General features: G+C 43.4%; 70 non-coding genes and 16 pseudogenes across 70 annotated transcripts; all 86 read left to right on the top strand.

Annotated features, from left to right (window-relative positions):
• The first annotated feature begins 19,183 nt into the window (after positions 1-19,183).
• LOC142993821 (5S ribosomal RNA) lies at positions 19,184-19,302 on the top strand (annotated as a pseudogene).
• Positions 19,303-19,759: 457 nt separating this feature from the next.
• Positions 19,760-19,878, top strand: LOC142993661 (5S ribosomal RNA). Its single transcript, XR_012961180.1, has one exon. It is a non-coding gene; the product is annotated as a 5S ribosomal RNA (ribosomal RNA).
• A 245-nt stretch (positions 19,879-20,123) lies between these two features.
• On the top strand, positions 20,124-20,242 carry LOC142993655 (5S ribosomal RNA). The gene has a single exon (XR_012961174.1). It is a non-coding gene; the product is annotated as a 5S ribosomal RNA (ribosomal RNA).
• Positions 20,243-20,708: 466 nt separating this feature from the next.
• Positions 20,709-20,817, top strand: LOC142993833 (5S ribosomal RNA; annotated as a pseudogene).
• Positions 20,818-21,265: 448 nt separating this feature from the next.
• Positions 21,266-21,384, top strand: LOC142993711 (5S ribosomal RNA). Its single transcript, XR_012961228.1, has one exon. It is a non-coding gene; the product is annotated as a 5S ribosomal RNA (ribosomal RNA).
• A 915-nt stretch (positions 21,385-22,299) lies between these two features.
• LOC142993622 (5S ribosomal RNA) lies at positions 22,300-22,418 on the top strand. Its single transcript, XR_012961143.1, has one exon. It is a non-coding gene; the product is annotated as a 5S ribosomal RNA (ribosomal RNA).
• A 239-nt stretch (positions 22,419-22,657) lies between these two features.
• Positions 22,658-22,776, top strand: LOC142993605 (5S ribosomal RNA). Its single transcript, XR_012961127.1, has one exon. It is a non-coding gene; the product is annotated as a 5S ribosomal RNA (ribosomal RNA).
• Positions 22,777-23,239: 463 nt separating this feature from the next.
• Positions 23,240-23,358, top strand: LOC142993791 (5S ribosomal RNA; annotated as a pseudogene).
• A 439-nt stretch (positions 23,359-23,797) lies between these two features.
• LOC142993867 (5S ribosomal RNA) lies at positions 23,798-23,916 on the top strand. The gene has a single exon (XR_012961327.1). It is a non-coding gene; the product is annotated as a 5S ribosomal RNA (ribosomal RNA).
• Positions 23,917-24,379: 463 nt separating this feature from the next.
• LOC142993783 (5S ribosomal RNA) lies at positions 24,380-24,498 on the top strand (annotated as a pseudogene).
• Positions 24,499-31,931: 7,433 nt separating this feature from the next.
• LOC142993815 (5S ribosomal RNA) lies at positions 31,932-32,050 on the top strand (annotated as a pseudogene).
• Positions 32,051-32,495: 445 nt separating this feature from the next.
• Positions 32,496-32,614, top strand: LOC142993723 (5S ribosomal RNA). Its single transcript, XR_012961240.1, has one exon. It is a non-coding gene; the product is annotated as a 5S ribosomal RNA (ribosomal RNA).
• Positions 32,615-32,859: 245 nt separating this feature from the next.
• On the top strand, positions 32,860-32,978 carry LOC142993781 (5S ribosomal RNA). The gene has a single exon (XR_012961292.1). It is a non-coding gene; the product is annotated as a 5S ribosomal RNA (ribosomal RNA).
• Positions 32,979-33,441: 463 nt separating this feature from the next.
• Positions 33,442-33,560, top strand: LOC142993700 (5S ribosomal RNA). Its single transcript, XR_012961217.1, has one exon. It is a non-coding gene; the product is annotated as a 5S ribosomal RNA (ribosomal RNA).
• Positions 33,561-33,805: 245 nt separating this feature from the next.
• On the top strand, positions 33,806-33,924 carry LOC142993811 (5S ribosomal RNA; annotated as a pseudogene).
• A 445-nt stretch (positions 33,925-34,369) lies between these two features.
• On the top strand, positions 34,370-34,488 carry LOC142993851 (5S ribosomal RNA). The gene has a single exon (XR_012961311.1). It is a non-coding gene; the product is annotated as a 5S ribosomal RNA (ribosomal RNA).
• Positions 34,489-34,732: 244 nt separating this feature from the next.
• Positions 34,733-34,851, top strand: LOC142993834 (5S ribosomal RNA). The gene has a single exon (XR_012961297.1). It is a non-coding gene; the product is annotated as a 5S ribosomal RNA (ribosomal RNA).
• A 454-nt stretch (positions 34,852-35,305) lies between these two features.
• LOC142993718 (5S ribosomal RNA) lies at positions 35,306-35,424 on the top strand. Its single transcript, XR_012961235.1, has one exon. It is a non-coding gene; the product is annotated as a 5S ribosomal RNA (ribosomal RNA).
• A 245-nt stretch (positions 35,425-35,669) lies between these two features.
• Positions 35,670-35,788, top strand: LOC142993795 (5S ribosomal RNA; annotated as a pseudogene).
• A 457-nt stretch (positions 35,789-36,245) lies between these two features.
• Positions 36,246-36,364, top strand: LOC142993722 (5S ribosomal RNA). The gene has a single exon (XR_012961239.1). It is a non-coding gene; the product is annotated as a 5S ribosomal RNA (ribosomal RNA).
• A 439-nt stretch (positions 36,365-36,803) lies between these two features.
• Positions 36,804-36,922, top strand: LOC142993757 (5S ribosomal RNA). The gene has a single exon (XR_012961273.1). It is a non-coding gene; the product is annotated as a 5S ribosomal RNA (ribosomal RNA).
• Positions 36,923-39,978: 3,056 nt separating this feature from the next.
• LOC142993804 (5S ribosomal RNA) lies at positions 39,979-40,097 on the top strand. Its single transcript, XR_012961294.1, has one exon. It is a non-coding gene; the product is annotated as a 5S ribosomal RNA (ribosomal RNA).
• A 457-nt stretch (positions 40,098-40,554) lies between these two features.
• On the top strand, positions 40,555-40,673 carry LOC142993706 (5S ribosomal RNA). The gene has a single exon (XR_012961223.1). It is a non-coding gene; the product is annotated as a 5S ribosomal RNA (ribosomal RNA).
• Positions 40,674-40,918: 245 nt separating this feature from the next.
• On the top strand, positions 40,919-41,037 carry LOC142993703 (5S ribosomal RNA). The gene has a single exon (XR_012961220.1). It is a non-coding gene; the product is annotated as a 5S ribosomal RNA (ribosomal RNA).
• A 445-nt stretch (positions 41,038-41,482) lies between these two features.
• On the top strand, positions 41,483-41,591 carry LOC142993837 (5S ribosomal RNA; annotated as a pseudogene).
• Positions 41,592-41,836: 245 nt separating this feature from the next.
• LOC142993637 (5S ribosomal RNA) lies at positions 41,837-41,955 on the top strand. Its single transcript, XR_012961157.1, has one exon. It is a non-coding gene; the product is annotated as a 5S ribosomal RNA (ribosomal RNA).
• A 245-nt stretch (positions 41,956-42,200) lies between these two features.
• On the top strand, positions 42,201-42,319 carry LOC142993640 (5S ribosomal RNA). The gene has a single exon (XR_012961160.1). It is a non-coding gene; the product is annotated as a 5S ribosomal RNA (ribosomal RNA).
• Positions 42,320-42,791: 472 nt separating this feature from the next.
• LOC142993850 (5S ribosomal RNA) lies at positions 42,792-42,910 on the top strand. The gene has a single exon (XR_012961310.1). It is a non-coding gene; the product is annotated as a 5S ribosomal RNA (ribosomal RNA).
• Positions 42,911-43,155: 245 nt separating this feature from the next.
• On the top strand, positions 43,156-43,274 carry LOC142993769 (5S ribosomal RNA). The gene has a single exon (XR_012961285.1). It is a non-coding gene; the product is annotated as a 5S ribosomal RNA (ribosomal RNA).
• Positions 43,275-43,737: 463 nt separating this feature from the next.
• On the top strand, positions 43,738-43,856 carry LOC142993758 (5S ribosomal RNA). Its single transcript, XR_012961274.1, has one exon. It is a non-coding gene; the product is annotated as a 5S ribosomal RNA (ribosomal RNA).
• A 463-nt stretch (positions 43,857-44,319) lies between these two features.
• Positions 44,320-44,438, top strand: LOC142993790 (5S ribosomal RNA; annotated as a pseudogene).
• A 245-nt stretch (positions 44,439-44,683) lies between these two features.
• On the top strand, positions 44,684-44,802 carry LOC142993863 (5S ribosomal RNA). Its single transcript, XR_012961323.1, has one exon. It is a non-coding gene; the product is annotated as a 5S ribosomal RNA (ribosomal RNA).
• A 463-nt stretch (positions 44,803-45,265) lies between these two features.
• On the top strand, positions 45,266-45,384 carry LOC142993754 (5S ribosomal RNA). The gene has a single exon (XR_012961271.1). It is a non-coding gene; the product is annotated as a 5S ribosomal RNA (ribosomal RNA).
• Positions 45,385-45,629: 245 nt separating this feature from the next.
• Positions 45,630-45,748, top strand: LOC142993730 (5S ribosomal RNA). The gene has a single exon (XR_012961247.1). It is a non-coding gene; the product is annotated as a 5S ribosomal RNA (ribosomal RNA).
• Positions 45,749-46,211: 463 nt separating this feature from the next.
• On the top strand, positions 46,212-46,330 carry LOC142993708 (5S ribosomal RNA). The gene has a single exon (XR_012961225.1). It is a non-coding gene; the product is annotated as a 5S ribosomal RNA (ribosomal RNA).
• Positions 46,331-46,575: 245 nt separating this feature from the next.
• On the top strand, positions 46,576-46,694 carry LOC142993775 (5S ribosomal RNA). The gene has a single exon (XR_012961290.1). It is a non-coding gene; the product is annotated as a 5S ribosomal RNA (ribosomal RNA).
• Positions 46,695-46,939: 245 nt separating this feature from the next.
• On the top strand, positions 46,940-47,058 carry LOC142993778 (5S ribosomal RNA; annotated as a pseudogene).
• Positions 47,059-47,868: 810 nt separating this feature from the next.
• On the top strand, positions 47,869-47,987 carry LOC142993749 (5S ribosomal RNA). Its single transcript, XR_012961266.1, has one exon. It is a non-coding gene; the product is annotated as a 5S ribosomal RNA (ribosomal RNA).
• A 1,110-nt stretch (positions 47,988-49,097) lies between these two features.
• Positions 49,098-49,216, top strand: LOC142993768 (5S ribosomal RNA). The gene has a single exon (XR_012961284.1). It is a non-coding gene; the product is annotated as a 5S ribosomal RNA (ribosomal RNA).
• A 245-nt stretch (positions 49,217-49,461) lies between these two features.
• On the top strand, positions 49,462-49,580 carry LOC142993656 (5S ribosomal RNA). The gene has a single exon (XR_012961175.1). It is a non-coding gene; the product is annotated as a 5S ribosomal RNA (ribosomal RNA).
• Positions 49,581-49,825: 245 nt separating this feature from the next.
• Positions 49,826-49,944, top strand: LOC142993729 (5S ribosomal RNA). Its single transcript, XR_012961246.1, has one exon. It is a non-coding gene; the product is annotated as a 5S ribosomal RNA (ribosomal RNA).
• A 463-nt stretch (positions 49,945-50,407) lies between these two features.
• Positions 50,408-50,526, top strand: LOC142993829 (5S ribosomal RNA; annotated as a pseudogene).
• Positions 50,527-56,926: 6,400 nt separating this feature from the next.
• LOC142993675 (5S ribosomal RNA) lies at positions 56,927-57,045 on the top strand. Its single transcript, XR_012961193.1, has one exon. It is a non-coding gene; the product is annotated as a 5S ribosomal RNA (ribosomal RNA).
• A 245-nt stretch (positions 57,046-57,290) lies between these two features.
• LOC142993702 (5S ribosomal RNA) lies at positions 57,291-57,409 on the top strand. Its single transcript, XR_012961219.1, has one exon. It is a non-coding gene; the product is annotated as a 5S ribosomal RNA (ribosomal RNA).
• A 463-nt stretch (positions 57,410-57,872) lies between these two features.
• Positions 57,873-57,991, top strand: LOC142993632 (5S ribosomal RNA). The gene has a single exon (XR_012961152.1). It is a non-coding gene; the product is annotated as a 5S ribosomal RNA (ribosomal RNA).
• A 245-nt stretch (positions 57,992-58,236) lies between these two features.
• On the top strand, positions 58,237-58,355 carry LOC142993753 (5S ribosomal RNA). Its single transcript, XR_012961270.1, has one exon. It is a non-coding gene; the product is annotated as a 5S ribosomal RNA (ribosomal RNA).
• A 460-nt stretch (positions 58,356-58,815) lies between these two features.
• LOC142993674 (5S ribosomal RNA) lies at positions 58,816-58,934 on the top strand. Its single transcript, XR_012961192.1, has one exon. It is a non-coding gene; the product is annotated as a 5S ribosomal RNA (ribosomal RNA).
• Positions 58,935-59,179: 245 nt separating this feature from the next.
• On the top strand, positions 59,180-59,298 carry LOC142993746 (5S ribosomal RNA). The gene has a single exon (XR_012961263.1). It is a non-coding gene; the product is annotated as a 5S ribosomal RNA (ribosomal RNA).
• A 463-nt stretch (positions 59,299-59,761) lies between these two features.
• Positions 59,762-59,880, top strand: LOC142993678 (5S ribosomal RNA). Its single transcript, XR_012961196.1, has one exon. It is a non-coding gene; the product is annotated as a 5S ribosomal RNA (ribosomal RNA).
• A 466-nt stretch (positions 59,881-60,346) lies between these two features.
• On the top strand, positions 60,347-60,465 carry LOC142993672 (5S ribosomal RNA). Its single transcript, XR_012961191.1, has one exon. It is a non-coding gene; the product is annotated as a 5S ribosomal RNA (ribosomal RNA).
• A 245-nt stretch (positions 60,466-60,710) lies between these two features.
• On the top strand, positions 60,711-60,829 carry LOC142993626 (5S ribosomal RNA). The gene has a single exon (XR_012961147.1). It is a non-coding gene; the product is annotated as a 5S ribosomal RNA (ribosomal RNA).
• An 811-nt stretch (positions 60,830-61,640) lies between these two features.
• Positions 61,641-61,759, top strand: LOC142993743 (5S ribosomal RNA). Its single transcript, XR_012961260.1, has one exon. It is a non-coding gene; the product is annotated as a 5S ribosomal RNA (ribosomal RNA).
• A 245-nt stretch (positions 61,760-62,004) lies between these two features.
• On the top strand, positions 62,005-62,123 carry LOC142993738 (5S ribosomal RNA). The gene has a single exon (XR_012961255.1). It is a non-coding gene; the product is annotated as a 5S ribosomal RNA (ribosomal RNA).
• A 245-nt stretch (positions 62,124-62,368) lies between these two features.
• Positions 62,369-62,487, top strand: LOC142993620 (5S ribosomal RNA). The gene has a single exon (XR_012961141.1). It is a non-coding gene; the product is annotated as a 5S ribosomal RNA (ribosomal RNA).
• Positions 62,488-62,956: 469 nt separating this feature from the next.
• On the top strand, positions 62,957-63,075 carry LOC142993803 (5S ribosomal RNA; annotated as a pseudogene).
• A 239-nt stretch (positions 63,076-63,314) lies between these two features.
• LOC142993849 (5S ribosomal RNA) lies at positions 63,315-63,433 on the top strand. Its single transcript, XR_012961309.1, has one exon. It is a non-coding gene; the product is annotated as a 5S ribosomal RNA (ribosomal RNA).
• Positions 63,434-63,678: 245 nt separating this feature from the next.
• Positions 63,679-63,797, top strand: LOC142993693 (5S ribosomal RNA). Its single transcript, XR_012961210.1, has one exon. It is a non-coding gene; the product is annotated as a 5S ribosomal RNA (ribosomal RNA).
• A 463-nt stretch (positions 63,798-64,260) lies between these two features.
• LOC142993802 (5S ribosomal RNA) lies at positions 64,261-64,379 on the top strand (annotated as a pseudogene).
• Positions 64,380-64,618: 239 nt separating this feature from the next.
• LOC142993848 (5S ribosomal RNA) lies at positions 64,619-64,737 on the top strand. The gene has a single exon (XR_012961308.1). It is a non-coding gene; the product is annotated as a 5S ribosomal RNA (ribosomal RNA).
• Positions 64,738-64,982: 245 nt separating this feature from the next.
• On the top strand, positions 64,983-65,101 carry LOC142993692 (5S ribosomal RNA). Its single transcript, XR_012961209.1, has one exon. It is a non-coding gene; the product is annotated as a 5S ribosomal RNA (ribosomal RNA).
• A 7,771-nt stretch (positions 65,102-72,872) lies between these two features.
• On the top strand, positions 72,873-72,991 carry LOC142993602 (5S ribosomal RNA). The gene has a single exon (XR_012961124.1). It is a non-coding gene; the product is annotated as a 5S ribosomal RNA (ribosomal RNA).
• Positions 72,992-73,236: 245 nt separating this feature from the next.
• On the top strand, positions 73,237-73,355 carry LOC142993779 (5S ribosomal RNA; annotated as a pseudogene).
• Positions 73,356-73,815: 460 nt separating this feature from the next.
• On the top strand, positions 73,816-73,934 carry LOC142993671 (5S ribosomal RNA). The gene has a single exon (XR_012961190.1). It is a non-coding gene; the product is annotated as a 5S ribosomal RNA (ribosomal RNA).
• A 245-nt stretch (positions 73,935-74,179) lies between these two features.
• On the top strand, positions 74,180-74,298 carry LOC142993735 (5S ribosomal RNA). The gene has a single exon (XR_012961252.1). It is a non-coding gene; the product is annotated as a 5S ribosomal RNA (ribosomal RNA).
• Positions 74,299-74,761: 463 nt separating this feature from the next.
• Positions 74,762-74,880, top strand: LOC142993742 (5S ribosomal RNA). The gene has a single exon (XR_012961259.1). It is a non-coding gene; the product is annotated as a 5S ribosomal RNA (ribosomal RNA).
• Positions 74,881-75,125: 245 nt separating this feature from the next.
• LOC142993654 (5S ribosomal RNA) lies at positions 75,126-75,244 on the top strand. Its single transcript, XR_012961173.1, has one exon. It is a non-coding gene; the product is annotated as a 5S ribosomal RNA (ribosomal RNA).
• A 245-nt stretch (positions 75,245-75,489) lies between these two features.
• LOC142993697 (5S ribosomal RNA) lies at positions 75,490-75,608 on the top strand. The gene has a single exon (XR_012961214.1). It is a non-coding gene; the product is annotated as a 5S ribosomal RNA (ribosomal RNA).
• A 463-nt stretch (positions 75,609-76,071) lies between these two features.
• Positions 76,072-76,190, top strand: LOC142993785 (5S ribosomal RNA; annotated as a pseudogene).
• A 239-nt stretch (positions 76,191-76,429) lies between these two features.
• LOC142993630 (5S ribosomal RNA) lies at positions 76,430-76,548 on the top strand. Its single transcript, XR_012961151.1, has one exon. It is a non-coding gene; the product is annotated as a 5S ribosomal RNA (ribosomal RNA).
• A 245-nt stretch (positions 76,549-76,793) lies between these two features.
• On the top strand, positions 76,794-76,912 carry LOC142993691 (5S ribosomal RNA). The gene has a single exon (XR_012961208.1). It is a non-coding gene; the product is annotated as a 5S ribosomal RNA (ribosomal RNA).
• A 7,206-nt stretch (positions 76,913-84,118) lies between these two features.
• Positions 84,119-84,237, top strand: LOC142993670 (5S ribosomal RNA). Its single transcript, XR_012961189.1, has one exon. It is a non-coding gene; the product is annotated as a 5S ribosomal RNA (ribosomal RNA).
• A 245-nt stretch (positions 84,238-84,482) lies between these two features.
• LOC142993717 (5S ribosomal RNA) lies at positions 84,483-84,601 on the top strand. The gene has a single exon (XR_012961234.1). It is a non-coding gene; the product is annotated as a 5S ribosomal RNA (ribosomal RNA).
• Positions 84,602-85,064: 463 nt separating this feature from the next.
• Positions 85,065-85,183, top strand: LOC142993847 (5S ribosomal RNA). The gene has a single exon (XR_012961307.1). It is a non-coding gene; the product is annotated as a 5S ribosomal RNA (ribosomal RNA).
• A 245-nt stretch (positions 85,184-85,428) lies between these two features.
• LOC142993770 (5S ribosomal RNA) lies at positions 85,429-85,547 on the top strand. Its single transcript, XR_012961286.1, has one exon. It is a non-coding gene; the product is annotated as a 5S ribosomal RNA (ribosomal RNA).
• Positions 85,548-86,007: 460 nt separating this feature from the next.
• On the top strand, positions 86,008-86,126 carry LOC142993669 (5S ribosomal RNA). The gene has a single exon (XR_012961188.1). It is a non-coding gene; the product is annotated as a 5S ribosomal RNA (ribosomal RNA).
• Positions 86,127-86,371: 245 nt separating this feature from the next.
• On the top strand, positions 86,372-86,490 carry LOC142993724 (5S ribosomal RNA). The gene has a single exon (XR_012961241.1). It is a non-coding gene; the product is annotated as a 5S ribosomal RNA (ribosomal RNA).
• Positions 86,491-86,953: 463 nt separating this feature from the next.
• Positions 86,954-87,072, top strand: LOC142993846 (5S ribosomal RNA). The gene has a single exon (XR_012961306.1). It is a non-coding gene; the product is annotated as a 5S ribosomal RNA (ribosomal RNA).
• An 814-nt stretch (positions 87,073-87,886) lies between these two features.
• On the top strand, positions 87,887-88,005 carry LOC142993741 (5S ribosomal RNA). The gene has a single exon (XR_012961258.1). It is a non-coding gene; the product is annotated as a 5S ribosomal RNA (ribosomal RNA).
• A 245-nt stretch (positions 88,006-88,250) lies between these two features.
• Positions 88,251-88,369, top strand: LOC142993646 (5S ribosomal RNA). The gene has a single exon (XR_012961166.1). It is a non-coding gene; the product is annotated as a 5S ribosomal RNA (ribosomal RNA).
• A 245-nt stretch (positions 88,370-88,614) lies between these two features.
• Positions 88,615-88,733, top strand: LOC142993728 (5S ribosomal RNA). Its single transcript, XR_012961245.1, has one exon. It is a non-coding gene; the product is annotated as a 5S ribosomal RNA (ribosomal RNA).
• A 463-nt stretch (positions 88,734-89,196) lies between these two features.
• Positions 89,197-89,315, top strand: LOC142993801 (5S ribosomal RNA; annotated as a pseudogene).
• Positions 89,316-89,554: 239 nt separating this feature from the next.
• LOC142993618 (5S ribosomal RNA) lies at positions 89,555-89,673 on the top strand. Its single transcript, XR_012961139.1, has one exon. It is a non-coding gene; the product is annotated as a 5S ribosomal RNA (ribosomal RNA).
• A 245-nt stretch (positions 89,674-89,918) lies between these two features.
• On the top strand, positions 89,919-90,037 carry LOC142993688 (5S ribosomal RNA). The gene has a single exon (XR_012961206.1). It is a non-coding gene; the product is annotated as a 5S ribosomal RNA (ribosomal RNA).
• Positions 90,038-97,240: 7,203 nt separating this feature from the next.
• Positions 97,241-97,359, top strand: LOC142993612 (5S ribosomal RNA). Its single transcript, XR_012961134.1, has one exon. It is a non-coding gene; the product is annotated as a 5S ribosomal RNA (ribosomal RNA).
• Positions 97,360-97,822: 463 nt separating this feature from the next.
• LOC142993668 (5S ribosomal RNA) lies at positions 97,823-97,941 on the top strand. The gene has a single exon (XR_012961187.1). It is a non-coding gene; the product is annotated as a 5S ribosomal RNA (ribosomal RNA).
• A 245-nt stretch (positions 97,942-98,186) lies between these two features.
• On the top strand, positions 98,187-98,305 carry LOC142993611 (5S ribosomal RNA). Its single transcript, XR_012961133.1, has one exon. It is a non-coding gene; the product is annotated as a 5S ribosomal RNA (ribosomal RNA).
• Positions 98,306-121,896: the final 23,591 nt, after the last annotated feature.

Raw genomic sequence — 121,896 nt, 5'->3', positions numbered from 1 at the left:
AGGAAGGAGATAGAGAGCTACAATTTCAGACGCAGCATCCAGGCAGAAATGCCATCAATTTGTGTAAATTTGGGACAAATTGGGGAATATTGAAAATTTTCTAAAAATGTTGACCTGGGTCATCAATTTTTGAAGCTTGAGAAAACTTGAAAAGCCCATATCTGTGACAAGGAAGGAGATAGAGAGCTAAAATTTCAGACGCAGCATCCAGGCAGAAATGCCATCAATGTGTGTAAATTTGGGGCAAATTGGGGAATATTGAAAATTTTCTGAAAATGTTGACCCGGGTCAAATATTTTTGAAACTGGAGAAAACTTGAAAAGCCCATATCTGTGACAAGGAAGGAGATAGAGAGCTAAAATTTCAGACGCAGCATCCAGGCAGAAATGCCATCAATGTGTGTAAATTTGGGACAAATTGGGGAATATTGAAAATTTTCTAAAAATGTTGACCCGCGAGTCATCGATTCTTGAAACTAGAGAAAACTTGAAAAGCCCATATCTGTGACAAGGAAGGAGATAGAGATCTACAATTTCAGACGCAGCATCCAGGCAGAAATGCCATCAATTTGTGTAAATTTGGGACAAATTGGGGAATATTGAAAATTTTCTAAAAATGTTGACCAGGGTCATCAATTTTTGAAACTGGAGAAAACTTTAAAAGCCCATATCTGTGACAAGGAAGGAGATAGAGAGCTAAAATTTCAGACGCAGCATCCAGGCAGAAATGCCATCAATGTGTGTAAATTTGGGGCAAATTGGGGAATATTGAAAATTTTGGAAAAAAGTTGACCCCCGGGTCATCGATTTTTGAAACTGGAGAAAACTTGAAAAGCCCATATCTGTGACAAGGAAGGAGATAGAGTGCTAAAATTTCAGACGCAGCATCCAGGCAGAAATGCCATCAATGTGTGTAAATTTGGGGCAAATTGGGGAATATTGAAAATTTTGGAAAAAAGTTGACCTGGGTCATCAATTTTTGAAACTGGAGAAAACTTGAAAAGCCCATATCTGTGACAAGGAAGGAGATCGAGAGCTACAATTTCAGACGCAGCATCCAGGCAGAAATGCCATCAATGTGTGTAAATTTGGGGCAAATTTGGGAATATTGAAAATTTTCTAAAAAGGTTGACCCGGGTCATCAATTTTTGAAACTGGAGAAAACTTGAAAAGCCCATATCTGTGACAAGGAAGGAGATAGAGAGCTAAAATTTCAGGCGCAGCATCCAGGCAGAAATGCCATCAATGTGTGTAAATTTGGGGCAAATTGGGGAATATTGAAAATTTTCTAAAAATGTTGACCCGGGTCATCAATTTTTGAAACTGGAGGAAACTTTAAAAGCGCATATCTGTGACAAGGAAGGAGATAGAGAGCTAACATTTCAGACGCAGCATCCAGACAGAAATGCCATCAATTTGTGTAAATTTGGGACAAATTGGGGAATATTGAAAATTTTCTAAAAATGTTGACCCGGGTCATCAATTTTTGTAACTAGAGAAAACTTGAAAAGCCCATGTCTGTGCCAAGGAAGGAGATAGAGAGCTACAATTTCAGACGCAGCATCCAGGCAGAAATGCCATCAATGTGTGTAAATTTGGGGCAAATTGGGGAATATTGAAAATTTTCTAAAAATGTTGACCCGGGTCATCAATTTTTGAAACTGGAGAAAACTTGAAAAGCCCATATCTGTGACATGGAAGGAGATAGAGAGCTAAAATTTCAGACGCAGCATCCAGACAGAAATGCCATCAATGTGTGTAAATTTGCGGCAAATTGGGGAATATTGAAAATTTTCTAAAAATATTGACCCGGGTCATCAATTTTTGAAACTGGAGAAAACTTGAAAAGCCCATATCTGTGACAAGGAAGGAGATAGAGAGCTAAAATTTCAGACGCAGCATCCAGAAAGAAATGCCATCAATGTAGGTAATTTTGGGGCAAATTGGGGAATATTGAAAATTTTGGAAAAAATTTGACCGCCGGGTCATCGATTCTTGAAACTGGAGAAAACTTGAAAAGCCCATATCTGTGACAAGGAAGGAGATAGAGAGCTAAAATTTCAGACGCAGCATCCAGACAGAAATGCCATCAATGTGTGTAAATTTGGGGCAAATTGGGGAATATTGAAAATTTTGGAAAAAAGTTGACCCCCGGGTCATCGATTTTTGAAACTGGAGAAAACTTGAAAAGCCCATATCTGTGACAAGGAAGGAGATAGAGAGCTAACATTTCAGACGCAGCATCCAGACAGAAATGCCATCAATTTGTGTAAATTTGGGACAAATTGGGGAATATTGAAAATTTTCTAAAAATGTTGACCCGGGTCATCAATTTTTGTAACTAGAGAAAACTTGAAAAGCCCATGTCTGTGACAAGGAAGGAGATAGAGAGCTAAAATTTCAGACGCAGCATCCAGGCAGAAATGCCATCAATGTGTGTAAATTTGGGGCAAATTGGGGAATATTGAAAATTTTCTAAAAATGTTGACCCGGGTCATCAATTTTTGAAACTGGAGAAAACTTAAAAACGCCCATGTCTGTGACAAGGAAGGAGATAGAGAGCCACAATTTCAGACGCAGCATCCAGGCAGAAATGCCATCAATGTGTGTAAATTTGGGGCAAATTGGGGAATATTGAACATTTTGGAAAAAAGTTGACCGCCGGGTCATCGATTCGTGAAACTGGAGAAAACTTGAAAAGCCCATATCTGTGACAAGGAAGGAGATAGAGAGCTACAATTTCAGACGCAGCATCCAGACAGAAATGCCATCAATTTGTGTAAATTTGGGGCAAATTGGGGAATATTGAAAATTTGGGAAAAAAGTTGACCCCCGGGTCATCGATTTTTGAAACTGGAGAAAACTTTAAAAGCCCATATCTGTGACAAGGAAGGAGATAGAGAGCTACAATTTCAGACGCAGCATCCAGGCAGAAATGCCATCAATGTGTGTAAATTTGGGGCAAATTGGGGAATATTGAAAATTTTCTAAAAATGTTGACCCGGGTCATCAATTTTTGAAACTTGAGAAAACTTGAAAAGCCCATATCTGTGACAAGGAAGGAGATAGAGAGCTAAAATTTCAGACGCAGCATCCAGGCAGAAATGCCATCAATGTGTGTAAATTTGGGGCAAATTGGGGAATATTGAAAATATTCGAAAGATGTTGACCCGGGTCATCAATTTTTGAAATTGGAGAAAACTTGAAAAGCCCATATCTGTGACAAGGAAGGAGATAGAGAGCTAAAATTTCAGGCGCAGCATCCAGGCAGAAATGCCATCAATGTGTGTAAATTTGGGGCAAATTGGGGAATATTGAAAATTTTGGAGAAAAGTTGACCCCCGGGTCATCGATTTTTGAAACTGGAGAAAACTTGAAAAGCCGATATCTGTGACAAGGAAGGAGATAGAGAGCTAAAATTTCAGACGCAGCATCCAGGCAGAAATGCCATCAATGTGTGTAAATTTGGGGCAAATTGGGGAATATTGAAAATTTTCTAAAAATGTTGACCCGCGAGTCATCGATTCTTGAAACTAGAGAAAACTTGAAAAGCCCATATCTGTGACATGGAAGGAGATAGAGAGCTAAAATTTCAGACGCAGCATCCAGAAAGAAATGCCATCAATGTAGGTAATTTTGGGGCAAATTGGGGAATATTGAAAATTTTGGAAAAAAGTTGACCGCCGGGTCATCGATTCTTGAAACTGGAGAAAACTTGAAAAGCCCATATCTGTGACAAGGAAGGAGATAGAGAGCTAACATTTCAGACGCAGCATCCAGACAGAAATGCCATCAATTTGTGTAAATTTGGGACAAATTGGGGAATATTGAAAATTTTCTAAAAATGTTGACCCGGGTCATCAATTTTTGAAACTGGAGAAAACTTGAAAAGCCCATGTCTGTGACAAGGAAGGAGATAGAGAGCTACAATTTCAGACGCAGCATCCAGGCAGAAATGCCATCAATGTGTGTAAATTTGGGGCAAATTGGGGAATATTGAAAATTTTGGAAAAAAGTTGACCGCCGGGTCATCGATTCGTGAAACTGGAGAAAACTTGAAAAGCCCATATCTGTGACAAGGAAGGAGATAGAGAGCTAAAATTTCAGGGGCTGCATCCAGGCAGAAATGCCATCAATGTGTGAAAATTTGCGGCAAATTGGGGAATATTGAAAATTTTCTAAAAATGTTGACCCGGGTCATCAATTTTTGTAACTAGAGAAAACTTGAAAAGGCCATGTCTGTGACAAGGAAGGAGATAGAGAGATAAAATTTCAGACGCAGCACCCAGACAGAAATGCCATCAATTTGTGTAAATTTGGGACAAATTGGGGAATATTGAAAATTTTCTAAAAATGTTGACCCGGGTCATCAATTTTTGTAACTAGAGAAAACTTGAAAAGGCCATGTCTGTGACAAGGAAGGAGATAGAGAGCTAAAATTTCAGACGCAGCATCCAGGCAGAAATGCCATCAATGTGTGTAAATTTTGGGCAAATTGGGGAATATTGAAAATTTGGGAAAAAAGTTGACCGCCGGGTCATCGATTCGTGAAACTGGAGAAAACTTGAAAAGCCCATATCTGTGACAAGGAAGGAGATAGAGAGCTAAAATTTCAGACGCAGCATCCAGACAGAAATGCCATCAATGTGAGTAAATTTGGGGCAAATTGGGGAATATTGAAAATTTGGGAAAAAAGTTGACCCCCGGGTCATCGATTTTTGAAACTGGAGAAAACTTGAAAAGCCCATGTCCGTGACAAGGAAGGAGATAGAGAGCTACAATTTCAGACGCAGCATCCAGACAGAAATGCCATCAATTTGTGTAAATTTGGGGCAAATTGGGGAATATTGAAAATTTTGGAAAAACGTTGACCCCCGGGTCATCGATTTTTGAAACTGGAGAAAACTTGAAAAGCCCATATCTGTGACAAGGAAGGAGATAGAGAGCTAAAATTTCAGACGCAGCATCCAGACAGAAATGCCATCAATTTGTGTAAATTTGGGACAAATTGGGGAATATTGAACATTTTCTAAAAATGTTGACCTGCGGGTCATCGATTTTTGTAACTAGAGAAAACTTGAAAAGCCCATGTCTGTGACAAGGAAGGAGATAGAGAGCTACAATTTCAGACGCAGCATCCAGGCAGAAATGCCATCAATGTGTGTAAATTTTGGGCAAATTGGGGAATATTGAAAATTTGGGAAAAAAGTTGACCGCCGGGTCATCGATTCGTGAAACTGGAGAAAACTTGAAAAGCCCATATCTGTGACAAGGAAGGAGATAGAGAGCTAAAATTTCAGACGCAGCATCCAGACAGAAATGCCATCAATGTGAGTAAATTTGGGGCAAATTGGGGAATATTGAAAATTTGGGAAAAAAGTTGACCCCCGGGTCATCGATTTTTGAAACTGGAGAAAACTTGAAAAGCCCATGTCCGTGACAAGGAAGGAGATAGAGAGCTACAATTTCAGACGCAGCATCCAGACAGAAATGCCATCAATTTGTGTAAATTTGGGGCAAATTGGGGAATATTGAAAATTTTGGAAAAACGTTGACCCCCGGGTCATCGATTTTTGAAACTGGAGAAAACTTGAAAAGCCCATATCTGTGACAAGGAAGGAGATAGAGAGCTAAAATTTCAGACGCAGCATCCAGACAGAAATGCCATCAATTTGTGTAAATTTGGGACAAATTGGGGAATATTGAACATTTTCTAAAAATGTTGACCCGGGTCATCAATTTTTGTAACTAGAGAAAACTTGAAAAGGCCATGTCTGTGACAAGGAAGGAGATAGAGAGATAAAATTTCAGACGCAGCACCCAGACAGAAATGCCATCAATTTGTGTAAATTTGGGACAAATTGGGGAATATTGAAAATTTTCTAAAAATGTTTACCAGGGTCATCAATTTTTGAAACTGGAGAAAACTTGAAAAGCCCATATCTGTGACAAGGAAGGAGATAGAGAGCTAAAATTTCAGACGCAGCATCCAGGCAGAAATGCCATCAATGTGTGTAAATTTTGGGCAAATTGGGGAATATTGAAAATTTGGGAAAAAAGTTGACCGCCGGGTCATCGATTCGTGAAACTGGAGAAAACTTGAAAAGCCCATATCTGTGACAAGGAAGGAGATAGAGAGCTAAAATTTCAGACGCAGCATCCAGACAGAAATGCCATCAATGTGAGTAAATCCGGGGCAAATTGGGGAATATTGAAAATTTGGGAAAAAAGTTGACCCCCGGGTCATCGATTTTTGAAACTGGAGAAAACTTGAAAAGCCCATGTCCGTGACAAGGAAGGAGATAGAGAGCTAAAATTTCAGACGCAGCATCCAGACAGAAATGCCATCAATTTGTGTAAATTTGGGACAAATTGGGGAATATTGAACATTTTCTAAAAATGTTGACCTGCGGGTCATCGATTTTTGTAACTAGAGAAAACTTGAAAAGCCCATGTCTGTGACAAGGAAGGAGATAGAGAGCTACAATTTCAGACGCAGCATCCAGGCAGAAATGCCATCAATTTGGGTAAATTTGGGGCAAATTGGGGAATATTGAAAATTTGGGAAAAAAGTTGACCCCCGGGTTATCGATTTTTGAAACTGGAGAAAACTTTAAAAGCCCATATCTGTGACAAGGAAGGAGATAGAGAGCTACAATTTCAGACGCAGCATCCAGGCAGAAATCCCATCAATGTGTGTAAATTTGGGGCAAATTGGGGAATATTGAAAATTTTCGAAAAATGTAGACCGCGGGTCATCGATTCTTGTAACTAGAGAAAACTTGAAAAGCCCATGTCTGTGACAAGGAAGGAGATAGAGAGCTACAATTTCAGACGCAGCATCCAGGCAGAAATGCCATCAATGTGTGTAAATTTGGGGCAAATTGGGGAATATTGAACATTTTCTAAAAATGTTGACCCGGGTCATCAATTTTTGAAACTGGAGAAAACTTGAAAAGCCCATATCTGTGACAAGGAAGGAGATAGAGAGCTAAAATTTCAGGCGCAGCATCCAGGCAGAAATGCCATCAATGTGTGTAAATTTGGGGCAAATTGGGGAATATTGAAAATTTTCGAAAAATGTTGACCCGCGGGTCATCGATTCTTGTAACTAGAGAAAACTTGAAAAGCCCATGTCTGTGACAAGGAAGGAGATAGAGAGCTACAATTTCAGACGCAGCATCCAGGCAGAAATGCCATCAATGTGTGTAAATTTGGGGCAAATTGGGGAATATTGAACATTTTCTAAAAATGTTGACCCGGGTCATCAATTTTTGAAACTGGAGAAAACTTGAAAAGCCCATATCTGTGACAAGGAAGGAGATAGAGAGCTAAAATTTCAGGCGCAGCATCCAGGCAGAAATGCCATCAATGTGTGTAAATTTGGGGCAAATTGGGGAATATTGAAAATTTTCTAAAAATGTTGACCCGGGTCATCAATTTTTGAAACTGGAGAAAACTTTAAAAGCCCATATCTCTGACAAGGAAGGAGATAGAGAGCTAAAATTTCAGACGCAGCATCCAGACAGAAATGCCATCAATTTGTGTAAATTTGGGACAAATTGGGGAATATTGAAAATTCGGGAAAAAAGTTGACCCCGGGTCATCAATTTTTGAAACTGGAGAAAAATTGAAAAGCCCATATCTGTGACAAGGAAGGAGATAGAGAGCTAAATTTTCAGACGCAGCATCCAGGCAGAAATGCCATCAATGTGTGTAAATTTGGGGCAAATTGGGGAATATTGAAAATTTTGGAAAAAAGTTGACCCCCGGGTCATCGATGTTTGAAGCTGGAGAAAACTTTAAAAGCCCATATCTGTGACAAGGAAGGAGATAGAGAGCTAAAATTTTAGACGCAGCATCCAGACAGAAATGCCATCAATGTGTGTTAATTTGGGGCAAATTGGGGAATATTGAAAATTTTCTAAAAATGTTGACCCGGGTCATCAATTTTTGAAACTGGAGAAAACTTTAAAAGCCCATATCTCTGACAAGGAAGGAGATAGAGAGCTAAAATTTCAGACGCAGCACCCAGACAGAAATGCCATCAATGTGTGTAAATTTGGGGCAAATTGGGGAATATTGAAAATTTTCTAAAAATGTTGACCCGCGGGTCATCGATTCTTGTAACTAGAGAAAACTTGAAAAGCCCATGTCTGTGACAAGGAAGGAGATAGAGAGCTACAATTTCAGACGCAGCATCCAGGCAGAAATGCCATCAATGTGTGTAAATTTGGGGCAAATTGGGGAATATTGAAAATTTTCTTAAAATGTTGACCCGGGTCATCAATTTTTGAAACTGGAGAAAACTTTAAAAGCCCATATCTGTGACAAGGAAGGAGATAGAGAGCTAAAATTTCAGACGCAGCATCCAGACAGAGATGCCATCAATTTGTGTAAATTTGGGACAAATTGGGGAATATTGAAAATTTTCTAAAAATGTTGACCCGCGGGTCATCGATTCTTGAAACTGGAGAAAACTTTAAAAGCCCATATCTCTGACAAGGAAGGAGATAGAGAGCTACAATTTCAGACGCAGCATCCAGACAGACATGCCATCAATGTGTGTAAATTTGGGGCAAATTGGGGAATATTGAAAATTTTCTAAAAATGTTGACCCGGGTCATCATTTTTTGAAACTGGAGAAAACTTTAAAAGCCCATATCTGTGACAAGGAAGGAGATAGAGAGCTAAAATTTTAGACGCAGCATCCAGACAGAAATGCCATCAATTTGTGTAAATTTGGGACAAATTGGGGAATATTGAAAATTCGGGAAAAAAGTTGACCCCGGGTCATCAATTTTTGAAACTGGAGAAAAATTGAAAAGCCCATATCTGTGACAAGGAAGGAGATAGAGAGCTAAATTTTCAGACGCAGCATCCAGGCAGAAATGCCATCAATGTGTGTAAATTTGGGGCAAATTGGGGAATATTGAAAATTTTCTAAAAATGTTGACCCGGGTCATCAATTTTTGAAACTGGAGAAAACTTTAAAAGCCCATATCTCTGACAAGGAAGGAGATAGAGAGCTAAAATTTCAGACGCAGCATCCAGACAGAAATGCCATCAATGTGTGTAAATTTGGGGCAAATTGGGGAATATTGAAAATTTTCTAAAAAATGTTGACCCGCGGGTCATCGATTCTTGAAACTAGAGAAAACTTGAAAAGCCCATATCTGTGACAAGGAAGGAGATAGAGAGCTACAATTTCAGACGCAGCATCCAGACAGAAATGCCATCAATGTGTGTTAATTTGGGGCAAATTGGGGAATATTGAAAATTTTCTAAAAATTTTAACCCGGGTCATCAATTTTTGAAACTGGAGAAAACTTTAAAAGCCCATAACTGTGACAAGGAAGGAGATAGAGAGCTAAAATTTCAGACGCAGCATCCAGACAGAAATGCCATCAATGTGTGTAAATTTGGGGCAAATTGGGGAATATTGAAAATTTTCTAAAAATGTTGACCCGCGGGTCATCGATTCTTGAAACTAGAGAAAAATTGAAAAGCCCATATCTGTGACAAGGAAGGAGATAGAGAGCTAAATTTTCAGACGCAGCATCCAGACAGAAATCCCATCAACTTGTGTAAATTTGGGACAGATTGGGGAATATTGAAAATTTTCTAAAAATGTTGACCCGGGTCATCAATTTTTGAAACTGGAGAAAACTTGAAAAGCCCATATCTGTGACAAGGAAGGAGATAGAGAGCTAAAATTTCAGACGCAGCATCCAGACAGAAATGCCATCAATTTGTGTAAATTTGGGACAAATTGGGGAATATTGAAAATTCGGGAAAAAAGTTGACCCCGGGTCATCAATTTTTGAAACTGGAGAAAAATTGAAAAGCCCATATCTGTGACAAGGAAGGAGATAGAGAGCTAAATTTTCAGACGCAGCATCCAGGCAGAAATGCCATCAATGTGTGTAAATTTGGGGCAAATTGGGGAATATTGAAAATTTTCTAAAAATGTTGACCCGCGGGTCATCGATTCTTGTAACTAGAGAAAACTTGAAAAGCCCATGTCTGTGACAAGGAAGGAGATAGAGAGCTACAATTTCAGACGCAGCATCCAGGCAGAAATGCCATCAATGTGTGTAAATTTGGGGCAAATTGGGGAATATTGAAAATTTTCTTAAAATGTTGACCCGGGTCATCAATTTTTGAAACTGGAGAAAACTTTAAAAGCCCATATCTGTGACAAGGAAGGAGATAGAGAGCTAAAATTTCAGACGCAGCATCCAGACAGAGATGCCATCAATTTGTGTAAATTTGGGACAAATTGGGGAATATTGAAAATTTTCTAAAAATGTTGACCCGCGGGTCATCGATTCTTGAAACTGGAGAAAACTTTAAAAGCCCATATCTCTGACAAGGAAGGAGATAGAGAGCTAAAATTTCAGACGCAGCATCCAGACAGAAATGCCATCAATGTGTGTAAATTTGGGGCAAATTGGGGAATATTGAAAATTTTCTAAAAATGTTGACCCGCGGGTCATCGATTCTTGAAACTAGAGAAAACTTTAAAAGCCCATATCTGTGACAAGGAAGGAGATAGAGAGCTAAAATTTTAGACGCAGCATCCAGGCAGAAATGCCATCAATGTGTGTTAATTTGGGGCAAATTGGGGAATATTGAAAATTTTCTAAAAATGTTGACCCGGGTCATCAATTTTTGAAACTGGAGAAAACTTTAAAAGCCCATATCTCTGACAAGGAAGGAGATAGAGAGCTAAAATTTCAGACGCAGCATCCAGACAGAAATGCCATCAATTTGTGTAAATTTGGGACAAATTGGGGAATATTGAAAATTCGGGAAAAAAGTTGACCCCGGGTCATCAATTTTTGAAACTGGAGAAAAATTGAAAAGCCCATATCTGTGACAAGGAAGGAGATAGAGAGCTAAAATTTCAGGCGCAGCATCCAGACAGAAATGCCATCAATGTGTGTAAATTTGGGGCAAATTGGGGAATATTGAACATTTTCTAAAAATGTTGACCCGGGTCATCAATTTTTGAAACTGGAGAAAACTTGAAAAGCCCATATCTGTGACAAGGAAGGAGATAGAGAGCTAAAATTTCAGGCGCAGCATCCAGGCAGAAATGCCATCAATGTGTGTAAATTTGGGGCAAATTGGGGAATATTGAAAATTTTCTAAAAATGTTGACCCGCGGGTCATCGATTCTTGTAACTAGAGAAAACTTGAAAAGCCCATGTCTGTGACAAGGAAGGAGATAGAGAGCTACAATTTCAGACGCAGCATCCAGGCAGAAATGCCATCAATGTGTGTAAATTTGGGGCAAATTGGGGAATATTAAAATTTTCTAAAAATGTTGACCCGGGTCATCAATTTTTGAAACTTGAGAAAACTTGAAAAGCCCATATCTGTGACAAGGAAGGAGATAGAGAGCTAAAATTTCAGACGCAGCATCCAGGCAGAAATGCCATCAATGTGTGTAAATTTGGGGCAAATTGGGGAATATTGAAAATTTTCTAAAAATGTTGACCTGGGTCATCAATTTTTGAAACTGGAGAAAACTTGAAAAGCCCATATCTGTGACAAGGAAGAAGATAGAGAGCTAAAATTTCAGACGCAGCATCCAGGCAGAAATGCCATCAATGTGTGTAAATTTGGGGCAAATTGGGGAATATTGAAAATTTGGGAAAAAAGTTGACCCCCGGGTCATCGATTTTTGAAACTGGAGAAAACTTGAAAAGCCCATATCTGTGACAAGGAAGGAGATAGAGAGCTAAAATTTCAGACGCAGCATCCAGGCAGAAATGCCATCAATGTGTGTAAATTTGGGGCAAATTGGGGAATATTGAAAATTTTCTAAAAATGTTGACCCGGGTCATCAATTTTTGAAACTGGAGAAAACTTTAAAAGCCCATATCTCTGACAAGGAAGGAGATAGAGAGCTAAAATTTCAGACGCAGCATCCAGGCAGAAATGCCATCAATGTGTGTAAATTTGGGGCAAATTGGGGAATATTGAAAATTTTGGAAAAAAGTTGACCCCCGGGTCATCGATGTTTGAAGCTGGAGAAAACTTTAAAAGCCCATATCTGTGACAAGGAAGGAGATAGAGAGCTAAAATTTTAGACGCAGCATCCAGACAGAAATGCCATCAATGTGTGTTAATTTGGGGCAAATTGGGGAATATTGAAAATTTTCTAAAAATGTTGACCCGGGTCATCAATTTTTGAAACTGGAGAAAACTTTAAAAGCCCATATCTCTGACAAGGAAGGAGATAGAGAGCTAAAATTTCAGACGCAGCATCCAGACAGAAATGCCATCAATGTGTGTAAATTTGGGGCAAATTGGGGAATATTGAAAATTTTCTAAAAATGTTGACCCGCGGGTCATCGATTCTTGAAACTAGAGAAAACTTGAAAAGCCCATATCTGTGACAAGGAAGGAGATAGAGAGCTACAATTTCAGACGCAGCATCCAGACAGAAATGCCATCAATGTGTGTTAATTTGGGGCAAATTGGGGAATATTGAAAATTTTCTAAAAATTTTGACCCGGGTCATCAATTTTTGAAACTGGAGAAAACTTTAAAAGCCCATAACTGTGACAAGGAAGGAGATAGAGAGCTAAAATTTCAGACGCAGCATCCAGACAGAAATGCCATCAATGTGTGTAAATTTGGGGCAAATTGGGGAATATTGAAAATTTTCTAAAAATGTTGACCCGCGGGTCATCGATTCTTGAAACTAGAGAAAAATTGAAAAGCCCATATCTGTGACAAGGAAGGAGATAGAGAGCTAAATTTTCAGACGCAGCATCCAGACAGAAATCCCATCAACTTGTGTAAATTTGGGACAGATTGGGGAATATTGAAAATTTTCTAAAAATGTTGACCCGGGTCATCAATTTTTGAAACTGGAGAAAACTTGAAAAGCCCATATCTGTGACAAGGAAGGAGATAGAGAGCTAAAATTTCAGACGCAGCATCCAGACAGAAATGCCATCAATTTGTGTAAATTTGGGACAAATTGGGGAATATTGAAAATTCGGGAAAAAAGTTGACCCCGGGTCATCAATTTTTGAAACTGGAGAAAAATTGAAAAGCCCATATCTGTGACAAGGAAGGAGATAGAGAGCTAAATTTTCAGACGCAGCATCCAGGCAGAAATGCCATCAATGTGTGTAAATTTGGGGCAAATTGGGGAATATTGAAAATTTTGGAAAAAAGTTGACCCCCGGGTCATCGATGTTTGAAGCTGGAGAAAACTTTAAAAGCCCATATCTGTGACAAGGAAGGAGATAGAGAGCTAAAATTTTAGACGCAGCATCCAGACAGAAATGCCATCAATGTGTGTTAATTTGGGGCAAATTGGGGAATATTGAAAATTTTCTAAAAATGTTGACCCGGGTCATCAATTTTTGAAACTGGAGAAAACTTTAAAAGCCCATATCTCTGACAAGGAAGGAGTTAGAGAGCTAAAATTTCAGACGCAGCACCCAGACAGAAATGCCATCAATGTGTGTAAATTTGGGGCAAATTGGGGAATATTGAAAATTTTCTAAAAATGTTGACCCGCGGGTCATCGATTCTTGTAACTAGAGAAAACTTGAAAAGCCCATGTCTGTGACAAGGAAGGAGATAGAGAGCTACAATTTCAGACGCAGCATCCAGGCAGAAATGCCATCAATGTGTGTAAATTTGGGGCAAATTGGGGAATATTGAAAATTTTCTTAAAATGTTGACCCGGGTCATCAATTTTTGAAACTGGAGAAAACTTTAAAAGCCCATATCTGTGACAAGGAAGGAGATAGAGAGCTAAAATTTCAGACGCAGCATCCAGACAGAGATGCCATCAATTTGTGTAAATTTGGGACAAATTGGGGAATATTGAAAATTTTCTAAAAATGTTGACCCGCGGGTCATCGATTCTTGAAACTGGAGAAAACTTTAAAAGCCCATATCTCTGACAAGGAAGGAGATAGAGAGCTAAAATTTCAGACGCAGCATCCAGACAGAAATGCCATCAATGTGTGTAAATTTGGGGCAAATTGGGGAATATTGAAAATTTTCTAAAAATGTTGACCCGCGGGTCATCGATTCTTGAAACTAGAGAAAACTTTAAAAGCCCATATCTGTGACAAGGAAGGAGATAGAGAGCTAAAATTTTAGACGCAGCATCCAGGCAGAAATGCCATCAATGTGTGTTAATTTGGGGCAAATTGGGGAATATTGAAAATTTTCTAAAAATGTTGACCCGGGTCATCAATTTTTGAAACTGGAGAAAAATTGAAAAGCCCATATCTGTGACAAGGAAGGAGATAGAGAGCTAAATTTTCAGACGCAGCATCCAGGCAGAAATGCCATCAATGTGTGTAAATTTGGGGCAAATTGGGGAATATTGAAAATTTTGGAAAAAAGTTGACCCCGGGTCATCAATTTTTGAAACTGGAGAAAAATTGAAAAGCCCATATCTGTGACAAGGAAGGAGATAGAGAGCTAAATTTTCAGACGCAGCATCCAGGCAGAAATGCCATCAATGTGTGTAAATTTGGGGCAAATTGGGGAATATTGAAAATTTTGGAAAAAAGTTGACCCCCGGGTCATCGATGTTTGAAGCTGGAGAAAACTTTAAAAGCCCATATCTGTGACAAGGAAGGAGATAGAGAGCTAAAATTTTAGACGCAGCATCCAGACAGAAATGCCATCAATGTGTGTTAATTTGGGACAAATTGGGGAATATTGAAAATTCGGGAAAAAAGTTGACCCCGGGTCATCAATTTTTGAAACTGGAGAAAAATTGAAAAGCCCATATCTGTGACAAGGAAGGAGATAGAGAGCTAAATTTTCAGACGCAGCATCCAGGCAGAAATGCCATCAATGTGTGTAAATTTGGGGCAAATTGGGGAATATTGAAAATTTTCTTAAAATGTTGACCCCCGGGTCATCGATGTTTGAAGCTGGAGAAAACTTTAAAAGCCCATATCTGTGACAAGGAAGGAGATAGAGAGCTAAAATTTTAGACGCAGCATCCAGACAGAAATGCCATCAATGTGTGTTAATTTGGGGCAAATTGGGGAATATTGAAAATTTTCTAAAAATGTTGACCCGGGTCATCAATTTTTGAAACTGGAGAAAACTTTAAAAGCCCATATCTCTGACAAGGAAGGAGATAGAGAGCTAAAATTTCAGACGCAGCACCCAGACAGAAATGCCATCAATGTGTGTAAATTTGGGGCAAATTGGGGAATATTGAAAATTTTCTAAAAATGTTGACCCGCGGGTCATCGATTCTTGTAACTAGAGAAAACTTGAAAAGCCCATGTCTGTGACAAGGAAGGAGATAGAGAGCTACAATTTCAGACGCAGCATCCAGGCAGAAATGCCATCAATGTGTGTAAATTTGGGGCAAATTGGGGAATATTGAAAATTTTCTTAAAATGTTGACCCGGGTCATCAATTTTTGAAACTGGAGAAAACTTTAAAAGCCCATATCTGTGACAAGGAAGGAGATAGAGAGCTAAAATTTCAGACGCAGCATCCAGACAGAGATGCCATAAATTTGTGTAAATTTGGGACAAATTGGGGAATATTGAAAATTTTCTAAAAATGTTGACCCGGGTCATCAATTTTTGAAACTGGAGAAAACTTTAAAAGCCCATATCTGTGACAAGGAAGGAGATAGAGAGCTAAAATTTTAGACGCAGCATCCAGGCAGAAATGCCATCAATGTGTGTTAATTTGGGGCAAATTGGGGAATATTGAAAATTTTCTAAAAATGTTGACCCGGGTCATCAATTTTTGAAACTGGAGAAAACTTTAAAAGCCCATATCTCTGACAAGGAAGGAGATAGAGAGCTAAAATTTCAGACGCAGCATCCAGACAGAAATGCCATCAATTTGTGTAAATTTGGGACAAATTGGGGAATATTGAAAATTCGGGAAAAAAGTTGACCCCGGGTCATCAATTTTTGAAACTGGAGAAAAATTGAAAAGCCCATATCTGTGACAAGGAAGGAGATAGAGAGCTAAATTTTCAGACGCAGCATCCAGGCAGAAATGCCATCAATGTGTGTAAATTTGGGGCAAATTGGGGAATATTGAAAATTTTGGAAAAAAGTTGACCCCCGGGTCATCGATGTTTGAAGCTGGAGAAAACTTTAAAAGCCCATATCTGTGACAAGGAAGGAGATAGAGAGCTAAAATTTTAGACGCAGCATCCAGACAGAAATGCCATCAATGTGTGTTAATTTGGGGCAAATTGGGGAATATTGAAATTTTTCTAAAAATGTAGACCCGGGTCATCAATTTTTGAAACTGGAGAAAACTTTAAAAGCCCATATCTGTGACAAGGAAGGAGATAGAGAGCTATAATTTCAGACGCAGCATCCAGACAGAAATGCCATCAATGTGTGTAAATTTGGGGCAAATTGGGGAATATTGAAAATTTTCTAAAAATGTTGACCCGCGGGTCATCGATTCTTGAAACTAGAGAAAAATTGAAAAGCCCATATCTGTGACAAGGAAGGAGATAGAGAGCTAAATTTTCAGACGCAGCATCCAGACAGAAATCCCATCAATTTGTGTAAATTTGGGACAAATTGGGGAATATTGAAAATTTTCTAAAAATGTTGACCCGGGTCATCAATTTTTGAAACTGGAGAAAACTTGAAAAGCCCATATCTGTGACAAGGAAGGAGATAGAGAGCTAAAATTTCAGACGCAGCATCCAGACAGAAATCCCATCAATTTGTGTAAATTTGGGACAAATTGGGGAATATTGAAAATTTTGGAAAAAAGTTGACCCCCGGGTCATCGATTTTTGAAACTGGAGAAAACTTGAAAAGCCCATATCTGTGACAAGGAAGGAGATAGAGAGCTAAAATTTCAGACGCAGCATCCAGGCAGAAATGCCATCAATGTGTGTAAATTTGGGGCAAATTGGGGAATATTGAAAATTTTCTAAAAATGTTGACCCGCGGGTCATCGATTCTTGTAACTAGAGAAAACTTGAAAAGCCCATGTCTGTGACAAGGAAGGAGATAGAGAGCTACAATTTCAGACGCAGCATCCAGGCAGAAATGCCATCAATGTGTGTAAATTTGGGGCAAATTGGGGAATATTGAAAATTTTCTTAAAATGTTGACCCGGGTCATCAATTTTTGAAACTGGAGAAAACTTTAAAAGCCCATATCTGTGACAAGGAAGGAGATAGAGAGCTAAAATTTCAGACGCAGCATCCGGACAGAGATGCCATCAATTTGTGTAAATTTGGGACAAATTGGGGAATATTGAAAATTTTCTAAAAATGTTGAACCGCGGGTCATCGATTCTTGTAACTAGAGAAAACTTGAAAAGCCCATGTCTGTGACAAGGAAGGAGATAGAGAGCTACAATTTCAGACACAGCATCCAGGCAGAAATGCCATCAATGTGTGTAAATTTGGGGCAAATTGGGGAATATTGAAAATTTTCTATAAATGTTGACCCGCGTCATCAATTTTTGAAACTGGAGAAAACTTGAAAAGCCCATATCTGTGACAAGGAAGGAGATAGAGAGCTAAAATTTCAGACGCAGCATCCAGGCACAAATGCCATCAATGTGTGTAAATTTGGGGCAAATTGGGGAAAATTGAAAATTTTGGGAAAAAGTTGACCCCCGGGTCATCGATTTTTGAAACTGGAGAAAACTTGAAAAGCCCATATCTGTGACAAGGAAGGAGATAGAGAGCTACAATTTCAGACGCAGCATCCAGGCAGAAATGCCATCAATGTGTGTAAATTTGGGGCAAATTGGGGAATATTGAAAATTTTCTTAAAATGTTGACCCGGGTCATCAATTTTTGAAACTGGAGAAAACTTTAAAAGCCCATATCTGTGACAAGGAAGGAGATAGAGAGCTAAAATTTCAGACGCAGCATCCGGACAGAGATGCCATCAATTTGTGTAAATTTGGGACAAATTGGGGAATATTGAAAATTTTCTAAAAATGTTGAACCGCGGGTCATCGATTCTTGTAACTAGAGAAAACTTGAAAAGCCCATGTCTGTGACAAGGAAGGAGATAGAGAGCTACAATTTCAGACACAGCATCCAGGCAGAAATGCCATCAATGTGTGTAAATTTGGGGCAAATTGGGGAATATTGAAAATTTTCTATAAATGTTGACCCGCGTCATCAATTTTTGAAACTGGAGAAAACTTGAAAAGCCCATATCTGTGACAAGGAAGGAGATAGAGAGCTAAAATTTCAGACGCAGCATCCAGGCACAAATGCCATCAATGTGTGTAAATTTGGGGCAAATTGGGGAAAATTGAAAATTTTGGGAAAAAGTTGACCCCCGGGTCATCGATTTTTGAAACTGGAGAAAACTTGAAAAGCCCATATCTGTGACAAGGAAGGAGATAGAGAGCTACAATTTCAGACGCAGCATCCAGGCAGAAATGCCATCAATTTGTGTAAATTTGGGACAAATTGGGGAATATTGAAAATTTTCTAAAAATGTTGACCCGGGGGTCATCGATTCTTGAAACTAGAGAAAACTTAAAAAGCCCATATCTGTGACAAGGAAGGAGATAGAGAGCTACAATTTCAGACGCAGCATCCAGGCAGAAATGCCATCAATTTGTGTAAATTTGGGACAAATTGGGGAATATTGAAAATTTTCTAAAAATGTTGACCCGCGGGTCATCGATTCTTGTAACTAGAGAAAACTTGAAAAGCCCATGTCTGTGACAAGGAAGGAGATAGAGAGCTAAAATTTCAGACGCAGCATCCACGCAGAAATGCCATCAATGTGTGTAAATTTGGGCAAATTGGGGAATATTGAAAATTTTGGAAAAAAGTTGACACCCGGGTCATCGATTTTTGAAACTGGAGAAAACTTTAAAAGCCCATATCTGTGACAAGGAAGGAGATAGAGAGCTAAAATTTCAGACGCAGCATCCAGACAGAAATGCCATCAATTTGTGTAAATTTGGGGCAAATTGGGGAATATTGAAAATTTTCTAAAAATGTTGACCCGCGGGTCATCGATTCTTGAAACTAGAGAAAACTTGAAAAGCCCATATCTGTGAAAAGGAAGGAGATAGAGGCTTCTGTGTTCTTCTGATGAAGGCATCATGTAAATTGTGATATACATGAACTTGAGTGTAGTACATGTACTTGAACTGGGTCTGTCTCACCTATAAAGAGCCTCTGTGTGGTTGCGCTCCTCGTTTACGGCCATACCACTCTGAACACGCCCGATCTCTTCTGACTTCAGAAGCTAAGCAGCGTCCGGCCAGGTTAGTACTTGGATGGGAGACTGCCTGGGAATACCCGGTGCCGTTAGCATTTTGGCCCTCTGAGCTGCAGGCCTCACCTGGTCCTCCTTCCTCATTTTTCACTCCCTCTGTAAACACGCAATTTCCCTCGGGAGAATAAAGTTGTATCTTATCTTATCTTATATGAAAGCATACATTCAGAAAATGAGTATTGCACATGGGCATAATATGAGAAGATTGAATGCACATCAGAAGTGAAGTACACGAGCCACTGTGTGACGATGATGATGATGATGATGATGATGATGATGAAAGTGAGCGTCAGAGATGTTAGTGGTCCCTCTTTATGTTCTATGTGATGATTATCAGTTTCATTAGGTAAGACTTCATTATCCAGAAATGTATGTTTCTGATGAAGGCATCATGTAAATTGTGATATACATGAACTTGAGTGTAGTCATGTGTACACGGTGACTTGAACTGGGTCTGTCTCACCTATAAAGAGCCTCTGTGTGGCTGCTCTCCTCGTTTACAGCCATACCACTCTGAACACACCCGATCTCGTCTGATCTCGGAAGCTAATCAGCGTCGGGCCAGGTTAGTACTTGGATGGGAGACCGCCTGGGAAAACCCGGTGCCGTAAGCATTTTGGCCCTCTGAGCAGCAGGCCTCACCTTGTCCTCCTCCCTCATGTTTCACTCACTCTGTCAACACGCAATTTCCCTCGGGAGAATAAAGTTGTATCTTATCTTATCTGAAATGTTAGTGTTCTTCTGATGAAGGCATCATGTAAATTGTGATATACATGAACTTGAGTGTAGTCATGCGTACACGGTGACTTGAACTGGGTCTGTCTCACCTATAAAGAGCCTCTGTGGGGCTGCTCTTCTCGTTTACGGCCATGCCACTCTGAACACGCCTGATCTCGTCTGATCTCGGAAGCTAAGCAGTGTTGGGCCAGGTTAGTACTTGGATGGGAGACCGCCTGGGAATACCTGGTGCCGTAAGCATTTTGGCCCTCTGAGCAGCAGGCCTCACCTGGTCCTCCTCCCTCATGTTTCACTCCCTCTGTCAACACCCAATGTCCCTCGGGAGAATAAAGTGGTATCTTATCTTATCTTATATGAAAGCATACATTCAGAAAATGAGTATTGCACATGGGCATAATATGAGATGATTGAATGCACATGAGGAGTGAAGTACAAGAGCCACTGTGTGACGATGATGATGATGATGATGATGATGATGATGATGATGATGAAAGTGAGCGTCAGAGATGTTAGTGGTCCCTCTTTATGTTCTATGTGATGCTTATCAGTTTCATTTGGTGAGACCTCATTATCCAGAAATGTGTTCTTCTGATGAAGGCATCATGTAAATTGTGATATACATGAACTTGAGTGTAGTCATGTGTACACGGTGACTTGAACTGGGTCTGTCTCACCTATAAAGAGCCTCTGTGTGGCTGCTCTCCTCGTTTACGGCCATACCACTCTGAACACGCCTGATCTCGGAAGCTTATCAGCGTCGGGCCAGGTTAGTACTTAGATGGGAGACCGCCTGGGAATACCCGGTGCCGTAAGCATTTTGGCCCTCTGAGCAGCAGGCCTCACCTGGTCCTCCTCCCTCATGTTTCACTCCCTCTGTCAACACGCAATTTCCCTCGGGAGAATAAAGTTGTATCTTATCTTATCTTATATGAAAGCATACATTCAGAAAATGAGTATTGCACATGTGCATAATATGAGAAGATTGAATGCACATGAGAAGTGAAGTACACGAGCCACTGTGTGACAATGATGATGATGATGAGGATGAAAGTGAGCGTCAGAGATGTTAGTGGTCCCTCTGTATGTTCTATGTGATGATTATCAGTTTCATTAGGTAAGACTTCATTATCCAGAAATGTGTGTTTCTGATGAAGGCATCATGTAAATTGTGATATACATGAACTTGAGTGTAGTCATGTGTACACGGTGACTTGAACTGGGTCTGTCTCACCTATAAAGAGCCTCTGTGTGGCTGCTCTCCTCGTTTACGGCCATACCACTCTGAACACGCCCGATCTCGTCTGATCTCGGAAGCTAAGCAGCGTCGGGCCAGGTTAGTACTTGGATGGGAGACTGCCTGGGAATACCCGGTGTCGTTAGCATTTTGGCCCTCTGAGCAGCAGGCCTCACCTGGTCCTCCTCCCTCATGTTTCACTCCCTCTGTCAACACCCAATGTCCCTCGGGAGAATAAAGTTGTTTCTTATCTTATCTTATATGAAAGCATACATTCAGAAAATGAGTATTGTACATGGTCATAATATGAGGAGATTGAATGCACATGAGAAGTGAAGTACACGAGCCTCTGTGTGACGATGATGATTATGAAAGTGAGCGTCAGAGATGTTAGTGGTCCCTCTTTATGTTCTATGTGATGATTATCAGTTTCATTGGGTTATACTTCATTATCCAGAAATGTGTGTTTCTGATGAAGGCATCATGTAACTTGTGATATACATGAACTTGAGTGTGTTCATGCGTACACAGCGTCTGATCTCAGAAGCTAAGCAGCGTCGGGCCAGGTTAGTACTTGGATGGGAGACCGCCTACGAATACCCGGTGCCGTAAACATTTTGGCCCTCTGAGCAGCAGGCCTCACCTGGTCCTCCTCCCTCATGTTTCACTCCCTCTGTCAACACCCAATTTCCCTCGGGAGAATAAAGTTGTATCTTATCTTATCTTATATGAAAGCATACATTCAGAAAATGAGTATTACACATGGGCATAATATGAGAAGATTGAATGCACATGAGAAGTGAAGTACACGAGCCACTGTGTGACAATGATGATGATGATGAGGATGAAAGTGAGCGTCAGAAGTGTTAGTGGTCCCTCTGTACGTTCTATGTGATGATTATCAGTTTCATTAGGTAAGACTTCATTATCCAGAAATGTGTGTTTCTGATGAAGGCATCATGTAAATTGTGATATACATGAACTTGAGTGTAGTCATGTGTACACGGTGACTTGAACTGGGTCTGTCTCACCTATAAAGAGCCTCTGTGTGGCTGCTCTCCTCGTTTACGGCCATACCACTCTGAACACGCCTGATCTCGTCTGATCTCAGAAGCTAAGCAGCGTTGGGCCAGGTTAGTACTTGGATGGGAGACCGCCTGGGAATACCCGGTGCAGTAAGCATTTTGGCCCTCTGAGCCGCAGGCCTCACCTGGTCCTCCTCGTTTCACTCCCTCTGTGAACACGCAATTTCCCTCGGGAGAATAAAGTTGTATCTTATCTTATCTGAAATGTTAGTGTTCTTCTGATGAAGGCATCATGTAAATTGTGATATACATGAACTTGAGTGTAGTCATGTGTACACGGTGACTTGAACTGGGTCTGTCTCACCTATAAAGAGCCTCTGTGTGGCTGCTCTCCTCGTTTACGGCCATACCACTCTGAACACGCCTGATCTCGTCTGATCTCGGAAGCTAAGCAGCGTCGGGCCAGGTTAGTACTTAGATGGGAGACCGCCTGGGAATACCCGGTGCCGTAAGCATTTTGGCCCTCTGAGCAGCAGACCTCACCTGGTCCTCCTCCCTCATGTTTCACTCCATCTGTCAACACCCAATGTCCCTCGGGAGAATAAAGTTGTATCTTATCTTATCTTATATGAAAGCATACATTCTGAAAATGAGTATTGCACATGGGCATAATAAGAGATGATTGAATGCACATGAGGAGTGAAGTACACGAGCCACTGTGTGACGATGATGATGATGATGATGATGATGATGATGATGATGAAAGTGAGCATCAGAGATGTTACTGGTCCCTCTTTATGTTCTATGTGATGATTATCAGTTTCATTAGGTAAGACTTCATTATCCAGAAATGTGTGTTTCTGATTAAGGCATCATGTAAATTGTGATATACATGAACTTGAGTGTAGTCATGTGTACACGGTGACTTGAACTGGGTCTGTCTCACCTATGAAGAGCCTCTGTGTGGCTGTTCTCCTCTTTTTCGGCCATACCACTCTGAACATGCCCGATCTCGTCTGATCTCAGAAGCTAAGCAGCGTTGGGCCAGGTTAGTACTTGGATGGGAAATCGCCTGGGAATACCCGGTGCCGTAAGCATTTTGGCCCTCTGAGCAGAAGGCCCCACCTGGTCCTCCTCCCTCATGTTTCACTCCCTCTGTCAACACGCAATTTCCCTCGGGAGAATAAAGTTGTATCTTATCTTATCGTATATGAAAGCATACATTCAGAAAATGAGTATTGCATATGGTCATAATATGAGAAGATTGAATGCACATGAGAAGTGAAGTACACGAGCCACTGTGTGACGATGATGATGATGAAGGTGAGCGTCAGAGATGTTAGTGGTCCCTCTTTATGTTCTATGTGATGATTATCAGTTTCATTAGGTAAGACTTCATTATCCAGAAATGTGTGTTTCTGATGAAGGCATCATGTAAATTGTGATATACATGAACTTGAGTGTAGTCATGTGTACACGGTGACTTGAACTGGGTCTGTCTCACCTATAAAGAGCCTCTGTGTGGCTGCTCTCCTTGTTTACGGCCATACCACTCTGAACACGCCCGATCTCGTCTGATCTCGGAAGCTAAGCAGCGTCGGGCCAGTTTAGTACTTGGATGGGAGACCGCTTGGGAATACCCGGTGCCGTAAGCATTTTGGCCCTCTGAGCAGCAGGCCTCACCTGGTCCTCCTCCCTCATGTTTCACTCCCTCTGTCAACACCCAATGTCCCTCGGGAGAATAAAGTTGTATCTTATCTTATCTTATATGAAAGCATACATTCAGAAAATGAGTATTGCACATGGGCATAATATGAGAAGATTGAATGCACATGAGAAGTGAAGTACACGAGCCACTGTGTGACGATGATGATGATGATGATGATGAAGATGATGATGATGAAAGTGAGCGTCAGAGATGTTAGTGGTCCCTCTTTATGTTCTATGTGATGATCATCAGTTTCATTAGGTAAGACTTCATTATCCAGAAATGTGTGTTTCTGATGAAGGCATCATGTAAATTGTGATATACATGAACTTGAGTGTAGTCATGTGTACACGGTGACATGAACTGGGTCTGTCTCACCTATAAAGAGCCTCTGTGTGGCTGCTCTCCTCGTTTACGTCCATAACACTCTGAACACGCCCGATCTCGTCTGATCTCGGAAGCTAATCAGCGTCGGGCCAGGTAAGTACTTGGATGGGAGACCGCCTGGGAATACCCGGTGCCGTAAGCATTTTGGCCCTCTGAGCAGCAGGCCTCACCTGGTCCTCCTCCCTCATGTTTCACTCCCTCTGTCAACACGCAATTTCTCTCGGGAGAATAAAGTTGTATCTTATCTTTTCTGAAATGTTAGTGTTCTTCTGATGAAGGTGTTGCACACTTGAAGAAAGTAATACTCTCAACGGCGTGCTGGGAAAAGTTTTTCGTTTAATCCAAAGTTTCCACAATACAGCTCACTTCACCATTTACATCCTCTGCCTTCCGTTCTCAGTGGCTACTTCTTCTCTCTCTCACCGTTATGCAACTGCATTATATCCCAGTACTACAGCGCCACTTCTGGCCAAAACATGCAACAACATCGTAACAAAAGAAAATAAAAGGCCACAACTTAATGGAAAAGGGACCAAAGAAAAGACTAAATGGGGGGTATGTCACACTCTCCCCTGCTTAACTAAATGTCGTCCCGACATTTCCCGTCTCAGTTCATCCTGTTTAAGACAATTTGATCACTTCCAGGTTAGAGTCCATTATTCAAGACACATATCTAATGACAGATTTCACATCACACTTATCTCCCCTTAATGTCATGTGTTAAACAGAGGAAGTCATTGTGCACTATGACAACTATCTATTTACTCCGCTGTGTTCACGGGCAGCTTGTCTTGACTGGAATAGGCGTGATCTTTGACCTGTAGCGAAATCACATAGAATCTCACACTTCATATATTCTAATAACTCTTTTCTTCATATCATTTCGTTATAAGAGTCTCTTTACAGTTAGTCTTTTCAACCATACTCCTGTAAATACAATGTCTTACAACCACCATTTCCTCTTCAGTTATATTTGTGCGATTCTAAATGTGAGAACTGACTTTGTGTGGGCCTATATAAACTAAAAGTATTTTTTTTCTTTTAAACAACACATTAACATTTTCCATCCATCATATGACTTTGACATGAACTAACAAATTGTATTCATCTTAAAACTGGATGGCTTGAACTTACAACTTTAAAGTGCATCATATAATCTCATAACTTTAATTCAATTAACTGTGGGCTGCCCCAACCTATCATATGCGAGTGTTTTGGGTGCAGGTCTATTTCTGAAAGGATATCGTCTCGCAGGTGGTGAAGATGATGGATACTCTTCTCCCTCATTGCTTGCGGTCTCCAGCTCAGCCTCTTCTATATCCTCACTCAGGCCTGCTGTCACAGTCACTTCATTTTCCAGTCCAGTCCCGATCTGTTCTTCTTGCTCTCTGTCCGTGTCTGATGTCCACAGGGTCTGTTCTCCCATCACATCGTCTCCCTCAGGTGCTGGTGTTGCAGCCCGTGGCTGAAACTCTGTAGCCTCTGGTCTGAGGTTCCTTCTGGTTTGTGCTGCGGAGTCTCCTTGGGGCCATCTGGACATGCATCGCCAGTCATCCTCTTCAGAGTCAGATGAACACTCGGGTTCTGCATTCTGTTTTGTCGGTGTCTTTTTCTCTTTGTGTGGTCTCTCACCTCTTTTCTTTTCAGGCTTGTGTGACTCAACTGGCAGGAAGTCACACGGGAGCAGCAGATTTCGATGAAGCACTCTGGTGCGGCCCTGGCCATCCTCTGGTTGTACTTCATAAACTGGACTTTCTGGGTGTTTTCTCTTGACCACTACATGGACTTTGTCTTCCCAGAATGACCTGAGTTTTCCGGGTCCACCTCTTTCAGTCAAGTTCCTAATGAGAACTCTGCAGCCAGGATACAGCTCTGCACCTTGAACCTTCCGGTCATACAGGTTTTTCCCCCTCTCTCCGCTTGCCTTCGCAGCCTTGGAGGCTAACTGGTACGCCTCCTCCATCCTCTGTTTCCATTTCTTGGCATAGTCATCATGAGATGCACTGCCATCACTGTGGGGGATACTGAACATGATGTCAATAGGCAATCTGGGGTTACGACCAAAGAGCAGGTAATATGGTGCGTATCCAGTGGACTCATTGCGCGTGCAATTGTAGGCGTGTATTACTTTGGCAAGAGAATTCTTCCAATCTGCTTTAGCTTGGTCATCTAGGTTACGCAACATGGCCAGCAGGGTGCGGTTGAAGCGTTCCACTTGACCGTTTCCCTGGGGGTGGTACGGGGTGGTGCGAGAACCTTGGATGCCAGAGTATTTTTGGAGCTCTGCAAACAACTTATTCTCAAATTCTCTACCCTGATCATGGTGTAATTTCGTGGGGAAGCCGAATTTGAGGACAAAGTCACCGAATATCTTCTCAGCTGCAGTTCGAGCACTGTTGTTAGTACATGCATACGCCTGAGCGAATCGTGTAAAATGGTCCATGACCACCAGAATGTACTCATATCCTCCTTTACACTTCTCTAGGTGCATGAAGTCAATTGAGACCAGCTCAAAGGGGTATGTTGTCACAATACTGGTAAGTGGTGCTCTTACTGCTTTCTGTGGTCTTTTCCGTTTCACACAGCTACAGACCTTGTTGATGTGATGCTCAACGTCTCTCTGCATATGAGGCCAAAAGAAACGCTCACGGATCAGATGGAGTGTCCGTTCAACGCCCAAGTGTCCCATCTCTTCATGCAGCTCTCTCAGGATGAGGGGACGGAACTTTGGAGGCACAACCAGTTGTGTGCGTGTTGCTGTCTGTCGCCGGAGAACATCCTCAGCATCAATCACCAACTTCGCTTTCTCCCTTGCAAACACTGCCAACTCACTGTGAGTGTCTTTCACCCTCGGCCACTGCTGTTGTGCGACCTGCTGTTTCACCTGCTTCAGCAGTAGATCCTCGTCTTGAGCGGCTCTCAGTGCTTGAGGGGCGATCTGCTTTGCTGCGTTCATCCGCGGCTCACTGCTCAGCTCTGCGATGGCTGTGGTGATGGTCACTGGACACAGCAACGGCTCTCTCTCCACCTGGTGAACTGACAACCCTTTGGAGACACTGGCCAAGATCTCAGACTGTATCTTTTGTGAACAGGTTAGCATATACTTCTCTATGTCAAGGGGCATTCTCGATAGCCCGTCTGCGTCAGAGTTAGACTTCCCTGGCCTGTACTTAATTGAAGTCTGCCAATTCAGCCACCCATCTCAGCAACGTGGCATTCAATTTAGCTGTTGTCAGCACATATGTCAGAGGGTTATTATCTGTATATACTACAAACGATGGAGTGTAATACAAATAATCCCTAAACCTCTCGCATATAGCCCATTTCATTGCTAAAAACTCTAGCTTACAAAAATGTAGATGGTAATTCTTCTCTGGAGCAGAGAGTGTGCGGGAGCCATACGCAATGACCTTTAACCTTCCCTCCTGTTTTTGATAGAGCACCGCTCCAAGTCCATCCTGGGACGCATCACAATGCATAATGAACGGTTCTTCAAAGTTTGGGTAGCCCAGCACAGGAGGACTGGAGAGGTAATCTATCAGCTGACTGAGAACTGTACTGTGTTCTTCTGTCCACCTGATACGTTGATGTGAGGGTACCTGGCTTTGCTTTGTCTTTCTCACCCCAGCCTTCTGCTTCTTTGTGCCTTTAGGGGTCTCACTGCCTGGTATCTCAGCGCACAGCAGTGCATAGAGAGGCTTAGCTATGCGAGAGAAGTTTGGGATATAGGCTCGGTAGTATGAGATGAATCCTAGCACTTTCCGCACCTCACCCACTGTCGCTGGCTTCCTCTGCTTCATCTCTTGCACTGGGGCTACTTCTGCAGGATCCATTGTGTAGCCTTCCTTCGATACGATCTTTCCCAGAAATCTGACCTGGTTCTTAAAGAGCTCACATTTCTTTGCAGTCAATTTCACCCCGTGCTGTTGGTAGCGCTGAAGCACTTTTCTCACATCTTTCAGGTGATTATCAAATGTTTGGCTATGAACCAGATTATCGTCTAGATATGGCTCGCAAATTTCATCTCTGAGTCCAGATAGACACTCCTCCATGCTGCGCTGGAATTCGGAGGGTGCTGTAGACAAGCCAAAAGGGATTCGGATCCACTCATATAGGCCCCAGGGTGTTATAAAAGCTGTGAGTGGTCTACTACTTTCTTCCACGAACCCCTGATGGTAGGCCTTGCCTTGATCTAACACTGAAAACCATGCACTCCCATGTAAACTATCTAGCATATCTTGAATGCGGGGAATAGGGTGGCGATCTGGCAGAGACTTACGGTTGAGTTCTCTGTAGTCACAGCACAGACGGAGGTTCCCATCTTTTTTCCGCACACAGACAATGGGAGATGAGTAATGTGACCTAGATTTTTGGATCCAGCCCCTATTTAACAAGTCTTCTAAGTACTGTTTTACTTCTTTGTGAAGTGGCTTAGGCACAGACACATAGGTACGTCTTACCGGTGTTGTATCTGTGAGTCTGATTTTCAGTTGTAGGGAAGGGATGTATCCCACATCATCATCGTCTCTGGCGAACGCTCTGCATTCCTCCCTCAACATCTGCTTCACTTGTCGCTGCTGAGCAAGGGGGAGGTGAATCAGTGTGATTGGTGGGTCCCACCTTTCCTCGTCCACCGCTGTCCTTCCATCAGGCTCAGGCTCATCCTCCCTGCTGACCTCTGGACGTTCGACTGGAGAAGCTGGTCGGGGAGTGACTGGCTTGGCGTCCACTGGATAGACAGCTTTGACCAGTTGAACCTGCCCCAACACTGTGCGTGGGCTCAGGGTGACATCATGACAGGTGTTATTGGTGATGGGCAGTGCTATGCGAGAATATGTCCCTTCGCTAAGAGTCATCATGCTCTCTGACATTCTCAGGCCATCTGGCCAGGGGGCATGTTCATCAGGCAGAAAAAGGGCTTCTTGACTGGACAGTAGAGGACCTGTTCTCACAGCACATTTTATAGTTCTCACCTGACCTGCTGGGATCACTTCCTTCTGCCTACCCACTCTCACTAGGCCGTCACTGCACTCAGGGTCACTGTTTTGAATAATTTTCACTAACATTTCAGTCTTTTTACAGCTAAAAGAGAAAGCTGTGCTCACAGCCTGTGTTATTACTTCATGTGGACCCTCCACACCATTCTTTAACAACAGTTCAATTACATTGTAACCAACGATTGGCTCTTCTGCTGCTCCTTTCTCACCTGTCACGAGCATGGGCACCTGAAGCGTGAACTCTGGAGCATGTGATGGGTCTAGGTGGAACGTGACCTCCACCCAGCCTAGGAAAGGGATGTCGGTCTGGTTGACAGCTTTCCCCACAAAAGGACCAGGGCCGAGGAGTTCTTCAGTGCTCCGTACCTTCACCTCTGGGATGCAGTTCTTCCTCCGGGTCTCATTGATAAGGCAGACTTGCGATCCAGTGTCCCATAAGGCTTGAGTCTTCACCCCATCTAGGTAGCAACTCACCATGCACTTCTTTCCAATAAGTCTCAGCAGCTGTGAATGGTGACGAGGGGAGATGTGGCTAATATAAGCAGAACCTGCCAATCTTCCACCTGGGGAACACCTTTCTGCTCGCAGTCTCTCTTCTAATTGTACAATGCTTTCTCTAAGAATAGTAGGGGTGTTGAGTGACCTGCTATGCTGTTCTTGAGTGTCAGGGGAGGTACATTCTACAGTCTGTCCTTTGATATTAGCTGAATCAGTGTTGCCTCTTGAGTTCCTTTGGCCTCTGCATCCTCTTGAGAGGTGTCCACTCAGGCCACATTTGAAGCAGTGGTCACACTGTTCCTCTTCACCCCGGTCTTGACATCCTCTGCATGCCCTCTACCCTCTGTTTTGGAACTGGTGAGATGGTCGTGCTGAGTACTGAACATTCTTCCTCAGCTCAGCCACTTCCTCTCTCAGCTGTTTCACTGCATCCATCAGTTCAGTTTCTGAAGAGCTTTTTGGAGTTTTTATCTTCTGACTTTTAACACTGGCCTTGACTGAAGTGCTGTGTTCAGATGGCTGGTCATTGTCTGTTTCCCTGTCACTATACAGCTGGTAAGTAGTTGTTTCTGTTTTTAGCTCATTTATTCTGGCTGGCTTATTTGGGATACTTTTCTTCAATTTCTGCTGTGTCTCCCAATCAACAGCAGCAGCATCATTCATTTTCTCTATCAATATCTCGTCAGTCACTCCTAGATCATCTAGGTGAGGTTTCAGCTGCATTTTAACATTATCACTCAGTAGTCCTGTACTGACTGACCTAAGAAACTTCTTCTGAATGAGGTCTGGGCTATACTGTACATCTGAGCTGGCATCTTCTGCAGCCGCCAGTAGCCTCTCTTTGAGTTCAACTGCACGAAAAAGAAAATTCTGAGGGGATTCTTTTGCATCTTGAGTTATGTTAATGAGTCTGTGGAACATATCTGTAGTGTTGTTTTCTTTGAAATGGGCTTTAAGAATCGTCTTCAACTGCACGAGTGTCAAATTATTTTTGGCTTCCAGCATATCACGTAAACTGAGCCCTGGTGTAGCAGCTTTTACTACGGCTTCAACAATTTCTACATCACTGTGGCCTTTACGAGTCTATTTGGTACATGAGGTTAGTGTATGATAACTTGTCTTTCTGCCCCAATTCACCTATCTGGCCATTAATCCGAAACTCGCGTCTGATAACCACTTCAGGGGCTCTGGAGAATGGGAGTTCTGGCGGGCTAGCCGTCCTGTTCATTTTTTCCCGAAGCCGACTCATTTCCTCCTCGAGCATTTTGGTCGACGTCTGGAATGTCAACTGCATTTCAGCATACTGTTTTTGTAGCTTTTGTAGCTCCTCTTCATTTTTATCATACCTCTCTGGTTTGGGCGCGTTTTCTCTCAATCGCTTAGCTGTAGCTAACAACTCTTGCCCAAATGTCTCTGCTACATCTTGTTCCTCCACTTCAAAAGCATTCTCTACTGACTCATTAATTGCTCGGATCAACGTGTGTTTCTTCTCCTTGTCTGATGAAACTTTAGCTCGGATACACACTTCTTTAAGCTGTTCCACGTTTAGCCGACACAGTAGCTCCGTTAGCTGATCCTGTAACTGCTCCAGCTCCATTTTGCGTGTTCCAACGTTCGTTCTTTTTTTTTTTCTTCAGACTTCTTTTTTGTATCACGTTGAGTCCCTGTTCGGGCGCCAATTTTGTTGCACACTTGAAGAAAGTAATACTCTCAACGGCGTGCTGGGAAAAGTTTTTCGTTTAATCCAAAGTTTCCACAATACAGCTCACTTCACCATTTACATCTCCCGCCTTCCGTTCTCAGTGGCTACTTCTTCTCTCTCTCACCGTTATGCAACTGCATTATATCCCAGTACTACAGCGCCACTTCTGGCCAAAACATGCAACAACATCGTAACAAAAGAAAATAAAAGGCCACAACTTAATGGAAAAGGGACCAAAGAAAAGACTAAATGGGGGGTATGTCACAAAGGCATCATGTAAATTGTGATATACATGAACTTGAGTGTAGTCATGTGTACACGGTGACTTGAACTGGGTCTGTCTCACCTATAAAGAGCCTCTGTGTGGCTCCTCTCCTTGTTTACGGCCATACCACTCTGAACACGCCCGATCTCTTCTGATCTCAGAAGCTAAGCAGCGTCCGGCCAGGTTAGTACTTGGATGGGAGACAGCCTGGGAATACCAGGTGCCGTTAGCATTTTGGCCCTCTGAGCAGCAGGCCTCACCTGGTCCTCCTTCCTCATGTTTCACTCCCTCTGTAAACACGCAATTTCCCTCGGGAGAATAAAGTTGTATCTTATCTTATCTTATATGAAAGCATACATTCAGAAAATGAGTATTGCACATGGTCATAATATGAGAAGATTGAATGCACATGAGAAGTGAAGAACACGAGCCACTGTGTGACAATGATGATGATGAGGATGAAAGTGAGCGTCAGAGATGTAAGTGGTCCCTCTGTATGTTCTATGTGATGATTATCAGTTTCATTAGGTAAGACTTCATTATCCAGAAATGTGTGTTTCTGATGAAGGCATCATGTAAATTGTGATATACATGAACTTGAGTGTAGTCAAGTGTACACGGTGACTTGAACTGGGTCTGTCTCACCTATAAAGAGCCTCTTGGTGGCTGCTCTCCTCGTTTACGGCCATACCACTCTGAACACACCCGATCTCGTCTGATCTCGGAAGCTAAGCAGCGTCGGGCCAGGTGAGTACTTGGATGGGAGACCGCCTCGGAATACCCGGTGCAGTAAGCATTTTGGCCCTCTGAGCAGCAGGCCTCACCTGGTCCTCCTCCCTCATCTTTCACTCCCTCTGTGAACACGCAATTTCCCTCGGGAGAATAAAGTTGTATCTTATCTTATCTGAAATGTTAGTGTTCTTCTGATGAAGGCATCATGTAAATTGTGATATACATGAACTTGAGTGTAGTCATGTGTACACGGTGACTTGAACTGGGTCTGTCTCACCTATAAAGAGCCTCTGTGTGGCTGTTCTCCTCGTTTACGGCCATACCACTCTGAACACGCCTGATCTCGTCTGATCTCGGAAGCTAAGCAGCGTCGGGCCAGGTTAGTACTTGGATGGGAGACCGCCTGGGAATACCCGGTGCCGTAAGCATTTTGGCCCTCTGAGCAGCAGGCCTCACCTGGTCCTCCTCCCTCGTGTTTCACTCCCTCTGTCAACACCCAATGTCCCTCGGGAGAATAAAGTTGTATCTTATCTTATCTTATATGAAAGCATACATTCAGAAAATGAGTATTGCACATGGGCATAATATGAGATGATTGAATGCACATGAGGAGTGAAGTACACGAGCCACTGTGTGACGATGATGATGATGATGATGATGATGATAATGTTGATGAAAGTGAGCGTCAGAGATGTTAGTGGTCCCTCTTTATGTTCTATGTGATGATTATCAGTTTCATTAGGTAAGACTTCATTATCCAGAAATGTGTGTTTCTGATGAAGGCATCATGTAAATTGTGATATACATGAACTTGAGTGTAGTCATGTGTACACGGTGACTTGAACTGGGTCTGTCTCACCTATAAAGAGCCTCTGTGTGGCTGCTCTCCTCGTTTACGGCTATACCACTCTGAACACGCCCGATCTCGTCTGATCTCGGAAGCTAATCAGCGTCGGGCCAGGTTAGTACTTGGTTGGGAGACCACATGGGAATACCCGGTGCCGTAAGCATTTTGGCCCTCTGAGCAGCAGGCCTCACCTGGTCCTCCTCCCTCATGTTTCACTCCCTCTGTCAACACGCAATTTCCATCTGGAGAATAAAGTTGTATCTTATCTTATCTGAAATGTTAGTGTTCTTCTGATGAAGGCATCATGTAAATTGTGATATACATGAACTTGAGTGTAGTCATGTGTACACGGTGACTTGAACTGGGTCTGTCTCACCTATAAAGAGCCTCTATGTGGCTGCTCTCCTCGTTTACGTCCATAACACTCTGAACACGCCCGATCTCGTCTGATCTCGGAAGCTAATCAGCGTCGGGCCAGGTTAGTACTTGGATGGGAGACCGCCTGGAAATACCCGGTGCCGTTAGCATTTTGGCCCTCTGAGCAGCAGGCCTCACCTGGTCCTCCTCCCTCATGTTTCACTCACTCTGTGAACACGCAAGTTCCCTCGGGAGAATAAAGTTGTATCTTATCTTATCTTATATGAAAGCATACATTCAGAAAATGAGTATTGCACATGGGCATAATATGAGAAGATTGAATGCACATGAGAAGTGAAGTACACGAGCCACTTTGTGACGATGATGATGATGATGATGAAAGTGAGCGTCAGAGATGTAAGTGGTCCCTCTGTATCTTCTATGTGATGATTATCAGTTTCATAAGGTAAGACTTCATTATCCAGAAATGTGTGTTTCTGATGAAGGCATCATGTAAATTGTGATATACATGAACTTGAGTGTAGTCATGGGTACACGGTGACTTGAACTGGGTCTGTCTCACCTATAAAGAGCCTCTGTGTGGCTGCTCTCCTCGTTTACGGCCATACCACTCTGAACACGCCCGATCTCGTCTGATCTCGGAAGCTAATCAGGGTCGGGCCAGGTTAGTACTTGGATGGGAGACCGCCTGGGAATACCCGGTGCCGTAAGCATTTTGGCCCTCTGAGCAGCAGGCCTCACCTGGTCCTCCTCCCTCATGTTTCACTCCCATGTCAACACGCAATTTCCCTCGGGAGAATAAAGTTGTGTCTTATCTTATCTGAAATGTTAGTGTTCTTCTGATGAAGGCATCATGTAAATTGTGATATACATGAACTTGAGTGTAGTCATGTGTACACGGTGACTTGAACTGGGTCTGTCTCACCTATAAAGAGTCTCTGTGTGGCTGCTCCCCTCGTTTACGGCCATACCACTCTGAACACGCCCGATCTCGTCTGATCTCGGAAGCTAAGCAGCGTCGGGCCAGGTTAGTACTTGGATGGGAGACCGCCTGGGAATACCCGGTGCCGTAAGCATTTTGGCCCTCTGAGCAGCAGGCATCTGGTCCTCCTCCCTCATGTTTCACTCCCTCTGTCAACACCCAATGTCCCTCGGGAGAATAAAGTTGTATCTTATCTTATCTTATATGAAAGCATACATTCAGAAAATGAGTATTGCACATGGGCATAATATGAGATGATTGAATGCACATGAGAATTGAAGTACACGAGCCACTGTGTGACGATGATGATTATAATGATGATGATGATGATGACAGTGAGCGTCAGAGATGTTAGTGGTCCCTCTTTATCTTCTATGTGATGATTATCAGTTTCATTAGGCAAGACTTCATTATCCAGAAATGTGTGTTTCTGATGAAGGCATCATGTAAATTGTGATATACATGAACTTGAGTGTAGTCATGTGTACACGGTGACTTGAACTGGGTCTGTCTCACCTATAAAGAGCCTTTGTGTGGCTGCTCTCCTCGTTTACGGCCATACCACTCTGAACACGCCCGATCTCGTCTGATCTCGGAAGCTAAGCAGCGTCGGGCCAGGTTAGTACTTGGATGGGAGACCGCCTGGGAATACCCGGTGCCGTAAGCATTTTGGCCCTCTGAGCAGCAGGCCTCACCTGGTCCTCCTCCCTCATGTTTCACTTCCTCTGTCAACACGCAATTTCCCTCGGGAGAATAAAGTTGTATCTTATCTTATCTGAAATGTTAGTGTTCTTCTGATGAAGGCATCATGTAAATTGTGATATACATGAACTTGAGTGTAGTCATGTGTACACGGTCACTTGAACTTGGTCTGTCTCACCTATAAAGAGCCTCTGTGTGGCTGCTCTCCTGTTTTACGGCCATACCACTCTGAACACGCCCGATCTCGTCTGATCTCAGAAGCTAAGCAGCGTTGGGCCATGTTTGTACTTGGATGGGAGACCGCCTGGGAATACCCGGTGCCGTTAGCATTTTGGCCCTCTGAGCAGCAGGCCTCACCTGGTCCTCCTCCCTCATGTTTCACTCCCTCTGTAAACACGCAATTTCCCTCGGGAGAATAAAGTTGTATCTTATCTTATCTTATTTGAAAGCATACATTCAGAAAATGAGTATTGCACATGGTCATAATATGAGAAGATTGAATGCACATGAGAAGTGAAGTACACGAGCCACTGTGTGACGATGATGATGATGACGATGATGATGATGATGAAAGTGAGCGCCAGAGATGTTAGTGGTCCCTCTTTATGTTCTATATGATGATTATCAGTTTCATTAGGTAAGACTTCATTATCCAGAAATGTGTGTTTCTGATGAAGGCATCATGTAAATTGTGATATACATGAACTTGAGTGTAGTCATGTGTACACGGTGACTTGAACTGGGTCTGTCTCACCTATGAAGAGCCTCTGTGTGGCTGCTCTCCTCGTTTACGGCCATACCACTCTGAACACGCCCGATCTCGTCTGATCTCAGAAGCTAAGCAGCGTCAGGCCAGGTTAGTACTTGGATGGGAGACCGCCTGGGAATACCCGGTGCCGTAAGCATTTTGGCCCTCTGAGCAGCAGGCCTCACCTGGTCTTCCTCCCTCATGTTTCACTCCCTCTGTCAACACGCAATTTCCCTCGGGAGAATAAAGTTGTATCTTATCTTATCATATATGAAAGCATACATTCAGAAAATGAGTATTGCACATGGTCATAATATGAGAAGATTGAATGCACATGAGAAGTGAAGTACACGAGCCACTGTGTGACGATGATGATGATGAAAGTGAGCGTCAGAGATGTAAGTGGTCCCTCTGTATGTTCTATGTGATGATTATCAGTTTCATTAGGTAAGACTTCATTATCCAGAAATTTGTGTTTCTGATGAAGGCATCATGTAAATTGTGATATACATGAACTTGAGTGTAGTCATGCGTACACGGTGACTTGAACTGGGTCTGTCTCACCTATAAAGAGCCTCTGTGTGGCTGCTCTCCTCGTTTACGGCCATACCACTCTGAACACGCCTGATCTCGTCTGATCTCGGAAGCTAAGCAGCGTCGGGCCAGGTTAGTACTTGGATGAGAGACCGCCTAGGAATACCCGGTGCTGTAAGCATTTTGGCCCTGTCAGCAGCAGGCCTCACCTGGTCCTCCTCCCTCATGTTTCACTCACTCTGTGAACACGCAAGTTCCCTCGGGAGAATAAAGTTGTATCTTATCTTATCTTATATGAAAGCATACATTCAGAAAATGAGTTTTGCACATGGGCATAATATGAGAAGATTGAATGCACATGAGAAGTGAAGTACACGAGCCACTGTTTGACGATGATGATGATGAAAGTGAGCGTCAGAGATGTAAGTGGTTCCTCTGTATGTTCTATGTGATGATTATCAGTTTCATTAGGTAAGACTTCATTATCCAGAAATGTGTGTTTCTGATGAAGGCATCATGTAAATTGTGATATTGTGGTGATTATACATAATTCCCCCTCGGACTATGGTGTGGGTAGGTGTGTTCCCCACGGTGGTTAAAAGGGCGAGGACTTCCGGTCCGTAGGTGTTGTTGTTCTGCTGTATTGATTGTACGAGACGAGTGAATCCGCATGTCTATAAAGTGGACGTTAAAACTCAATACGCAGCCTCCGACTCCCGTCCTTCGGCACTACACTGGTGACCCTGACGCGAGTCTCGACGAAGTATCCGAGACTGGACTGAACATGGCCGTTTTTCTCAAATTGCCGGAGTTTTGGGAGACGTCCGCGGCGGCATGGTTCGCACAGACGGAAGCTCAATTCGCCCTCCGCGGGATAACGGATGACGACACACGCTATTTCCACGTCGTCTCCGCACTGGGGAGCTCTGCAGCGGCCCGGACAGTGGGGTGTATTACTTGTCTTCCTGCCCTGGAGAAATATGCAGCATTCAAGACTCTCCTGCTCAAAACCTTCGAGCTGTCACGGCCGGAACGAGCCCGACGCCTGTTCGCTATTCACGGCCTCAGAGACAGTAAGCCCTCAGAGCACATGGAGATGATGCTGAACCTGCTAGGTAAAGAAGAGCCAAATTTCCTGTTCATGGAACTGTTCCTTCGGCACATGCCGCCACACGTGCAAACAGCCTTAACTAATACAACTATCACGGAGCCACGAGCTTTCGCCGAGGAGGCTGATCGCTTTTTCCTGGCTACCCAGCGTTTCGCCCCTGAGGTGCTAGCCCCGACGCGCAGCTACATGCCCCCCAGCAGAGGAATGCTAACTACAGGAGACCCTGTGACTGCTGACGGCCGCACAAATTCAGGCATGTGCTACTTCCATGCGCGTTTCGGCGCTAAAGCTAAGAGATGCCGGCCCCCTTGCAACTATGTACCGGCGGGAAACGACAGGGCCCACGTTCAGTTGTAGCCGTGAGCGTGGGTGCAACAAGCAGACTACTATTCATTAAGGACACCCTCTCCAGGCGTAACTTCCTCTGCGACACCGGAGCTAACAGGAGCGTTTTGCCGGCCACGAGGAGTGACACCGCCAGCGGAGGCTACGGCCCCCCATTGACGTCTGCTAACGACACCCCTATCCACACCTATGGCACAAAGACTGTGAACCTGTGTCTCGAGGGCCGGCAGTTTACGTGGGATTTTGTTACGGCCGACATTTCCTTCCCCATCCTCGGTGCGGATTTCCTGTGCGCTCATGGACTACTAGTGGACGTCAAGAACAGCCGCTTGGTAGACGCATTGACATTCTCCTCGCTTGCTTGTGTCCGCGGTGAGGCAACATACGGCGGACTCTCCAGCTCTCTTGCTGAGGGGGACAGATATCAACGCCTACTTGGTGAGTTTCCTAGCCTGACGAAGCCCACCTTTTCCGCCACTGCCATCAAGCACGGGGTTGAACACCACATTGACACTAAGGGCCCCCCGGTCTACGCTAGGGCCCGGCGGCTCAATCCTGTCAGGCTGGCAGTCGCCAGGTCAGAGTTTGCCAACATGGAGTGCCTGGGCATTATCCACTGCTCTGACAGCCCATGGGCCTCACCCCTCCACATCGTCCCTAAACCAGATGGCGGTTGTCGTCCGTTCGGAGACTACCGCCGCCTTAACGACGCTACCACACCGGACCGCTACCCGGTCCCCCACATCCAGGATTTCTCCGCACATCTGGCTGGCAAACTGGTTTTCTCCAAAGTGGATCTGGTGCGGGGCTACCACCAAGTCCCGGTGCACCCTGCAGACATCCCCAAAACGGCGGTGGTCACGCCGTTCGGACTGTTTGAGTTCCTGCGGATGCCGTTTGGACTTAAGAACGCTGCACAGTCTTTCCAGCGGTTGATGGATTCGACGCTAAGAGACATGCCGTTCATTTTCGTTTACCTAGACGATATTCTCGTTGCCAGCTCCTCGGAGGGAGAGCACCAAGTACACCTCCGGGATCTCTTCAAAAGGCTCGACCAGCACGGCTTGATTATCAACCCTGCGAAGTGCGTGTTCGGGTTGCCCTCCATCCAATTCCTCGGACATATGGTGAGCAAAGAGGGGGCTGCCCCCCTCCCTGCAAAGGTGGAGGCCGTGTCCGCCTTTCCAAGACCGCACACAGCTCGTGCACTCCGGGAGTTTCTGGGGATGGTGACCTTTTATCACCGGTTCATCCGCCGGGCCGCCCACACTATGCGCCCGCTATACGAGGCTCTTTAGGGTAAGTCCCCCGGTCAGGCCGTCGACTGGACGGCTGAGAGGGATGCCGCGTTCGATGCTACCAAAGCCGCCCTGAGCCAAGCCACCATGCTGGCCCACCCGTCGCACAAGGCCCCCATCGCTATCACCACGGACGCGTCTGATTATGCTGTGGGAGCGGTGCACGAGCAATGGGTCGACGGCGCCTGGCAGCCACTCGCCTTTTTCAGCCGCCAGTTGACCCCCAGGGAGCGCAAGTACAGTGCGTTTGACAGAGAGCTCCTCGGCCTCTGGTTGGCAGTCCGCCATTTCAGGTTCCTGCTGGAAGGTCGAGAGTTTACGGCATTCGTGGATCATAAGCCGCTCACGTTCTGCATGTCCAAGGTGGCCGAGCCGTGGTCGGCCCGCCAGCAGCGTCAGCTCTCCTTCATATCGGAATACACCACGGACATCCGACACGTCGCCGGAAAGGACAACGTGGTGCTCTGTGTGGCTGCTCTCCTCGTTTACGGCCATACCACTCTGAACACGCCCGATCTCGTCTGATCTCGGAAGCTAAGCAGCGGCGGGCCAGGTTAGTACTTGGATGGGAGACCGCCTGGGAATACCCGGTGCCGTAAGCATTTTGGCCCTCTGAGCAGCAGGCCTCACCTGGTCCTCCTCCCTCATGTTTCACTCCCTCTGTCAACACGCAATTTCCCTCGGGAGAATAAAGTTGTATCTTATCTTATCTTATATGAAAGCATACATTCAGAAAATGAGTATTGCACATGGGCATAATATGAGAAGATTGAATGCACATGAGAAGTGAAGTACACGAGCCACTGTGTGACGATGATGATGATGACGATGATGATGATGATGAAAGTGAGCGTCAGAGATGTTAGTGGTCCCTCTTTATGTTCTATATGATGATTATCAGTTTCATTAGGTAAGACTTCATTATCCAGAAATGTGTGTTTCTGATGAAGGCATCATGTAAATTGTGATATACATGAACTTGAGTGTAGTCATGTGTACACGGTGACTTGAACTGGGTCCGTCTCACCTATGAAGAGCCTCTGTGTGGCTGCTCTCCTCGTTTACGGCCATACCACTCTGAACATGCCCGATCTCGTCTGATCTCGGAAGCTAAGCAGCGTCGGGCCAGGTTAGTACTTGGATGGGAGACCGCCTGGGAATACCCGATGCCGTAAGCATTTTGGCCCTCTGAGCAGCATGCCTCACCTGGTCTTCCTTCCTCATGTTTCACTCCCTCTGTCAACACGCAATTTCCCTCGGGAGAATAAAGTTGTATCTTATCTTATCTGAAATGTTAGTGTTCTTCTGATGAAGGCATCATGTAAATTGTGATATACATGAACTTGAGTGTAGTCATGCGTACACGGTTACTTGAACTTGGTCTGTCTCACCTATAAAGAGCCTCTGTGTGGCTGCTCTCCTCGTTTACGGCCATACCACTCTGAACACGCCTGATCTCGTCTGATCTCAGAAGCTAAGCAGCGTCGGGCCAGGTTAATACTTGGATGGGAGACCGCCTAGGAATACCCGGTGCCGTAAGCATTTTGGCCCTCTGAGCAGCAGGCCTCACCTGGTCCTCCTCCCTCATGTTTCACTTCCTCTGTCAACACCCAATTTCCCTCGGGAGAATAAAGTTGTATCTTATCTTATCTTATATGAAAGCATACATTCAGAAAATGAGTATTGCACATGGGCATAATATGAGAAGATTGAATGCACATGAGAAGTGAAGTACACGAGCCACTGTGTGACGATGATGATGATGATGATGAAAGTGAGCGTCAGACATGTAAGTGGTCCCTCTGTATGTTCTATGTGATGATTATCAGTTTCATTAGGTAAGACTTCATTATCCAGAAATGTGTGTTTCTGATGAAGTCATCATGTAAATTGTGATATACATGAACTTGAGTGTAGTCATGCGTACACGGTGACTTGAACTGGGTCTGTCTCACCTATAAAGAGCCTCTGTGTGGCTGCTCTCCTCGTTTACGGCCATACCACTCTGAACACGTCTGATCTCGGAAGCTAAGCAGCGTCGGGCCAGGTTACTACTTGAATGGGAGACCGCCTGGGAATACCCGGTGCAGTAAGCATTTTGGCCCTCTGAGCAGCAGGCCTCACCTGGTCCTCCTCCCTCATGTTTCACTCCCTCTGTCAACACGCAATTTCCATCTGGAGAATAAAGTTGTATCTTATCTTATCTGAAATGTTAGTGTTCTTCTGATGAAGGCATCATGTAAATTGTGATATACATGAACTTGAGTGTAGTCATGTGTACACGGTGACTTGAACTGGGTATGTCTCACCTATAAAGAGCCTCTGTGTGGCTGCTCTCCTCGTTTACGGCCATACCACTCTGAACACGCCCGATCTCGTCTGATCTCGGAAGCTAAGCAGCGTCGGGCCAGGTTAGTACTTGGATGGGAGACCGCCTGGGAATACCCGGTGCAGTAAGCATTGTGGCCCTCTGAGCAGCAGGCCTCACCTGGTCCTCCTCCCTCATGTTTCACTCCCTCTGTGAACACGCAATTTCCCTCGGGAGAATAAAGTTGTATCTTATCTTATCTGAAATGTTAGTGTTCTTCTGATGAAGGCATCATGTAAATTGTGATATACATGAACTTGAGTGTAGTCATGTGTACACGGTGACTTGAACTGGGTCTGTCTCACCTATAAAGAGCCTCTGTGTGGCTGCTCTCCTCGTTTACGGCCATACCACTCTGAACACGCCCGATCTCGTCTGATCTCGGAAGCTAAGCAGCGTCGGGCCAGGTTAGTACTTGGATGGGAGACCGCCTGGGAATACCCTGTGCCGTAAGCATTTTGGCCCTCTGAGCAGCAGACCTCACCTGGTCCTCCTCCCTCATGTTTCACTCCATCTGTCAACACCCAATGTCCCTCGGGAGAATAAAGTTGTATCTTATCTTATCTTATATGAAAGCATACATTCTGAAAATGAGTATTGCACATGGGCATAATATGAGATGATTGAATGCACATGAGGAGTGAAGTACACGAGCCACTGTGTGACGATGATGATGATGATGATGATGATGATGATGATGATGATGATGATGAAAGTGAGCGTCAGAGATGTTAGTGGTCCCTCTTTATGTTCTATGTGATGATTATCAGTTTCATTAGGTAAGACTTCATTATCCAGAAATGTGTGTTTCTGATGAAGGCATCATGTAAATTGTGATATACATGAACTTGAGTGTAGTCATGTGTACACGGTGACTTGAACTGGGTCTGTCTCACCTATAAAGAGCCTCTGTGTGGCTGCTCTCCTCGTTTACGGCCATACCACTCTGAACACGCCCGATCTCGTCTGATCTCGGAAGCTAATCAGCGTCGGGCCAGGTTAGTACTTGGATGGGAGACCGCCTGGGAATACCCGGTGCCGTAAGCATTTTGGCCCTCTGAGCAGCAGGCCTCACCTGGTCCTCCTCCCTCATGTTTCACTCCCTCTGTCAACACGCAATTTCCCTCGGGAGAATAAAGTTGTATCTTATCTTTTCTGAAATGTTAGTGTTCTTCTGATGAAGGCATCATGTAAATCGTGATATACATGAACTTGAGTGTAGTCATGTGTACACGGTGACTTGAACTGGGTCTGTCTCACCTATAAAGAGCCTCTGTGTGGCTGCTCTCCTCGTTTACGGCCATACCACTCTGAACACGCCTGATCTCGTCTGATCTCGGAAGCTAAGCAGCGTCGGGCCAGGTTAGTACTTGGATGGGAGACCGCCTGGGAATACCCGGTGCCGTAAGCATTTTGGCCCTCTGAGCAGCAGGCCTCACCTGGTCCTCCTCCCTCATGTTTCACTCCCTCTGTCAACAACCAATGTCCCTTGGGAGAATAAAGTGGTATCTTATCTTATCTTATATGAAAGCATACATTCAGAAAATGAGTATTGCACATGGGCATAATATGAGATGAGTGAATGCACATGGGGAGTGAAGTACAGGAGCCACTGTGTGACGATGATGATGATGATGATGATGATGATGATGAGGATAAAAGTGAGCGTCAGAGATGTAAGTGGTCCCTCTGTATGTTCTATGTGATGATTATCAGTTTCATTAGGTAAGACTTTATTATCCAGAAATGTGTGTTTCTGATGAAGGCATCATGTAAATTGTGATATACATGAACTTGAGTGTAGTCATGCGTACACGGTGACTTGAACTGGGTCTGTCTCACCTATAAAGAGCCTCTGTGTGGCTGCTCTCCTCGTTTACGGCCATACCACTCTGAACACGCCTGATCTCGTCTGATCTCGGAAGCTAAGCAGCGTCGGGCCAGGTTAGTACTTGGATGGGAGACCGCCTGGGAATACCCGGTGCCGTAAGCATTTTGGCCCTCTGAGCAGCAGGCCTCACCTGGTCCTCCTCCCTCATGTTTCACTCCCTTTGTCAACAACCAATGTCCCTCGGGAGAATAAAGTTGTATCTTATCTTATCTTATATGAAAGCATACATTCAGAAAATGAGTATTGCACATGGGCATAATATGAGATGGTTGAATGCACATGAGGAGTGAAGTACAGGAGCCACTGTGTGACGATGATGATGATGATGATGATGATGATGATGAGGATGAAAGTGAGCGTCAGAGATGTAAGTGGTCCCTCTGTATGTTCTATGTGATGATTATCAGTTTCATTAGGTAAGACTTCATTATCCAGAAATGTGTGTTTCTGATGAAGGCATCATGTAAATTGTGATATACATGAACTTGAGTGTAGTCATGTGTACACGGTGACTTGAACTGGGTCTGTCTCACCTATAAAGAGCCTCTGTGTGGCTGCTCTCCTCGTTTACGGCCATACCACTCTGAACACGCCTGATCTCGTCTGATCTCGGAAGCTAATCAGCGTCTGGCCAGGTTAGTACTTGGATGGGAGACCGCCTGGGAATACCCGGTGCAGTAAGCATTTTGGCCCTCTGAGCAGCAGGCCTCACCTGGTCCTCCTCCCTCATGTTTCACTCCCTCTGTCAACACGCAATTTCCCTCGGGAGAATAAAGTTGTATCTTATCTTATCTGAAATGTTAGTGTTCTTCTGATGAAGGCATCATGTAAATTGTGATATACATGAACTTGAGTGTAGTCATGCGTACACGGTGACTTGAACTGGGTCTGTCTCACCTATAAAGAGCCTCTGTGTGGCTGCTCTCCTCGTTTACGGCCATACCACTCTGAACACGCCTGATCTCGTCTGATCTCGGAAGCTAAGCAGCGTCGGGCCAGGTTAGTACTTGGGTGGGAGACCGCCTGGGAATACCCGGTGCCGTAAGCATTTTGGCCCTCTGAGCAGCAGGCCTCACCTGGTCCTCCTCCCTCATGTTTCACTCCCTCTGTCAACAACCAATGTCCCTCGGGAGAATAAAGTGGTATCTTATCTTATCTTATATGAAAGCATACATTCAGAAAATGAGTATTGCACATGGGCATAATATGAGATGATTGAATGCACATGGGGAGTGAAGTACAGGAGCCACTGTGTGACGATGATGATGATGATGATGATGATGATGATGAGGATAAAAGTGAGCGTCAGAGATGTAAGTGGTCCCTCTGTATGTTCTATGTGATGATTATCAGTTTCATTAGGTAAGACTTTATTATCCAGAAATGTGTGTTTCTGATGAAGGCATCATGTAAATTGTGATATACATGAACTTGAGTGTAGTCATGTGTACACGGTGACTTGAACTGGGTCTGTCTTACCTATAAAGGGCCTCTGTGTGGCTGCTCTCCTCGTTTACGGCCATACCACTCTGAACACGCCCGGTCTCGTCTGATCTCTGAAGCTAATCAGCGTCGGGCCAGGTTAGTACTTGGATGGGAGACCGCCTGGGAATACCCGGTGCCGTAAGCATTTTGGCCCTCTGAGCAGCAGGCCTCACCTGGTCCTCCTCCCTCATGTTTCACTCCCTCTGTCAACACGCAATTTCCCTCGGGAGAATAAAGTTGTATCTTATCTTATCTGAAATGTTAGTGTTCTTCTGATGAAGGCATCATGTAAATTGTGATATACATGAACTTGAGTGTAGTCATGCGTACACGGTGACTTGAACTGGGTCTGTCTCACCTATAAAGAGCCTCTGTGTGGCTGCTCTCCTCGTTTACGGCCATACCACTCTGAACACGCCTGATCTCGTCTGATCTCGGAAGCTAAGCAGCGTCGGGCCAGGTTAGTACTTGGATGGGAGACCGCCTGGGAATACCCGCTGCCGTAAGCATTTTGGCCCTCTGAGCAGCAGGCCTCACCTGGTCCTCCTCCCTCATGTTTCACTCCCTTTGCCAACAACCAATGTCCCTCGGGAGAATAAAGTTGTATCTTATCTTATCTTATATGAAAGCATACATTCAGAAAATGAGTATTGCACATGGGCATAATATGAGATGATTGAATGCACATGAGGAGTGAAGTACAGGAGCCACTGTGTGACGATGATGATGATGATGATGATGATGATGATGAGGATGAAAGTGAGCTTCAGAGATGTAAGTGGTCCCTCTGTATGTTCTATGTGATGATTATCAGTTTCATTAGGTAAGACTTCATTATCCAGAAATGTGTGTTTCTGATGAAGGCATCATGTAAATTGTGATATACATGAACTTGAGTGTAGTCATGTGTACACGGTGACTTGAACTGGGTCTGTCTCACCTATAAAGAGCCTCTGTGTGGCTGCTCTCCTCGTTTACGGCCATACCACTCTGAACACGCCCGATCTCGTCTGATCTCGGAAGCTAAGCAGCGTCGGGCCAGTTTAGTACTTGGATGGGAGACCGCCTGGGAATACCCGGTGCAGTAAGCATTTTGGCCCCCTGAGCAGCAGGCCTCACCTGGTCCTCCTCCCTCATGTTTCACTCCCTCTGTGAACACGCAATTTCCCTCGGGAGAATAAAGTTGTATCTTATCTTATCAGAAATGTTAGTGTTCTTCTGATGAAGGCATCATGTAAATTGTGATATACATGAACTTGAGTGTAGTCATGTGTACACGGTGACTTGAACTGGGTCTGTCTCACCTATAAAGAGCCTCTGTGTGGCTGCTCTCCTCGTTTACGGCCATACCACTCTGAACACGCCCGATCTCGTCTGATCTCGGAAGCTAATCAGCGTCTGGCCAGGTTAGTACTTGGATGGGAGACCGCCTGGGAATACCCGGTGCAGTAAGCATTTTGGCCCTCTGAGCAGCAGGCCTCACTTGGTCCTCCTCCCTCATGTTTCACTCCCTCTGTCAACACGCAATTTCCCTCGGGAGAATAAAGTTGTATCTTATCTTATCTGAAATGTTAGTGTTCTTCTGATGAAGGCATCATGTAAATTGTGATATACATGAACTTGAGTGTAGTCATGCGTACACGGTGACTTGAACTGGGTCTGTCTCACCTATAAAGAGCCTCTGTGTGGCTGCTCTCCTTGTTTACGGCCATACCACTCTGAACACGCCTGATCTCGTCTGATCTCGGAAGCTAAGCAGCGTCGGGCCAGGTTCGTACTTGGATGAGAGACCGCCTAGGAATATCAGGTGCCGTAAGCATTTTGGCCCTCTGAGCAGCAGGCCTCACCTGGTCCTCCTCCCTCATGTTTCACTCACTCTGTGAACACGCAAGTTCCCTCGGGAGAATAAAGTTGTATCTTATCTTATCTTATATGAAAGCATACATTCAGAATCGAGTATTGCACATGGGCATAATATGAGAAGATTGAATGCACATGAGAAGTGAAGTACACGAGCCACTGTGTGATGATGATGATGATGATGATGATGATGATGATGAAAGTGAGGGTCAGAGATGTTAGTGGTCCCTCTTTATGTTCTATGTGATGATTATCAGTTACATTAGGTAAGACTTCATTATCCAGAAATGTGTGTTTCTGATGAAGGCATCATGTAAATTGTGATATACATGAACTTGAGTGTAGTCATGTGTACACGGTGACTTGAACTGGGTCTGTCTCACCTATAAAGAGCCTCTGTGTGGCTGCTCTCCTCGTTTAAGGCCGTACCACTCTGAACACGCACAATCTCGGATGCTAAGCAGCGTCGGGCCAGGTTAGTACTTGGATGGGAGACCGCCTGGGATTACCCGGTGCCGTAAGCATTTTGGCCCTCTGAGCAGCAGGCCTCACCTGGTCCTCCTCCCTCATGTTTCACTCCCTCTGTCAACACGCAATTTCCCTCGGGAGAATAAAGTTGTATCTTATCTTTTCTGAAATGTTAGTGTTCTTCTGATGAAGGCATCATGTAAATCGTGATATACATGAACTTGAGTGTAGTCATGTGTACACGGTGACTTGAACTGGGTCCGTCTCACCTATAAAGAGCCTCTGTGTGGCTGCTCTCCTCGTTTACGGCCATACCACTCTGAACATGCCTGATCTCGTCTGATCGCGGAAGCTAAGCAGCGTCGGGCCAGGTTAGTACTTGGATGGGAGACCGCCTGGGAATACCCGGTGCCGTAAGCATTTTGGCCCTCTGAGCAGCAGGCCTCACCTGGTCCTCCTCCCTCATGTTGCACTCCCTCTGTCAACACGCAATTTCCCTCGGGAGAATAAAGTTGTATCTTATCTTACTTTATATGAAAGCATACATTCAGAAAATGAGTATTGCACATGGGCATAATATGAGAAGATTGAATGCACATGAGAAGTGAAGTACACGAGCCACTGTTTGACAATGATGATGATGATGATGAAAGTGAGCATCAGAGATGTTAGTGGTCCCTCTTTATGTTCTATGTTATGTCAGACGAGATCGTGCATGTTATATTGATATATGGACAAATAAAGGTTGTTGACTCTCAAAAAAAAAAAAAGGAACAAGGGAAAGAAATCAAAGACAATATGGTCGTAACAGTGTAAACACATGGTAATATACAATGATTGTGATTGTGTGATTGTGGAATATTTAAATAAATAGACAACGCAACTAATGAATCCGATGGTTCTGAATAACCTAACATAACAGAATATAGGAAACAAATAGTAATGGCAATGTCACGAGCTGCTGTTGATTTGCTAATGTTTATAAGTTATGACAGTAGCAATGCTGTACTGTACATTGGATTTTGTAATTTGATTACTTGCTCATTTCATAATGGACTGGTCTGAAAGAGCCTTGTTGACTTGCATCTGACCCTGGGAGTCGATCTGTTCTATTTGTTTGTTCTTGGCTTGTGCTGCTCCAAGATTCTGGCAAACTATTTAATAACATTTTGCTTTTATGAAAGCACACATTCAGAAAATGAGTATTGCACATGGTCATAATATGAGAAGGTTGAATGCACATGAGAAGTGAAGTACACGAGCCACTGTGTGACGAAGATGATGATGATGATGATGATGATGATGATGATGATGAAAGTGAGCGTCAGAGATGTTAGTGGTCCCTCTTTATGTTCTATGTGATGATTATCAGTTTCATTAGGTAAGACTTCATTATCCAGAAATGTGTGTTTCTGATGAAGGCATCATGTAAATTGTGATATACATGAACTTGAGTGTAGTCATGTGTACACGGTGACTTGAACTGGGTCTGTCTCACCTATAAAGAGCCTCTGTGTGGCTGCTCTCCTCGTTTACGGCCATACCACTCTGAACACGCCTGATCTCGTCTGATCTCGGAAGCTAAGCAGCGTCGGGCCAGGTTAGCACTTGGATGGGAGACCGCCTGGGAATACCTGGTGCAGTAAGCATTTTGGCCCTCTGAGCAGCAGGCCTCACCTGGTCCTCCTCCCTCATGTTTCACTCCCTCTGAGAACACGCAATTTCCCTCGGGAGAATAAAGTTGTATCTTATCTTATCAGAAATGTTAGTGTTCTTCTGATGAAGGCATCATGTAAATTGTGATATACATGAACTTGAGTGTAGTCATGTGTACACGGTGACTTGAACTGGGTCTGTCTCACCTATAAAGAGCCTCTGTGTGGCTGCTCTCCTCGTTTACGGCCATACCACTCTGAACACGCCCGGTCTCGTCTGATCTCGGAAGCTAATCAGCGTCGGGCCAGGTTAGTACTTGGATGGGAGACCGCCTGGGAATACCCGGTGCCGTAAGCATTTTGGCCCTCTGAGCAGCAGGCCTCACCTGGTCCTCCTCCCTCATGTTTCACTCCCTCTGTCAACACGCAATTTCCCTCGGGAGAATAAAGTTGTATCTTATCTTATCTGAAATGTTAGTGTTCTTCTGATGAAGGCATCATGTAAATTGTGATATACATGAACTTCAGTGTAGTCATGCGTACACGGTGACTCGAACTGGGTCTGTCTCACCTATAAAGAGCCTCTGTGTGGCTGCTCTCCTCGTTTACGGCCATACCACTCTGAACACGCCTGATCTCGTCTGATCTCGGAAGCTAAGCAGCGTCGGGCCAGGTTAGTACTTGGATGGGAGACCGCCTGGGAATACCCGCTGCCGTAAGCATTTTGGCCCTCTGAGCAGCAGGCCTCACCTGGTCCTCCTCCCTCATGTTTCACTCCCTTTGTCAACAACCAATGTCCCTCGGGAGAATAAAGTTGTATCTTATCTTATCTTATATGAAAGCATACATTCAGAAAATGAGTATTGCACATGGGCATAATATGAGATGATTGAATGCACATGGGGAGTAAAGTACAGGAGCCACTGTGTGACGATGATGATGATGATGATGATGATGATGATGAGGATAAAAGTGAGCGTCAGAGATGTAAGTGGTCCCTCTGTATGTTCTATGTGATGATTATCAGTTTCATTAGGTAAGACTTTATTATCCAGAAATGTGTGTTTCTGATGAAGGCATCATGTAAATTGTGATATACATGAACTTGAGTGTAGTCATGTGTACACGGTGACTTGAACTGGGTCTGTCTCACCTATAAAGAGCCTCTGTGTGGCTGCTCTCCTCATTTACGGACATACCACTCTGAACACGCCCGATCTCGTCTGATCTCGGAAGCTAATCAGCGTCGGGCCAGGTTAGTACTTGGAAGGGAGACAGCCTGGGAATACCCGGTGCAGTAAGCATTTTGGCCCTCTGAGCCGCAGGCCTCACCTGGTCCTCCTCGTTTCACTCCCTCTGTGAACACGCAATTTCCCTCGGGAGAATAAAGTTGTATCTTATCTTATCAGAAATGTTAGTGTTCTTCTGATGAAGGCATCATGTAAATTGTGATATACATGAACTTGAGTGTAGTCATGTGTACACGGTGACTTGAACTGGGTCTGTCTCACCTATAAAGAGCCTCTGTGTGGCTGCGCTCCTCGTTTACGGCCATACCACTCTGAACACGGAAGTAAGAGGAGGTGTGTGTGAGCTCCAGGCGTGCGTGTATTTTGACTGATCCTGTGCGGCAATTTTGATTTTGAGTTTAAACTGTGGCGTTTCTTTAAGCCCAGATTTTTCGTTTCTTTGATAGCTCGGTTTTTGGAGCCACCCCCAGCAGTTTTGACTGTCTGGGGGACACTTTAAGTTATTTGTTTGTTTGGTTTGTGTTTTCCTGATGGAAAATAGTTTATACTGTGCTCCAAGTATGGTGAGAACCAGAGGAAAGGGAGCCAGAGTCGCTGCACCGGGCCCGGACCGGACGGCCGAGGCAAACGAGCCGATGGTGAAAGACGATCGGGCGTACAGGACCGTGGACGGTCAGAATATGACGGGAGAAATGGAGGACACACGTGCGGTGACAGCTCCTGACGTAGCCGAAAATGCGGAAGGAGGAAGAGGGCAGGAGAGAGAAATCATCAGAGAGGAAGAGATACGGATTATTAAGGATAAAGCTGAAGAGTTTCAGCAAAATTTAACGCTCGCGCTGGAGCTGATTGGAGAAGATAAAGTGACCGCAATGGAGCTGATCCAGGCAATACAAGACACTTGTGGGAAAATCATCGCCTGCCGGTACACGGGCAGAAATAAATATGAGATCACAATGAATCACCCGAAGGGGAAAGAAAGACTATTGGACGGCATAAAAATTGGACAGACCGCGATCATGTCCAAGGAGTTATGTAATGATGAGCTGGTGGTCTCGTTTCTGGGGCTGCCGGCGTATATCACGGACAGCGTCATTCTGGGCAAGCTGAACAGCTGGGGAGTGAGTGCAGTATCCCCGATCATCAGGAGAATGTGGCCGGGAACTAGAATTGCTGACGGAACAAGATACGTGAAAGTTAAATTCACGGAGACGGTCCAATCACTTCCATATTCGACCAAGTTTGAGACGGCTTTTGGAGCAGAGTTCTTCAGAGTTTTGCACGACAAACAGGTGAAAGTGTGCAGACAGTGCATACAGACTGGTCATATCCTGAGGGACTGTCCAGATTTCCTTTGTAGAAAATGTGGAGAGCAGGGGCACTATGCAAGGGAGTGCATGGGCAGAGGGAACAAATGCCAGAGCTGCAAAAAGGAGAGCAGCAGATGTGTTTGTGAGGACGTTGATCATGCTCCAGGGACGGGAGGAAAGCAACGTGAGGAGCAGGAAGAATCGAGAGAGAATATCTCTGAGAGGGAGGAGACCGAGAAGGATCGTGCGGAGGGGGAAGCGGAGAAAGGAAGAGACATACTGGAGTCGGACGGAGAGCAAGGAATGGAGGTGAGAGGATCGACAGCTGAGGTGCCGGGACATGGAGACGCAGCAGAGGGGCAGAGTGTGGATACATCGGAGAGAAAGGAGAGGAAGGTGAAAATTGTTCAACTTCAGCGGCCCCCAGAATCAGACTCAGAGATATGCTTGACGGGGTCTCAAGAGTCGGGGAACTCGGAGTCTGATATGGACCTCGGAAACAGCCAGGAGCTGGGGAAGAGAAGACTGCAATGGATGCTGAAGACAAGGGGATCAAAAAGAGGAAAAAGTAAGACGTGAACTGTAGCATAAAGATGATGGGCCTGATTTATCTCTATGTATTTACAATGTTAAAAATACTATCGCAAAACACAAACGGCTTAAGATGTATTAACAAGATGAGAGATGTTTTAAGGGTGGATACTTTTGACATCCTCTGTGTACAAGAGACTAGGTGGACAAGGGAGTGGAGAAGCTATCTGAGGGATACATGGGCTGGAAAAGTGTGGGCAAACAACGGTGTAAATGGACGAGCCGGAGTCGCTATTTTTGCGAAAGGAGATAAGATCCAAAATGTTAAGGAAATAGTGAAGGATGATGAGGGAAGGGTGATCGGTATTGAATTTATTTACAGGAATGTGCTTTACAAACTTTTGAATATTTATGCACCGAATGAGGACAACAAGCGTGGAATTTTCTTTGATCAACTAAAACCGCATTTGGGAGGGAACATTTGTGTAGTGGGGGATTTTAACTGTGCACTTACGAGGTTGGATATATCAAGCAACAATACATACAAAAGTGATATAAGTAGGAAATCGCTAAATGAGCTTTTTGACTATTTCAACCTGGTAGATCTGTGGAGGGTGCGCAATATGGGAGAAAGGGGCTTTTCCAGACGACAGACGGTTCTGGGGAAACTTAAACAGTCCAGGATTGACTTATGTCTATTAGCATCTGGGCTGGAAAAAAAGATTTCAAAATGCTGGTATGAGTTCACAGGGTTTAGCGATCATGCAAGGTTATGGGTGGAGCTGGGGGAGAAAGAGCACAAAGGTGGAGGGTTATGGTGTTTAAATAACAGTGTTTTGCTGGATGGAAAATATAGGGAGAAAGTTGAAAATCTACTGAAAGAAAGAAAAAGAGAACTGCAGGGTGAGGGTTGTATAAATATGGGGGAGTGGTGGGAGGAGGTGAAATTGCACATCAAAAAAGTGACAATAAACTATTGTAAAAATAAAATGGAGAAGGAAAGAAGGACTGAGTATAGTTTAAGAGACCAGATTAATAAAGAGCTGGAAAGGTCGATTGCAGAGGAAAACTTCAACAATCTAAAATATCTCATGCTGAGAAAACAATTAGATGAGCTTGAGAAGAAACGGAGCAGAGGGGCAGCTATCAGATCAAGGATGAAGGATATTTTAGAAGGGGAAAAGAATACAAGTTTCTTTTTAGGGCTTGAAAAAAGTCAGCAAAAGAAAGCTCATCTGCAAAACCTGAAAAATGAAGAGGGTAAGACAATGGAGAAGACAGGGGAAATGCTGGAGGTGGCTCATAAACATTTTAAAAAACTTTTTTCAAAGATGGAGGTAAACTCTACAGACCACAGTGTTTTTGAAGGGATAGAAAAAAAATCAGGGGAAGAGGACAGAGCAGACTGTGATAAAAACATAACAGAGGAAGAATTGGAAAGAGCAATAAATGGTTTGAATAAGAACAAAAGTCCAGGGCTGGATGGGTTATCGGGGGAATTTTACATCACCTTTAAACAGGTGATAAAGCCAATTCTCCTGAGAATCTTTCAATGCATGGAGCGGGAGGGGAAAGCATCTGGGGACTTCTTCATGGGGCTAATCCGAGTGGTGTATAAGAATAAGGGTGACAAAGGGGATTTGGGGAATTATAGGCCAATTAGTCTGCTAAATACAGATTATAAAATACTGGCTAAAATCCTGGCAAACAGATTGAAGGAGGTGATAGGCACAGTGGTGAATCCCTGTCAGTGTTATGGTGTGGTAGGGAGAGACATTAGTGACATCATCTTATCGCTCCAGGACATCTTTGACAAAATGAATCAGAAGGGAGGGCTGTACATAGGGGTTGATTTAGAGAAGGCGTTTGATAGGGTGGATCATGATTTTTTGTTTAAAACACTGGGAAAGATGGGTTTCGGGGAAGGTTTCACTAAATGGATTAGGTTAATATATAGGAATGCCATCAGTAGGGTGAAAATAAACGGGAGGTTAACTGAGAGCTTCGCTCTGGAGAGGTCAATCAGGCAAGGATGCCCGCTTTCAGCTATGTTATACTCCATAGCGGCAGAACCCTTGTCTGCCCTCATTAGGAGGGACCCAGGGATTTTGGGGATTGAAATGGAAGATAAAACGGACACGAAAATCTACCAGTACGCAGATGACATAAGTATTACGGTTAGGGATGAGAGGAGTGTAGACAGGGTGCTGCAGCATGTAGAGTGCTATGAGAGGGCATCTGGGGCCAAAATCAATGGGGAAAAAACCGAGCTAATGGGCTTTGGTGATGGTTTCGATTGTGTAAATAAATGGAATTTTGTAAAGAGAAATGAAATGGTGAAGGTTTTGGGTGTATACATAGGTAAGAATCGAGATGCAGCAACAAAACAAACGTGGGGTGAAATAGAGGGAAAAATCAAAATGCGATTGGATTTCTGGTCCGGGAGGAAATTGAATCTAAGGGGTAAAGTGATAGTAACTAACGCCCTCCTCCTGTCCAAGTGTCAGTATGCGCTAAGAGTCTGTGAAATGCCGGACAGGGTAATAGGAAAGCTGAATGACATGATGAGTGCTTTCATCTGGAATAAAAAACAGCATTTGATAGCCAGGAAGGTGCTCATCAATGGGCAGAAGGAGGGCGGTTTGAAATTGGTGGACCTGAAAAGTAAAAAGCTTAGTGCACGGATTCGACTGTTAGGGAAATTTATGGGAAACGCAAAGATTTACGCGTGGCAGAAGTGCCTCGACTCTTGCCTACAGGGGTGGGATAATAGAGGAGTGTTTAATCTATGTAGGGAAACGGAGCAAAGGGAAAGAGCACAGGTTAATGCATTTACAGGGGAAATACTTGAAGCGTGGAATATTTTACTGGGGGATTTAAAGTTTAGATGTGAGACTGCGGAGCAGGTGTTACACCAACCAGTTTTCAGAAATCCGGCAATAAGGTGCCAGGGGAAGGTATTTTCAGGGAGGTACTTGGAGGAACTAGGTTTAAATCAGGTGAAGCACTTTATCCAAAGAGGTGGTGGATTTCTGCAGGAGGAAGTAATCCAGGAGGTCAGGGGAAGATTAGGGAAAGTGAGACCAATAGAAATCAAAAGACTATGCCAGAGAATTTTAGAGGGGTTACCTCGGAGCTGGGTGGCGCTGGTGAAGGGGAGGAGGGCAGAGAAGGCTCTGGAGTTGGTCAGTTTCTCCCTCATCCAAGGAGGGAAAGAGCATGACATACGATCAGTTAACTCCAAGATACTATATAGAGTGTTTTTGGGAAAGGAAAAGAAGAAAGCGGCAGCTGAGGAAGTATGGCTAAGGCAGTTCCATGGGCTTCAGAGGGAGCACATTTGGTCAGATCTAAATGTGAAGTTCATTTCATCAGAGTGCTTTGATACAAATTTCAGGCTCAGACACAATAGAATATTTGTCAATTTGGTGCTAAACCAGATAAATAGACTCAACAGCAAGGTTTGTGATATATGTGAGGTGGAAGTGGAGACATTTAGGCACTTTATTTTTGAATGTAAGGAGTTAAAAGTGTTTTTTGAGAAACTGGACCAATGCTTTCAAAAATGTAGAGTCACAATCACGGAAAAGGAAAAATGGGAGAGGTTTTTTCTATTTGGGTATAAGGAAAGGAAAGCAGGGGTGAACAAATGGCTTATCAATTACATTCTGAGTTATGCCAAACATGTCATCAGACTTCGGAGAAACTATTCACATTTCGAGGACAAAAAAGTGAACATCTGGAGATTTTTCTGTAACTTTATGAAAAGGAATGTGAGTCTGCTGTGGGATGGTGGGGACAAGACTTTCAAACAAAAGGTGCTGGAAGATAACTGTCTATTTGTGTGTGGAAATCAGGGTGGGGTGCAAATGTCAATAGGTCAAGGGTGAGGGGTGATGGGTGAAGGAAAAAAAAAGAAAAAAAAAAAAGATGTGATGAATGGTGTTATGGATTGTTGGAAATAATTTGATTTGATTTGAAATGACTTGTATTTACTTGTGTAAAATGTATTTGGAAAAATATTTATTTTTTTGATAATAAAAGAAAAAAAAAAAAACACGCCTGATCTCGTCTGATCTCGGAAGCTAAGCAGCGTCGGGCCAGGTTCGTACTTGGATGAGAGACCGCCTAGGAATACCCGGTGCCGTAAGCATTTTGGCCCTCTGAGCAGCAGGCCTCACCTGGTCCTCCTCCCTCATGTTTCACTCCCTCTGTCAACACCCAATGTCCCTCGGGAGAATAAAGTTGTATCTTATCTTATCTTATATGAAAGCATACATTCTGAAAATGAGTATGGCACATGGGCATAATATGAGATGATTGAATGCACATGAGAAGTGAAGTACACGAGCCACTGTGTGACGATGATGATGATGATGATGATGATGATGATGATGAAAGTGAGCGTCAGAGATGTTAGTGGTCCCTCTTTATGTTCTATGTGATGATTATCAGTTTCATTAGGTAAGACTTCATTATCCAGAAATGTGTGTTTCTGATGAAGGCATCATGTAAATTGTGATATACATGAACTTGAGTGTAGTCATGTGTACACGGTGACTTGAACTGGGTCTGTCTCACCTATAAAGAGCCTCTGTGTGGCTGCTCTCCTCGTTTACGGCCATACCACTCTGAACACGCCCGATCTCGTCTGATCTGGGAAGCTAAGCAGTGTCGGGCCAGGTTAGTACTTGGATGGGAGACCGCCTGGGAATACCCGGTGCCGTAAGCATTTTGGCCCTCTGAGCAGCAGGCCTCACCTGGTCTTCCTCCCTCATGTTTCACTCCCTCTGTCAACACGCAATTTCCCTCGGGAGAATAAAGTTGTATCTTATCTTATCTGAAATGTTAGTGTTCTTCTGATGAAGGCATCATGTAAATTGTGATATACATGAACTTGAGTGTAGTCATGTGTACACGGTGACTTGAACTGGGTCTGTCTCACCTATAAAGAGCCTCTGTGTGGCTGCTCTCATCATTTACGGCCATACCACTCTGAACACGCCTGATCTCTTCTGATCTCGGAAGCTAAGCAGCGTCGGGCCAGGTTAGTACTTGGATGGGAGACCGCCTGGGAATACCCGGTGCCGTAAGCATTTTGGCCCTCTGAGCAGCAGGCCTCACCTGGTCCTCCTCCCTCATGTTTCACTCCCTCTGTGAACAACCAATGTCCCTCGGGAGAATAAAGTGGTATCTTATCTTATCTTATATGAAAGCATACATTCAGAAAATGAGTATTGCACATGGGCATAATATGAGATGATTGAATGCACATGGGGAGTGAAGTACAGGAGCCACTGTGTGACGATGATGATGATGATGATGATGATGATGATGAGGATAAAAGTGAGCGTCAGAGATGTAAGTGGTCCCTCTGTATGTTCTATGTGATGATTATCAGTTTCATTAGGTAAGACTTTATTATCCAGAAATGTGTGTTTCTGATGAAGGCATCATGTAAATTGTGATATACATGAACTTGAGTGTAGTCATGTGTACACGGTGACTTGAACTGGGTCTGTCTCACCTATAAAGAGCCTCTGTGTGGCTGCTCTCCTCGTTTACGGCCATACCACTCTGAACACACCCGATCTCGTCTGATCTCGGAAGCTAATCAGCGTCGGGCCAGGTTAGTACTTGGATGGGAGACCGCCTGGGAATACCCGGTGCCGTAAGCATTTTGGCCCTCTGACCAGCAGGCCTCACCTGGTCCTCCTCCCTCATGTTTCACTCCCTCTGTGAACACGCAATTTCCCTCGGGAGAATAAAGTTGTGTCTTATCTTATCTGAAATGTTAGTGTTTTTCTGATGAAGGCATCATGTAAATTGGGATATACATGAACTTGAGTGTAGTCATGCGTACACGGTGACTTGAACTGGGTCTGTCTCACCTATAAAGAGCCTCTGTGTGGCTGCTCTCCTCGTTTACGGCCATACCACTCTGAACACGCCTGATCTCGTCTGATCTCGGAAGCTAAGCAGCGTCGGGCCAGGTTCGTACTTGGATAGGGGACCGCCTAGGAATACCAGGTGCCGTAAGCCTTTTGGCCCTCTGAGCAGCAGGCCTCACCTGGTCCTCCTCCCTCATGTTTCACTCCCTCTGTCAACACCCAATGTCCCTCGGGAGAATAAAGTTGTATCTTATCTTATCTTATATGAAAGCATACATTCAGAAAATGAGTATGGCACATGGGCATAATATGAGATGATTGAATGCACATGAGAAGTGAAGTACACGAGCCACTGTGTGACGATGATGATGATGATGATGATGATGATGATGATGAAAGTGAGCGTCAGAGATGTTAGTGGTCCCTCTTTATGTTCTATTTGATGATTATCAGTTTCATTAGGTAAGACTTCATTATCCAGAAATGTGTGTTTCTGATGAAGGCATCATGTAAATTGTGATATACATGAACTTGAGTGTAGTCATGTGTACACGGTGACTTGAACTGGGTCTGTCTCACCTATAAAGAGCCTCTGTGTGGCTGCTCTCCTCGTTTACGGCCATACCACTCTGAACACGCCCGATCTCGTCTGATCTGGGAAGCTAAGCAGTGTCGGGCCAGGTTAGTACTTGGATGGGAGACCGCCTGGGAATACCCGGTGCCGTAAGCATTTTGGCCCTCTGAGCAGCAGGCCTCACCTGGTCTTCCTCCCTCATGTTTCACTCCCTCTGTCAACACGCAATTTCCCTCGGGAGAATAAAGTTGTATCTTATCTTATCTGAAATGTTAGTGTTCTTCTGATGAAGGCATCATGTAAATTGTGATATACATGAACTTGAGTGTAGTCATGTGTACACGGTGACTTGAACTGGGTCTGTCTCACCTATAAAGAGCCTCTGTGTGGCTGCTCTCATCGTTTACGGCCATACCACTCTGAACACGCCTGATCTCGTCTGATCTCGGAAGCTAAGCAGCGTCGGGCCAGGTTAGTACTTGGATGGGAGACCGCCTGGGAATACCCGGTGCCGTAAGCATTTTGGCCCTCTGAGCAGCAGGCCTCACCTGGTCCTCCTCCCTCATGTTTCACTCCCTCTGTGAACAACCAATGTCCCTCGGGAGAATAAAGTGGTATCTTATCTTATCTTATATGAAAGCATACATTCAGAAAATGAGTATTGCACATGGGCATAATATGAGATGATTGAATGCACATGGGGAGTGAAGTACAGGAGCCACTGTGTGACGATGATGATGATGATGATGATGATGATGATGAGGATAAAAGTGAGCGTCAGAGATGTAAGTGGTCCCTCTGTATGTTCTATGTGATGATTATCAGTTTCATTAGGTAAGACTTTATTATCCAGAAATGTGTGTTTCTGATGAAGGCATCATGTAAATTGTGATATACATGAACTTGAGTGTAGTCATGTGTACACGGTGACTTGAACTGGGTCTGTCTCACCTATAAAGAGCCTCTGTGTGGCTGCTCTCCTCGTTTACGGCCATACCACTCTGAACACGCCCGATCTCGTCTGATCTCGGAAGCTAATCAGCGTTGGGCCAGGTTAGTACTTGGATGGGAGACCGCCTGGGAATACCCGGTGCCGTAAGCATTTTGGCCCTCTGACCAGCAGGCCTCACCTGGTCCTCCTCCCTCATGTTTCACTCCCTCTGTGAACACGCAATTTCCCTCGGGAGAATAAAGTTGTATCTTATCTTATCTTATATGAAAGCATACATTCAGAAAATGAGTATGGCACATGGGCATAATATGAGATGATTGAATGCACATGAGAAGTGAAGTACACGAGCCACTGTGTGACGATGATGATGATGATGATGATGATGATGATGATGATGATGAAAGTGAGCGTCAGAGATGTTAGTGGTCCCTCTTTATGTTCTATGTGATGATTATCAGTTACATTAGGTAAGACTTCATTATCCAGAAATGTGTGTTTCTGATGAAGGCATCATGTAAATTGTGATATACATGAACTTGAGTGTAGTCATGTGTACACGGTGACTTGAACTTGGTCTGTCTCACCTATAAAGAGCCTCTGTGTGGCTACTCTCCTCGTTTACGGCCATACCACTCTGAACACGCCCGATCTCGTCTGATCTGGGAAGCTAAGCAGTGTCGGGCCAGGTTAGTACTTGGATGGGAGACCGCCTGGGAATACCCGGTGCCGTAAGCATTTTGGCCCTCTGAGCAGCAGGCCTCACCTGGTCTTCCTCCCTCATGTTTCACTCCCTCTGTCAACACGCAATTTCCCTCGGGAGAATAAAGTTGTATCTTATCTTATCTGAAATGTTAGTGTTCTTCTGATGAAGGCATCATGTAAATTGTGATATACATGAACTTGAGTGTAGTCATGTGTACACGGTGACTTGAACTGGGTCTGTCTCACCTATAAAGAGCCTCTGTGTGGCTGCTCTCATCGTTTACGGCCATACCACTCTGAACACGCCTGATCTCGTCTGATCTCCGAAGCTAAGCAGCGTCGGGCCAGGTTAGTACTTGGATGGGAGACCGCCTGGGAATACCCGGTGCCGTAAGCATTTTGGCCCTCTGAGCAGCAGGCCTCACCTGGTCCTCCTCCCTCATGTTTCACTCCCTCTGTGAACAACCAATGTCCCTCGGGAGAATAAAGTGGTATCTTATCTTATCTTATATGAAAGCATACATTCAGAAAATGAGTATTGCACATGGGCATAATATGAGAAGATTGAATGCACATGAGAAGTGAAGTACACGAGCCACTGTGTGATGATGATGATGATGATGATGATGATGATGATGAAAGTGAGGGTCAGAGATGTTAGTGGTCCCTCTTTATGTTCTATGTGATGATTATCAGTTACATTAGGTAAGACTTCATTATCCAGAAATGTGTGTTTCTGATGAAGGCATCATGTAAATTGTGATATACATGAACTTGAGTGTAGTCATGTGTACACGGTGACTTGAACTGGGTCTGTCTCACCTATAAAGAGCCTCTGTGTGGCTGCTCTCCTCGTTTAAGGCCGTACCACTCTGAACACGCACAATCTCGGATGCTAAGCAGCGTCGGGCCAGGTTAGTACTTGGATGGGAGACCGCCTGGGAATACCCGGTGCCGTAAGCATTTTGGCCCTCTGAGCAGCAGGCCTCACCTGGTCCTCCTCCCTCATGTTTCACTCCCTCTGTCAACACGCAATTTCCCTCGGGAGAATAAAGTTGTATCTTATCTTTTCTGAAATGTTAGTGTTCTTCTGATGAAGGCATCATGTAAATCGTGATATACATGAACTTGAGTGTAGTCATGTGTACACGGTGACTTGAACTGGGTCTGTCTCACCTATAAAGAGCCTCTGTGTGGCTGCTCTCCTCGTTTACGGCCATACCACTCTGAACACGCCCGATCTCGTCTGATCTCGGAAGCTAAGCAGCGTCGGGCCAGGTTAGCACTTGGATGGGAGACCGCCTGGGAATACCTGGTGCAGTAAGCATTTTGGCCCTCTGAGCAGCAGGCCTCACCTGGTCCTCCTCCCTCATGTTTCACTCCCTCTGAGAACATGCAATTTCCCTCGGGAGAATAAAGTTGTATCTTATCTTATCAGAAATGTTAGTGTTCTTCTGATGAAGGCATCATGTAAATTGTGATATACATGAACTTGAGTGTAGTCATGTTTACACGGTGACTTGAACTGGGTCTGTCTCACCTATAAAGAGCCTCTGTGTGGCTGCTCTCCTCGTTTACGGCCATACCACTCTGAACACGCCCGGTCTTGTCTGATCTCGGAAGCTAATCAGCGTCGGGCCAGGTTAGTACTTGGATGGGAGACCGCCTGGGAATACCCGGTGCCGTAAGCATTTTGGCCCTCTGAGCAGCAGGCCTCACCTGGTCCTCCTCCCTCATGTTTCACTCCCTCTGTCAACACGCAATTTCCCTCGGGAGAATAAAGTTGTATCTTATCTTATCTGAAATGTTAGTGTTCTTCTGATGAAGGCATCATGTAAATTGTGATATACATGAACTTGAGTGTAGTCATGCGTACACGGTGACTTGAACTGGGTCTGTCTCACCTATAAAGCGCCTCTGTGTGGCTGCTCTCCTCGTTTACGGCCATACCACTCTGAACACGCCTGATCTCATCTGATCTCGGAAGCTAAGCAGCGTCGGGCCAGGTTAGTACTTGGATGGGAGACCGCCTGGGAATACCCGGTGCCGTAAGCATTTTGGCCCTCTGAGCAGCAGGCCTCACCTGGTCCTCCTCCCTCATGTTTCACTCCCTTTGTCAACAACCAATGTCCCTCGGGAGAATAAAGTTGTATCTTATCTTATCTTATATGAAAGAATACATTCAGAAAATGAGTATTGCACATGGGCATAATATGAGATGATTGAATGTACATGGGGAGTAAAGTACAGGAGCCACTGTGTGACGATGATGATGATGATGATGATGATGATGATGATGATGAGGATAAAAGTGAGCGTCAGAGATGTAAGTGGTCCCTCTGTATGTTCTATGTGATGATTATCAGTTTCATTAGGTAAGACTTTATTATCCAGAAATGTGTGTTTCTGATGAAGGCATCATGTAAATTGTGATATACATGAACTTGAGTGTAGTCATGTGTACACGGTGACTTGAACTGGGTCTGTCTCACCTATAAAGAGCCTCTGTGTGGCTGCTCTCCTCGTTTACGGACATACCACTCTGAACACGCCCGATCTCGTCTGATCTCGGAAGCTAATCAGCGTCGGGCCAGGTTAGTACTTGGATGGGAGACAGCCTGGGAATACCCGGTGCAGTAAGCATTTTGGCCCTCTGAGCCGCAGGCCTCACCTGGTCCTCCTCGTTTCACTCCCTCTGTGAACACGCAATTTCCCTCGGGAGAATAAAGTTGTATCTTATCTTATCAGAAATGTTAGTGTTCTTCTGATGAAGGCATCATGTAAATTGTGATATACATGAACTTGAGTGTAGTCATGTGTACACGGTGACTTGAACTGGGTCTGTCTCACCTATAAAGAGCCTCTGTGTGGCTGCTCTCCTCGTTTACGGCCATACCACTCTGAACACGCCCGATCTCGTCTGATCTCGGAAGCTAATCAGCGTCGGGCCAGGTTAGTACTTGGATGGGAGACCGCCTGGGAATACCCGGTGCCGTAAGCATTTTGGCCCTCTGAGCAGCAGGCCTCACCTGGTCCTCCTCCCTCATGTTTCACTCCCTCTGTGAACACGCAATTTCCCTCGGGAGAATAAAGTTGTATCTTATCTTATCTGAAATGTTAGTGTTTTTCTGATGAAGGCATCATGTAAATTGGGATATACATGAACTTGAGTGTAGTCATGCGTACACGGTGACTTGAACTGGGTCTGTCTCACCTATAAAGAGCCTCTGTGTGGCTGCTCTCCTCGTTTACGGCCATACCACTCTGAACACGCCCGATCTCTTCTGATCTCGGAAGCTAATCAGCGTCGGGCCAGGTTAGTACTTAGATGGGAGACCGCTTGGGAATACCCGGTGCCGTAAGCATTTTGGCCCTCTGAGCAGCAGGCCTCACCTGGTCCTCCTCCCTCATGTTTCACTCCCTTTGTCAACAACCAATGTCCCTCGGGAGAATAAAGTTGTATCTTATCTTATCTTATATGAAAGCATACATTCAGAAAATGAGTATTGCACATGGGCATAATATGAGATGATTGAATGTACATGGGGAGTAAAGTACAGGAGCCACTGTGTGACGATGATGATGATGATGATGATGATGATGATGAGGATAAAAGTGAGCGTCAGAGATGTAAGTGGTCCCTCTGTATGTTCTATGTGATGATTATCAGTTTCATTAGGTAAGACTTTATTATCCAGAAATGTGTGTTTCTGATGAAGGCATCATGTAAATTGTGATATACATGAACTTGAGTGTAGTCATGTGTACACGGTGACTTGAACTGGGTCTGTCTGACCTATAAAGAGCCTCTGTGTGGCTGCTCTCCTCGTTTACGGACATACCACTCTGAACACGCCCGATCTCGTCTGATCTCGGAAGCTAATCAGCGTCGGGCCAGGTTAGTACTTGGATGGGAGACAGCCTGGGAATACCCGGTGCAGTAAGCATTTTGGCCCTCTGAGCCGCAGGCCTCACCTGGTCCTCCTCGTTTCACTCCCTCTGTGAACACGCAATTTCCCTCGGGAGAATAAAGTTGTATCTTATCTTATCAGAAATGTTAGTGTTCTTCTGATGAAGGCATCATGTAAATTGTGATATACATGAACTTGAGTGTAGTCATGTGTACACGGTGACTTGAACTGGGTCTGTCTCACCTATAAAGAGCCTCTGTGTGGCTGCTCTCCTCGTTTACGGCCATACCACTCTGAACACGCCCGATCTCGTCTGATCTCGGAAGCTAATCAGCGTCGGGCCAGGTTAGTACTTGGATGGGAGACCGCCTGGGAATACCCGGTGCCGTAAGCATTTTGGCCCTCTGAGCAGCAGGCCTCACCTGGTCCTCCTCCCTCATGTTTCACTCCCTCTGTGAACACGCAATTTCCCTCGGGAGAATAAAGTTGTATCTTATCTTATCTGAAATGTTAGTGTTTTTCTGATGAAGGCATCATGTAAATTGGGATATACATGAACTTGAGTGTAGTCATGCGTACACGGTGACTTGAACTGGGTCTGTCTCACCTATAAAGAGCCTCTGTGTGGCTGCTCTCCTCGTTTACGGCCATACCACTCTGAACACGCCCGATCTCTTCTGATCTCGGAAGCTAATCAGCGTCGGGCCAGGTTAGTACTTAGATGGGAGACCGCTTGGGAATACCCGGTGCCGTAAGCATTTTGGCCCTCTGAGCAGCAGGCCTCACCTGGTCCTCCTCCCTCATGTTACACTCCCTCTGTCAACACGCAATTTCCCTCGGGAGAATAAAGTTGTATCTTATCTTATCTTATATGAAAGCATACATTCAGAAAATGAGTATTGCACATGGGCATAATATGAGAAGATTGAATGCACATGAGAAGTGAAGTACACGAGCCACTGTGTGACGATGATGATGATGATGATGATGATGATGATGATGATGATGAAAGTGCGCAGCATCCAGGCAGAAATGCCATCAATGTGTGTAAATTTGGGGTAAATTGGGGAATATTGAAAATTTTCTAAAAATGTTGACCCGGGTCATCAATTTTTGAAACTGGAGAAAACTTTAAAAGCCAATATCTGTGACAAGGAAGGAGATAGAGAGCTAAAATTGCAGACGCAGCATCCAGGCAGAAATGCCATCAATGTGTGTAAATTTGGGGCAAATTGGGGAATATTGAAAATTTTCTAAAAATGTGGTCATCGATTTTTGAAACTGGAGATACTTGAAAAGCCCATATCTGTGACAAGGAAGGAGAAAGAGAGCTAAAGTTTCAGACGCAGCATCCAGGCAGAAATGCCATCAATGTGTGTAAATTGGGGCAAATTGGGGAATATTGAAAATTTTGGAAAAAAGTTGACACCCGGGTCATCGATTTTTGAAACTGGAGAAAACTTTAAAAGCCCATATCTGTGACAAGGAAGGAGATAGAGAGCTAAAATTTCAGACGCAGCATCCAGACAGAAATGCCATCAATTTGTGTAAATTTGGGGCAAATTGGGGAATATTGAAAATTTTCTAAAAATGTTGACCCGCGGGTCATCGATTCTTGAAACTAGAGAAAACTTGAAAAGCCCATATCTGTGAAAAGGAAGGAGATAGAGGCTTCTGTGTTCTTCTGATGAAGGCATCATGTAAATTGTGATATACATGAACTTGAGTGTAGTCATGTGTACACGGTGACTTGAACTGGGTCTGTCTCACCTATAAAGAGCCTCTGTGTGGCTGCGCTCCTCGTTTACGGCCATACCACTCTGAACACGGAAGTAAGAGGAGGTGTGTGTGAGCTCCAGGCGTGCGTGTATTTTGACTGATCCTGTGCGGCAATTTTGATTTTGAGTTTAAACTGTGGCGTTTCTTTAAGCCCAGATTTTTCGTTTCTTTGATAGCTCGGTTTTTGGAGCCACCCCCAGCAGTTTTGACTGTCTGGGGGACACTTTAAGTTATTTGTTTGTTTGGTTTGTGTTTTCCTGATGGAAAATAGTTTATACTGTGCTCCAAGTATGGTGAGAACCAGAGGAAAGGGAGCCAGAGTCGCTGCACCGGGCCCGGACCGGACGGCCGAGGCAAACGAGCCGATGGTGAAAGACGATCGGGCGTACAGGACCGTGGACGGTCAGAATATGACGGGAGAAATGGAGAACACACGTGCGGTGACAGCTCCTGACGTAGCCGAAAATGCGGAAGGAGGAAGAGGGCAGGAGAGAGAAATCATCAGAGAGGAAGAGATACGGATTATTAAGGATAAAGCTGAAGAGTTTCAGCAAAATTTAACGCTCGCGCTGGAGCTGATTGGAGAAGATAAAGTGACCGCAATGGAGCTGATCCAGGCAATACAAGACACTTGTGGGAAAATCATCGCCTGCCGGTACACGGGCAGAAATAAATATGAGATCACAATGAATCACCCGAAGGGGAAAGAAAGACTATTGGACGGCATAAAAATTGGACAGACCGCGATCATGTCCAAGGAGTTATGTAATGATGAGCTGGTGGTCTCGTTTCTGGGGCTGCCGGCGTATATCACGGACAGCGTCATTCTGGGCAAGCTGAACAGCTGGGGAGTGAGTGCAGTATCCCCGATCATCAGGAGAATGTGGCCGGGAACTAGAATTGCTGACGGAACAAGATACGTGAAAGTTAAATTCACGGAGACGGTCCAATCACTTCCATATTCGACCAAGTTTGAGACGGCTTTTGGAGCAGAGTTCTTCAGAGTTTTGCACGACAAACAGGTGAAAGTGTGCAGACAGTGCATACAGACTGGTCATATCCTGAGGGACTGTCCAGATTTCCTTTGTAGAAAATGTGGAGAGCAGGGGCACTATGCAAGGGAGTGCATGGGCAGAGGGAACAAATGCCAGAGCTGCAAAAAGGAGAGCAGCAGATGTGTTTGTGAGGACGTTGATCATGCTCCAGGGACGGGAGGAAAGCAACGTGAGGAGCAGGAAGAATCGAGAGAGAATATCTCTGAGAGGGAGGAGACCGAGAAGGATCGTGCGGAGGGGGAAGCGGAGAAAGGAAGAGACATACTGGAGTCGGACGGAGAGCAAGGAATGGAGGTGAGAGGATCGACAGCTGAGGTGCCGGGACATGGAGACGCAGCAGAGGGGCAGAGTGTGGATACATCGGAGAGAAAGGAGAGGAAGGTGAAAATTGTTCAACTTCAGCGGCCCCCAGAATCAGACTCAGAGATATGCTTGACGGGGTCTCAAGAGTCGGGGAACTCGGAGTCTGATATGGACCTCGGAAACAGCCAGGAGCTGGGGAAGAGAAGACTGCAATGGATGCTGAAGACAAGGGGATCAAAAAGAGGAAAAAGTAAGACGTGAACTGTAGCATAAAGATGATGGGCCTGATTTATCTCTATGTATTTACAATGTTAAAAATACTATCGCAAAACACAAACGGCTTAAGATGTATTAACAAGATGAGAGATGTTTTAAGGGTGGATACTTTTGACATCCTCTGTGTACAAGAGACTAGGTGGACAAGGGAGTGGAGAAGCTATCTGAGGGATACATGGGCTGGAAAAGTGTGGGCAAACAACGGTGTAAATGGACGAGCCGGAGTCGCTATTTTTGCGAAAGGAGATAAGATCCAAAATGTTAAGGAAATAGTGAAGGATGATGAGGGAAGGGTGATCGGTATTGAATTTATTTACAGGAATGTGCTTTACAAACTTTTGAATATTTATGCACCGAATGAGGACAACAAGCGTGGAATTTTCTTTGATCAACTAAAACCGCATTTGGGAGGGAACATTTGTGTAGTGGGGGATTTTAACTGTGCACTTACGAGGTTGGATATATCAAGCAACAATACATACAAAAGTGATATAAGTAGGAAATCGCTAAATGAGCTTTTTGACTATTTCAACCTGGTAGATCTGTGGAGGGTGCGCAATATGGGAGAAAGGGGCTTTTCCAGACGACAGACGGTTCTGGGGAAACTTAAACAGTCCAGGATTGACTTATGTCTATTAGCATCTGGGCTGGAAAAAAAGATTTCAAAATGCTGGTATGAGTTCACAGGGTTTAGCGATCATGCAAGGTTATGGGTGGAGCTGGGGGAGAAAGAGCACAAAGGTGGAGGGTTATGGTGTTTAAATAACAGTGTTTTGCTGGATGGAAAATATAGGGAGAAAGTTGAAAATCTACTGAAAGAAAGAAAAAGAGAACTGCAGGGTGAGGGTTGTATAAATATGGGGGAGTGGTGGGAGGAGGTGAAATTGCACATCAAAAAAGTGACAATAAACTATTGTAAAAATAAAATGGAGAAGGAAAGAAGGACTGAGTATAGTTTAAGAGACCAGATTAATAAAGAGCTGGAAAGGTCGATTGCAGAGGAAAACTTCAACAATCTAAAATATCTCATGCTGAGAAAACAATTAGATGAGCTTGAGAAGAAACGGAGCAGAGGGGCAGCTATCAGATCAAGGATGAAGGATATCTTAGAAGGGGAAAAGAATACAAGTTTCTTTTTAGGGCTTGAAAAAAGACAGCAAAAGAAAGCTCATCTGCAAAACCTGAAAAATGAAGAGGGTAAGACAATGGAGAAGACAGGGGAAATGCTGGAGGTGGCTCATAAACATTTTAAAAAACTTTTTTCAAAGATGGAGGTAAACTCTACAGACCACAGTGTTTTTGAAGGGATAGAAAAAAAATTAGGGGAAGAGGACAGAGCAGACTGTGATAAAAACATAACAGAGGAAGAATTGGAAAGAGCAATAAATGGTTTGAATAAGAACAAAAGTCCAGGGCTGGATGGGTTATCGGGGGAATTTTACATCACCTTTAAACAGGTGATAAAGCCAATTCTCCTGAGAATCTTTCAATGCATGGAGCGGGAGGGGAAAGCATCTGGGGACTTCTTCACGGGGCTAATCCGAGTGGTGTATAAGAATAAGGGTGACAAAGGGGATTTGGGGAATTATAGGCCAATTAGTCTGCTAAATACAGATTATAAAATACTGGCTAAAATCCTGGCAAACAGATTGAAGGAGGTGATAGGCACAGTGGTGAATCCCTGTCAGTGTTATGGTGTGGTAGGGAGAGACATTAGTGACATCATCTTATCGATCCAGGACATCTTTGACAAAATGAATCAGAAGGGAGGGCTGTACATAGGGGTTGATTTAGAGAAGGCGTTTGATAGGGTGGATCATGATTTTTTGTTTAAAACACTGGGAAAGATGGGTTTCGGGGAAGGTTTCACTAAATGGATTAGGTTAATATATAGGAATGCCATCAGTAGGGTGAAAATAAACGGGAGGTTAACTGAGAGCTTCGCTCTGGAGAGGTCAATCAGGCAAGGATGCCCGCTTTCAGCTATGTTATACTCCATAGCGGCAGAACCCTTGTCTGCCCTCATTAGGAGGGACCCAGGGATTTTGGGGATTGAAATGGAAGATAAAACGGACACGAAAATCTACCAGTACGCAGATGACATAAGTATTACGGTTAGGGATGAGAGGAGTGTAGACAGGGTGCTGCAGCATTTAGAGTGCTATGAGAGGGCATCTGGGGCCAAAATCAATGGGAAAAAAACCGAGCTAATGGGCTTTGGTGATGGTTTCGATTGTGTAAATAAATGGAATTTTGTAAAGAGAAATGAAATGGTGAAGGTTTTGGGTGTATACGTAGGTAAGAATCGAGATGCAGCAACAAAACAAACGTGGGGTGAAATAGAGGGAAAAATCAAAATGCGATTGGATTTCTGGTCCGGGAGGAAATTGAATCTAAGGGGTAAAGTGATAGTAACTAACGCCCTCCTCCTGTCCAAGTGTCAGTATGCGCTAAGAGTCTGTGAAATGCCGGACAGGGTAATAGGAAAGCTGAATGACATGATGAGTGCTTTCATCTGGAATAAAAAACAGCATTTGATAGCCAGGAAGGTGCTCATCAATGGGCAGAAGGAGGGCGGTTTGAAATTGGTGGACCTGAAAAGTAAAAAGCTTAGTGCACGGATTCGACTGTTAGGGAAATTTATGGGAAACGCAAGGATTTACGCTTTGCAGAAGTGCCTCGACTCTTGCCTACAGGGGTGGGATAATAGAGGAGTGTTTAATCTATGTAGGGAAACGGAGCAAAGGGAAAGAGCACAGGTTAATGCATTTACAGGGGAAATACTTGAAGCGTGGAATATTTTACTGGGGGATTTAAAGTTTAGATGTGAGACTGCGGAGCAGGTGTTACACCAACCAGTTTTCAGAAATCCGGCAATAAGGTGTCAGGGGAAGGTATTTTCAGGGAGGTACTTGGAGGAACTAGGTTTAAATCAGGTGAAGCACTTTATCCAAAGAGGTGGTGGATTTCTGCAGGAGGAAGTAATCCAGGAGGTCAGGGGAAGATTAGGGAAAGTGAGACCAATAGAGATCAAAAGACTATGCCAGAGAATTTTAGAGGGGTTACCTCGTAGCTGGGTGGCGCTGGTGAAGGGGAGGAGGGCAGAGAAGGCTCTGGAGTTGGTCAGTTTCTCCCTCATCCAAGGAGGGAAAGAGCATGACATACGATCAGTTAACTCCAAGATACTATATAGAGTGTTTTTGGGAAAGGAAAAGAAGAAAGCGGCAGCTGAGGAAGTATGGCTAAGGCAGTTCCATGGGCTTCAGAGGGAGCACATTTGGTCAGATCTAAATGTGAAGTTCATTTCATCAGAGTGCTTTGATACAAATTTCAGGCTCAGACACAATAGAATATTTGTCAATTTGGTGCTAAACCAGATAAATAGACTCAACAGCAAGGTTTGTGATATATGTGAGGTGGAAGTGGAGACATTTAGGCACTTTATTTTTGAATGTAAGGAGTTAAAAGTGTTTTTTGAGAAACTGGACCAATGCTTTCAAAAATGTAGAGTCACAATCACGGAAAAGGAAAAATGGGAGAGGTTTTTTCTATTTGGGTATAAGGAAAGGAAAGCAGGGGTGAACAAATGGCTTATCAATTACATTCTGAGTTATGCCAAACATGTCATCAGACTTCGGAGAAACTATTCACATTTCGAGGACAAAAAAGTGAACATCTGGAGATTTTTCTGTAACTTTATGAAAAGGAATGTGAGTCTGCTGTGGGATGGTGGGGACAAGAATTTCAAACAAAAGGTGCTGGAAGATAACTGTCTATTTGTGTGTGGAAATCAGGGTGGGGTGCAAATGTCAATAGGTCAAGGGTGAGGGGTGATGGGTGAAGGAAAAAAAAAAAGAAAAAAAAAAAGATGTGATGAATGGTGTTATGGATTGTTGGAAATAATTGGATTTGATTTGAAATGACTTGTATTTACTTGTGTAAAATGTATTTGTAAAAATATTTATTTTTTGATAATAAAAGAGAAAAAAAAAAACACGCCTGATCTCGTCTGATCTCCGAAGCTAAGCAGCGTCGGGCCAGGTTAGTACTTGGATGGGAGACCGCCTGGGAATACCCGGTGCCGTAAGCATTTTGGCCCTCTGAGAAGCAGGCCTCACCTGGTCCTCCTCCCTCATGTTTCACTCCCTCTGTGAACAACCAATGTCCCTCGGGAGAATAAAGTGGTATCTTATCTTATCTTATATGAAAGCATACATTCAGAAAATGAGTATTGCACATGGGCATAATATGAGAAGATTGAATGCACATGAGAAGTGAAGTACATGAGCCACTGTGTGATGATGATGATGATGATGATGATGATGATGATGAAAGTGAGGGTCAGAGATGTTAGTGGTCCCTCTTTATGTTCTATGTGATGATTATCAGTTACATTAGGTAAGACTTCATTATCCAGAAATGTGTGTTTCTGATGAAGGCATCATGTAAATTGTGATATACATGAACTTGAGTGTAGTCATGTGTACACAGTGACTTGAACTGGGTCTGTCTCACCTATAAAGAGCCTCTGTGTGGCTGCTCTCCTCGTTTAAGGCCGTACCACTCTGAACATGCACAATCTCGGATGCTAAGCAGCGTCGGGCCAGGTTAGTACTTGGATGGGAGACCGCCTGGGAATACCCGGTGCCGTAAGCATTTTGTCCCTCTGAGCAGCAGGCCTCACCTGGTCCTCCTCCCTCATGTTTCACTCCCTCTGTCAACACCCAATGTCCCTCGGGAGAATAAAGTTGTATCTTATCTTATCTTATATGAAAGCATACATTCAGAAAATGAGTATGGCACATGGGCATAATATGAGATGATTGAATGCACATGAGAAGTGAAGTACACAAGCCACTGTGTGACGATGATGATGATGATGATGATGATGATGATGATGAAAGTGAGCGTCAGAGATGTTAGTGGTCCCTCTTTATGTTCTATGTGATGATTATCAGTTTCATTAGGTAAGACTTCATTATCCAGAAATGTGTGTTTCTGATGAAGGCATCATGTAAATTGTGATATACATGAACTTGAGTGTAGTCATGTGTACACGGTGACTTGAACTGGGTCTGTCTCACCTATAAAGAGCCTCTGTGTGGCTGCTCTCCTCGTTTACGGCCATACCACTCTGAACACGCCCGATCTCGTCTGATCTCGGAAGCTAAGCAGCGTCGGGCCAGGTTAGTACTTGGATGGGAGACCGCCTGGGAATACCCGGTGCCGTAAGCATTTTGGCCCCCTGAGCAGCAGGCCTCACCTGGTCCTCCTCCCTCATGTTTCACTCCCTCTGTGAACACGCAATTTCCCTCGGGAGAATAAAGTTGTATCTTATCTTATCTGAAATGTTAGTGTTTTTCTGATGAAGGCATCATGTAAATTGGGATATACATGAACTTGAGTGTAGTCATGCGTACACGGTGACTTGAACTGGGTCTGTCTCACCTATAAAGAGCCTCTGTGTGGCTGCTCTCCTCGTTTACGGCCATACCACTCTGAACATGCCTGATCTCGTCTGATCTCGGAAGCTAAGCAGCGTCGGGCCAGGTTCGTACTTGGATGAGAGACCGCCTAGGAATACCAGGTGCCGTAAGCATTTTGGCCCTCTGAGCAGCAGGCCTCACCTGGTCCTCCTCCCTCATGTTTCACTCCCTCTGTCAACACCCAATGTCCCTCGGGAGAATAAAGTTGTATCTTATCTTATCTTATATGAAAGCATACATTCAGAAAATGAGTATGGCACATGGGCATAATATGAGATGATTGAATGCACATGAGAAGTGAAGTACACGAGCCACTGTGTGACGATGATGATGATGATGATGATGATGATGATGATGAAAGTGAGCGTCAGAGATGTTAGTGGTCCCTCTTTATGTTCTATGTGATGATTATCAGTTTCATTAGGTAAGACTTCATTATCCAGAAATGTGTGTTTCTGATGAAGGCATCATGTAAATTGTGATATACATGAACTTGAGTGTAGTCATGTGTACACGGTGACTTGAACTGGGTCTGTCTCACCTATAAAGAGCCTCTGTGTGGCTGCTCTCCTCGTTTACGGCCATACCACTCTGAACACGCCCGATCTCGTCTGATCTGGGAAGCTAAGCAGTGTCGGGCCAGGTTAGTACTTGGATGGGAGACCGCCTGGGAATACCCGGTGCCGTAAGCATTTTGGCCCTCTGAGCAGCAGGCCTCACCTGGTCTTCCTCCCTCATGTTTCACTCCCTCTGTCAACACACAATTTCCCTCGGGAGAATAAAGTTGTATCTTATCTTATCTGAAATGTTAGTGTTCTTCTGATGAAGGCATCATGTAAATTGTGATATACATGAACTTGAGTGTAGTCATGTGTACACGGTGACTTGAACTGGGTCTGTCTCACCTATAAAGAGCCTCTGTGTGGCTGCTCTCATCGTTTACGGCCATACCACTCTGAACACGCCTGATCTCGTCTGATCTCGGAAGCTAAGCAGCGTCGGGCCAGGTTAGTACTTGGATGGGAGACCGCCTGGGAATACCCGGTGCCGTAAGCATTTTGGCCCTCTGAGCAGCAGGCCTCACCTGGTCCTCCTCCCTCATGTTTCACTCCCTCTGTGAACAACCAATGTCCCTCGGGAGAATAAAGTGGTATCTTATCTTATCTTATATGAAAGCATACATTCAGAAAATGAGTATTGCACATGGGCATAATATGAGATGATTGAATGCACATGGGGAGTGAAGTACAGGAGCCACTGTGTGACGATGATGATGATGATGATGATGATGATGATGAGGATAAAAGTGAGCGTCAGAGATGTAAGTGGTCCCTCTGTATGTTCTATGTGATGATTATCAGTTTCATTAGGTAAGACTTTATTATCCAGAAATGTGTGTTTCTGATGAAGGCATCATGTAAATTGTGATATACATGAACTTGAGTGTAGTCATGTGTACACGGTGACTTGAACTGGGTCTGTCTCACCTATAAAGAGCCTCTGTGTGGCTGCTCTCCTCGTTTACGGCCATACCACTCTGAACACGCCCGATCTCGTCTGATCTCGGAAGCTAAGCAGCGTCGGGCCAGGTTAGCACTTGGATGGGAGACCGCCTGGGAATACCTGGTGCAGTAAGCATTTTGGCCCTCTGAGTAGCAGGCCTCACCTGGTCCTCCTCCCTCATGTTTCACTCCCTCTGAGAACACGCAATTTCCCTCGGGAGAATAAAGTTGTATCTTATCTTATCAGAAATGTTAGTGTTCTTCTGATGAAGGCATCATGTAAATTGTGATATACATGAACTTGAGTGTAGTCATGTGTACACGGTGACTTGAACTGGGTCTGTCTCACCTATAAAGAGCCTCTGTGTGGCTGCTCTCCTCGTTTACGGCCATACCACTCTGAACACGCCCGGTCTCGTCTGATCTCGGAAGCTAATCAGCGTCGGGCCAGGTTAGTACTTGGATGGGAGACCGCCTGGGAATACCCGGTGCCGTAAGCATTTTGGCCCTCTGAGCAGCAGGCCTCACCTGGTCCTCCTCCCTCATGTTTCACTCCCTCTGTCAACACGCAATTTCCCTCGGGAGAATAAAGTTGTATCTTATCTTATCTGAAATGTTAGTGTTCTTCTGATGAAGGCATCATGTAAATTGTGATATACATGAACTTGAGTGTAGTCATGCGTACACGGTGACTTGAACTGGGTCTGTCTCACCTATAAAGAGCCTCTGTGTGGCTGCTCTCCTCGTTTACGGCCATACCACTCTGAACACGCCCGATCTCGTCTGATCTCGGAAGCTAAGCAGCGTCGGGCCAGGTTAGTACTTGGATGGGAGACCGCCTGGGAATACCCGCTGCCGTAAGCATTTTGGCCCTCTGAGCAGCAGGCCTCACCTGGTCCTCCTCCCTCATGTTTCACTCCCTTTGTCAACAACCAATGTCCCTCGGGAGAATAAAGTTGTATCTTATCTTATCTTATATGAAAGCATACATTCAGAAAATGAGTATTGCACATGGGCATAATATGAGATGATTGAATGCACATGGGGAGTAAAGTACAGGAGCCACTGTGTGACGATGATGATGATGATGATGATGATGATGATGAGGATAAAAGTGAGCGTCAGAGATGTAAGTGGTCCCTCTGTATGTTCTATGTGATGATTATCAGTTTCATTAGGTAAGACTTAATTATCCAGAAATGTGTGTTTCTGATGAAGGCATCATGTAAATTGTGATATACATGAACTTGAGTGTAGTCATGTGTACACGGTGACTTGAACTGGGTCTGTCTCACCTATAAAGAGCCTCTGTGTGGCTGCTCTCCTCGTTTACGGCCATACCACTCTGAACACGCCCGATCTCGTCTGATCTCGGAAGCTAATCAGCGTCGGGCCAGGTTAGTACTTGGATGGGAGACAGCCTGGGAATACCCGGTGCAGTAAGCATTTTGGCCCTCTGAGCCGCAGGCCTCACCTGGTCCTCCTCGTTTCACTCCCTCTGTGAACACGCAATTTCCCTCGGGAGAATAAAGTTGTATCTTATCTTATCAGAAATGTTAGTGTTCTTCTGATGAAGGCATCATGTAAATTGTGATATACATTAACTTGAGTGTAGTCATGTGTACACGGTGACTTGAACTGGGTCTGTCTCACCTATAAAGAGCCTCTGTGTGGCTGCTCTCCTCGTTTACGGCCATACCACTCTGAACACGCCCGATCTCGTCTGATCTCGGAAGCTAATCAGCGTCGGGCCAGGTTAGTACTTGGATGGGAGACCGCCTGGGAATGCCCGGTGCCGTAAGCATTTTGGCCCTCTGAGCAGCAGGCCTCACCTGGTCCTCCTCCCTCATGTTTCACTCCCTCTGTGAACACGCAATTTCCCTCGGGAGAATAAAGTTGTATCTTATCTTATCTGAAATGTTAGTGTTTTTCTGATGAAGGCATCATGTAAATTGGGATATACATGAACTTGAGTGTAGTCATGCGTACACGGTGACTTGAACTGGGTCTGTCTCACCTATAAAGAGCCTCTGTGTGGCTGCTCTCCTCGTTTACGGCCATACCACTCTGAACACGCCCGATCTCTTCTGATCTCGGAAGCTAATCAGCGTCGGGCCAGGTTAGTACTTAGATGGGAGACCGCTTGGGAATACCCGGTGCCGTAAGCATTTTGGCCCTCTGAGCAGCAGGCCTCACCTGGTCCTCCTCCCTCATGTTACACTCCCTCTGTCAACACGCAATTTCCCTCGGGAGAATAAAGTTGTATCTTATCTTATCTTATATGAAAGCATACATTCAGAAAATGAGTATTGCACATGGGCATAATATGAGAAGATTGAATGCACATGAGAAGTGAAGTACACGAGCCACTGTGTGACGATGATGATGATGATGATGATGATGATGATGATGATGATGATGATGAAAGTGCGCAGCATCCAGGCAGAAATGCCATCAATGTGTGTAAATTTGTAGCAAATTGGGGAATATTGAAAATTTTCTAAAAATGTTGACCCGGGTCATCAATTTTTGAAACTGGAGAAAACTTTAAAAGCCAATATCTGTGACAAGGAAGGAGATAGAGAGCTAAAATTGCAGACGCAGCATCCAGGCAGAAATGCCATCAATATGTGTAAATTTGGGGCAAATTGGGGAATATTGAAAATTTTCTAAAAATGTGGTCATCGATTTTTGAAACTGGAGATACTTGAAAAGCCCATATCTGTGACAAGGAAGGAGATAGAGAGCTAAAATTTCAGACGCAGCATCCAGGCAGAAATGCCATCAATGTGTGTAAATTGGGGCAAATTGGGGAATATTGAAAATTTTGGAAAAAAGTTGACACCCGGGTCATCGATTTTTGAAACTGGAGAAAACTTTAAAAGCCCATATCTGTGACAAGGAAGGAGATAGAGAGCTAAAATTTCAGACGCAGCATCCAGACAGAAATGCCATCAATTTGTGTAAATTTGGGGCAAATTGGGGAATATTGAAAATTTTCTAAAAATGTTGACCCGCGGGTCATCGATTCTTGAAACTAGAGAAAACTTGAAAAGCCCATATCTGTGAAAAGGAAGGAGATAGAGGCTTCTGTGTTCTTCTGATGAAGGCATCATGTAAATTGTGATATACATGAACTTGAGTGTAGTCATGTGTACACGGTGACTTGAACTGGGTCCGTCTCACCTATAAAGAGCCTCTGTGTGGCTGCGCTCCTCGTTTACGGCCATACCACTCTGAACACGGAAGTAAGAGGAGGTGTGTGTGAGCTCCAGGCGTGCGTGTATTTTGACTGATCCTGTGCGGCAATTTTGATTTTGAGTTTAAACTGTGGCGTTTCTTTAAGCCCAGATTTTTCGTTTCTTTGATAGCTCGGTTTTTGGAGCCACCCCCAGCAGTTTTGACTGTCTGGGGGACACTTTAAGTTATTTGTTTGTTTGGTTTGTGTTTTCCTGATGGAAAATAGTTTATACTGTGCTCCAAGTATGGTGAGAACCAGAGGAAAGGGAGCCAGAGTCGCTGCACCGGGCCCGGACCGGACGGCCGAGGCAAACGAGCCGATGGTGAAAGACGATCGGGCGTACAGGACCGTGGACGTTCAGAATATGACGGGAGAAATGGAGGACACACGTGCGGTGACAGCTCCTGACGTAGCCGAAAATGCGGAAGGAGGAAGAGGGCAGGAGAGAGAAATCATCAGAGAGGAAGAGATACGGATTATTAAGGATAAAGCTGAAGAGTTTCAGCAAAATTTAACGCTCGCGCTGGAGCTGATTGGAGAAGATAAAGTGACCGCAATGGAGCTGATCCAGGCAATACAAGACACTTGTGGGAAAATCATCGCCTGCCGGTACACGGGCAGAAATAAATATGAGATCACAATGAATCACCCGAAGGGGAAAGAAAGACTATTGGACGGCATAAAAATTGGACAGACCGCGATCATGTCCAAGGAGTTATGTAATGATGAGCTGGTGGTCTCGTTTCTGGGGCTGCCGGCGTATATCACGGACAGCGTCATTCTGGGCAAGCTGAACAGCTGGGGAGTGAGTGCAGTATCCCCGATCATCAGGAGAATGTGGCCGGGAACTAGAATTGCTGACGGAACAAGATACGTGAAAGTTAAATTCACGGAGACGGTCCAATCACTTCCATATTCGACCAAGTTTGAGACGGCTTTTGGAGCAGAGTTCTTCAGAGTTTTGCACGACAAACAGGTGAAAGTGTGCAGACAGTGCATACAGACTGGTCATATCCTGAGGGACTGTCCAGATTTCCTTTGTAGAAAATGTGGAGAGCAGGGGCACTATGCAAGGGAGTGCATGGGCAGAGGGAACAAATGCCAGAGCTGCAAAAAGGAGAGCAGCAGATGTGTTTGTGAGGACGTTGATCATGCTCCAGGGACGGGAGGAAAGCAACGTGAGGAGCAGGAAGAATCGAGAGAGAATATCTCTGAGAGGGAGGAGACCGAGAAGGATCGTGCGGAGGGGGAAGCGGAGAAAGGAAGAGACATACTGGAGTCGGACGGAGAGCAAGGAATGGAGGTGAGAGGATCGACAGCTGAGGTGCCGGGACATGGAGACGCAGCAGAGGGGCAGAGTGTGGATACATCGGAGAGAAAGGAGAGGAAGGTGAAAATTGTTCAACTTCAGCGGCCCCCAGAATCAGACTCAGAGATATGCTTGACGGGGTCTCAAGAGTCGGGGAACTCGGAGTCTGATATGGACCTCGGAAACAGCCAGGAGCTGGGGAAGAGAAGACTGCAATGGATGCTGAAGACAAGGGGATCAAAAAGAGGAAAAAGTAAGACGTGAACTGTAGCATAAAGATGATGGGCCTGATTTATCTCTATGTATTTACAATGTTAAAAATACTATCGCAAAACACAAACGGCTTAAGATGTATTAACAAGATGAGAGATGTTTTAAGGGTGGATACTTTTGACATCCTCTGTGTACAAGAGACTAGGTGGACAAGGGAGTGGAGAAGCTATCTGAGGGATACATGGGCTGGAAAAGTGTGGGCAAACAACGGTGTAAATGGACGAGCCGGAGTCGCTATTTTTGCGAAAGGAGATAAGATCCAAAATGTTAAGGAAATAGTGAAGGATGATGAGGGAAGGGTGATCGGTATTGAATTTATTTACAGGAATGTGCTTTACAAACTTTTGAATATTTATGCATCGAATGAGGACAACAAGCGTGGAATTTTCTTTGATCAACTAAAACCGCATTTGGGAGGGAACATTTGTGTAGTGGGGGATTTTAACTGTGCACTTACGAGGTTGGATATATCAAGCAACAATACATACAAAAGTGATATAAGTAGGAAATCGCTAAATGAGCTTTTTGACTATTTCAACCTGGTAGATCTGTGGAGGGTGCGCAATATGGGAGAAAGGGGCTTTTCCAGACGACAGACGGTTCTGGGGAAACTTAAACAGTCCAGGATTGACTTATGTCTATTAGCATCTGGGCTGGAAAAAAAGATTTCAAAATGCTGGTATGAGTTCACAGGGTTTAGCGATCATGCAAGGTTATGGGTGGAGCTGGGGGAGAAAGAGCACAAAGGTGGAGGGTTATGGTGTTTAAATAACAGTGTTTTGCTGGATGGAAAATATAGGGAGAAAGTTGAAAATCTACTGAAAGAAAGAAAAAGAGAACTCGGGGGGGGTTGCATAAATATGGGGGAGTGGTGGGAGGAGGTGAAATTGCACATCAAAAAAGTGACAATAAACTATTGTAAAAATAAAATGGAGAAGGAAAGAAGGACTGAGTATAGTTTAAGAGACCAGATTAATAAAGAGCTGGAAAGGTCGATTGCAGAGGAAAACTTCAACAATCTAAAATATCTCATGCTGAGAAAACAATTAGATGAGCTTGAGAAGAAACGGAGCAGAGGGGCAGCTATCAGATCAAGGATGAAGGATATTTTAGAAGGGTAAAAGAATACAAGTTTCTTTTTAGGGCTTGAAAAAAGACAGCAAAAGAAAGCTCATCTGCAAAACCTGAAAAATGAAGAGGGTAAGACAATGGAGAAGACAGGGGAAATGCTGGAGGTGGCTCATAAACATTTTAAAAAACTTTTTTCAAAGATGGAGGTAAACTCTACAGACCACAGTGTTTTTGAAGGGATAGAAAAAAAATTAGGGGAAGAGGACAGAGCAGACTGTGATAAAAACATAACAGAGGAAGAATTGGAAAGAGCAATAAATGGTTTGAATAAGAACAAAAGTCCAGGGCTGGATGGGTTATCGGGGGAATTTTACATCACCTTTAAACAGGTGATAAAGCCAATTCTCCTGAGAATCTTTCAATGCATGGAGCGGGAGGGGAAAGCATCTGGGGACTTCTTCACGGGGCTAATCCGAGTGGTGTATAAGAATAAGGGTGACAAAGGGGATTTGGGGAATTATAGGCCAATTAGTCTGCTAAATACAGATTATAAAATACTGGCTAAAATCCTGGCAAACAGATTGAAGGAGGTGATAGGCACAGTGGTGAATCCCTGTCAGTGTTATGGTGTGGTAGGGAGAGACATTAGTGACATCATCTTATCGATCCAGGACATCTTTGACAAAATGAATCAGAAGGGAGGGCTGTACATAGGGGTTGATTTAGAGAAGGCGTTTGATAGGGTGGATCATGATTTTTTGTTTAAAACACTGGGAAAGATGGGTTTCGGGGAAGGTTTCACTAAATGGATTAGGTTAATATATAGGAATGCCATCAGTAGGGTGAAAATAAACGGGAGGTTAACTGAGAGCTTCGCTCTGGAGAGGTCAATCAGGCAAGGATGCCCGCTTTCAGCTATGTTATACTCCATAGCGGCAGAACCCTTGTCTGCCCTCATTAGGAGGGACCCAGGGATTTTGGGGATTGAAATGGAAGATAAAACGGACACGAAAATCTACCAGTACGCAGATGACATAAGTATTACGGTTAGGGATGAGAGGAGTGTAGACAGGGTGCTGCAGCATGTAGAGTGCTATGAGAGGGCATCTGGGGCCAAAATCAATGCGGAAAAAACCGAGCTAATGGGCTTTGGTGATGGTTTCGATTGTGTAAATAAATGGAATTTTGTAAAGAGAAATGAAATGGTGAAGGTTTTGGGTGTATACGTAGGTAAGAATCGAGATGCAGCAACAAAACAAACGTGGGGTGAAATAGAGGGAAAAATCAAAATGCGATTGGATTTCTGGTCCGGGAGGAAATTGAATCTAAGGGGTAAAGTGATAGTAACTAACACCCTCCTCCTGTCCAAGTGTCAGTATGCGCTAAGAGTCTGTGAAATGCCGGACAGGGTAATAGGAAAGCTGAATGACATGATGAGTGCTTTCATCTGGAATAAAAAACAGCATTTGATAGCCAGGAAGGTGCTCATCAATGGGCAGAAGGAGGGCGGTTTGAAATTGGTGGACCTGAAAAGTAAAAAGCTTAGTGCACGGATTCGACTGTTAGGGAAATTTATGGGAAACGCAAAGATTTACGCGTGGCAGAAGTGCCTCGACTCTTGCCTACAGGGGTGGGATAATAGAGGAGTGTTTAATCTATGTAGGGAAACGGAGCAAAGGGAAAGAGCACAGGTTAATGCATTTACAGGGGAAATACTTGAAGCGTGGAATATTTTACTGGGGGATTTAAAGTTTAGATGTGAGACTGCGGAGCAGGTGTTACACCAACCAGTTTTCAGAAATCCGGCAATAAGGTGTCAGGGGAAGGTATTTTCAGGGAGGTACTTGGAGGAACTAGGTTTAAATCAGGTGAAGCACTTTATCCAAAGAGGTGGTGGATTTCTGCAGGAGGAAGTAATCCAGGAGGTCAGGGGAAGATTAGGGAAAGTGAGACCAATAGAGATCAAAAGACTATGCCAGAGAATTTTAGAGGGGTTACCTCGTAGCTGGGTGGCGCTGGTGAAGGGGAGGAGGGCAGAGAAGGCTCTGGAGTTGGTCAGTTTCTCCCTCATCCAAGGAGGGAAAGAGCATGACATACGATCAGTTAACTCCAAGATACTATATAGAGTGTTTTTGGGAAAGGAAAAGAAGAAAGCGGCAGCTGAGGAAGTATGGCTAAGGCAGTTCCATGGGCTTCAGAGGGAGCACATTTGGTCAGATCTAAATGTGAAGTTCATTTCATCAGAGTGCTTTGATACAAATTTCAGGCTCAGACACAATAGAATATTTGTCAATTTGGTGCTAAACCAGATAAATAGACTCAACAGCAAGGTTTGTGATATATGTGAGGTGGAAGTGGAGACATTTAGGCACTTTATTTTTGAATGTAAGGAGTTAAAAGTGTTTTTTGAGAAACTGGACCAATGCTTTCAAAAATGTAGAGTCACAATCACGGAAAAGGAAAAATGGGAGAGGTTTTTTCTATTTGGGTATAAGGAAAGGAAAGCAGGGGTGAACAAATGGCTTATCAATTACATTCTGAGTTATGCCAAACATGTCATCAGACTTCGGAGAAACTATTCACATTTCGAGGACAAAAAAGTGAACATCTGGAGATTTTTCTGTAACTTTATGAAAAGGAATGTGAGTCTGCTGTGGGATGGTGGGGACAAGACTTTCAAACAAAAGGTGCTGGAAGATAACTGTCTATTTGTGTGTGGAAATCAGGGTGGGGTGCAAATGTCAATAGGTCAAGGGTGAGGGGTGATGGGTGAAGGAAAAAAAAAGAAAAAAAAAAAAGATGTGATGAATGGTGTTATGGATTGTTGGAAATAATTTGATTTGATTTGAAATGACTTGTATTTACTTGTGTAAAATGTATTTGTAAAAATATTTATTTTTTTGATAATAAAAGAAAAAAAAAAAAACACGCCTGATCTCGTCTGATCTCGGAAGCTAAGCAGCGTCGGGCCAGGTTCGTACTTGGATGAGAGACCGCCTAGGAATACCCGGTGCAGGAAGCATTTTGGCCCTCTGAGCAGCAGGCCTCACCTGGTCCTCCTCCCTCATGTTTCACTCCCTCTGTCAACACCCAATGTCCCTCGGGAGAATAAAGTTGTATCTTATCTTATCTTATATGAAAGCATACATTCAGAAAATGAGTATGGCACATGGGCATAATATGAGATGATTGAATGCACTGGAAGTGAAGTACACGAGCCACTGTGTGACGATGATGATGATGATGATGATGATGATGATGATGAAAGTGAGCGTCAGAGATGTTAGTGGTCCCTCTTTATGTTCTATGTGATGATTATCAGTTTCATTAGGTAAGACTTCATTATCCAGAAATGTGTGTTTCTGATGAAGGCATCATGTAAATTGTGATATACATGAACTTGAGTGTAGTCATGTGTACACGGTGACTTGAACTGGGTCTGTCTCACCTATAAAGAGCCTCTGTGTGGCTGCTCTCCTCGTTTACGGCCATACCACTCTGAACACGCCCGATCTCGTCTGATCTGGGAAGCTAAGCAGTGTCGGGCCAGGTTAGTACTTGGATGGGAGACCGCCTGGGAATACCCGGTGCCGTAAGCATTTTGGCCCTCTGAGCAGCAGGCCTCACCTGGTCTTCTTCCCTCATGTTTCACTCCCTCTGTCAACACGAAATTTCCCTCGGGAGAATAAAGTTGTATCTTATCTTATCTGAAATGTTAGTGTTCTTCTGATGAAGGCATCATGTAAATTGTGATATACATGAACTTGAGTGTAGTCATGTGTACACGGTGACTTGAACTGGGTCTGTCTCACCTATAAAGAGCCTCTGTGTGGCTGCTCTCATCGTTTACGGCCATACCACTCTGAACACGCCTGATCTCTTCTGATCTCGGAAGCTAAGCAGCATCGGGCCAGGTTAGTACTTGGATGGGCGACCGCCTGGGAATACCCGGTGCCGTAAGCATTTTGGCCCTCTGAGCAGCAGGCCTCACCTGGTCCTCCTCCCTCATGTTTCACTCCCTCTGTGAACAACCAATGTCCCTCGGGAGAATAAAGTGGTATCTTATCTTATCTTATATGAAAGCATACATTCAGAAAATGAGTATTGCACATGGGCATAATATGAGATGATTGAATGCACATGGGGAGTGAAGTACAGGAGCCACTGTGTGACGATGATGATGATGATGATGATGATGATGATGAGGATAAAAGTGAGCGTCAGAGATGTAAGTGGTCCCTCTGTATGTTCTATGTGATGATTATCAGTTTCATTAGGTAAGACTTTATTAACCAGAAATGTGTGTTTCTGATGAAGGCATCATGTAAATTGTGATATACATGAACTTGAGTGTAGTCATGTGTACACGGTGACTTGAACTGGGTCTGTCTCACCTATAAAGAGCCTCTGTGTGGCTGCTCTCCTCGTTTACGGCCATACCACTCTGAACACGCCCGATCTCGTCTGATCTCGGAAGCTAATCAGCGTCGGGCCAGGTTAGTACTTGGATGGGAGACCGCCTGGGAATACCCGGTGCCGTAAGCATTTTGGCCCTCTGACCAGCAGGCCTCACCTGGTCCTCCTCCCTCATGTTTCACTCCCTCTGTGAACACGCAATTTCCCTCGGGAGAATAAAGTTGTATCTTATCTTATCTGAAATGTTAGTGTTTTTCTGATGAAGGCATCATGTAAATTGGGATATACATGAACTTGAGTGTAGTCATGCGTACACGGTGACTTGAACTGGGTCTGTCTCACCTATAAAGAGCCTCTGTGTGGCTGCTCTCCTCGTTTACGGCCATACCACTCTGAACATGCCTGATCTCGTCTGATCTCGGAAGCTAAGCAGTGTCGGGCCAGGTTCGTACTTGGATGAGAGACCGCCTAGGAATACCAGGTGCCGTAAGCATTTTGGCCCTCTGAGCAGCAGGCCTCACCTGGTCCTCCTCCCTCATGTTTCACTCCCTCTGTCAACACCCAATGTCCCTCGGGAGAATAAAGTTGTATCTTATCTTATCTTATATGAAAGCATACATTCAGAAAATGAGTATGGCACATGGGCATAATATGAGATGATTGAATGCACATGAGAAGTGAAGTACACGAGCCACTGTGTGACGATGATGATGATGATGATGATGATGATGATGATGAAAGTGAGCGTCAGAGATGTTAGTGGTCCCTCTTTATGTTCTATGTGATGATTATCAGTTTCATTAGGTAAGACTTCATTATCCAGAAATGTGTGTTTCTGATGAAGGCATCATGTAAATTGTGATATACATGAACTTGAGTGTAGTCATGTGTACACGGTGACTTGAACTGGGTCTGTCTCACCTATAAAGAGCCTCTGTGTGGCTGCTCTCCTCGTTTACGGCCATACCACTCTGAACACGCCCGATCTCGTCTGATCTGGGAAGCTAAGCAGTGTCGGGCCAGGTTAGTACTTGGATGGGAGACCGCCTGGGAATACCCGGTGCCGTAAGCATTTTGGCCCTCTGAGCAGCAGGCCTCACCTGGTCTTCCTCCCTCATGTTTCACTCCCTCTGTCAACACGCAATTTCCCTCGGGAGAATAAAGTTGTATCTTATCTTATCTGAAATGTTAGTGTTCTTCTGATGAAGGCATCATGTAAATTGTGATATACATGAACTTGAGTGTAGTCATGTGTACACGGTGACTTGAACTGGGTCTGTCTCACCTATAAAGAGCCTCTTTGTGGCTGCTCTCATCGTTTACGGCCATACCACTCTGAACACGCCTGATCTCGTCTGATCTCGGAAGCTAAGCAGCGTCGGGCCAGGTTAGTACTTGGATGGGAGACCGCCTGGGAATACCCGGTGCCGTAAGCATTTTGGCCCTCTGAGCAGCAGGCCTCACCTGGTCCTCCTCCCTCATGTTTCACTCCCTCTGTGAACAACCAATGTCCCTCGGGAGAATAAAGTGGTATCTTATCTTATCTTATATGAAAGCATACATTCAGAAAATGAGTATTGCACATGGGCATAATATGAGATGATTGAATGCACATGGGGAGTGAAGTACAGGAGCCACTGTGTGACGATGATGATGATGATGATGATGATGATGATGAGGATAAAAGTGAGCGTCAGAGATGTAAGTGGTCCCTCTGTATTTTCTATGTGATGATTATCAGTTTCATTAGGTAAGACTTTATTATCCAGAAATGTGTGTTTCTGATGAAGGCATCATGTAAATTGTGATATACATGAACTTGAGTGTAGTCATGTGTACACGGTGACTTGAACTGGGTCTGTCTTACCTATAAAGAGCCTCTGTGTGGCTGCTCTCCTCGTTTACGGCCATACCACTCTGAACACGCCCGATCTCGTCTGATCTCGGAAGCTAATCAGCGTCGGGCCAGGTTAGTACTTGGATGGGAGACCGCCTGGGAATACCCGGTGCCGTAAGCATTTTGGCCCTCTGACCAGCAGGCCTCACCTGGTCCTCCTCCCTCATGTTTCACTCCCTCTGTGAACACGCAATTTCCCTCGGGAGAATAAAGTTGTATCTTATCTTATCTTATATGAAAGCATACATTCAGAAAATGAGTATGGCACATGGGCATAATATGAGATGATTGAATGCACATGAGAAGTGAAGTACACGAGCCACTGTGTGACGATGATGATGATGATGATGATGATGATGATGATGAAAGTGAGCGTCAGAGATGTTAGTGGTCCCTCTTTATGTTCTATGTGATGATTATCAGTTTCATTAGGTAAGACTTCATTATCCAGAAATGTGTGTTTCTGATGAAGGCATCATGTAAATTGTGATATACATGAACTTGAGTGTAGTCATGTGTACACGGTGACTTGAACTGGGTCTGTCTCACCTATAAAGAGCCTCTGTGTGGCTGCTGTCCTCGTTTAAGGCCGTACCACTCTGAACACGCACAATCTCGGATGCTAAGCAGCGTCGGGCCAGGTTAGTACTTGGATGGGAGACCGCCTGGGAATACCCGGTGCCGTAAGCATTTTGGCCCTCTGAGCAGCAGGCCTCACCTGGTCCTCCTCCCTCATGTTTCACTCCCTCTGTCAACACGCAATTTCCCTCGGGAGAATAAAGTTGTATCTTATCTTTTCTGAAATGTTAGTGTTCTTCTGATGAAGGCATCATGTAAATCGTGATATACATGAACTTGAGTGTAGTCATGTGTACACGGTGACTTGAACTGGGTCTGTCTCACCTATAAAGAGCCTCTGTGTGGCTGCTCTCCTCGTTTACGGCCATACCACTCTGAACACGCCCGATCTCGTCTGATCTCGGAAGCTAAGCAGCGTCGGGCCAGGTTAGCACTTGGATGGGAGACCGCCTGGGAATACCTGGTGCAGTAAGCATTTTGGCCCTCTGAGCAGCAGGCCTCACCTGGTCCTCCTCCCTCATGTTTCACTCCCTCTGAGAACACGCAATTTCCCTCGGGAGAATAAAGTTGTATCTTATCTTATCAGAAATGTTAGTGTTCTTCTGATGAAGGCATCATGTAAATTGTGATATACATGAACTTGAGTGTAGTCATGTGTACACGGTGACTTGAACTGGGTCTGTCTCACCTATAAAGAGCCTCTGTGTGGCTGCTCTCCTCGTTTACGGCCATACCACTCTGAACACGCCCGGTCTCGTCTGATCTCGGAAGCTAATCAGCGTCGGGCCAGGTTAGTACTTGGATGGGAGACCACCTGGGAATACCCGGTGCCGTAAGCATTTTGGCCCTCTGAGCAGCAGGCCTCACCTGGTCCTCCTCCCTCATGTTTCACTCCCTCTGTCAACACGCAATTTCCCTCGGGAGAATAAAGTTGTATCTTATCTTATCTGAAATGTTAGTGTTCTTCTGATGAAGGCATCATGTAAATTGTGATATACATGAACTTGAGTGTAGTCATGCGTACACGGTGACTTGAACTGGGTCTGTCTCACCTATAAAGAGCCTCTGTGTGGCTGCTCTCCTCGTTTACGGCCATACCACTCTGAACACGCCTGATCTCGTCTGATCTCGGAAGCTAAGCAGCGTCGGGCCAGGTTAGTACTTGGATGGGAGACCGCCTGGGAATACCCGCTGCCGTAAGCATTTTGGCCCTCTGAGCAGCAGGCCTCACCTGGTCCTCCTCCCTCATGTTTCACTCCCTTTGTCAACAACCAATGTCCCTCGGGAGAATAAAGTTGTATCTTATCTTATCTTATATGAAAGCATACATTCAGAAAATGAGTATTGCACATGGGCATAATATGAGATGATTGAATGCACATGGGGAGTAGAGTACAGGAGCCACTGTGTGACGATGATGATGATGATGATGATGATGATGATGAGGATAAAAGTGAGCGTCAGAGATGTAAGTGGTCCCTCTGTATGTTCTATGTGATGATTATCAGTTTCATTAGGTAAGACTTTATTATCCAGAAATGTGTGTTTCTGATGAAGGCATCATGTAAATTGTGATATACATGAACTTGAGTGTAGTCATGTGTACACGGTGACTTGAACTGGGTCTGTCTCACCTATAAAGAGCCTCTGTGTGGCTGCTCTCCTCGTTTACGGACATACCACTCTGAACACGCCCGATCTCGTCTGATCTCGGAAGCTAATCAGCGTCGGGCCAGGTTAGTACTTGGATGGGAGACAGCCTGGGAATACCCGGTGCAGTAAGCATTTTGGCCCTCTGAGCCGCAGGCCTCACCTGGTCCTCCTCGTTTCACTCCCTCTGTGAACACGCAATTTCCCTCGGGAGAATAAAGTTGTATCTTATCTTATCAGAAATGTTAGTGTTCTTCTGATGAAGGCATCATGTAAATTGTGATATACATTAACTTGAGTGTAGTCATGTGTACACGGTGACTTGAACTGGGTCTGTCTCACCTATAAAGAGCCTCTGTGTGGCTGCTCTCCTCGTTTACGGCCATACCACTCTGAACACGCCCGATCTCGTCTGATCTCGGAAGCTAATCGGCGTCGGGCCAGGTTAGTACTTGGATGGGAGACCGCCTGGGAATACCCGGTGCCGTAAGCATTTTGGCCCTCTGAGCAGCAGGCCTCACCTGGTCCTCCTCCCTCATGTTTCACTCCCTCTGTGAACACGCAATTTCCCTCGGGAGAATAAAGTTGTATCTTATCTTATCTGAAATGTTAGTGTTTTTCTGATGAAGGCATCATGTAAATTGGGATATACATGAACTTGATTGTAGTCATGCGTACACGGTGACTTGAACTGGGTCTGTCTCACCTATAAAGAGCCTCTGTGTGGCTGCTCTCCTCGTTTACGGCCATACCACTCTGAACACGCCCGATCTCTTCTGATCTCGGAAGCTAATCAGCGTCGGGCCAGGTTAGTACTTAGATGGGAGACCGCTTGGGAATACCCGGTGCCGTAAGCATTTTGGCCCTCTGAGCAGCAGGCCTCACCTGGTCCTCCTCCCTCATGTTACACTCCCTCTGTCAACACGCAATTTCCCTCGGGAGAATAAAGTTGTATCTTATCTTATCTTATATGAAAGCATACATTCAGAAAATGAGTATTGCACATGGGCATAATATGAGAAGATTGAATGCACATGAGAAGTGAAGTACACGAGCCACTGTGTGACGATGATGATGATGATGATGATGATGATGATGATGATGATGAAAGTGCGCAGCATCCAGGCAGAAATGCCATCAATGTGTGTAAATTTGTGGCAAATTGGGGAATATTGAAAATTTTCTAAAAATGTTGACCCGGGTCATCAATTTTTGAAACTGGAGAAAACTTTAAAAGCCAATATCTGTGACAAGGAAGGAGATAGAGAGCTAAAATTGCAGACGCAGCATCCAGGCAGAAATGCCATCAATGTGTGTAAATTTGGGGCAAATTGGGGAATATTGAAAATTTTCTAAAAATGTGGTCATCGATTTTTGAAACTGGAGATACTTGAAAAGCCCATATCTGTGACAAGGAAGGAGATAGAGAGCTAAAATTTCAGACGCAGCATCCAGGCAGAAATGCCATCAATGTGTGTAAATTGGGGCAAATTGGGGAATATTGAAAATTTTGGAAAAAAGTTGACACCCGGGTCATCGATTTTTGAAACTGGAGAAAACTTTAAAAGCCCATATCTGTGACAAGGAAGGAGATAGAGAGCTAAAATTTCAGACGCAGCATCCAGACAGAAATGCCATCAATTTGTGTAAATTTGGGGCAAATTGGGGAATATTGAAAATTTTCTAAAAATGTTGACCCGCGGGTCATCGATTCTTGAAACTAGAGAAAACTTGAAAAGCCCATATCTGTGAAAAGGAAGGAGATAGAGGCTTCTGTGTTCTTCTGATGAAGGCATCATGTAAATTGTGATATACATGAACTTGAGTGTAGTCATGTGTACACGGTGACTTGAACTGGGTCTGTCTCACCTATAAAGAGCCTCTGTGTGGCTGCGCTCCTCGTTTACGGCCATACCACTCTGAACACGGAAGTAAGAGGAGGTGTGTGTGAGCTCCAGGCGTGCGTGTATTTTGACTGATCCTGTGCGGCAATTTTGATTTTGAGTTTAAACTGTGGCGTTTCTTTAAGCCCAGATTTTTCGTTTCTTTGATAGCTCGGTTTTTGGAGCCACCCCCAGCAGTTTTGACTGTCTGGGGGACACTTTAAGTTATTTGTTTGTTTGGTTTGTGTTTTCCTGATGGAAAATAGTTTATACTGTGCTCCAAGTATGGTGAGAACCAGAGGAAAGGGAGCCAGAGTCGCTGCACCGGGCCCGGACCGGACGGCCGAGGCAAACGAGCCGATGGTGAAAGACGATCGGGCGTACAGGACCGTGGACGGTCAGAATATGACGGGAGAAATGGAGGACACACGTGCGGTGACAGCTCCTGACGTAGCCGAAAATGCGGAAGGAGGAAGAGGGCAGGAGAGAGAAATCATCAGAGAGGAAGAGATACGGATTATTAAGGATAAAGCTGAAGAGTTTCAGCAAAATTTAACGCTCGCGCTGGAGCTGATTGGAGAAGATAAAGTGACCGCAATGGAGCTGATCCAGGCAATACAAGACACTTGTGGGAAAATCATCGCCTGCCGGTACACGGGCAGAAATAAATATGAGATCACAATGAATCACCCGAAGGGGAAAGAAAGACTATTGGACGGCATAAAAATTGGACAGACCGCGATCATGTCCAAGGAGTTATGTAATGATGAGCTGGTGGTCTCGTTTCTGGGGCTGCCGGCGTATATCACGGACAGCGTCATTCTGGGCAAGCTGAACAGCTGGGGAGTGAGTGCAGTATCCCCGATCATCAGGAGAATGTGGCCGGGAACTAGAATTGCTGACGGAACAAGATACGTGAAAGTTAAATTCACGGAGACGGTCCAATCACTTCCATATTCGACCAAGTTTGAGACGGCTTTTGGAGCAGAGTTCTTCAGAGTTTTGCACGACAAACAGGTGAAAGTGTGCAGACAGTGCATACAGACTGGTCATATCCTGAGGGACTGTCCAGATTTCCTTTGTAGAAAATGTGGAGAGCAGGGGCACTATGCAAGGGAGTGCATGGGCAGAGGGAACAAATGCCAGAGCTGCAAAAAGGAGAGCAGCAGATGTGTTTGTGAGGACGTTGATCATGCTCCAGGGACGGGAGGAAAGCAACGTGAGGAGCAGGAAGAATCGAGAGAGAATATCTCTGAGAGGGAGGAGACCGAGAAGGATCGTGCGGAGGGGGAAGCGGAGAAAGGAAGAGACATACTGGAGTCGGACGGAGAGCAAGGAATGGAGGTGAGAGGATCGACAGCTGAGGTGCCGGGACATGGAGACGCAGCAGAGGGGCAGAGTGTGGATACATCGGAGAGAAAGGAGAGGAAGGTGAAAATTGTTCAACTTCAGCGGCCCCCAGAATCAGACTCAGAGATATGCTTGACGGGGTCTCAAGAGTCGGGGAACTCGGAGTCTGATATGGACCTCGGAAACAGCCAGGAGCTGGGGAAGAGAAGACTGCAATGGATGCTGAAGACAAGGGGATCAAAAAGAGGAAAAAGTAAGACGTGAACTGTAGCATAAAGATGATGGGCCTGATTTATCTCTATGTATTTACAATGTTAAAAATACTATCGCAAAACACAAACGGCTTAAGATGTATTAACAAGATGAGAGATGTTTTAAGGGTGGATACTTTTGACATCCTCTGTGTACAAGAGACTAGGTGGACAAGGGAGTGGAGAAGCTATCTGAGGGATACATGGGCTGGAAAAGTGTGGGCAAACAACGGTGTAAATGGACGAGCCGGAGTCGCTATTTTTGCGAAAGGAGATAAGATCCAAAATGTTAAGGAAATAGTGAAGGATGATGAGGGAAGGGTGATCGGTATTGAATTTATTTACAGGAATGTGCTTTACAAACTTTTGAATATTTATGCATCGAATGAGGACAACAAGCGTGGAATTTTCTTTGATCAACTAAAACCGCATTTGGGAGGGAACATTTGTGTAGTGGGGGATTTTAACTGTGCACTTACGAGGTTGGATATATCAAGCAACAATACATACAAAAGTGATATAAGTAGGAAATCGCTAAATGAGCTTTTTGACTATTTCAACCTGGTAGATCTGTGGAGGGTGCGCAATATGGGAGAAAGGGGCTTTTCCAGACGACAGACGGTTCTGGGGAAACTTAAACAGTCCAGGATTGACTTATGTCTATTAGCATCTGGGCTGGAAAAAAAGATTTCAAAATGCTGGTATGAGTTCACAGGGTTTAGCGATCATGCAAGGTTATGGGTGGAGCTGGGGGAGAAAGAGCACAAAGGTGGAGGGTTATGGTGTTTAAATAACAGTGTTTTGCTGGATGGAAAATATAGGGAGAAAGTTGAAAATCTACTGAAAGAAAGAAAAAGAGAACTCGGGGGGGGGTTGCATAAATATGGGGGAGTGGTGGGAGGAGGTGAAATTGCACATCAAAAAAGTGACAATAAACTATTGTAAAAATAAAATGGAGAAGGAAAGAAGGACTGAGTATAGTTTAAGAGACCAGATTAATAAAGAGCTGGAAAGGTCGATTGCAGAGGAAAACTTCAACAATCTAAAATATCTCATGCTGAGAAAACAATTAGATGAGCTTGAGAAGAAACGGAGCAGAGGGGCAGCTATCAGATCAAGGATGAAGGATATTTTAGAAGGGTAAAAGAATACAAGTTTCTTTTTAGGGCTTGAAAAAAGACAGCAAAAGAAAGCTCATCTGCAAAACCTGAAAAATGAAGAGGGTAAGACAATGGAGAAGACAGGGGAAATGCTGGAGGTGGCTCATAAACATTTTAAAAAACTTTTTTCAAAGATGGAGGTAAACTCTACAGACCACAGTGTTTTTGAAGGGATAGAAAAAAAATTAGGGGAAGAGGACAGAGCAGACTGTGATAAAAACATAACAGAGGAAGAATTGGAAAGAGCAATAAATGGTTTGAATAAGAACAAAAGTCCAGGGCTGGATGGGTTATCGGGGGAATTTTACATCACCTTTAAACAGGTGATAAAGCCAATTCTCCTGAGAATCTTTCAATGCATGGAGCGGGAGGGGAAAGCATCTGGGGACTTCTTCACCGGGCTAATCCGAGTGGTGTATAAGAATAAGGGTGACAAAGGGGATTTGGGGAATTATAGGCCAATTAGTCTGCTAAATACAGATTATAAAATACTGGCTAAAATCCTGGCAAACAGATTGAAGGAGGTGATAGGCACAGTGGTGAATCCCTGTCAGTGTTATGGTGTGGTAGGGAGAGACATTAGTGACATCATCTTATCGATCCAGGACATCTTTGACAAAATGAATCAGAAGGGAGGGCTGTACATAGGGGTTGATTTAGAGAAGGCGTTTGATAGGGTGGATCATGATTTTTTGTTTAAAACACTGGGAAAGATGGGTTTCGGGGAAGGTTTCACTAAATGGATTAGGTTAATATATAGGAATGCCATCAGTAGGGTGAAAATAAACGGGAGGTTAACTGAGAGCTTCGCTCTGGAGAGGTCAATCAGGCAAGGATGCCCGCTTTCAGCTATGTTATACTCCATAGCGGCAGAACCCTTGTCTGCCCTCATTAGGAGGGACCCAGGGATTTTGGGGATTGAAATGGAAGATAAAACGGACACGAAAATCTACCAGTACGCAGATGACATAAGTATTACGGTTAGGGATGAGAGGAGTGTAGACAGGGTGCTGCAGCATGTAGAGTGCTATGAGAGGGCATCTGGGGCCAAAATCAATGCGGAAAAAACCGAGCTAATGGGCTTTGGTGATGGTTTCGATTGTGTAAATAAATGGAATTTTGTAAAGAGAAATGAAATGGTGAAGGTTTTGGGTGTATACGTAGGTAAGAATCGAGATGCAGCAACAAAACAAACGTGGGGTGAAATAGAGGGAAAAATCAAAATGCGATTGGATTTCTGGTCCGGGAGGAAATTGAATCTAAGGGGTAAAGTGATAGTAACTAACGCCCTCCTTCTGTCCAAGTGTCAGTATGCGCTAAGAGTCTGTGAAATGCCGGACAGGGTAATAGGAAAGCTGAATGACATGATGAGTGCTTTCATCTGGAATAAAAAACAGCATTTGATAGCCAGGAAGGTGCTCATCAATGGGCAGAAGGAGGGCGGTTTGAAATTGGTGGACCTGAAAAGTAAAAAGCTTAGTGCACGGATTCGACTGTTAGGGAAATTTATGGGAAACGCAAAGATTTACGCGTGGCAGAAGTGCCTCGACTCTTGCCTACAGGGGTGGGATAATAGAGGAGTGTTTAATCTATGTAGGGAAACGGAGCAAAGCGAAAGAGCACAGGTTAATGCATTTACAGGGGAAATACTTGAAGCGTGGAATATTTTACTGGGGGATTTAAAGTTTAGATGTGAGACTGCGGAGCAGGTGTTACACCAACCAGTTTTCAGAAATCCGGCAATAAGGTGTCAGGGGAAGGTATTTTCAGGGAGGTACTTGGAGGAACTAGGTTTAAATCAGGTGAAGCACTTTATCCAAAGAGGTGGTGGATTTCTGCAGGAGGAAGTAATCCAGGAGGTCAGGGGAAGATTAGGGAAAGTGAGACCAATAGAGATCAAAAGACTATGCCAGAGAATTTTAGAGGGGTTACCTCGTAGCTGGGTGGCGCTGGTGAAGGGGAGGAGGGCAGAGAAGGCTCTGGAGTTGGTCAGTTTCTCCCTCATCCAAGGAGGGAAAGAGCATGACATACGATCAGTTAACTCCAAGATACTATATAGAGTGTTTTTGGGAAAGGAAAAGAAGAAAGCGGCAGCTGAGGAAGTATGGCTAAGGCAGTTCCATGGGCTTCAGAGGGAGCACATTTGGTCAGATCTAAATGTGAAGTTCATTTCATCAGAGTGCTTTGATACAAATTTCAGGCTCAGACACAATAGAATATTTGTCAATTTGGTGCTAAACCAGATAAATAGACTCAACAGCAAGGTTTGTGATATATGTGAGGTGGAAGTGGAGACATTTAGGCACTTTATTTTTGAATGTAAGGAGTTAAAAGTGTTTTTTGAGAAACTGGACCAATGCTTTCAAAAATGTAGAGTCACAATCACGGAAAAGGAAAAATGGGAGAGGTTTTTTCTATTTGGGTATAAGGAAAGGAAAGCAGGGGTGAACAAATGGCTTATCAATTACATTCTGAGTTATGCCAAACATGTCATCAGACTTCGGAGAAACTATTCACATTTCGAGGACAAAAAAGTGAACATCTGGAGATTTTTCTGTAACTTTATGAAAAGGAATGTGAGTCTGCTGTGGGATGGTGGGGACAAGACTTTCAAACAAAAGGTGCTGGAAGATAACTGTCTATTTGTGTGTGGAAATCAGGGTGGGGTGCAAATGTCAATAGGTCAAGGGTGAGGGGTGATGGGTGAAGGAAAAAAAAAGAAAAAAAAAAAAGATGTGATGAATGGTGTTATGGATTGTTGGAAATAATTTGATTTGATTTGAAATGACTTGTATTTACTTGTGTAAAATGTATTTGGAAAAATATTTATTTTTTTGATAATAAAAGAAAAAAAAAAAAACACGCCTGATCTCGTCTGATCTCGGAAGCTAAGCAGCGTCGGGCCAGGTTCGTACTTGGATGAGAGACCGCCTAGGAATACCCGGTGCCGTAAGCATTTTGGCCCTCTGAGCAGCAGGCCTCACCTGGTCCTCCTCCCTCATGTTTCACTCCCTCTGTCAACACCCAATGTCCCTCGGGAGAATAAAGTTGTATCTTATCTTATCTTATATGAAAGCATACATTCAGAAAATGAGTATGGCACATGGGCATAATATGAGATGATTGAATGCACATGAGAAGTGAAGTACACGAGCCACTGTGTGACGATGATGATGATGATGATGATGATGATGATGATGAAAGTGAGCGTCAGAGATGTTAGTGGTCCCTCTTTATGTTCTATGTGATGATTATCAGTTTCATTAGGTAAGACTTCATTATCCAGAAATGTGTGTTTCTGATGAAGGCATCATGTAAATTGTGATATACATGAACTTGAGTGTAGTCATGTGTACACGGTGACTTGAACTGGGTCTGTCTCACCTATAAAGAGCCTCTGTGTGGCTGCTCTCCTCGTTTACGGCCATACCACTCTGAACACGCCTGATCTCTTCTGATCTCGGAAGCTAAGCAGCGTCGGGCCAGGTTAGTACTTGGATGGGAGACCGCCTGGGAATACCCGGTGCCGTAAGCATTTTGGCCCTCTGAGCAGCAGGCCTCACCTGGTCCTCCTCCCTCATGTTTCACTCCCTCTGTGAACAACCAATGTCCCTCGGGAGAATAAAGTGGTATCTTATCTTATCTTATATGAAAGCATACATTCAGAAAATGAGTATTGCACATGGGCATAATATGAGATGATTGAATGCACATGGGGAGTGAAGTACAGGAGCCACTGTGTGACAATGATGATGATGATGATGATGATGATGATGAGGATAAAAGTGAGCGTCAGAGATGTAAGTGGTCCCTCTTTATGTTCTATGTGATGATTATCAGTTTCATTAGGTAAGACTTCATTATCCAGAAATGTGTGTTTCTGATGAAGGCATCATGTAAATTGTGATATACATGAACTTGAGTGTAGTCATGTGTACACGGTGACTTGAACTGGGTCTGTCTCACCTATAAAGAGCCTCTGTGTGGCTGCTCTCCTAGTTTACGGCCATACCACTCTGAACACGCCCGATCTCGTCTGATCTGGGAAGCTAAGCAGTGTCGGGCCAGGTTAGTACTTGGATGGGAGACCGCCTGGGAATACCCGGTGCCGTAAGCATTTTGGCCCTCTGAGCAGCAGGCCTCACCTAGTCTTCCTCCCTCATGTTTCACTCCCTCTGTCAACAAGCAATTTCCCTCGGGAGAATAAAGTTGTATCTTATCTTATCTGAAATGTTAGTGTTCTTCTGATGAAGGCATCATGTAAATTGTGATATACATTAACTTGAGTGTAGTCATGTGTACACGGTGACTTGAACTGGGTCTGTCTCACCTATAAAGAGCCTCTGTGTGGCTGCTCTCATCGTTTACGGCCATACCACTCTGAACACGCCTGATCTCTTCTGATCTCGGAAGCTAAGCAGCGTCGGGCCAGGTTAGTACTTGGATGGGAGACCGCCTGGGAATACCCGGTGCCGTAAGCATTTTGGCCCTCTGAGCAGCAGGCCTCACCTGGTCCTCCTCCCTCATGTTTCACTCCCTCTGTGAACAACCAATGTCCCTCGGGAGAATAAAGTGGTATCTTATCTTATCTTATATGAAAGCATACATTCAGAAAATGAGTATTGCACATGGGCATAATATGAGATGATTGAATGCACATGAGGAGTGAAGTACACGAGCCACTGTGTGACGATGATGATGATGATGATGATGATGATGATGATGAAAGTGCGCAGCATCCAGGCAGAAATGCCATCAATGTGTGTAAATTTGGGGCAAATTGGGGAATATTGAAAATTTTCTAAAAATGTTGACCAGGGTCATCAATTTTTGAAACTGGAGAAAACTTGAAAAGCCCATATCTGTGACAAGGAAGGAGATAGAGAGCTACAATTTCAGACGCAGCATCCAGGCAGAAATGCCATCAATGTGTGTAAATTTGGGGCAAATTGGGGAATATTGAAAATTTTCTAAAAATGTTGACCAGGGTCATCAATTTTTGAAACTGGAGAAAACTTGAAAAGCCCATATCTGTGACAAGGAAGGAGATAGAGAGCTAAAATTTCAGACGCAGCATCCAGGCAGAAATGCCATCAATGTGTGTAAATTTGGGGCAAATTGGGGAATATTGAAAATTTTCTATCTGTGACAAGGAAGGAGATAGAGAGCTAACATTTCAGGCGCAGCATCCAGGCAGAAATGCCATCAATGTGTGTAAATTTGGGGTAAATTGGGGAATATTGAAAATTTTCTAAAAATGTTGACCCGGGTCATCAATTTTTGAAACTGGAGAAAACTTGAAAAGCCCATATCTGTGACAAGGAAGGAGATAGAGAGCTACAATTTCAGACGCAGCATCCAGGCAGAAATGCCATCAATTTGTGTAAATTTGGGACAAATTGGGGAATATTGAAAATTTTCTAAAAATGTTGACCCGGGTCATCGATTTTTGAAACTGGAGAAAACTTGAAAAGCCCATATCTGTGACAAGGAAGGAGATAGAGAGCTAAAATTTCAGACGTTGCATCCAGACAGAAATGCCATCAATTTGTGTAAATTTGGGGCAAATTGGGGAATATTGAAAATTTTGGAAAAATGGTGACCCCCGGGTCATCGATTATTGAAACTGGAGAAAACTTGAAAAGCCCATATCTGTGACAAGGAAGGAGATAGAGAGCTACAATTTCAGACGCAGCATCCAGACAGAAATGCCATCAATTTGTGTAAATTTGGGACAAATTGGGGAATATTGAAAATTTTCTAAAAATGTTGACCCGGGTCATCGATTTTTGAAACTGGAGAAAACTTGAAAAGCCCATATCTGTGACAAGGAAGGAGATAGAGAGCTAAAATTTCAGACGTTGCATCCAGACAGAAATGCCATCAATTTGTGTAAATTTGGGGCAAATTGGGGAATATTGAAAATTTTCTAAAAATGTTGACCCGCGGGTCATCGATTCTTGTAACTAGAGAAAACTTGAAAAGCCCATATCTGTGACAAGGAAGGAGATAGAGAGCTAAAATTTCAGACGCAGCATCCAGGCAGAAATGCCATCAATGTGTGTAAATTTGGGGCAAATTGGGGAATATTGAAAATTTTCTAAAAATGTTGACCCGCGGGTCATCGATTTTTGAAACTGGAGAAAACTTTAAAAGCCCATATCTGTGACAAGGAAGGAGAAAGAGAGCTAAAATTTCAGACGCAGCATCCAGGCAGAAATGCCATCAATGTGTGTAAATTTGGGGCAAATTGGGGAATATTGAAAATTTTGGAAAAATGGTGACCCCCGGGTCATCGATTTTTGAAACTGGAGAAAACTTGAAAAGCCCATATCTGTGACAAGGAAGGAGATAGAGAGCTACAATTTCAGACGCAGCATCCAGACAGAAATGCCATCAATTTGTGTAAATTTGGGGCAAATTGGGGAATATTGAAAATTTTCTAAAAATGTTGACCCGCGGGTCATCGATTCTTGTAACTAGAGAAAACTTGAAAAGCCCATATCTGTGACAAGGAAGGAGATATAGAGCTAAAATTTCAGACGCAGCATCCAGGCAGAAATGCCATCAATGTGTGTAAATTTGGGGCAAATTGGGGAATATTGAAAATTTTCTAAAAATGTTGACCCGCGGGTCATCGATTTTTGAAACTGGAGAAAACTTTAAAAGCCCATATCTGTGACAAGGAAGGAGAAAGAGAGCTAAAATTTCAGACGCAGCATCCAGGCAGAAATGCCATCAATGTGTGTAAATTTGGGGCAAATTGGGGAATATTGAAAATTTTGGAAAAATGGTGACCCCCGGGTCATCGATTTTTGAAACTGGAGAAAACTTGAAAAGCCCATATCTGTGACAAGGAAGGAGATCGAGAGCTACAATTTCAGACGCAGCATCCAGGCAGAAATGCCATCAATTTGTGTAAATTTGGGGCAAATTTGGGAATATTGAAAATTTTCTAAAAAGGTTGACCCGGGTCATCAATTTTTGAAACTGGAGAAAACTTGAAAAGCCCATATCTGTGACAAGGAAGGAGATAGAGAGCTACAATTTCAGACGCAGCATCCAGGCAGAAATGCCATCAATGTGTGTAAATTTGGGACGAATTGGGGAATATTGAAAATTTTGGAAAAATGGTTGACCCGGGTCATCGATTTTTGAAACTGGAGAAAACTTGAAAAGCCCATATCTGTGACAAGGAAGGAGATAGAGAGCTACAATTTCAGACGCAGCATCCAGACAGAAATGCCATCAATTTGTGTAAATTTGGGGCAAATTGGGGAATATTGAAAATTTTCTAAAAATGTTGACCCGCGGGTCATCGATTCTTGTAACTAGAGAAAACTTGAAAAGCCCATATCTGTGACAAGGAAGGAGATAGAGAGCTAAAATTTCAGACGCAGCATCCAGACAGAAATGCCATCAATGGGTGTAAATTTCGGGCAAATTGGGGAATATTGAAAATTTTGGAGAAAAGTTGACCCCCGGGTCATCGATTTTTGAAACTGGAGAAAACTTGAAAAGCCCATATCTGTGACAAGGAAGGAGATAGAGAGCTAAAATTTCAGACGCAGCATCCAGACAGAAATGCCATCAATGTGTGTAAATTTGGGGCAAATTGGGGAATATTGAAAATTTTCGAAAAAGGTTGACCCGCGGGTCATCGATTCTTGAAACTAGAGAAAACATGAAAAGCCCATATCTGTGACAAGGAAGGAGATAGAGAGCTACAATTTCAGACGCAGCATCCAGGCAGAAATGCCATCAATGTGTGTAAATTTGGGGCAAATTGGGGAATATTGAAAATTTTCTAAAAATGTTGACCCGCGAGTCATCGATTCTTGAAACTAGAGAAAACTTGAAAAGCCCATATCTGTGACAAGGAAGGAGATAGAGAGCTAAAATTTCAGACGCAGCATCCAGACAGAAATGCCATCAATTTGTGTAAATTTGGGGCAAATTGGGGAATATTGAAAATTTTCTAAAAATGTTGACCCGGGTCATCAATTTTTGAAACTGGAGAAAACTTGAAAAGCCCATATCTGTGACAAGGAAGGAGATAGAGAGCTAAAATTTCAGACGCAGCATCCAGACAGAAATGCCATCAATGTGTGTAAATTTGGGGCAAATTGGGGAATATTGAAAATTTTCGAAAAAGGTTGACCCGCGGGTCATCGATTCTTGAAACTAGAGAAAACTTGAAAAGCCCATATCTGTGACAAGGAAGGAGATAGAGAGCTACAATTTCAGACGCAGCATCCAGGCAGAAATGCCATCAATGTGTGTAAATTTGGGGCAAATTGGGGAATATTGAAAATTTTCTAAAAAGTTGACCCGGGTCATCGATTTTTGAAACTGGAGAAAACTTGAAAAGCCCATATCTGTGACAAGGAAGGAGATAGAGAGCTAAAATTTCAGACGCAGCATCCAGGCAGAAATGCCATCAATGTGTGTAAATTTGGGACAAATTGGGGAATATTGAAAATTTTCTAAAAATGTTGACCCGCGAGTCATCGATTCTTGAAACTAGAGAAAATTTGAAAAGCCCATATCTGTGACAAGGAAGGAGATAGAGAGCTAAAATTTCAGACGCAGCATCCAGACAGAAATGCCATCAATTTGTGTAAATTTGGGACAAATTGGGGAATATTGAACATTTTCTAAAAATGTTGACCCGCGAGTCATCGATTCTTGAAACTAGAGAAAACTTGAAAAGCCCATATCTGTGACAAGGAAGGAGATAGAGAGCTAAAATTTCAGACGCAGCATCCAGACAGAAATGCCATCAATGTGTGTAAATTTGGGGCAAATTGGGGAATATTGAAAATTTTCGAAAAAGGTTGACCCGCGGGTCATCGATTTTTGAAACTGGAGAAAACTTGAAAAGCCCATATCTGTGACAAGGAAGGAGATAGAGAGCTAAAATTTCAGACGCAGCATCCAGACAGAAATGCCATCAATGTGTGTAACTTTGGGGCAAATTGGGGAATATTGAAAATTTTGGAGAAAAGTTGACCCCCGGGTCATCGATTTTTGAAACTGGAGAAAACTTGAAAAGCCCATATCTGTGACAAGGAAGGAGAAAGAGAGCTAAAATTTAGACGCAGCATCCAGGCAGAAATGCCATCAATTTGTGTAAATTTGGGGCAAATTGGGGAATATTGAAAATTTTCTAAAAATGTTGACCTGCGAGTCAACGATTCTTGAAACTAGAGAAAACTTGAAAAGCCCATGTCTGTGACAAGGAAGGAGATAGAGAGCTAAAATTTCAGACGCAGCATCCAGGCAGAAATGCCATCAATGTGTGTAAATTTGGGGCAAATTGGGGAATATTGAAAATTTTCTAAAAATGTTGACCCGGGTCATCAATTTTTGAAACTGGAGAAAACTTGAAAAGCCCATATCTGTGACAAGGAAGGAGATCGAGAGCTACAATTTCAGACGCAGCATCCAGGCAGAAATGCCATCAATGTGTGTAAATTTGGGGCAAATTTGGGAATATTGAAAATTTTCTAAAAAGGTTGACCCGGGTCATCAATTTTTGAAACTGGAGAAAACTTGAAAAGCCCATATCTGTGACAAGGAAGGAGATAGAGAGCTACAATTTCAGACGCAGCATCCAGGCAGAAATGCCATCAATGTGTGTAAATTTGGGGCAAATTGGGGAATATTGAAAATTTTCTAAAAATGTTGACCCGCGAGTCATCGATTCTTGAAACTAGAGAAAACTTGAAAAGCCCATATCTGTGACAAGGAAGGAGATAGAGAGCTACAATTTCAGACGCAGCATCCAGGCAGAAATGCCATCAATGTGTGTAAATTTGGGGCAAATTGGGGAATATTGAAAATTTTCTAAAAATGTTGACCCGCGAGTCATCGATTCTTGAAACTAGAGAAAACTTGAAAAGCCCATATCTGTGACAAGGAAGGAGATAGAGAGCTAAAATTTCAGACGCAGCATCCAGACAGAAATGCCATCAATTTGTGTAAATTTGGGGCAAATTGGGGAATATTGAAAATTTTCTAAAAATGTTGACCCGGGTCATCAATTTTTGAAACTGGAGAAAACTTGAAAAGCCCATATCTGTGACAAGGAAGGAGATAGAGAGCTAAAATTTCAGACGCAGCATCCAGACAGAAATGCCATCAATGTGTGTAAATTTGGGGCAAATTGGGGAATATTGAAAATTTTCGAAAAAGGTTGACCCGCGGGTCATCGATTCTTGAAACTAGAGAAAACTTGAAAAGCCCATATCTGTGACAAGGAAGGAGATAGAGAGCTACAATTTCAGACGCAGCATCCAGGCAGAAATGCCATCAATGTGTGTAAATTTGGGGCAAATTGGGGAATATTGAAAATTTTCTAAAAATGTTGACCCGGGTCATCGATTTTTGAAACTGGAGAAAACTTGAAAAGCCCATATCTGTGACAAGGAAGGAGATAGAGAGCTAAAATTTCAGACGCAGCATCCAGGCAGAAATGCCATCAATGTGTGTAAATTTGGGACAAATTGGGGAATATTGAAAATTTTCTAAAAATGTTGACCCGCGAGTCATCGATTCTTGAAACTAGAGAAAATTTGAAAAGCCCATATCTGTGACAAGGAAGGAGATAGAGAGCTAAAATTTCAGACGCAGCATCCAGACAGAAATGCCATCAATGTGTGTAAATTTGGGGCAAATTGGGGAATATTGAAAATTTTCGAAAAAGGTTGACCCGCGGGTCATCGATTTTTGAAACTGGAGAAAACTTGAAAAGCCCATATCTGTGACAAGGAAGGAGATAGAGAGCTAAAATTTCAGACGCAGCATCCAGACAGAAATGCCATCAATGTGTGTAAATTTGGGGCAAATTGGGGAATATTGAAAATTTTGGAGAAAAGTTGACCCCCGGGTCATCGATTTTTGAAACTGGAGAAAACTTGAAAAGCCCATATCTGTGACAAGGAAGGAGAAAGAGAGCTAAAATTTAGACGCAGCATCCAGGCAGAAATGCCATCAATTTGTGTAAATTTGGGACAAATTGGGGAATATTGAAAATTTTCTAAAAATGTTGACCTGCGAGTCAACGATTCTTGAAACTAGAGAAAACTTGAAAAGCCCATGTCTGTGACAAGGAAGGAGATAGAGAGCTAAAATTTCAGACGCAGCATCCAGGCAGAAATGCCATCAATGTGTGTAAATTTGGGGCAAATTGGGGAATATTGAAAATTTTCTAAAAATGTTGACCCGGGTCATCAATTTTTGAAACTGGAGAAAACTTGAAAAGCCCATATCTGTGACAAGGAAGGAGAAAGAGAGCTAAAATTTCAGACGCAGCATCCAGACAGAAATGCCATCAATTTGTGTAAATTTGGGGCAAATTGGGGAATATTGAACATTTTCTAAAAATGTTGACCCGGGTCATCAATTTTTGAAACTGGAGAAAACTTGAAAAGCCCATATCTGTGACAAGGAAGGAGATCGAGAGCTACAATTTCAGACGCAGCATCCAGGCAGAAATGCCATCAATGTGTGTAAATTTGGGGCAAATTTGGGAATATTGAAAATTTTCTAAAAAGGTTGACCCGGGTCATCAATTTTTGAAACTGGAGAAAACTTGAAAAGCCCATATCTGTGACAAGGAAGGAGATAGAGAGCTAAAATTTCAGACGCAGCATCCAGACAGAAATGCCTTCAATGTGTGTAAATTTGGGACAAATTGGGGAATATTGAAAATTTTCTAAAAATGTTGACCCGCCAGTCATCGATTCTTGAAACTAGAGAAAACTTGAAAAGCCCATATCTGTGACAAGGAAGGAGATAGAGAGCTACAATTTCAGACGCAGCATCCAGGCAGAAATGCAATCAATGTGTGTAAATTTGGGGCAAATTGGGGAATATTGAAAATTTTCTAAAAATGTTGACCCGCGGGTCATCGATTTTTGAAACTAGAGAAAACTTGAAAAGCCCATATCTGTGACAAGGAAGGAGATAGAGAGCTACAATTTCAGACGCAGCATCCAGGCAGAAATGCCATCAATGTGTGTAAATTAAGGACGAATTGGGGAATATTGAAAATTTTGGAAAAATGGTGACCCCCGGGTCATCGATTTTTGAAACTGGAGAAAACTTGAAAAGCCCATATCTGTGACAAGGAAGGAGATAGAGAGCTACAATTTCAGACGCAGCATCCAGACAGAAATGCCATCAATTTGTGTAAATTTGGGGCAAATTGGGGAATATTGAAAATTTTCTAAAAATGTTGACCCGCGGGTCATCGATTCTTGTAACTAGAGAAAACTTGAAAAGCCCATATCTGTGACAAGGAAGGAGATAGAGAGCTAAAATTTCAGACGCAGCATCCAGACAGAAATGCCATCAATGGGTGTAAATTTCGGGCAAATTGGGGAATATTGAAAATTTTGGAGAAAAGTTGACCCCCGGGTCATCGATTTTTGAAACTGGAGAAAACTTGAAAAGCCCATATCTGTGACAAGGAAGGAGATAGAGAGCTAAAATTTCAGACGCAGCATCCAGGCAGAAATGCCATCAATGTGTGTAAATTTGGGGCAAATTGGGGAATATTGAAAATTTTCGAAAAAGGTTGACCCGCGGGTCATCGATTCTTGAAACTAGAGAAAACATGAAAAGCCCATATCTGTGACAAGGAAGGAGATAGAGAGCTACAATTTCAGACGCAGCATCCAGGCAGAAATGCCATCAATGTGTGTAAATTTGGGGCAAATTGGGGAATATTGAAAATTTTCTAAAAATGTTGACCCGCGAGTCATCGATTCTTGAAACTAGAGAAAACTTGAAAAGCCCATATCTGTGACAAGGAAGGAGATAGAGAGCTAAAATTTCAGACGCAGCATCCAGACAGAAATGCCATCAATTTGTGTAAATTTGGGGCAAATTGGGGAATATTGAAAATTTTCTAAAAATGTTGACCAGGGTCATCAATTTTTGAAACTGGAGAAAACTTGAAAAGCCCATATCTGTGACAAGGAAGGAGATAGAGAGCTAAAATTTCAGACGCAGCATCCAGACAGAAATGCCATCAATGTGTGTAAATTTGGGGCAAATTGGGGAATATTGAAAATTTTCGAAAAAGGTTGACCCGCGGGTCATCGATTCTTGAAACTAGAGAAAACTTGAAAAGCCCATATCTGTGACAAGGAAGGAGATAGAGAGCTACAATTTCAGACGCAGCATCCAGGCAGAAATGCCATCAATGTGTGTAAATTTGGGGCAAATTGGGGAATATTGAAAATTTTCTAAAAATGTTGACCCGGGTCATCGATTTTTGAAACTGGAGAAAAATTGAAAAGCCGATATCTGTGACAAGGAAGGAGATAGAGAGCTAAAATTTCAGACGCAGCATCCAGGCAGAAATGCCATCAATGTGTGTAAATTTGGGACAAATTGGGGAATATTGAAAATTTTCTAAAAATGTTGACCCGCGAGTCATCGATTCTTGAAACTAGAGAAAACTTGAAAAGCCCATATCTGTGACAAGGAAGGAGATAGAGAGCTAAAATTTCAGACGCAGCATCCAGACAGAAATGCCATCAATGTGTGTAAATTTGGGGCAAATTGGGGAATATTGAAAATTTTCTAAAAATGTTGACCCGGGTCATCAATTTTTGAAACTGGAGAAAACTTGAAAAGCCCATATCTGTGACAAGGAAGGAGATAGAGAGCTAAAATTTCAGGCGCAGCATCCAGGCAGAAATGCCATCAATGTGTGTAAATTTGGGGCAAATTGGGGAATATTGAAAATTTTCTAAAAATGTTGACCCGCGGGTCATCGATTTTTGAAACTGGAGAAAACTTGAAAAGCCCATATCTGTGACAAGGAAGGAGATAGAGAGCTACAATTTCAGACGCAGCATCCAGACAGAAATGCCATCAATTTGTGTAAATTTGGGGCAAATTGGGGAATATTGAAAATTTTCTAAAAATGTTGACCCGCGGGTCATCGATTCTTGTAACTAGAGAAAACTTGAAAAGCCCATATCTGTGACAAGGAAGGAGATAGAGAGCTAAAATTTCAGACGCAGCATCCAGACAGAAATGCCATCAATGGGTGTAAATTTCGGGCAAATTGGGGAATATTGAAAATTTTGGAGAAAAGTTGACCCCCGGGTCATCGATTTTTGAAACTGGAGAAAACTTGAAAAGCCCATATCTGTGACAAGGAAGGAGATAGAGAGCTAAAATTTCAGACGCAGCATCCAGGCAGAAATGCCATCAATGTGTGTAAATTTGGGGCAAATTGGGGAATATTGAAAATTTTCGAAAAAGGTTGACCCGCGGGTCATCGATTCTTGAAACTAGAGAAAACATGAAAAGCCCATATCTGTGACAAGGAAGGAGATAGAGAGCTACAATTTCAGACGCAGCATCCAGGCAGAAATGCCATCAATGTGTGTAAATTTGGGGCAAATTGGGGAATATTGAAAATTTTCTAAAAATGTTGACCCGCGAGTCATCGATTCTTGAAACTAGAGAAAACTTGAAAAGCCCATATCTGTGACAAGGAAGGAGATAGAGAGCTAAAATTTCAGACGCAGCATCCAGACAGAAATGCCATCAATTTGTGTAAATTTGGGGCAAATTGGGGAATATTGAAAATTTTCTAAAAATGTTGACCAGGGTCATCAATTTTTGAAACTGGAGAAAACTTGAAAAGCCCATATCTGTGACAAGGAAGGAGATAGAGAGCTAAAATTTCAGACGCAGCATCCAGACAGAAATGCCATCAATGTGTGTAAATTTGGGGCAAATTGGGGAATATTGAAAATTTTCGAAAAAGGTTGACCCGCGGGTCATCGATTCTTGAAACTAGAGAAAACTTGAAAAGCCCATATCTGTGACAAGGAAGGAGATAGAGAGCTACAATTTCAGACGCAGCATCCAGGCAGAAATGCCATCAATGTGTGTAAATTTGGGGCAAATTGGGGAATATTGAAAATTTTCTAAAAATGTTGACCCGGGTCATCGATTTTTGAAACTGGAGAAAAATTGAAAAGCCGATATCTGTGACAAGGAAGGAGATAGAGAGCTAAAATTTCAGACGCAGCATCCAGGCAGAAATGCCATCAATGTGTGTAAATTTGGGACAAATTGGGGAATATTGAAAATTTTCTAAAAATGTTGACCCGCGAGTCATCGATTCTTGAAACTAGAGAAAACTTGAAAAGCCCATATCTGTGACAAGGAAGGAGATAGAGAGCTAAAATTTCAGACGCAGCATCCAGACAGAAATGCCATCAATGTGTGTAAATTTGGGGCAAATTGGGGAATATTGAAAATTTTCTAAAAATGTTGACCCGGGTCATCAATTTTTGAAACTGGAGAAAACTTGAAAAGCCCATATCTGTGACAAGGAAGGAGATAGAGAGCTAAAATTTCAGGCGCAGCATCCAGGCAGAAATGCCATCAATGTGTGTAAATTTGGGGCAAATTGGGGAATATTGAAAATTTTCTAAAAATGTTGACCCGCGGGTCATCGATTTTTGAAACTAGAGAAAACTTGAAAAGCCCATATCTGTGACAAGGAAGGAGATAGAGAGCTACAATTTCAGACGCAGCATCCAGACAGAAATGCCATCAATGTGTGTAAATTTGGGGCAAATTGGGGAATATTGAAAATTTTGGAGAAAAGTTGACCCCCGGGTCATCGATTTTTGAAACTGGAGAAAACTTGAAAAGCCCATATCTGTGACAAGGAAGGAGAAAGAGAGCTAAAATTTAGACGCAGCATCCAGGCAGAAATGCCATCAATTTGTGTAAATTTGGGACAAATTGGGGAATATTGAAAATTTTCTAAAAATGTTGACCTGCGAGTCAACGATTCTTGAAACTAGAGAAAACTTGAAAAGCCCATGTCTGTGACAAGGAAGGAGATAGAGAGCTAAAATTTCAGACGCAGCATCCAGGCAGAAATGCCATCAATGTGTGTAAATTTGGGGCAAATTGGGGAATATTGAAAATTTTCTAAAAATGTTGACCCGGGTCATCAATTTTTGAAACTGGAGAAAACTTGAAAAGCCCATATCTGTGACAAGGAAGGAGAAAGAGAGCTAAAATTTCAGACGCAGCATCCAGACAGAAATGCCATCAATTTGTGTAAATTTGGGGCAAATTGGGGAATATTGAACATTTTCTAAAAATGTTGACCCGGGTCATCAATTTTTGAAACTGGAGAAAACTTGAAAAGCCCATATCTGTGACAAGGAAGGAGATCGAGAGCTACAATTTCAGACGCAGCATCCAGGCAGAAATGCCATCAATGTGTGTAAATTTGGGGCAAATTTGGGAATATTGAAAATTTTCTAAAAAGGTTGACCCGGGTCATCAATTTTTGAAACTGGAGAAAACTTGAAAAGCCCATATCTGTGACAAGGAAGGAGATAGAGAGCTAAAATTTCAGACGCAGCATCCAGACAGAAATGCCATCAATGGGTGTAAATTTCGGGCAAATTGGGGAATATTGAAAATTTTGGAGAAAAGTTGACCCCCGGGTCATCGATTTTTGAAACTGGAGAAAACTTGAAAAGCCCATATCTGTGACAAGGAAGGAGATAGAGAGCTAAAATTTCAGACGCAGCATCCAGGCAGAAATGCCATCAATGTGTGTAAATTTGGGGCAAATTGGGGAATATTGAAAATTTTCGAAAAAGGTTGACCCGCGGGTCATCGATTCTTGAAACTAGAGAAAACATGAAAAGCCCATATCTGTGACAAGGAAGGAGATAGAGAGCTACAATTTCAGACGCAGCATCCAGGCAGAAATGCCATCAATGTGTGTAAATTTGGGGCAAATTGGGGAATATTGAAAATTTTCTAAAAATGTTGACCCGCGAGTCATCGATTCTTGAAACTAGAGAAAACTTGAAAAGCCCATATCTGTGACAAGGAAGGAGATAGAGAGCTAAAATTTCAGACGCAGCATCCAGACAGAAATGCCATCAATTTGTGTAAATTTGGGGCAAATTGGGGAATATTGAAAATTTTCTAAAAATGTTGACCAGGGTCATCAATTTTTGAAACTGGAGAAAACTTGAAAAGCCCATATCTGTGACAAGGAAGGAGATAGAGAGCTAAAATTTCAGACGCAGCATCCAGACAGAAATGCCATCAATGTGTGTAAATTTGGGGCAAATTGGGGAATATTGAAAATTTTCGAAAAAGGTTGACCCGCGGGTCATCGATTCTTGAAACTAGAGAAAACTTGAAAAGCCCATATCTGTGACAAGGAAGGAGATAGAGAGCTACAATTTCAGACGCAGCATCCAGGCAGAAATGCCATCAATGTGTGTAAATTTGGGGCAAATTGGGGAATATTGAAAATTTTCTAAAAATGTTGACCCGGGTCATCAATTTTTGAAACTGGAGAAAACTTGAAAAGCCCATATCTGTGACAAGGAAGGAGATAGAGAGCTAAAATTTCAGGCGCAGCATCCAGGCAGAAATGCCATCAATGTGTGTAAATTTGGGGCAAATTGGGGAATATTGAAAATTTTCTAAAAATGTTGACCCGCGGGTCATCGATTTTTGAAACTGGAGAAAACTTGAAAAGCCCATATCTGTGACAAGGAAGGAGATAGAGAGCTACAATTTCAGACGCAGCATCCAGACAGAAATGCCATCAATTTGTGTAAATTTGGGGCAAATTGGGGAATATTGAAAATTTTCTAAAAATGTTGACCCGCGGGTCATCGATTCTTGTAACTAGAGAAAACTTGAAAAGCCCATATCTGTGACAAGGAAGGAGATAGAGAGCTACAATTTCAGACGCAGCATCCAGGCAGAAATGCCATCAATGTGTGTAAATTTGGGGCAAATTGGGGAATATTGAAAATTTTCTAAAAATGTTGACCCGCGAGTCATCGATTCTTGAAACTAGAGAAAACTTGAAAAGCCCATATCTGTGACAAGGAAGGAGATAGAGAGCTAAAATTTCAGACGCAGCATCCAGACAGAAATGCCATCAATTTGTGTAAATTTGGGGCAAATTGGGGAATATTGAAAATTTTCTAAAAATGTTGACCAGGGTCATCAATTTTTGAAACTGGAGAAAACTTGAAAAGCCCATATCTGTGACAAGGAAGGAGATAGAGAGCTAAAATTTCAGACGCAGCATCCAGACAGAAATGCCATCAATGTGTGTAAATTTGGGGCAAATTGGGGAATATTGAAAATTTTCGAAAAAGGTTGACCCGCGGGTCATCGATTCTTGAAACTAGAGAAAACTTGAAAAGCCCATATCTGTGACAAGGAAGGAGATAGAGAGCTACAATTTCAGACGCAGCATCCAGGCAGAAATGCCATCAATGTGTGTAAATTTGGGGCAAATTGGGGAATATTGAAAATTTTCTAAAAATGTTGACCCGGGTCATCGATTTTTGAAACTGGAGAAAAATTGAAAAGCCGATATCTGTGACAAGGAAGGAGATAGAGAGCTAAAATTTCAGACGCAGCATCCAGGCAGAAATGCCATCAATGTGTGTAAATTTGGGACAAATTGGGGAATATTGAAAATTTTCTAAAAATGTTGACCCGCGAGTCATCGATTCTTGAAACTAGAGAAAACTTGAAAAGCCCATATCTGTGACAAGGAAGGAGATAGAGAGCTAAAATTTCAGACGCAGCATCCAGGCAGAAATGCCATCAATGTGTGTAAATTTGGGGCAAATTGGGTAATATTGAAAATTTTGGAAAAAAGTTGACCCGGGTCATCAATTTTTGAAACTGGAGAAAACTTGAAAAGCCCATATCTGTGACAAGGAAGGAGATAGAGAGCTACAATTTCAGACGCAGCATCCAGACAGAAATGCCATCAATGTGTGTAAATTTGGGACAAATTGGGGAATATTGAAAATTTTGGAGAAAAGTTGACCCCCGGGTCATCGATTTTTGAAACTGGAGAAAACTTGAAAAGCCCATATCTGTGACAAGGAAGGAGAAAGAGAGCTAAAATTTCAGACGCAGCATCCAGGCAGAAATGCCATCAATGTGTGTAAATTTGGGACAAATTGGGGAATATTGACAATTTTCTAAAAATGTTGACCCGCCAGTCATCGATTCTTGAAACTAGAGAAAACTTGAAAAGCCCATATCTGTGACAAGGAAGGAGATAGAGAGCTAAAATTTCAGACGCAGCATCCAGGCAGAAATGCCATCAATGTGTCTAAATTTGGGGCAAATAGGGGAATATTGAACATTTTCTAAAAATGTTGACCCGGGTCATCAATTTTTGAAACTGGAGAAAACTTGAAAAGCCCATATCTGTGACAAGGAAGGAGATAGAGAGCTAAAATTTCAGACGCAGCATCCAGGCAGAAATGCCATCAATGTGTCTAAATTTGGGGCAAATAGGGGAATATTGAACATTTTCTAAAAATGTTGACCCGGGTCATCAATTTTTGAAACTGGAGAAAACTTGAAAAGCCCATATCTGTGACAAGGAAGGAGATAGAGAGCTAAAATTTCAGGCGCAGCATCCAGGCAGAAATGCCATCAATGTGTGTAAATTTGGGGCAAATTGGGGAATATTGAAAATTTTCTAAAAATGTTGACCCGCGGGTCATCGATTTTTGAAACTAGAGAAAACTTGAAAAGCCCATATCTGTGACAAGGAAGGAGATAGAGAGCTAAAATTTCAGACGCAGCATCCAGGCAGAAATGCCATCAATGTGTGTAAATTTGGGGCAAATTGGGTAATATTGAAAATTTTGGAAAAAAGTTGACCCGGGTCATCAATTTTTGAAACTGGAGAAAACTTGAAAAGCCCATATCTGTGACAAGGAAGGAGATAGAGAGCTACAATTTCAGACGCAGCATCCAGACAGAAATGCCATCAATGTGTGTAAATTTGGGACAAATTGGGGAATATTGAAAATTTTGGAGAAAAGTTGACCCCCGGGTCATCGATTTTTGAAACTGGAGAAAACTTGAAAAGCCCATATCTGTGACAAGGAAGGAGAAAGAGAGCTAAAATTTCAGACGCAGCATCCAGGCAGAAATGCCATCAATGTGTGTAAATTTGGGACAAATTGGGGAATATTGACAATTTTCTAAAAATGTTGACCCGCCAGTCATCGATTCTTGAAACTAGAGAAAACTTGAAAAGCCCATATCTGTGACAAGGAAGGAGATAGAGAGCTAAAATTTCAGACGCAGCATCCAGGCAGAAATGCCATCAATGTGTGTAAATTTGGGGCAAATTGGGGAATATTGAAAATTTTGGAAAAAAGTTGACCCGGGTCATCAATTTTTGAAACTGGAGAAAACTTGAAAAGCCCATATCTGTGACAAGGAAGGAGATAGAGAGCTAAAATTTCAGACGCAGCATCCAGGCAGAAATGCCATCAATGTGTCTAAATTTGGGGCAAATAGGGGAATATTGAACATTTTCTAAAAATGTTGACCCGGGTCATCAATTTTTGAAACTGGAGAAAACTTGAAAAGCCCATATCTGTGACAAGGAAGGAGATAGAGAGCTAAAATTTCAGGCGCAGCATCCAGGCAGAAATGCCATCAATGTGTGTAAATTTGGGGCAAATTGGGGAATATTGAAAATTTTCTAAAAATGTTGACCTGGGTCATCAATTTTTGAAACTGGAGAAAACTTTAAAAGCGCATATCTGTGACAAGGAAGGAGATAGAGAGCTAAAATTTCAGACGCAGCATCCAGACAGAAATGCCATCAATGTGTGAAAATTTGCGGCAAATTGGGGAATATTGAAAATTTTCTAAAAATGTTGACCAGGGTCATCAATTTTTGAAACTGGAGAAAACTTGAAAAGCCCATATCTGTGACAAGGAAGGAGATAGAGAGCTAAAATTTCAGACGCAGCATCCAGGCAGAAATGCCATCAATGTGTCTAAATTTGGGGCAAATAGGGGAATATTGAACATTTTCTAAAAATGTTGACCCGGGTCATCAATTTTTGAAACTGGAGAAAACTTGAAAAGCCCATATCTGTGACAAGGAAGGAGATAGAGAGCTAAAATTTCAGGCGCAGCATCCAGGCAGAAATGCCATCAATGTGTGTAAATTTGGGGCAAATTGGGGAATATTGAAAATTTTCTAAAAATGTTGACCCGCGGGTCATCGATTTTTGAAACTAGAGAAAACTTGAAAAGCCCATATCTGTGACAAGGAAGGAGATAGAGAGCTAAAATTTCAGACGCAGCATCCAGGCAGAAATGCCATCAATGTGTGTAAATTTGGGGCAAATTGGGTAATATTGAAAATTTTGGAAAAAAGTTGACCCGGGTCATCAATTTTTGAAACTGGAGAAAACTTGAAAAGCCCATATCTGTGACAAGGAAGGAGATAGAGAGCTACAATTTCAGACGCAGCATCCAGACAGAAATGCCATCAATGTGTGTAAATTTGGGACAAATTGGGGAATATTGAAAATTTTGGAGAAAAGTTGACCCCCGGGTCATCGATTTTTGAAACTGGAGAAAACTTGAAAAGCCCATATCTGTGACAAGGAAGGAGAAAGAGAGCTAAAATTTCAGACGCAGCATCCAGGCAGAAATGCCATCAATGTGTGTAAATTTGGGACAAATTGGGGAATATTGACAATTTTCTAAAAATGTTGACCCGCCAGTCATCGATTCTTGAAACTAGAGAAAACTTGAAAAGCCCATATCTGTGACAAGGAAGGAGATAGAGAGCTAAAATTTCAGACGCAGCATCCAGGCAGAAATGCCATCAATGTGTGTAAATTTGGGGCAAATTGGGGAATATTGAAAATTTTGGAAAAAAGTTGACCCGGGTCATCAATTTTTGAAACTGGAGAAAACTTGAAAAGCCCATATCTGTGACAAGGAAGGAGATAGAGAGCTAAAATTTCAGACGCAGCATCCAGGCAGAAATGCCATCAATGTGTCTAAATTTGGGGCAAATAGGGGAATATTGAACATTTTCTAAAAATGTTGACCCGGGTCATCAATTTTTGAAACTGGAGAAAACTTGAAAAGCCCATATCTGTGACAAGGAAGGAGATAGAGAGCTAAAATTTCAGGCGCAGCATCCAGGCAGAAATGCCATCAATGTGTGTAAATTTGGGGCAAATTGGGGAATATTGAAAATTTTCTAAAAATGTTGACCTGGGTCATCAATTTTTGAAACTGGAGAAAACTTTAAAAGCGCATATCTGTGACAAGGAAGGAGATAGAGAGCTAAAATTTCAGACGCAGCATCCAGACAGAAATGCCATCAATGTGTGAAAATTTGCGGCAAATTGGGGAATATTGAAAATTTTCTAAAAATGTTGACCAGGGTCATCAATTTTTGAAACTGGAGAAAACTTGAAAAGCCCATATCTGTGACAAGGAAGGAGATAGAGAGCTACAATTTCAGACGCAGCATCCAGGCAGAAATGCCATCAATGTGTGGAAATTTGGGGCAAATTGGGGAATATTGAACATTTTCTAAAAATGTTGACCCGGGTCATCAATTTTTGAAACTGGAGAAAACTTGAAAAGCCCATATCTGTGACAAGGAAGGAGATAGAGAGCTAAAATTTCAGGCGCAGCATCCAGGCAGAAATGCCATCAATGTGTGTAAATTTGGGGCAAATTGGGGAATATTGAAAATTTTCTAAAAATGTTGACCCGCGGGTCATCGATTTTTGAAACTAGAGAAAACTTGAAAAGCCCATATCTGTGACAAGGAAGGAGATAGAGAGCTAAAATTTCAGACGCAGCATCCAGGCAGAAATGCCATCAATGTGTGTAAATTTGGGGCAAATTGGGGAATATTGAAAATTTTGGAAAAAAGTTGACCCGGGTCATCAATTTTTGAAACTGGAGAAAACTTGAAAAGCCCATATCTGTGACAAGGAAGGAGATAGAGAGCTACAATTTCAGACGCAGCATCCAGACAGAAATGCCATCAATGTGTGTAAATTTGGGACAAATTGGGGAATATTGAAAATTTTGGAGAAAAGTTGACCCCCGGGTCATCGATTTTTGAAACTGGAGAAAACTTGAAAAGCCCATATCTGTGACAAGGAAGGAGAAAGAGAGCTAAAATTTCAGACGCAGCATCCAGGCAGAAATGCCATCAATGTGTGTAAATTTGGGACAAATTGGGGAATATTGACAATTTTCTAAAAATGTTGACCCGCCAGTCATCGATTCTTGAAACTAGAGAAAACTTGAAAAGCCCATATCTGTGACAAGGAAGGAGATAGAGAGCTAAAATTTCAGACGCAGCATCCAGACAGAAATGCCATCAATGTGTGTAAATTTGGGGCAAATTGGGGAATATTGAAAATTTTGGAGAAAAGTTGACCCGCGAGTCATCGATTCTTGAAACTAGAGAAAACTTGAAAAGCCCATATCTGTGACAAGGAAGGAGATAGAGAGCTAAAATTTCAGACGCAGCATCCAGGCAGAAATGCCATCAATGTGTGTAAATTTGGGGCAAATTGGGGAATATTGAAAATTTTGGAAAAAAGTTGACCCGGGTCATCAATTTTTGAAACTGGAGAAAACTTGAAAAGCCCATATCTGTGACAAGGAAGGAGATAGAGAGCTAAAATTTCAGACGCAGCATCCAGGCAGAAATGCCATCAATGTGTCTAAATTTGGGGCAAATAGGGGAATATTGAACATTTTCTAAAAATGTTGACCCGGGTCATCAATTTTTGAAACTGGAGAAAACTTGAAAAGCCCATATCTGTGACAAGGAAGGAGATAGAGAGCTAAAATTTCAGGCGCAGCATCCAGGCAGAAATGCCATCAATGTGTGTAAATTTGGGGCAAATTGGGGAATATTGAAAATTTTCTAAAAATGTTGACCAGGGTCATCAATTTTTGAAACTGGAGAAAACTTGAAAAGCCCATATCTGTGACAAGGAAGGAGATAGAGAGCTACAATTTCAGACGCAGCATCCAGGCAGAAATGCCATCAATGTGTGGAAATTTGGGGCAAATTGGGGAATATTGAACATTTTCTAAAAATGTTGACCCGGGTCATCAATTTTTGAAACTGGAGAAAACTTGAAAAGCCCATATCTGTGACAAGGAAGGAGATAGAGAGCTAAAATTTCAGGCGCAGCATCCAGGCAGAAATGCCATCAATGTGTGTAAATTTGGGGCAAATTGGGGAATATTGAAAATTTTCTAAAAATGTTGACCCGCGGGTCATCGATTTTTGAAACTAGAGAAAACTTGAAAAGCCCATATCTGTGACAAGGAAGGAGATAGAGAGCTAAAATTTCAGACGCAGCATCCAGGCAGAAATGCCATCAATGTGTGTAAATTTGGGGCAAATTGGGGAATATTGAAAATTTTGGAAAAAAGTTGACCCGGGTCATCAATTTTTGAAACTGGAGAAAACTTGAAAAGCCCATATCTGTGACAAGGAAGGAGATAGAGAGCTACAATTTCAGACGCAGCATCCAGACAGAAATGCCATCAATGTGTGTAAATTTGGGACAAATTGGGGAATATTGAAAATTTTGGAGAAAAGTTGACCCCCGGGTCATCGATTTTTGAAACTGGAGAAAACTTGAGAAGCCCATATCTGTGACAAGGAAGGAGAAAGAGAGCTAAAATTTCAGACGCAGCATCCAGGCAGAAATGCCATCAATGTGTGTAAATTTGGGACAAATTGGGGAATATTGACAATTTTCTAAAAATGTTGACCCGCCAGTCATCGATTCTTGAAACTAGAGAAAACTTGAAAAGCCCATATCTGTGACAAGGAAGGAGATAGAGAGCTAAAATTTCAGACGCAGCATCCAGACAGAAATGCCATCAATGTGTGTAAATTTGGGGCAAATTGGGGAATATTGAAAATTTTGGAGAAAAGTTGACCCGCGAGTCATCGATTCTTGAAACTAGAGAAAACTTGAAAAGCCCATATCTGTGACAAGGAAGGAGATAGAGAGCTAAAATTTCAGACGCAGCATCCAGGCAGAAATGCCATCAATGTGTGTAAATTTGGGGCAAATTGGGGAATATTGAAAATTTTGGAAAAAAGTTGACCCGGGTCATCAATTTTTGAAACTGGAGAAAACTTGAAAAGCCCATATCTGTGACAAGGAAGGAGATAGAGAGCTACAATTTCAGACGCAGCATCCAGACAGAAATGCCATCAATGTGTGTAAATTTGGGACAAATTGGGGAATATTGAAAATTTTGGAGAAAAGTTGACCCCCGGGTCATCGATTTTTGAAACTGGAGAAAACTTGAAAAGCCCATATCTGTGACAAGGAAGGAGAAAGAGAGCTAAAATTTCAGACGCAGCATCCAGGCAGAAATGCCATCAATGTGTGTAAATTTGGGACAAATTGGGGAATATTGACAATTTTCTAAAAATGTTGACCCGCCAGTCATCGATTCTTGAAACTAGAGAAAACTTGAAAAGCCCATATCTGTGACAAGGAAGGAGATAGAGAGCTAAAATTTCAGACGCAGCATCCAGGCAGAAATGCCATCAATGTGTGTAAATTTGGGGCAAATTGGGGAATATTGAAAATTTTGGAAAAAAGTTGACCCGGGTCATCAATTTTTGAAACTGGAGAAAACTTGAAAAGCCCATATCTGTGACAAGGAAGGAGATAGAGAGCTAAAATTTCAGACGCAGCATCCAGGCAGAAATGCCATCAATGTGTCTAAATTTGGGGCAAATAGGGGAATATTGAACATTTTCTAAAAATGTTGACCCGGGTCATCAATTTTTGAAACTGGAGAAAACTTGAAAAGCCCATATCTGTGACAAGGAAGGAGATAGAGAGCTAAAATTTCAGGCGCAGCATCCAGGCAGAAATGCCATCAATGTGTGTAAATTTGGGGCAAATTGGGGAATATTGAAAATTTTCTAAAAATGTTGACCTGGGTCATCAATTTTTGAAACTGGAGAAAACTTTAAAAGCGCATATCTGTGACAAGGAAGGAGATAGAGAGCTAAAATTTCAGACGCAGCATCCAGACAGAAATGCCATCAATGTGTGAAAATTTGCGGCAAATTGGGGAATATTGAAAATTTTCTAAAAATGTTGACCAGGGTCATCAATTTTTGAAACTGGAGAAAACTTGAAAAGCCCATATCTGTGACAAGGAAGGAGATAGAGAGCTACAATTTCAGACGCAGCATCCAGGCAGAAATGCCATCAATGTGTGGAAATTTGGGGCAAATTGGGGAATATTGAACATTTTCTAAAAATGTTGACCCGGGTCATCAATTTTTGAAACTGGAGAAAACTTGAAAAGCCCATATCTGTGACAAGGAAGGAGATAGAGAGCTAAAATTTCAGGCGCAGCATCCAGGCAGAAATGCCATCAATGTGTGTAAATTTGGGGCAAATTGGGGAATATTGAAAATTTTCTAAAAATGTTGACCCGCGGGTCATCGATTTTTGAAACTAGAGAAAACTTGAAAAGCCCATATCTGTGACAAGGAAGGAGATAGAGAGCTAAAATTTCAGACGCAGCATCCAGGCAGAAATGCCATCAATGTGTGTAAATTTGGGGCAAATTGGGGAATATTGAAAATTTTGGAAAAAAGTTGACCCGGGTCATCAATTTTTGAAACTGGAGAAAACTTGAAAAGCCCATATCTGTGACAAGGAAGGAGATAGAGAGCTACAATTTCAGACGCAGCATCCAGACAGAAATGCCATCAATGTGTGTAAATTTGGGACAAATTGGGGAATATTGAAAATTTTGGAGAAAAGTTGACCCCCGGGTCATCGATTTTTGAAACTGGAGAAAACTTGAAAAGCCCATATCTGTGACAAGGAAGGAGAAAGAGAGCTAAAATTTCAGACGCAGCATCCAGGCAGAAATGCCATCAATGTGTGTAAATTTGGGACAAATTGGGGAATATTGACAATTTTCTAAAAATGTTGACCCGCCAGTCATCGATTCTTGAAACTAGAGAAAACTTGAAAAGCCCATATCTGTGACAAGGAAGGAGATAGAGAGCTAAAATTTCAGACGCAGCATCCAGACAGAAATGCCATCAATGTGTGTAAATTTGGGGCAAATTGGGGAATATTGAAAATTTTGGAGAAAAGTTGACCCGCGAGTCATCGATTCTTGAAACTAGAGAAAACTTGAAAAGCCCATATCTGTGACAAGGAAGGAGATAGAGAGCTAAAATTTCAGACGCAGCATCCAGGCAGAAATGCCATCAATGTGTGTAAATTTGGGGCAAATTGGGGAATATTGAAAATTTTGGAAAAAAGTTGACCCGGGTCATCAATTTTTGAAACTGGAGAAAACTTGAAAAGCCCATATCTGTGACAAGGAAGGAGATAGAGAGCTAAAATTTCAGACGCAGCATCCAGGCAGAAATGCCATCAATGTGTCTAAATTTGGGGCAAATAGGGGAATATTGAACATTTTCTAAAAATGTTGACCCGGGTCATCAATTTTTGAAACTGGAGAAAACTTGAAAAGCCCATATCTGTGACAAGGAAGGAGATAGAGAGCTAAAATTTCAGGCGCAGCATCCAGGCAGAAATGCCATCAATGTGTGTAAATTTGGGGCAAATTGGGGAATATTGAAAATTTTCTAAAAATGTTGACCAGGGTCATCAATTTTTGAAACTGGAGAAAACTTGAAAAGCCCATATCTGTGACAAGGAAGGAGATAGAGAGCTACAATTTCAGACGCAGCATCCAGGCAGAAATGCCATCAATGTGTGGAAATTTGGGGCAAATTGGGGAATATTGAACATTTTCTAAAAATGTTGACCCGGGTCATCAATTTTTGAAACTGGAGAAAACTTGAAAAGCCCATATCTGTGACAAGGAAGGAGATAGAGAGCTAAAATTTCAGGCGCAGCATCCAGGCAGAAATGCCATCAATGTGTGTAAATTTGGGGCAAATTGGGGAATATTGAAAATTTTCTAAAAATGTTGACCCGCGGGTCATCGATTTTTGAAACTAGAGAAAACTTGAAAAGCCCATATCTGTGACAAGGAAGGAGATAGAGAGCTAAAATTTCAGACGCAGCATCCAGGCAGAAATGCCATCAATGTGTGTAAATTTGGGGCAAATTGGGGAATATTGAAAATTTTGGAAAAAAGTTGACCCGGGTCATCAATT

Source organism: Genypterus blacodes, unplaced genomic scaffold (genome assembly GCF_046128005.1).
Source record: "Genypterus blacodes isolate CSIRO-AG114 ecotype Tasmania unplaced genomic scaffold, CSIRO-AGI_Gbla_v1 ptg000028l_1, whole genome shotgun sequence".
Taxonomy (NCBI): Eukaryota; Metazoa; Chordata; class Actinopteri; order Ophidiiformes; family Ophidiidae; genus Genypterus; species Genypterus blacodes.
This window is presented reverse-complemented; position numbering and strand designations above follow the sequence as displayed.